This window comes from Salmo salar, chromosome 15 (assembly GCF_965601325.2).
Source record: "Salmo salar chromosome 15, fSalSal1, whole genome shotgun sequence".
NCBI classification, from domain to species: domain Eukaryota; kingdom Metazoa; phylum Chordata; class Actinopteri; order Salmoniformes; family Salmonidae; genus Salmo; species Salmo salar.
This window is the reverse complement of record NC_138305.1, coordinates 56,551,789-56,695,967: the sequence shown is the minus strand read 5'-3', so window position 1 is coordinate 56,695,967 and position 144,179 is coordinate 56,551,789. Positions and strand designations below refer to the sequence as shown.

Below are 144,179 nucleotides of genomic sequence, written 5' to 3'. Positions count from 1 at the left end.
CTTTTTGTTTTGTTCTTGCATGCAGTAGGGGTGCAGACATCAATTAAGCAAAGTGCTGTTGAGGTGTGAATGATACTGTATGTTTTTCATCGCTGTCCATTGTGAATGAAGTCAGCATAGATCATTTTTCTGGTTTTGTTTATCATTATTTTGGGGGGGATTTGTTTATCATCATTTTCTTTTGGCCTAATCAGATATTCAAATTAGCACAATGATTATCTAAACATTTTATAGAATTTCTGAAACAGTTTTTAAATATATGAATCAAAATATAATATGTCAGACTCATTGTCAGTCGCAGGTGTGTTTTTTGGTTTGTTGTTTTTTTTTACCTAAATCTACACTTCCACGATGTAAAGCATGATCCGTATTTTATTTCTTACAACCTAGTCAGCAGCACTTCTTAGTTTTTCCCATGTAAAGGACTATAGCCTACAGCCGTCCTTCGTAAATACGTCACAGACTCCTACCTCTATCATCTTTACCTGCAGCTGAGTTTCTCGCCGGGCGCGGTGGCATGTGCCTGTAATCCAAGTCACTGGGAGGCTGAGGTTGGTGGATCAAGTGAGCTGAGGAGCTCTGGGCTGCAGCACGCTACGTCGAACGGGTGTCCACGCTAAGTTCAGTATCGATATGGTGATCCTGGGGGAGCCCGGGACCACCAGGTTGTCTAAGGAGGGGTGCACCGGCCCAGGTCGGAAACGAAGCAGGTCAAATCCCCCGTGCTGTCCGGTAGTGGGATAATACCTGTGAGTAGATGCTGCAGTGCAGCCTTGGCAAGACATCGTGACCTAACCTTTTCATTTTTTAAAAACATACTTTTATCTGCTTCACGAATTGCCACTTCGAAATCTTTGTCAGACCATGAAAAGTCGACAATTATTTGCAGCTTTCCAAAAACAATTACCGTTATACCTTCTGATATTCGAGAATTATACTGACTACTACTGACGAAATGTGTGAATACCGGTAACATAATGCAGCACGGACCGTTGAGGGAGTAGTAAGTGCTAGCGCGATGCTTAGCATGAAACTGAGGCCAGCTCTCCCATCACCATCGACAGTTCACGTAGGTTCATTTACCTGTGTGAAATGAGCCACAATAATGATTAGTCAAATCGGTGGAATTTGAGATTCACCTTCAAATTAAAAGTCCCTCATTGAAGGTGATGCAAACGAATACAAAAAGTGGAATCATGTCATATGTTTGTACTAGATTAAGTTATACAAGGTTGGAATGTTGTTACATAATTTAAAATACAATTATTAATATATTTGACAAAAAACTGAAAACAATTGAAATCACACAGTTGATATTTTAGACTGCATAATTGCATTGGGCATACTTGTATGCACTGTACAGCCTTGCCTTAACTATTTTTTATTTGACCTTTATTTAACTAGGCAGGTCAGTTAAGAAAAAATTCTTGTTTTCAGTGACAGCCTATGAACAGTGGGTGGGCTTTATTCAGGGGTAGAGTGACAGATTTTTTACTTTGTTAGCTCAGGGATTTGATCTTGCAACCATTCAGTTACTAGTCCAACAGTCTAACCACTAGGCTACCTGCCACCATGCTACGGAAGGTGCAGCCATGAAATGGAGTATCAGTATACTCAGTGACCCCCACAGAACACCATTTTCAATGGTTTACAGAAATATTAGTGTCTCCGCTCTTATTGCAGGACTTTGACTGTGGGAAATCACCTGACTATTCAGCCTATTGTGCGTATCGGAAATCCATATTGCACTCAGCCTTACCTATGGATTGTGCACCGATGAAATGGGGTATCAGCCTACTCAGTGACACCCATTTGGACCATTTTCCTGTCCTGCTAAGCATTGAAAATGTACCGAGAACTTTTTGGTGTCAGGGAAAACGTATGGAGTAAAAAGTACATTATTTTCTTTAGGAATGTAGTGAAGTAAAAGTAAAAGTTGTAAAAAATACAAATAGTAAATAAAGTACAGATACCCCCCAAAACAAATTCATTAGTACTTTAAAGTATTTTATTTAAGTACTTTACACCACTGCCCATTGTTTCACAACAGTTCAGTGAGCTATGTACTAGCCTTGATCTATTTGCACCATCTAGTGCTAAGAGTTTATAGTTAGTTTGTAGTGATTTTGCCTTAACAACCTTTTACTGCAGTGAGCTAAATCAGGGTCACACAAAGTGTTTCTTGGTAGTCCTAAACACATCTACTTTGAAACCAAAGTATACACCACACACACATGGTTATGGGCTTAAAAAAAAGAAGGCACATGTACCATGTCAGATATAGAGTTGAAATGTATTCAATTAAGAGTTTGCATCCCAATATTACATGTTATATACATCACAGAATATTGAAATATGACTCAACCGTTTGAAATAGAAACACCAGTTTTTCTGCAGTCTTTTTTAAATTCTGTTTATTAATTACAAAATATGACAAATAATAACAATATTCCACCCATGACTGCATCATTTGACAGCAGAAAAGGCTACTATGGTCATATTCATTTGATTGGTTAACCAGACATGGTATTCCTTCCTTCCTCTAATTCTGTGTACATTTTACTGTTCTTTAAGTAGTGTACAGGACAGAAATAAGTCAAGTGACATAGTCTACATGTCAACAGAACATTTCAGTGAGTGGAATCAAGTCTCTTGTCTCTCCAGGGACTTGGACGGCATTCAGAGACGCTGCTGCCACATCATTGGCACTTCCTACAACTTGTGCTCCTGCACGATCACACAAGTGCTCTGCACAAATGTCTAACACGTACACAGCAACAGTATGCTCTCACGAGTTCAAGGCAACAAGCCGCACTACCAGACACCAAAGATCATTCTTGGCAAGAGCTCTCAAACTAGGCCTATTACATTCTCCATCACTAAAGGCATTTGATATGCTTATCTATTGATTTGGTGTTTTGCCTATTTGTTGTGTAAATCTTTTGATGATACACCTTTGATGATATATTTAGGCAGATTATATATTTTTACCTGTTTTTGCATGACATCACATTTCATCTGTGTTTCTGCATATGTACCAATATCTTCAAATTAACCTAAACCTATCAAGGGCCCAACTGGACATCCAATGACAATGTATGCACTAGCTTATAGAAGCAGCACATTTAACTGTGTTTGTAGCTAAAATGGGGATAGATGAATATAGAAAGAAGAAGAAGAAATAGGTATGTCTATGACTGCAACTAGTCCTTTTCTCTGTGGTTGTCCAACCTGTTTGGGATAGGGGGCAGTATTTTCACGGCCGGATAAAAAACGTACCCGATTTAATCTGGTTACTACTCCTGCTCAGAAACTAGAATATGCATATAATTAGTAGATTTGGATAGAAAACACTCTAAAGTTTCTAAAACTGTTTGAATGGTGTCTGTGAGTATAACAGAACTCATATGGCAGACCAAAACCTGAGAAGATTCCATACAGGAAGTGTCCTGTCTGACAATTTGTTGTCCTTCTGTAGCATCTCTATCGAAAATACAGCATCTGTGCTGTAACGTGACATTTTCTAAGGCTTCCATTGGCTCTCAGAAGGCGCCAGAAAGTGGAATGGGGTGTCTGCAGTCTCTGGGCGAAGAACAGCGGGAGAATTTGTGAGTGGTCAGGCAGGGAACAGTGACACTGGAGATGCGCATCCACGAGACTACTCCATTTTTTTCTTTCAGCCTTTGAATGAATACAACGTCGCCCGGTTGGAATATTATCGCTATTTTATGAGAAAAATAGCATAAAAATTGATTTTGAACAGCGTTTGACATGCTTCTAAGTACGGTAATGGAATATTTGGAGAAAAAAATTCGCGAAATGCGCTCGCGCGTCACCCTTCGGATAGTGACCTGAACGCACGAACAAAACGGAGCTATTTGAATATAACTATGGATTATTTGGAACCAAAACAACATTTGTTGTTGAAGTAGAAGTCCTGGGAGTGCATTCTGACAAAGAACAGCAAAGGTAATCCAATTTTTCTAATAGTAATTCTGAGTTTAGTGAGCACTTGGTGGGTGTCAAATTAGCTAGCCTGTGACGGCCGAGCTATCTACTCAGAATATTTCAAAATGTGCTTTCGCCGAAAAGCTATTTTAAAATCGGACATAGCGATTGCATAAAGGAGTTCTGTATCTATAATTCTTAAAATAATTATTATGTATTTTGTGAACGTTTATCATGAGGAATTTAGTCAATTCACCGGTAGTTTTTGATGGGTTTGCTAGTTCTGAACATCACATGCTAATGTAAAAAGCTGGTTTTTGATATAAATATGAACTTGATTGAACAAAACATGCATGTATTGTATAACATAATGTCCCAGGAGTGTCATCTGATGAAGATCATCAAAGGTTCGTGCTGCATTTAGCTGTGGTTTGGGTTTATGTGACATATATGCTTGCTTGGAAAATGGCTGTGTGATTATTTGTGTCTATGTACTCTCCTAACATCATCTAACGTTTTGCTTTCGCTGTAAAGCCTTTATGAAATCGGACAATGTGGTTAGATTAACAAGAGTCTTATCTTTAAAATGGTGTAAAATAGTTGATTGTTTGAGAAAATTGAATTGTGGTATTTTAGTTGGTTTTGTATTTCGCGCCGTGCGATGCCATTGGCTGTTGGCTAGGGGTTCCGCAGGCGGAACGGCATTCCGCTAGCGGAACGTCTGTCCTTAACAGGTTGAGAAAACTTAAATTTTCCTGAGGTTGAGCAGAGAGAGCGAGAGAAAGCGGTCATGGTCATGGGTTGTCTTTTCATTTTACCACAGCAACAGCATATGAACTATTCCATCTTTACGGTCTGCTGTAGAATGAATGGTCTGACATGTCTGATGTGTATGTTGTTGTTTTGTTCTCTGTATAGAAGAAGATGGCTCTGGTATTGAGCTTTAGGTCCTGGAGAAATGACCCCTTGTTCCTCTCTAATTTTCCCTGTGCTGGACCAAGACGTTGAATTGTCTGTAGCTTTACTGTTTGAGTAAGAGAGGATTATAAATGTTTTACAATGTTTTTAATAGTGCCTAGGGCACTGGAAGATGTATTGATTCATGAGTATTCTCATCTTTTAGCAGAATCTTTTAACATCTTTTTATACATCTTTTTGTTTTGTTCTTGCATGCAGTAGGGGTGCAGACATCAATTAAGCAAAGTGCTGTTGAGGTGTGAATGATACTGTATGTTTTTCATCGCTGTCCATTGTGAATGAAGTCAGCATAGATCATTTTTCTGGTTTTGTTTATCATTATTTTGGGGGGGATTTGTTTATCATCATTTTCTTTTGGCCTAATCAGATATTCAAATTAGCACAATGATTATCTAAACATTTTATAGAATTTCTGAAACAGTTTTTAAATATATGAATCAAAATATAATATGTCAGACTCATTGTCAGTCGCAGGTGTGTTTTTTGGTTTGTTGTTTTTTTTACCTAAATCTACACTTCCACGATGTAAAGCATGATCCGTATTTTATTTCTTACAACCTAGTCAGCAGCACTTCTTAGTTTTTCCCATGTAAAGGACTATAGCCTACAGCCGTCCTTCGTAAATACGTCACAGACTCCTATCTCTATCATCTTTACCTGCAGCTGAGTTTCTCGCCGGGCGCGGTGGCATGTGCCTGTAATCCAAGTCACTGGGAGGCTGAGGTTGGTGGATCAAGTGAGCTGAGGAGCTCTGGGCTGCAGCACGCTACGTCGAACGGGTGTCCACGCTAAGTTCAGTATCGATATGGTGATCCTGGGGGAGCCCGGGACCACCAGGTTGTCTAAGGAGGGGTGCACCGGCCCAGGTCGGAAACGAAGCAGGTCAAATCCCCCGTCCTGTTCGGTAGTGGGATAATACCTGTGAGTAGATGCTGCAGTGCAGCCTTGGCAAGACATCGTGACCTAACCTTTTCATTTTTTAAAAACATACTTTTATCTGCTTCACGAATTGCCACTTCGAAATGTTTGTCAGACCATGAAAAGTCGACAATTATTTGCAGCTTTCCAAAAACAATTACCGTTATACCTTCTGATATTCGAGAATTATACTGACTACTACTGACGAAATGTGTGAATACCGGTAACATAATGCAGCACGGACCGTTGAGGGAGTAGTAAGTGCTAGCGCGATGCTTAGCATGAAACTGAGGCCAGCTCTCCCATCACCATCGACAGTTCACGTAGGTTCATTTACCTGTGTGAAATGAGCCACAATAATGATTAGTCAAATCGGTGGAATTTGAGATTCACCTTCAAATTAAAAGTCCCTCATTGAATGTGATGCAAACGAATACAAAAAGTGGAATCATGTCATATGTTTGTACTAGATTAAGTTATACAAGGTTGGAATGTTGTTACATAATTTAAAATACAATTATTAATATATTTGACAAAAAACTGAAAACAATTGAAATCACACAGTTGATATTTTAGACTGCATAATTGCATTGGGCATACTTGTATGCACTGTACAGCCTTGCCTTAACTATTTTTTATTTGACCTTTATTTAACTAGGCAGGTCAGTTAAGAAAAAATTCTTGTTTTCAGTGACAGCCTATGAACAGTGGGTGGGCTTTATTCAGGGGTAGAGTGACAGATTTTTTACTTTGTTAGCTCAGGGATTTGATCTTGCAACCATTCAGTTACTAGTCCAACAGTCTAACCACTAGGCTACCTGCCACCATGCTACGGAAGGTGCAGCCATGAAATGGAGTATCAGTATACTCAGTGACCCCCACAGAACACCATTTTCAATGGTTTACAGAAATATTAGTGTCTCCGCTCTTATTGCAGGACTTTGACTGTGGGAAATCACCTGACTATTCAGCCTATTGTGCGTATCGGAAATCCATATTGCACTCAGCCTTACCTATGGATTGTGCACCGATGAAATGGGGTATCAGCCTACTCAGTGACACCCATTTGGACCATTTTCCTGTCCTGCTAAGCATTGAAAATGTACCGAGAACTTTTTGGTGTCAGGGAAAACGTATGGAGTAAAAAGTACATTATTTTCTTTAGGAATGTAGTGAAGTAAAAGTAAAAGTTGTAAAAAATACAAATAGTAAATAAAGTACAGATACCCCCCAAAACAAATTCATTAGTACTTTAAAGTATTTTATTTAAGTACTTTACACCACTGCCCATTATTTCACAACAGTTCATTGAGCTATGTACTAGCCTTGATCTACTTGCACCATCTAGTGCTAAGAGTTTATAGTTAGTTTGTAGTGATTTTGCCTTAACAACCTTTTACTGCAGTGAGCTAAATCAGGGTCACACAAAGTGTTTCTTGGTAGTCCTAAACACATCTACTTTGAAACCAAAGTATACACCACACACACATGGTTATGGGCTTAAAAAAAAGAAGGCACATGTACCATGTCAGATATAGAGTTGAAATGTATTCAATTAAGAGTTTGCATCCCAATATTACATGTTATATACATCACAGAATATTGAAATATGACTCAACCGTTTGAAATAGAAACACCAGTTTTTCTGCAGTCTTTTTTAAATTCTGTTTATTAATTACAAAATATGACAAATAATAACAATATTCCACCCATGACTGCATCATTTGACAGCAGAAAAGGCTACTATGGTCATATTCATTTGATTGGTTAACCAGACATGGTATTCCTTCCTTCCTCTAATTCTGTGTACATTTTACTGTTCTTTAAGTAGTGTACAGGACAGAAATAAGTCAAGTGACATAGTCTACATGTCAACAGAACATTTCAGTGAGTGGAATCAAGTCTCTTGTCTCTCCAGGGACTTGGACGGCATTCAGAGACGCTGCTGCCACATCATTGGCACTTCCTACAACTTGTGCTCCTGCACGATCACACAAGTGCTCTGCACAAATGTCTAACACGTACACAGCAACAGTATGCTCTCACGAGTTCAAGGCAACAAGCCGCACTACCAGACACCAAACATCATTCTTGGCAAGAGCTCTCAAACTAGGCCAATTACATTCTCCATCACTAAAGGCATTTGATAAAGGCAGATTATATATTTTTACCTGTTTTTGCATGACATCACATTTCATCTGTGTTTCTGCATATGTACCAATATCTTCAAATATCACCTAAACCTATCAAGGGCCCAACTGGACATCCAATGACAGTGTATGCACTAGCTTATAGAAAAAGCACATTTAACTGTGTTTGTAGCTAAAATGGGGATAGATGATTATAGAAAGAAGAAGAAGAAATAGGTATGTCTATGACTGCAACTAGTCCTTTTCTCTGTGGTTGTCCAACCTGTTTGGGATAGGGGGCAGTATTTTCACGGCCGGATAAAAAACGTACCCGATTTAATCTAGTTACTACTCCTGCTCAGAAACTAGAATATGCATATAATTAGTAGATTTGGATAGAAAACACTCTAAAGTTTCTAAAACTGTTTGAATGGTGTCTGTGAGTATAACAGAACTCATATGGCAGACCAAAACCTGAGAAGATTCCATACAGGAAGTGTTCTGTCTGACAATTTGTTGTCCTTCTGTAGCATCTCTATCGAAAATACAGCATCTGTGCTGTAACGTGACATTTTCTAAGGCTTCCATTGGCTCTCAGAAGGCGCCAGAAAGTGGAATGGGGTGTCTGCAGTCTCTGGGCGAAGAACAGCGGGAGAATTTGTGAGTGGTCAGGCAGGGAACAGTGACACTGGAGATGCGCATCCACGAGACTACTCCATTTTTTTCTTTCAGCCTTTCAATGAATACAACGTCGCCCGGTTGGAATATTATCGCTATTTTACGAGAAAAATAGCATAAAAATTGATTTTGAACAGCGTTTGACATGCTTCTAAGTACGGTAATGGAATATTTGGAGAAAAAAATTCACGAAATGCGCTCGCGCGTCACCCTTCGGATAGTGACCTGAACGCACGAACAAAACGGAGCTATTTGAATATAACTATGGATTATTTGGAACCAAAACAACATTTGTTGTTGAAGTAGAAGTCCTGGGAGTGCATTCTGACAAAGAACAGCAAAGGTAATCCAATTTTTCTAATAGTAATTCTGAGTTTAGTGAGCACTTGGTGGGTGTCAAATTAGCTAGCCTGTGACGGCCGAGCTATCTACTCAGAATATTTCAAAATGTGCTTTCGCCGAAAAGCTATTTTAAAATCGGACATAGCGATTGCATAAAGGAGTTCTGTATCTATAATTCTTAAAATAATTATTATGTATTTTGTGAACGTTTATCATGAGGAATTTAGTCAATTCACCGGTAGTTTTCGATGGGTTTGCTAGTTCTGAACATCACATGCTAATGTAAAAGCTGGTTTTTGATATAAATATGAACTTGATTGAACAAAACATGCATGTATTGTATAACATAATGTCCTAGGAGTGTCATCTGATGAAGATCATCAAAGGTTCGTGCTGCATTTAGCTGTGGTTTGGGTTTATGTGACATATATGCTTGCTTGGAAAATGGCTGTGTGATTATTTGTGTCTATGTACTCTCCTAACATCATCTAACGTTTTGCTTTCGCTGTAAAGCCTTTTTGAAATCGGACAATGTGGTTAGATTAACAAGAGTCTTATCTTTAAAATGGTGTAAAATAGTTGATTGTTTGAGAAAATTGAATTGTGGTATTTTAGTTGGTTTTGTATTTCGCGCCGTGCGATGCCATTGGCTGTTGGCTAGGGGTTCCGCAGGCGGAACGGCATTCCGCTAGCGGAACGTCTGTCCTTAACAGGTTGAGAAAACTTAAATTTTCCTGAGGTTGAGCAGAGAGAGCGAGAGAAAGCGGTCATGGTCATGGGTTGTCTTTTCATTTTACCACAGCAACAGCATATGAACTATTCCATCTTTACGGTCTGCTGTAGAATGAATGGTCTGACATGTCTGATGTGTATGTTGTTGTTTTGTTCTCTGTATAGAAGAAGATGGCTCTGGTATTGAGCTTTAGGTCCTGGAGAAATGACCCCTTGTTCCTCTCTAATTTTCCCTGTGCTGGACCAAGACGTTGAATTGTCTGTAGCTTTACTGTTTGAGTAAGAGAGGATTATAAATGTTTTACAATGTTTTAAAATGTTTTTAATAGTGCCTAGGGCACTGGAAGATGTATTGATTCATGAGTATTCTCATCTTTTAGCAGAATCTTTTAACATCTTTTTATACACCTTTTTGTTTTGTTCTTGCATGCAGTAGGGGTGCAGACATCAATTAAGCAAAGTGCTGTTGAGGTGTGAATGATACTGTATGTTTTTCATCGCTGTCAATTGTGAATGAAGTCAGCATAGATCATTTTTCTGGTTTTGTTTATCATTATTTTGGGGGGGATTTGTTTATCATCATTTTCTTTTGGCCTAATCAGATATTCAAATTAGCACAATGATTATCTAAACATTTTATAGAATTTCTGAAACAGTTTTTAAATATATGAATCAAAATATAATATGTCAGACTCATTGTCAGTCGCAGGTGTGTTTTTTGGTTTGTTGTTTTTTTTTACCTAAATCTACACTTCCACGATGTAAAGCATGATCCGTATTTTATTTCTTACAACCTAGTCAGCAGCACTTCTTAGTTTTTCCCATGTAAAGGACTATAGCCTACAGCCGTCCTTCGTAAATACGTCACAGACTCCTACCTCTATCATCTTTACCTGCAGCTGAGTTTCTCGCCGGGCGCGGTGGCATGTGCCTGTAATCCAAGTCACTGGGAGGCTGAGGTTGGTGGATCAAGTGAGCTGAGGAGCTCTGGGTTGCAGCACGCTACGTCGAACGGGTGTCCACGCTAAGTTCAGTACCGATATGGTGATCCTGGGGGAGCCCGGGACCACCAGGTTGTCTAAGGAGGGGTGCACCGGCCCAGGTCGGAAACGAAGCAGGTCAAATCCCCTGTGCTGTCCAGTAGTGGGATAATACCTGTGAGTAGATGCTGCAGTGCAGCCTTGGCAAGACATCGTGACCTAACCTTTTAATTTTTTAAAAACATACTTTTATCTGCTTCACGAATTGCCACTTCGAAATGTTTGTCAGACCATGAAAAGTCGACAATTATTTGCAGCTTTCCAATATTCGAGAATTATACTGACTACTACTGACGAAATGTGTGAATACCGGTAACATAATGCAGCACGGACCGTTGAGGGAGTAGTAAGTGCTAGCGCGATGCTTAGCATGAAACTGAGGCCAGCTCTCCCATCACCATCGACAGTTCACATAGGTTCATTTACCTGTGTGAAATGAGCCACAATAATGATTAGTCAAATCGGTGGAATTTGAGATTCACCTTCAATTTAAAAGTCCCTCATTGAAGGTGATGCAAACGAATACAAAAAGTGGAATCATGTCATATGTTTGTACTAGATTAAGTTATACAAGGTTGGAATGTTGTTACGTAATTTAAAATACAATTATTAATATATTTGACAAAAAACAGAAAACAATTGAAATCACACAGTGGATATTTTAGACTGCATAATTACATTGGGCATACTTGTATGGACTGTACAGCCTTGCCTTAACTATTTTTTATTTGACCTTTATTTAACTAGGCAGGTCAGTTAAGAAAAAATTCTTGTTTTCAGTGACAGCCTATGAACAGTGGGTGGGCTTTATTCAGGGGTAGGGTGACAGATTTTTTACTTTGTCAGCTCAGGGATTTGATCTTGCAACCATTCAGTTACTAGTCCAACAGTCTAACCACTAGGCTACCTGCCACCGTGCTATGGAAGGTGCAGCCATGAAATGGAGTATCAGTATACTCAGTGACCCCCACAGAACACCATTTGCAATGGTTTACAGAAATATGAGTGTCTCCGCTCTTATTGCAGGACTTTGACTGTGGGAAATCACCTGACTATTCAGCCTATTGTGCGTATCGGAAATCCATATTGCACTCAGCCTTACCTATGGATTGTGCACCGATGAAATGGGGTATCAGCCTACTCAGTGACACCCATTTGGACCATTTTCCTGTCCTGCTAAGCATTGAAAATGTACCGAGAACTTTTTGGTGTCAGGGAAAACGTATGGAGTAAAAAGTAGATTATTTTCTTTAGGAATGTAGTGAAGTAAAAGTAAAAGTTGTAAAAAATACAAATAGTAAATAAAGTACAGATACCCCCCAAAACAAATTCATTAGTACTTTAAAGTATTTTATTTAAGTACTTTACACCACTGCCCATTATTTCACAACAGTTCAGTGAGCTATGTACTAGCCTTGATCTATTTGCACCATCTAGTGCTAAGAGTTTATAGTTAGTTTGTAGTGATTTTGCCTTAACAACCTTTTACTGCAGTGAGCTAAATCAGGGTCACACAAAGTGTTTCTTGGTAGTCCTAAACACATCTACTTTGAAACCAAAGTATACACCACACACACATGGTTATGGGCTTAAAAAAAGAAGGCACATGTACCATGTCAGATATAGAGTTGAAATGTATTCAATTAAGAGTTTGCATCCCAATATTACATGTTATATACATCACAGAATATTGAAATATGACTCAACCGTTTGAAATAGAAACACCAGTTTTTCTGCAGTCTTTTTAAATTCTGTTTATTAATTACAAAATATGACAAATAATAACAATATTCCACCCATGACTGCATCATTTGACAGCAGAAAAGGCTACTATGGTCATATTCATTTGATTGGTTAACCAGACATGGTATTCCTTCCTTCCTCTAATTCTGTGTACATTTTACTGTTCTTTAAGTAGTGTACAGGACAGAAATAAGTCAAGTGACATAGTCTACATGTCAACAGAACATTTCAGTGAGTGGAATCAAGTCTCTTGTCTCTCCAGGGACTTGGACGGCATTCAGAGACGCTGCTGCCACATCATTGGCACTTCCTACAACTTGTGCTCCTGCACGATCACACAAGTGCTCTGCACAAATGTCTAACACGTACACAGCAACAGTATGCTCTCACGAGTTCAAGGCAACAAGCCGCACTACCAGACACCAAAGATCATTCTTGGCAAGAGCTCTCAAACTAGGCCTATTACATTCTCCATCACTAAAGGCATTTGATATGCTTATCTATTGATTTGGTGTTTTGCCTATTTGTTGTGTAAATCTTTTGATGATACACCTTTGATGATATATTTAGGCAGATTATATATTTTTACCTGTTTTTGCATGACATCACATTTCATCTGTGTTTCTGCATATGTACCAATATCTTCAAATTAACCTAAACCTATCAAGGGCCCAACTGGACATCCAATGACAGTGTATGCACTAGCTTATAGAAGCAGCACATTTAACTGTGTTTGTAGCTAAAATGGGGATAGATGAATATAGAAAGAAGAAGAAGAAATAGGTATGTCTATGACTGCAACTAGTCCTTTTCTCTGTGGTTGTCCAACCTGTTTGGGATAGGGGGCAGTATTTTCACGGCCGGATAAAAAACGTACCCGATTTAATCTAGTTACTACTCCTGCTCAGAAACTAGAATATGCATATAATTAGTAGATTTGGATAGAAAACACTCTAAAGTTTCTAAAACTGTTTGAATGGTGTCTGTGAGTATAACAGAACTCATATGGCAGACCAAAACCTGAGAAGATTCCATACAGGAAGTGTCCTGTCTGACAATTTGTTGTCCTTCTGTAGCATCTCTATCGAAAATACAGCATCTGTGCTGTAACGTGACATTTTCTAAGGCTTCCATTGGCTCTCAGAAGGCGCCAGAAAGTGGAATGGGGTGTCTGCAGTCTGTGGGCGAAGAACAGCGGGAGAATTTGTGAGTGGTCAGGCAGGGAACAGTGACACTGGAGATGCGCATCCACGAGACTACTCCATTTTTTTCTTTCAGCCTTTGAATGAATACAACGTCGCCCGGTTGGAATATTATCGCTATTTTACGAGAAAAATAGCATAAAAATTGATTTTGAACAGCGTTTGACATGCTTCTAAGTACGGTAATGGAATATTTGGAGAAAAAAATTCACGAAATGCGCTCGCGCGTCACCCTTCGGATAGTGACCTGAACGCACGAACAAAACGGAGCTATTTGAATATAACTATGGATTATTTGGAACCAAAACAACATTTGTTGTTGAAGTAGAAGTCCTGGGAGTGCATTCTGACAAAGAACAGCAAAGGTAATCCAATTTTTCTAATAGTAATTCTGAGTTTAGTGAGCACTTGGTGGGTGTCAAATTAGCTAGCCTGTGACGGCCGAGCTATCTACTCAGAATATTTCAAAATGTGCTTTCGCCGAAAAGCTATTTTAAAATCGGACATAGCGATTGCATAAAGGAGTTCTGTATCTATAATTCTTAAAATAATTATTATGTATTTTGTGAACGTTTATCATGAGGAATTTAGTCAATTCACCGGTAGTTTTCGATGGGTTTGCTAGTTCTGAACATCACATGCTAATGTAAAAAGCTGGTTTTTGATATAAATATGAACTTGATTGAACAAAACATGCATGTATTGTATAACATAATGTCCTAGGAGTGTCATCTGATGAAGATCATCAAAGGTTAGTGCTGCATTTAGCTGTGGTTTGGGTTTATGTGACATATATGCTTGCTTGGAAAATGGCTGTGTGATTATTTGTGTCTATGTACTCTCCTAACATCATCTAACGTTTTGCTTTCGCTGTAAAGCCTTTTTGAAATCGGACAATGTGGTTAGATTAACAAGAGTCTTATCTTTAAAATGGTGTAAAATAGTTGATTGTTTGAGAAAATTGAATTGTGGTATTTTAGTTGGTTTTGTATTTCGCGCCGTGCGATGCCATTGGCTGTTGGCTAGGGGTTCCGCAGGCGGAACGGCATTCCGCTAGCGGAACGTCTGTCCTTAACAGGTTGAGAAAACTTCAATTTTCCTGAGGTTGAGCAGAGAGAGCGAGAGAAAGCGGTCATGGTCATGGGTTGTCTTTTCATTTTACCACAGCAACAGCATATGAACTATTCCATCTTTACGGTCTGCTGTAGAATGAATGGTCTGACATGTCTGATGTGTATGTTGTTGTTTTGTTCTCTGTATAGAAGAAGATGGCTCTGGTATTGAGCTTTAGGTCCTGGAGAAATGACCCCTTGTTCCTCTCTAATTTTCCCTGTGCTGGACCAAGACGTTGAATTGTCTGTAGCTTTACTGTTTGAGTAAGAGAGGATTATAAATGTTTTACAATGTTTTAAAATGTTTTTAATAGTGCCTAGGGCACTGGAAGATGTATTGATTCATGAGTATTCTCATCTTTTAGCAGAATCTTTTAACATCTTTTTATACACCTTTTTGTTTTGTTCTTGCATGCAGTAGGGGTGCAGACATCAATTAAGCAAAGTGCTGTTGAGGTGTGAATGATACTGTATGTTTTTCATCGCTGTCCATTGTGAATGAAGTCAGCATAGATCATTTTTCTGGTTTTGTTTATCATTATTTTGGGGGGGATTTGTTTATCATCATTTTCTTTTGGCCTAATCAGATATTCAAATTAGCACAATGATTATCTAAACATTTTATAGAATTTCTGAAACAGTTTTTAAATATATGAATCAAAATATAATATGTCAGACTCATTGTCAGTCGCAGGTGTGTTTTTTGGTTTGTTGTTTTTTTTTACCTAAATCTACACTTCCACGATGTAAAGCATGATCCGTATTTTATTTCTTACAACCTAGTCAGCAGCACTTCTTAGTTTTTCCCATGTAAAGGACTATAGCCTACAGCCGTCCTTCGTAAATACGTCACAGACTCCTACCTCTATCATCTTTACCTGCAGCTGAGTTTCTCGCCGGGCGCGGTGGCATGTGCCTGTAATCCAAGTCACTGGGAGGCTGAGGTTGGTGGATCAAGTGAGCTGAGGAGCTCTGGGTTGCAGCACGCTACGTCGAACGGGTGTCCACGCTAAGTTCAGTACCGATATGGTGATCCTGGGGGAGCCCGGGACCACCAGGTTGTCTAAGGAGGGGTGCACCGGCCCAGGTCGGAAACGAAGCAGGTCAAATCCCCTGTGCTGTCCAGTAGTGGGATAATACCTGTGAGTAGATGCTGCAGTGCAGCCTTGGCAAGACATCGTGACCTAACCTTTTAATTTTTTAAAAACATACTTTTATCTGCTTCACGAATTGCCACTTCGAAATGTTTGTCAGACCATGAAAAGTCGACAATTATTTGCAGCTTTCCAATATTCGAGAATTATACTGACTACTACTGACGAAATGTGTGAATACCGGTAACATAATGCAGCACGGACCGTTGAGGGAGTAGTAAGTGCTAGCGCGATGCTTAGCATGAAACTGAGGCCAGCTCTCCCATCACCATCGACAGTTCACATAGGTTCATTTACCTGTGTGAAATGAGCCACAATAATGATTAGTCAAATCGGTGGAATTTGAGATTCACCTTCAATTTAAAAGTCCCTCATTGAAGGTGATGCAAACGAATACAAAAAGTGGAATCATGTCATATGTTTGTACTAGATTAAGTTATACAAGGTTGGAATGTTGTTACGTAATTTAAAATACAATTATTAATATATTTGACAAAAAACAGAAAACAATTGAAATCACACAGTGGATATTTTAGACTGCATAATTGCATTGGGCATACTTGTATGGACTGTACAGCCTTGCCTTAACTATTTTTTATTTGACCTTTATTTAACTAGGCAGGTCAGTTAAGAAAAAATTCTTGTTTTCAGTGACAGCCTATGAACAGTGGGTGGGCTTTATTCAGGGGTAGGGTGACAGATTTTTTACTTTGTCAGCTCAGGGATTTGATCTTGCAACCATTCAGTTACTAGTCCAACAGTCTAACCACTAGGCTACCTGCCACCGTGCTATGGAAGGTGCAGCCATGAAATGGAGTATCAGTATACTCAGTGACCCCCACAGAACACCATTTGCAATGGTTTACAGAAATATGAGTGTCTCCGCTCTTATTGCAGGACTTTGACTGTGGGAAATCACCTGACTATTCAGCCTATTGTGCGTATCGGAAATCCATATTGCACTCAGCCTTACCTATGGATTGTGCACCGATGAAATGGGGTATCAGCCTACTCAGTGACACCCATTTGGACCATTTTCCTGTCCTGCTAAGCATTGAAAATGTACCGAGAACTTTTTGGTGTCAGGGAAAACGTATGGAGTAAAAAGTAGATTATTTTCTTTAGGAATGTAGTGAAGTAAAAGTAAAAGTTGTAAAAAATACAAATAGTAAATAAAGTACAGATACCCCCCAAAACAAATTCATTAGTACTTTAAAGTATTTTATTTAAGTACTTTACACCACTGCCCATTATTTCACAACAGTTCAGTGAGCTATGTACTAGCCTTGATCTATTTGCACCATCTAGTGCTAAGAGTTTATAGTTAGTTTGTAGTGATTTTGCCTTAACAACCTTTTACTGCAGTGAGCTAAATCAGGGTCACACAAAGTGTTTCTTGGTAGTCCTAAACACATCTACTTTGAAACCAAAGTATACACCACACACACATGGTTATGGGCTTAAAAAAAGAAGGCACATGTACCATGTCAGATATAGAGTTGAAATGTATTCAATTAAGAGTTTGCATCCCAATATTACATGTTATATACATCACAGAATATTGAAATATGACTCAACCGTTTGAAATAGAAACACCAGTTTTTCTGCAGTCTTTTTAAATTCTGTTTATTAATTACAAAATATGACAAATAATAACAATATTCCACCCATGACTGCATCATTTGACAGCAGAAAAGGCTACTATGGTCATATTCATTTGATTGGTTAACCAGACATGGTATTCCTTCCTTCCTCTAATTCTGTGTACATTTTACTGTTCTTTAAGTAGTGTACAGGACAGAAATAAGTCAAGTGACATAGTCTACATGTCAACAGAACATTTCAGTGAGTGGAATCAAGTCTCTTGTCTCTCCAGGGACTTGGACGGCATTCAGAGACGCTGCTGCCACATCATTGGCACTTCCTACAACTTGTGCTCCTGCACGATCACACAAGTGCTCTGCACAAATGTCTAACACGTACACAGCAACAGTATGCTCTCACGAGTTCAAGGCAACAAGCCGCACTACCAGACACCAAAGATCATTCTTGGCAAGAGCTCTCAAACTAGGCCTATTACATTCTCCATCACTAAAGGCATTTGATATGCTTATCTATTGATTTGGTGTTTTGCCTATTTGTTGTGTAAATCTTTTGATGATACACCTTTGATGATATATTTAGGCAGATTATATATTTTTACCTGTTTTTGCATGACATCACATTTCATCTGTGTTTCTGCATATGTACCAATATCTTCAAATTAACCTAAACCTATCAAGGGCCCAACTGGACATCCAATGACAGTGTATGCACTAGCTTATAGAAGCAGCACATTTAACTGTGTTTGTAGCTAAAATGGGGATAGATGAATATAGAAAGAAGAAGAAGAAATAGGTATGTCTATGACTGCAACTAGTCCTTTTCTCTGTGGTTGTCCAACCTGTTTGGGATAGGGGGCAGTATTTTCACGGCCGGATAAAAAACGTACCCGATTTAATCTAGTTACTACTCCTGCTCAGAAACTAGAATATGCATATAATTAGTAGATTTGGATAGAAAACACTCTAAAGTTTCTAAAACTGTTTGAATGGTGTCTGTGAGTATAACAGAACTCATATGGCAGACCAAAACCTGAGAAGATTCCATACAGGAAGTGTCCTGTCTGACAATTTGTTGTCCTTCTGTAGCATCTCTATCGAAAATACAGCATCTGTGCTGTAACGTGACATTTTCTAAGGCTTCCATTGGCTCTCAGAAGGCGCCAGAAAGTGGAATGGGGTGTCTGCAGTCTGTGGGCGAAGAACAGCGGGAGAATTTGTGAGTGGTCAGGCAGGGAACAGTGACACTGGAGATGCGCATCCACGAGACTACTCCATTTTTTTCTTTCAGCCTTTGAATGAATACAACGTCGCCCGGTTGGAATATTATCGCTATTTTACGAGAAAAATAGCATAAAAATTGATTTTGAACAGCGTTTGACATGCTTCTAAGTACGGTAATGGAATATTTGGAGAAAAAAATTCACGAAATGCGCTCGCGCGTCACCCTTCGGATAGTGACCTGAACGCACGAACAAAACGGAGCTATTTGAATATAACTATGGATTATTTGGAACCAAAACAACATTTGTTGTTGAAGTAGAAGTCCTGGGAGTGCATTCTGACAAAGAACAGCAAAGGTAATCCAATTTTTCTAATAGTAATTCTGAGTTTAGTGAGCACTTGGTGGGTGTCAAATTAGCTAGCCTGTGACGGCCGAGCTATCTACTCAGAATATTTCAAAATGTGCTTTCGCCGAAAAGCTATTTTAAAATCGGACATAGCGATTGCATAAAGGAGTTCTGTATCTATAATTCTTAAAATAATTATTATGTATTTTGTGAACGTTTATCATGAGGAATTTAGTCAATTCACCGGTAGTTTTCGATGGGTTTGCTAGTTCTGAACATCACATGCTAATGTAAAAGCTGGTTTTTGATATAAATATGAACTTGATTGAACAAAACATGCATGTATTGTATAACATAATGTCCTAGGAGTGTCATCTGATGAAGATCATCAAAGGTTAGTGCTGCATTTAGCTGTGGTTTGGGTTTATGTGACATATATGCTTGCTTGGAAAATGGCTGTGTGATTATTTGTGTCTATGTACTCTCCTAACATCATCTAACGTTTTGCTTTCGCTGTAAAGCCTTTTTGAAATCGGACAATGTGGTTAGATTAACAAGAGTCTTATCTTTAAAATGGTGTAAAATAGTTGATTGTTTGAGAAAATTGAATTGTGGTATTTTAGTTGGTTTTGTATTTCGCGCCGTGCGATGCCATTGGCTGTTGGCTAGGGGTTCCGCAGGCGGAACGGCATTCCGCTAGCGGAACGTCTGTCCTTAACAGGTTGAGAAAACTTCAATTTTCCTGAGGTTGAGCAGAGAGAGCGAGAGAAAGCGGTCATGGTCATGGGTTGTCTTTTCATTTTACCACAGCAACAGCATATGAACTATTCCATCTTTACGGTCTGCTGTAGAATGAATGGTCTGACATGTCTGATGTGTATGTTGTTGTTTTGTTCTCTGTATAGAAGAAGATGGCTCTGGTATTGAGCTTTAGGTCCTGGAGAAATGACCCCTTGTTCCTCTCTAATTTTCCCTGTGCTGGACCAAGACGTTGAATTGTCTGTAGCTTTACTGTTTGAGTAAGAGAGGATTATAAATGTTTTACAATGTTTTAAAATGTTTTTAATAGTGCCTAGGGCACTGGAAGATGTATTGATTCATGAGTATTCTCATCTTTTAGCAGAATCTTTTAACATCTTTTTATACACCTTTTTGTTTTGTTCTTGCATGCAGTAGGGGTGCAGACATCAATTAAGCAAAGTGCTGTTGAGGTGTGAATGATACTGTATGTTTTTCATCGCTGTCCATTGTGAATGAAGTCAGCATAGATCATTTTTCTGGTTTTGTTTATCATTATTTTGGGGGGATTTGTTTATCATCATTTTCTTTTGGCCTAATCAGATATTCAAATTAGCACAATGATTATCTAAACATTTTATAGAATTTCTGAAACAGTTTTTAAATATATGAATCAAAATATAATATGTCAGACTCATTGTCAGTCGCAGGTGTGTTTTTTGGTTTGTTGTTTTTTTTACCTAAATCTACACTTCCACGATGTAAAGCATGATCCGTATTTTATTTCTTACAACCTAGTCAGCAGCACTTCTTAGTTTTTCCCATGTAAAGGACTATAGCCTGCAGCCGTCCTTCGTAAATACGTCACAGACTCCTACCTCTATCATCTTTACCTGCAGCTGAGTTTCTCGCTGGGCGCGGTGGCATGTGCCTGTAATCCAAGTCACTGGGAGGCTGAGGTTGGTGGATCAAGTGAGCTGAGGAGCTCTGGGCTGCTGCACGCTACGTTGAACGGGTGTCCACGCTAAGTTCAGTATCGTTATGGTGATCCTGGGGGAGCCCGGGACCACCAGGTTGTCTAAGGAGGGGTGCATCGGCCCAGGTCGGAAACGAAGCAGGTCAAATCCCCCGTGCTGTCCAGTAGTGGGATAATACCTGTGAGTAGATGCTGCAGTGCAGCCTTGGCAAGACATCGTGACCTAACCTTTTCATTTTTTTAAAACATACTTTTATCTGCTTCACGAATTGCCACTTCGAAATGTTTGTCAGACCATGAAAAGTCGACAATTATTTGCAGCTTTCCAATATTCGAGAATTATACTGACTACTACTGACGAAATGTGTGAATACCGGTAACATAATGCAGCACGGACCGTTGAGGGAGTAGTAAGTGCTAGCGCGATGCTTAGCATGAAACTGAGGCCAGCTCTCCCATCACCATCGACAGTTCACATAGGTTCATTTATCTGTGTGAAATGAGCCACAATAATGATTAGTCAAATCGGTGAAATTTGAGATTCACCTTCAAATTAAAAGTCCCTCATTGAAGGTGATGCAAACGAATACAAAAAGTGGAATCATGTCATATGTTTGTACTAGATTAAGTTATACAAGGTTGGAATGTTGTTACATAATTTAAAATACAATTATTAATATATTTGACAAAAAACAGAAAACAATTGAAATCACACAGTGGATATTTTAGACTGCATAATTGCATTGGGCATACTTGTATGCACTGTACAGCCTTGCCTTAACTATTTTTTATTTGACCTTTATTTAACTAGGCAGGTCAGTTAAGAAAAAAATCTTGTTTTCAGTGACAGCCTATGAACAGTGGTGGGCTTTATTCAGGGGTAGAGTGACAGATTTTTTACTTTGTCAGCTCAGGGATTTGATCTTGCAACCATTCAGTTACTAGTCCAACAGTCTAACCACTAGGCTACCTGCCACCGTGCTATGGAAGGTGCAGCCATGAAATGGAGTATCAGTATACTCAGTGACCCCCACAGAACACCATTTTCAATGGTTTACAGAAATATTAGTGTCTCCGCTCTTATTGCAGGACTTTGACTGTGGGAAATCACCTGACTATTCAGCCTATTGTGCGTATCGGAAATCCATATTTCACTCAGCCTTACCTATGGATTGTGCACCGATGAAATGGGGTATCAGCCTACTCAGTGACACCCATTTGGACCATTTTCCTGTCCTGCTAAGCATTGAAAATGTACCGAGAACTTTTTGGTGTCAGGGAAAACTTATGGAGTAAAAAGTACATTATTTTCTTTAGGAATGTAGTGAAGTAAAAGTAAAAGTTGTAAAAAATACAAATAGTAAATAAAGTACAGATACCCCCCAAAACAAATTCATTAGTACTTTAAAGTATTTTATTTAAGTACTTTACACCACTGCCCATTATTTCACAACAGTTCAGTGAGCTATGTACTAGCCTTGATCTATTTGCACCATCTAGTGCTAAGAGTTTATAGTTAGTTTGTAGTGATTTTGCCTTAACAACCTTTTACTGCGGTGAGCTAAATCAGGGTCACACAAAGTGTTTCTTGGTAGTCCTAAACACATCTACTTTGAAACCAAAGTATACACCACACACACATGGTTATGGGCTTAAAAAAAAGAAGGCACATGTACCATGTCAGATATAGAGTTGAAATGTATTCAATTAAGAGTTTGCATCCCAATATTACATGTTATATACATCACAGAATATTGAAATATGACTCAACCGTTTGAAATAGAAACACCAGTTTTTCTGCAGTCTTTTTTAAATTCTGTTTATTAATTACAAAATATGACAAATAATAACAATATTCCACCCATGACTGCATCATTTGACAGCAGAAAAGGCTACTATGGTCATATTCATTTGATTGGTTAACCAGACATGGTATTCCTTCCTTCCTCTAATTCTGTGTACATTTTACTGTTCTTTAAGTAGTGTACAGGACAGAAATAAGTCAAGTGACATAGTCTACATGTCAACAGAACATATCAGTGAGTGGAATCAAGTCTCTTGTCTCTCCAGGGACTTGGACGGCATTCAGAGACGCTGCTGCCACATCATTGGCACTTCCTACAACTTGTGCTCCTGCACGATCACACAAGTGCTCTGCACAAATGTCTAACACGTACACAGCAACAGTATGCTCTCACGAGTTCAAGGCATCAAGCCGCACTACCAGACACCAAACATCATTCTTGGCAAGAGCTCTCAAACTAGGCCAATTACATTCTCCATCACTAAAGGCATTTGATATGCTTATCTATTGATTTGGTGTTTTGCCTATTTCTTATGTACAACGTTTGATGATACACCTTTGATGATATATTTAGGCAGATTATATATTTGTACCTGTTTTTGCATGACATCACATTTCATGTGTGTTTCTGCATATGTACCAATATCTTCAAATATCACCTAAACCTATCAAGGGCCCAACTGGACATCCAATGACAGTGTATGCACTAGCTTATAGAAGCAGCATATTTAACTGTGTTTGTAGCTAAAATGGGGATAGATGATTATAAAAAGAAGAAGAAGAAATAGGTATGTCTATGACTGCAACTAGTCCTTTTCTCTGTGGTTGTCCTTATGATGAGAAAACTTCAATTTTCCTGAGGTTGAGCAGAGAGAGCGAGAGAAAGCGGTCATGGTCATGGGTTGTCTTTTCATTTTACCACAGCAACAGCATATGAACTATTCCATCTTTACGGTCTGCTGTAGAATGAATGGTCTGACATGTCTGATGTGTATGTTGTTGTTTTGTTCTCTGTATAGAAGAAGATGGCTCTGGTATTGAGCTTTAGGTCCTGGAGAAATGACCCCTTGTTCCTCTCTAATTTTCCCTGTGCTGGACCAAGACGTTGAATTGTCTGTAGCTTTACTGTTTGAGTAAGAGAGGATTATAAATGTTTTACAATGTTTTAAAATGTTTTTAATAGTGCCTAGGGCACTGGAAGATGTATTGATTCATGAGTATTCTCATCTTTTAGCAGAATCTTTTAACATCTTTTTATACACCTTTTTGTTTTGTTCTTGCATGCAGTAGGGGTGCAGACATCAATTAAGCAAAGTGCTGTTGAGGTGTGAATGATACTGTATGTTTTTCATCGCTGTCCATTGTGAATGAAGTCAGCATAGATCATTTTTCTGGTTTTGTTTATCATTATTTTGGGGGGATTTGTTTATCATCATTTTCTTTTGGCCTAATCAGATATTCAAATTAGCACAATGATTATCTAAACATTTTATAGAATTTCTGAAACAGTTTTTAAATATATGAATCAAAATATAATATGTCAGACTCATTGTCAGTCGCAGCTGTGTTTTTTGGTTTGTTGTTTTTTTTACCTAAATCTACACTTCCACGATGTAAAGCATGATCCGTATTTTATTTCTTACAACCTAGTCAGCAGCACTTCTTAGTTTTTCCCATGTAAAGGACTATAGCCTACAGCCGTCCTTCGTAAATACGTCACAGACTCCTACCTCTATCATCTTTACCTGCAGCTGAGTTTCTCGCCGGGCGCGGTGGCATGTTCCTGTAATCCAAGTCACTGGGAGGCTGAGGTTGGTGGATCAAGTGAGCTGAGGAGCTCTGGGCTGCAGCACGCTACGTCGAACGGGTGTCCACGCTAAGTTCAGTACCGATATGGTGATCCTGGGGGAGCCCGGGACCACCAGGTTGTCTAAGGAGGGGTGCACCGGCCCAGGTCGGAAACGAAGCAGGTCAAATCCCCCGTGCTGTCCAGTAGTGGGATAATACCTGTGAGTAGATGCTGCAGTGCAGCCTTGGCAAGACATCGTGACCTAACCTTTTCATTTTGTAAAAACGTACTTTTATCTGCTTCACGAATTGCCACTTCGAAATGTTTGTCAGACCATGAAAAGTCGACAATTATTTGCAGCTTTCCAATATTCGAGAATTATACTGACTACTACTGACGAAATGTGTGAATACCGGTAACATAATGCAGCACGGACCGTTGAGGGAGTAGTAAGTGCTAGCGCGATGCTTAGCATGAAACTGAGGCCAGCTCTCCCATCACCATCGACAGTTCACATAGGTTCATTTACCTGTGTGAAATGAGCCACAATAATGATTAGTCAAATCGGTGGAATTTGAGATTCACCTTCAAATTAAAAGTCCCTCATTGAAGGTGATGCAAACGAATACAAAAAGTGGAATCATGTCATATGTTTGTACTAGATTAAGTTATACAAGGTTGGAATGTTGTTACATAATTTAAAATACAATTATTAATATATTTGACAAAAAACAGAAAACAATTGAAATCACACTGTGGATATTTTAGACTGCATAATTGCATTGGGCATACTTGTATGCACTGTACAGCCTTGCCTTAACTATTTTTAATTTGACCTTTATTTAACTAGGCAGGTCAGTTAAGAAAAAATTATTGTTTTCAGTGACAGCCTATGAACAGTGGGTGGGCTTTATTCAGGGGTAGAGTGACAGATTTTTTACTTTGTCAGCTCAGGGATTTGATCTTGCAACCATTCAGTTACTAGTCCAACAGTCTAACCACTAGGCTACCTGCCACCGTGCTATGGAAGGTGCAGCCATGAAATGGAGTATCAGTATACTCAGTGACCCCCACAGAACACCATTTTCAATGGTTTACAGAAATATTAGTGTCTCCGCTCTTATTTCAGGACTTTGACTGTGGGAAATCACCTGACTATTCAGCCTATTGTGCGTATCGGAAATCCATATTGCACTCAGCCTTACCTATGGATTGTGAACCGATGAAATGGGGTATCAGCCTACTCAGTGACACCCATTTGGACCATTTTCCTGTCCTGCTAAGCATTGAAAATGTACCGAGAACTTTTTGGTGTCAGGGAAAACGTATGGAGTAAAAAGTAGATTATTTTCTTTAGGAATGTAGTGAATTAAAAGTAAAAGTTGTAAAAAATACAAATAGTAAATAAAGTACAGATACCCCCCAAAACAAATTCATTAGTACTTTAAAGTATTTTATTTAAGTACTTTACACCACTGCCCATTATTTCACAACAGTTCAGTGAGCTATGTACTAGCCTTGATCTATTTGCACCATCTAGTGCTAAGAGTTTATAGTTAGTTTGTAGTGATTTTGCCTTAACAACCTTTTACTGCAGTGAGCTAAATCAGGGTCACACAAAGTGTTTCTTGGTAGTCCTAAACACATCTACTTTGAAACCAAAGTATACACCACACACACATGGTTATGGGCTTAAAAAAAAGAAGGCACATGTACCATGTCAGATATAGAGTTGAAAATAATGTAGTGTTAAAGCCTTCACATATTTGATTCATAGCTTTGTATTCATCTGGAACTTCCCTGAGGATGCCAATAGCATTCATCTAGACAAAGCTACTCCCATCCTGGTCAAAACTCCTCCTGTGCCTACTTTAGCCTCCTATAACTGGCCTCTGATGACTAATTCGAACTGGTTGGACCTATAACCCCAGGGCGCAAGTTCCTAACCACCCTTTGTGGTAATTTCTGTCGTATGCATCCTTTGCTGGTACTAGCCCACCCTTCAGTTATAGGTGCTGTGAGGTTAAGAATTTTCTATTAATCTTTCAAACCTAATTCAGTCAAATTAACGATTACTTTCAGCCATTAAAATCATCTAAGTTCTCGGTGACATTCTTGTATCTATAACACTGGTACTCATCAGGAGTTAAGGTGAACCGAGGTGGGTTGGCTAAGCACTTCTATCTGGCCAACCCCAATTCCTGTACAGTAGTCTGCTTTCCCAGGAAATTGTTTAATGTTTACCTTAAATTCTACATCTTGATTTTCTTTAATGCCTTATTCTGTATGTCACTCATCAGTGTATTATATAGTTTATCTTTTCATTTTTATAAATGACAACGGTGTCGTATGATTGGTGTCTTATGATTAGTACCGGAAGGTGGTGGATCTGAATGTATCAGAAAGATTAGACTATGATGCAGCTCAGAGCCTCTACTCTTACCAAAAACCGCCAACCCTCTCCTGTCCTTAGTCAATCTGCTAGGTACCACCCCATACTCACACCTCTAGGAGCACACACAGTGATGAACGGTCGGGATAGGGAATCTTCGTTAAGGAGGTAGCCCCCGGACCCTGTTGGTACTCAGTTCTTCTCCTAACTCTGTGTGTGATCAGCAGTGCTCATATGTGTACATACCTTCTTGCAGTGGATAACGTGGACCCAAGTGACTCTCTCAGCTTCTCTAATGGCAAAGGCAGTGGTTTAACAGAACCTGGTATGGGCCTTCCCAACGGGGCTGCTTCCAGTCTTTTCTCCTCAGGGACTGGATCCACACCCAGTCTCCTGGTTGTACTGAGTGAATCACCTTCTCCTGTAATTCACCTGTTGGACAAAAAATCTTGGACATACGGGTTTGGTTAACAAACAGTCTTTTCATGTGCTCTAGTATTTCTTCAACTTCTATGTCTACCTGTTCTGGTATCTCTAACTCTGGCATTCTATAGGCTCTACCTGATTAGCTAAAATGTCATCCATCATTTAAAGAGATGGCTCCTAGTAAACCAACTCTAGGGATCATATCTTGACTTAATATTTTAGCTACCATAATCATGTCCACCAAGTAAGTTGGGAACGCTTCTACCCATTTGCTATACTTATCTATTATTGTTAAACACCCCTTCTTCCCCTCAATTTGGAATAGTTCACTAAGTCCATTTCCAAATGTTGGAATGGATATTCTACAAAAAATGTTTTTGTTTAAGTAATATCCTAACCTGTTCTATCGCCTGCTCTACCATACTCCCCCTATTTATACATGGCTCAAGCCATGTATCAATATTGCTGCATATCTAAACAAATTATCCTTATGTCAGCCCTTCTCTTGTAGGATTGCCCCCTTTCATTTTCCACATGTCCAATTCTCCCTGGGGCATTCATCCTTAGCTACCCTGTAACAATTCTCTGTCAAGTGTCTTATTTAAGATTTATCTGTGCTGCTTTGTATGGTTTTAAATGCCTATGTGCTTGTCTGTGTAAATAGTCATATCTCTTCTTAGCGAATTTACCAAACATAAACTTAAAATCAAAACTAAAATACATGCCAAATGGAGCCGATAGTCTCTCCATGAATTAATATCATAACTAAGCGAACCAAACTAAATTATCTTCCTATCTTCTATTCTTATTATGTATTTTCTGTCTGTCCCAGTATTATTTCTGTCCTCACCTGTGTCATGACGTTGGCCTCTTTTGGTACAGGGAGGACAGTTGACCCCCTCCCTTTTGCACCACCACCCAACCTACCTTCCCCCCAATCCACCCTGTGTGTAAAGGGTTGTAAAAACTCTAAAATTCCAGGAGAGTCTCTGGCCACATGGCCCATAGAGAGACACAGGAAATTCTTCCAACTCATAGAATTGGAGAGCCAAGCGACATTTTGTGTTCTGGAGAAGGTATGGAAGATTGGTGAAGAATCCAGCTACGAACTGATCCGCTTGGTACAATTTTGTGATACTCAGAAGAGACAATATAGCCATATTACCATAAAACTGTTTATATAATAGCATCAGCTTGAGACTCGCATCATAATGGGTGTATAGAATGTATTAATAAGGATAAAGCTTTTATAATACAGTGAGATGCTATTGTACTGATGTTAATGTGATAGAATTGTATTTCTGTAACCAAGTCTAGCTCAGTCATAGGCACGCCCCCAGGGACCCATACAGGACCAGGCGTCATTTGACAAGCCTGTTCAAGGGTCACTATAAAACCCTCCCTGATTTACATTTCTTTAGACCAGGCCTACACTCCGTGGCCTATAGGTTTTACCATCCAATTCCTCTACTGAAAGTGAACCATACCACGTGGTTAACTTTTAGACTATTGATACCGACAGAATAAGAACAAGTCTTTGATATTAATTATTAGTCTGCAGCTAAGTAAATTATATCATTGAACGCGAAGACCAACGAAACAACCATTCGATGACGACATTAATGAATGTCGCTTTGAAAGATCCATTCTAACCGAGAGAGAGACTCTCCATCAGAACTACTCTCCAACAAGAATCAGAACGACACACTGAGCGTAAATATATATTGATTGCAATTGTTCCCGAATGAGTGAGCCTTCAATTGTCAATTGTTAATATTAATGAACTCTGTGTGCCACAGCTGACCTTTTATGATCCATTGTTCAACAGGCCGACCTGCCTGTTTAGCCCACAAGGGCACATTCCTCTACCAATCCTTTGTGACGATAATTACTGTTTGTATGTTTTCTGTTAATTACTTAGTGTAGTAAATAAATGATTTTAAGACAATTGATGTATGGATGATTTTAGTAAAGACTGGGTTCGTGCAGATACAACAATTTACGACGTTTGGAATGAGACTGGACTCGAGGTAAAATACACCATTTAAACCAGAAGATAATCGGCCTATACTATAATAGGATATAATATTATAGTACAGGAAAGTTATATTAGGAAAATTATAGCTTTGTAATCTGAATATTCTCCTTGGTGCCCCGATCTCCTAGTTAATTACAATTAAATGATTAATCAGTTTAATCGCGTGATAATAATTACAGGGAGCTAATTGATAAACATATCTTCAGTTTAATGGTACCCCCAAAGACACGACATATGTTTATAATTTAACTATGCTGGTCTCCACTCACTAACTGTTATCTAATTCTTCTGTGTCCCTTTTATCTTCTCTTCCTTGCTTATGCTCTCCTCCTGCTACTTCCAACCCATCAAGGTCTCAGAAGTGCAGGGGAGTACTAAATGTCTCACTATCTTATTCCATAGCTACTTAAATTTATCTCGATACCCTCAATGATCCTGGATCACCTACAGATGTCATATATTCCTGTCCCGTTGGCTTAGAATATATCCTGATACTTGACATAAGTCTACCATTATTAAACTTATTAAACAACAAAATATAATAATACTATTATATTAATTCCACAGCCTTGTTGTGTTAAATCGCTTCCACTGAATACAACCACAGCTGACTACCTAGGGGAAAATAAACTTGGCTAGATAATGTACAAGAATACTACTACTTGTCAAAAGATATTCAAATAACATAATCAGATCAAAAATGACTAATCTGAACTACTCCACAAAGGAAAATTAATGTACCCTTATTGTTCTAGGAAAATAGACTTAAGGAAGCCTACCCTTAGTCTAAGGCTTTGCCCTTTTAGTCTTCTCATTGGTTCAAATGATCAATTGTGTCTAAGAACTTTAACTCCATCATAATTATCAGTTATACGAATTCCCTTAAAGTCAGTATCACAAATGACCTTAAATTCACTATCCAAATGGCTTTTCAATGTGGCTGATCAGACCACACAGGGAAGCCACTAGAGGGGTCAAAAGTCATACCACCCTTTCAAAAATGTGTTTCTTACTTTATTAGACAAATGAAAGCTAAGGACTTTATCTACATTTTGTATCCCAGGTTCCCAGAACATTCCCTATCAAAATGAATTTCACGTGTTTAATTAAAACTCAGAAAACAAAACTTCCAAAATGCCATGTGTGTATACCCCATTAAGATATCCTGTCCCTAGGAATTTTTCCCAAAGAGAGCTAAGCGCTCCTTTTTCTGGCTGTGGGCGCCTGACCTTCTTCTCGCTGTATTTGTCTCAACCCCCTCTCTGGCCTCTCTTGCCTCTGTTACTTCCCTCAAATCTGCTAGCCCCCACCCTACGAGGTTCTGTTTGATGGCACAACTTATCTCGGGACGCATTCCACTGAGGAAAGCAATTTTTATTGCTGATAACACGGGGCATCAAATCCATCCACTACCGGGGGTTCTATTAACCCACTATTTGCGTTGAACACGTCCTTTAATCTCTCTAGGTATTGGCTTATAGTCTCACTGTCTGCTTGTTTACACTCGTGGACCTTAGAGAAATCTGCATGTCGGTGATAGTGGTCCCTCAGATTATTACACAACTGTGTGATTTTCTCGACACACATCTTTCCATCTGTCGCCCAGGGCACTACTATCAAATCACCATGTCCTGGTACCCAATTTATTTGTTTAACCATTGATTCCAATCTTTCAACATTTAAAAAGCAAATGAAAAAGGTATTTCAAATAACCAAATACAACCTAGCTAATTTCCAAAGCATATGAAATTGTTTTATTACAGAGGTACCAAAACTATACTTCAAGGGCTCAGAGCGAGTGACCTCACCGATTGAAACGCTATTAGCGCGCACCACCGCGGTTACACTCACCCCCCTTACAAATAGCACGTCCTCGAGTTAGCTTGCGCTTTAAAGTTGCCTTTACGCGCTTCCCCCTCCTGCTTCCACTCGGAACAGGTTTTGTCTGTTTTTTGTTTTAGCGTTTCCAATATTCTACCGGGCTCCCCATCGACTGGGAGTCCGTTGGGTGCCTACTTTTATCCATTCCCTATATAATTTTTCCCCCTTCTCTTCCATTCCTTACCGTCTATCCCCCCCATTTATCTCGAGGGTGGATTTCAATGCTTTTAACACCCTCTCCCCATCAGTTTTCGTAGCCATTTCTGTTTTCTTATACTACTCCAACCCTCTTATGGCTCTATTAACACACTCTATATAAGTTTAATATTCCCACGTTGTTTTGTTATACACTTTCAATTTCTATATTTGCCAATTTTGTACACTCACATTCACTGGGATCATTCACACTCTCATACATACAACCACCTATACTTTAAAGTGCTCCTCCGCTCTGGGGTGTACCCCCAAGTACACCTCTCTGTCGGAGCGCAACACTATCGTGTACTTTATAGTGCACCTGCGATCCTAGCCGTACTAGTTACGGACCTTGTCGTCAGCGCTACACTTTCTATAATTTAGGTGTTCCTATGATCGTGGCCGCCAATAGCGCAACACCATCTAATCAATTATTTCCCTATACCCTCAGTTCCCACCCTGTGGTCCTAGCCTGAGGATTTCAACATGGCCATGTCTGAATTAACCTCTTGACGGTCGCCTAGGATAGGGGGCGCCACAGCGCATTTTGAAAAAAATGTGTGCCCATTTTAAACGGCCTACTACTCAAACTCAGAAGCTAGGATATGCATATAATTAATACTTGTGGATAGAAAACACCCTAAAGTTTCCAAAACTGTTTGAATGGTGTCTGTGAGTATAACAGAACTCATATGGCAGTCAAAACCCCGAGACAGATCGAAACAGGAAGTGGAATTCTGAATTGTGGACTCAACTTCATCACGTTGCCTATTAATCACACCGTGAGCTATGGTTCATTGAGCACTTCCTATTGCTTCCACTAGATGTCCCCAGTCTTTACAAAGTGATTTGAGTCTTCTACTGTGAAAACTGACAGAATGACACGCTGTGGAACATGGTCACACGGAGAGGGCCATCACCATTATGACGCCGGCGCCCCTACCTACCCTCCCCTTTCGAAACATTTTGAAACACAATGCAATCGCCCCCCTCGAATCTTATTGGAGCTCTGGTTGAAAAAGGCCCTAAAGATTTATGTTATACAACGTTTGACATGTTTGAACGAACCTAAATAAGAAAAAAATGCATTTTGTTGAAAGAGTAGCCCCGCGCACGTCGGAACTTTTGGTGCAGCCTTCAGAACGCGCTAACAACAACAAGCTAATGGAACATAAAGGATGAACTTTTTCGAACGAAAATACATTTGTTGTGGACCTGGGATTCCTGGAAGTGCCTAAGCATGAAGATAATCAAAGGTAAGGGATTATTGACAATAGTATACAAGACTAGATTTGATATGCGATTGTTCCAAGATAGCGCTGACCTGTATTGCTAGCCTATTGTTCTGAGTATCGCATCCCCTTTTATCGCAAAGTGTGATTACCCAGTAAAGTTATTTTTAAATCTGGCATTACAGGTGCTTTCAAGAGATATTCATCTATAAATCTTAGAATGACAATATTACATTTTAAAAATGTTTTCGAATAGTAATTTAGTAAATTGTAGCGCTGTTTCATTGGATGCATTTGAGGGAAAATAGTTAGTCAACGTTACGCACCGATGTAAAATGCTGTTTTTATATATAAATATGAACTTTATCGAACAAAAGAATGCATGTATTGTGTAACATGATGTCCTAGGTGTGTCATCTGATGAAGATTGTCAAAGGTTAGTGCTGCATTTAGCTGTTTTTTTGTTATTTGTGATGCATGTGGTTGGTCGGAAAATGGCTATGTGGCTACTTTTACGATATACTCCTCTAACATAATCTAATGTTTTGCTTTTGCTGTAAAGCCTTTTTGAAATCGGACAACGTGGTTCGATTCAGGAGAGGTGTATCTATAAAACAATATAATTTGAAAAAATAAAATAAAAAATAAAAATTATTACATTTTGTTATGCTAATAGCGATAGGATTTTGCGCTGGATGTCCGTCCGAGGCCGCACAGGGGTTAACCCTCACATTTACCACACTTAGGTTTGCTCAAATCAATATTCATTACGATTACAATAATTCGTAATTTAGTTTACTTACATCGAACAGGTGCTTCAAAAAAATTATTTGGATATAGCCAATATGCAGACCTTCAGTTATTATAACAATAGGCGTCTGCTTACCTGTTTTTAGTTGTCTGGACTCTTTGTGAAACACACCGTCCCACGACAGCGATGTCCAATCGGCTGATCAATACTCAGCGAAGTTCCAGTACCAGATCACGTCGGGGTCACCAATTGTTGGGTCTGCGTCAATTCGAATCTGGTATCAGAACAAAATAGTCAGCACAGAGTAACTTCCGATTTCTTTGTACTTTAAATAATGCAAACACTTGAATGGTAAATATGATGTTCGTATATACGGGCTCACTGAAACACCACGCAGGGCAGACAGAGAACTGGAATGACTTCACAAGTTTTTCTTTAAATACTTCTTGACAGACTTAGTTCCCTCTCCCTGAGGGCCTGTCATAGTAGAGGCTTGGGTGTGGTTTAGACTTACTCCAGCCTATCGTTGGCATGCAGGCTGGTCCCAGCCTCTAGACGCATCTTTGTTGCCAAGCATAGTTGTCTTCTAGCTTATCTTCGTGTGTGTACCCGAGAGTCAGACACCCAAGGACAGTGCCTGTTCTTATTATGCCACAGCCATTCTCCCCTCTATCAGTTCCTCACATACACCTGTCCTTGAGCGGCCCCACAACCAGGCATTGTGTGTCATGAGTCTACTCAGCCTACACTACTAGCCAGCAACCCTCCAGTTAGTCATGTCTATTATATGTTGCTCAATCTATGTTAATACAATATAAACCTCTTATGTTTAGCATTAGTATTCATAAGTTATGCACCACAACTAGTTTAAGAAAATATAACCCAACAGAATGAATCAGTGACAGTGGCTAACTGCTAGCATTGCAACGCAATCACTAGCCTGCTATTCAGTGGAGTGGCTGTGTGGCCCCAAATCTGCGATTAAGAGTCTCTTTTACAAGTTCAAAATTGTAAGCGTTCACCATTGGTCATGCTGTCAATGAAGCATGATTTGTGCCGCGCTCAAAACAACTGTTAACTCGTTTTGAATGGTCATCCAACTCGGAATTGTAAATCCGACCTCTTTCTAGTGCTACGACCTAAAGGTCAATGACGTCATCATGATTCAACCTTGTTTTTTTTCCAGAGTTCTCAGTTGTTTTTAAAGCACCATAAATCCAGAGAATGCCAGACTTTGATGACAAAATTTGTTCCTGTTCAAGTGAGCACAGCACAACAAGGTGAGTCCAAAAATGTACTGTATGCTGCTGCATAAATGATGTAATATGCCAGGGAGATATGTATACTGTAGCTAAGAAAGTAATATGAAGTGTATTTTGTGTAGTAAGACGTTAATAGCCCATGGGCCTCACCCTAATAATTTGGTCTATTTACCCCTCTTAATTTCGCCTACTGTTCTGACTTGGTGGTGCACATGTCGCCTATAACCTGTTTTAGAGAAATGTAATTATCGAATATCGTAAGAGCTTTCATTGTCTGCTTATATGCCCGCTTTATTTATCCTATGGTCCTGGCTTGGTGTATAGGGAGAACACTTTAAGAACAGCCCTTGTTCTGAATTCTGTTGCTGTACATTTCAATAGTGCTAAACAAATAGTTATACTGACTACGTCCGTCCTAGGTCGCTCATTAATGTCTTCATCGAAATTACGGATTGCCTCTTATCCGCTTGTTGTCCCCTTATGCCATAGTTTGTACCTCTCAATTGTCATTAGAAACCACATTTGTTTAAGCAAGTCAGTGTAACAGTATAGCTTACGTCCCTCTCCTCGCCCCAACCTGGGCTCGAACCAGGGACCCTCTGCGCACATCAACAACTGACACCCCACGAAGCATCGTTACCCATCGCGCCACAAAAGCCGCGGCCCTTGCAGCGCAAGGGGAACAACTACTACTTAAGGTCGCAGAGCGAGTGACGTCACCGATTGAACCGCTATTAGCGCGCACCACCGCTAACTAACTAGCCATTTCACATCGGTTACATCAGCCATATCAGCTGTTTTTTTTAAAGGCAGTAAATAAGGCAGTAAATGAGGCTGAATAAACTGTTTCGCTGCCAAACAAGGCTCTGCTGATAGCCAGGTGTAGCAATGGTAAGCTGTTTGGACTGCAGTTGGGACAGCTTTATGTAGGCCATAACAGTTTGTGGGTACCGTTTGTCACTGTTATAGTGAAATTAATGTATTATTTAGTGTTGTGTAGTGGCTTTTCTGGCATGCATCCCACTTTTTTTTTTGCCTCACCAAGATTTACATGCTAAAATTACCACTGGGCTTAAAATGATTTTGCAGGAGATTCATATTATTAGTTCAGAGCAAGACGACCCGCCTCGCCTCTCACGGCAAATTCAAAACCAAGGCGGCAGCACTGAAGATGAGAGATTCGTTTTTACATGGCTAGCAGCTAGCAAGCCGTATTTTGTTATTTAAAAAGTTCCGGGTGCAAAATATCATCAGCAAAGAAAAATCGAATAGTATCATCTGAACAATTTAACATGTGGCATAAAATAAGGGCATGATAGCATCAATACTGAGGGAGTTGCTGCATCTCAACATTTGCTGGTGCTGTAGCGACACCCACTGGACATTAAATAAATTACCATAAGGGGAGAAGACATGCCTCTTTCTGCTCCTTTTCTGATAGTATAATAACCAGCAAACATGGGAAAAAAAAGGTACTTGAAAAGAAATTGCTTGTTACAGGCTGTCATCTCGGTAATGTCTTTAGATTATATTTCACAGCCCAAAGCCCAAGTATGTTCAGCACACTTCAATTACAGTGCCTTCAGAAAGTATCCACACCCCTTGACTTTTTCCAAATTTTGTTGGGTTACAAAGTGGAATTAAAATGAATTACATTTTTTGGTCAACGATCTACACAAAATAACGTCAAAGTCAAAGTGGAAGAAAAGGTCTAACATTTGTAAAACATTTATGAAAAAAGTATGAATAGGTTAATTTTTTTTAAATACATTTGCAAAGAAAACTAAAATCCTGTTTTTGCTCTGTCATTATGGGGTATTATGTGTACATTGAGGAGGGGGAAAAAAACAAAAAAACAACGGACTCCCTGAGCCAAACTCATTGAAGCTAAAGAAGGCAGGAGGCGCTTCACAGACTCATCTGCAAACAGCTGAACCAGCTCGTAAACTATGGGCATCCCCGCCTTCTTGTCCTTCCTCTTCATCTCAGTAAGGACTGTATCGGATGCACCCTTTCCAGCCGCCACTGTCAAAACCAGAGGGGTCAAGTTGCTGTCAGAAATGACACGGTTGACTTGGTGAGTAAGATCACGGGAGAGAGCACCAATCCTCCCCTGAGATATGAGCTCCTACAGTTTAGCTATCCCAGCTGTGAGATCACGGTGAGATGTAACCTGCCCTTCTTCCTCTGGATATACCTCCTTCATGATGGTATCTGCTATAGCAGACATGGATTTCCTGGCACCACACACCAATGTTCTGCCTTAGTCGATTCACTCACGTCGATGACTGAACATCTCACAATGGGCGGAGTAGTCCTCTCGGGTAATTCAGAAAGGATGGGAGTGCAAGGAAGTGCATATTCCCACTCTGACTTCCGTGATTTGGCTGATGACGTTGATTTGGCTGAGGAAAATGGCCGCTATGGCTCTTCCAAGTCCAAAAAACTGGCAGTGAAAGCAAAGATACGAGTAGGGTAGCCAAAAGGTGGTACATGCAGGCAAGAGCGTAGGCAAAATGTATTCAATAGGATTGGTTGCTGGGAAAGTTTAACCGAAAACGATTTTCGCATTCGTTTTCAAATATTTTTTTAAATCATTTGTCATAGAGTTTTGCTCTCGCTTTAAAAGTATTTGCTTAGACGTTTTTGAGTATTGCTTTTGATTGTTTGGTTTTTGATTTCAACATCCATTATTTCACCCGTCCTCGAAAATATGTTTACATTCTCAACTTTATTTTTCATGTTCACGATGTATTTTATTTTGAATTCAATACATATGGCGTGACATTGACCCCATACTGAACGTCAGATCGTGGGGATTGCTATCACAGCTGTCGATGGTACTGAATCCCCGATTTCCAAGCGATTGTTTGTTTAGGTTACTGTCTGCTACCATTCTTCACATCGCATAGACACAGCAACACACTCACGATGATAAAATAGTTATTCAGTCTTTATGAGGATGGATAGTGAGGTTTTGTGGTTCATATTTTAATCTAGATGACTATTTCTGAAATCCAATACTTTATATATGGATGGGATATAAACTTTTTTTTTACTTTTACATTTATAATCACATAACTGGTTTTTTTTCTTCTAAAAATGTCTATTCAACAATCATTTGTCAACAAACGTTGAGTTTCATGTCTTGCATTTTTCTTGTCTTCTGCTTTTTTCTTGTAAAATACAGGATCATCAGAAAATTGGAAAAGGGACATTTGCAGATGTTGTAAAGACCAAATGTCTAATGGATGGAAAGTAGGACTACTATGCCTATAAGTCAATAACGCAGCCTTTAGAAAGGTAATTCAGCTCACAGACCAGCAGAGATGTGCACCTTGTAATACAGATATGTATACACACTCTCTCACACACAACATTATTTGACATTGTGATTAAAAGTTAAAAGTGATTAAAAGCTGTTCGTCAAACATCTAATTCCAAAATCATGGGCATTAATATGGACTTGGTCCCCCCTTTGCTGCTATAACAGCCTCCACTCTTCTGGGAAGGCTTTCTACTAGATGTTGGAAATATTGCTGCGGGGACTTGCTTACATTCAGCCACAAGAGCATTAGTGAGGTCGGGCACTGATGTTGGGCGATTAGGCCTGGCTCGCAGTCGTTGTTCCAATTCATCCCAAAGGTGTTCGATAGGGTTGAGGTCAGAGCTCTCTGCAGGCCAGTCATGTTCTTCCACACAGATCTCAACAAACCATTTCGGTATGGACCTCGCTTTGTGCACGGGGACATTGTCATGCTGAAACAGGAAAGGGCCTTCCCCAAAGTTTTGCCACAAAGTTGGAAGCGCAGAATTGTCTAGAAGTCATTGTATGCTATAGTGTTAAGATTTCTCTTCATTGGAACTAAGGGCCTAGCCCAAACCTTGAAAAACAGCCCCAGACTATTATTCCTCCTCCACCAAACTTTACAGTTGGCACTATGCATTGGGGCAGGTAGAGTTCTCCTGGAATCCGCCAAACCCAGATTCATCCATCGGACTGCCAGATGGTGAAGCGTGATTCATCACTCCAGAGAACGCGTTTCCACTGCTCTAGAGTCCAATGGCGGGGAGCTTTACACCACTCCAGCCGACGCTTGGCATTGCGCATGGTGATCTTAGGCTTGTGTGCGGCTGCTCAGCCATGGAAACAGTTATTGTGCTGACGTTGCTTTCAGAGGCAGTTTGTAACTTGATAGTGAGTGTTGCAACCGAGGACAGACAATTTTTAAACGATACACGCTTCAGCACTTGGCCGTCCCGTTCTGTGAGACCTTCCACTTCGCGGCTGAGCCGTTGTTGCTCCTATACATTTCCACTTCACAATAACAGCACTTACAGTTGAACGGGGCAGCTCTAGCAGGGCAAAAATGTGACGAATGGACTTGTTGGAAAGGTGGCATCCTATGACGGTGCCACGTTGAAAGTCACTGAGGTCTTCAGTAAGGCAATTGTACTGCCAAATTTTGTATATGGAGATTGCATGGCTGTGTGTTCAATTTTATTCACCTGTCAGCAACAGGTGTGGCTGAAATAGCCGAATACACTAATTTGAAGGGGTGTCCACATACTTTTGTAATATATATTGTATGTAGATGTTTGTTAGTGACTGTGTTGTGGTTAAGCTCAGGGCATGTCTGTAACCTGAGGGAGGTCCAGGCTAACAGGAGACTGAGTTCTCATCCCAACATCCTACAGCTACATCAGATCATCTTGTGAGTAACACTGAATGTGTCTGTCCATTCCATAGGCCATCAGAGGGGACACGACTCAGTCTCAGGTGTTGGGAATTGTTACTAATGTTTTATTTTTGGATAGAGGTTTAGTTACATTAATTCTACATGGTTGTCTCGGCTCCTATTTTGAATGCAAGTCACTTCAAATAAGCATCTGTTAACTGACTAGTTATGTTCGGTTCTTAACCAGAATCACTCTTCTGTACTACTTACCAAGAATTCCTTTCTGAAGTCATCACACTGAGGATAAACATTTAATATCAAGGCACACATGCTAGTTTCTTTCCCATTGCCACACTCTTCTTCTTCTGTCTGATGTGTCCTGTCAGTGATGAGAACAGTGGTGCCATAGAGATACAGTTGAAGTCGGAAGTTTACATACACCTTAGCCAAATACATTTAAACTCAGTTTTTCACAATTCCTGACATTTAATCCTAGTAAAAATTAGCTGTTTTAGGTAAGTTAGGATGATCACTTAATTTTAAGAATGTGAAATGTCAGAATAATAGTAGAGAGAATGATTTATTTCAGCTTTTATTTCTTTCATCACATTCCCAGTGGGTCAGAAGTTTACATACACTCAATTAGTATTTGGTAGCATTGCCTTTAAATTGCTTAACTTGGGTCAAACATTTCAGGTAGCCTTCCAAAAGCTTCCCACAATAAGTTGGCTGAATTTTGGCCCATTCCTCCTGACAGAGCTGCTGTAACTGAGTCAGGTTTGTAGGCCTCCTTGTTCGCACACGCTTTTTCAGTTCTGCCCACAGACTTTCTATAGGATTGAGGTCAGGGCTTTGTGATGGCCACTCCAATACCTTGCCTTTGTTGTCCTTAAGCCATTTGACACAATTTTGGAAGTATGCTTGGGGTCATTGTCCATTTGGAAGACCCATTTGCGACCAAGCTTTAACTCCCTGACTGATGTCTTGAGATGTTGCTTCAATATATCCACATAATTTTCCTTGCTCATGATGCCATCTATTTTGTGAAGTGCACCAGTCCCTCCTGCAGCAAAGCACCCCCACAACATGATGCTGCCACCCCCGTGCTTCACAGTTGGGATGGTGTTCTTCGGCTTGCAAGCCTCCCCCTCTTTCCTCCAAACATAACGATGGTCATTATGACCAAACAGTTCTATTTTTGTTTCATCAGACCAGAGGACATTTCTCCAAAAAGAACTGGGTGGCTTTTTTATGGCGGTTTTGGAGCAGTGGCTTCTTCCTTGCTGAGCGGCCTTTCAGGTTACGTCGATATAGGACTCGTTTTACTGTGGATATAGATACTTTTGTACCTGTTTCCTCCAGCATCTTCACAAGGTCCTTTGCTGTTGTTCTGGGATTGATTTGCACTTTTCGCACCAAAGTACATTCATCTCTAGGAGACAGAACGCGTCTCCTTCCTGAGCGGTATGACAGCTGCGTGGTCCCATGGTGTTTATACTTGTGTACTATTGTTTGTACAGATGAATGTGGTACATTCAGGCGTTTGGAAATTGCTCCCAAGGATGAACCAGACTTGTGGAGGTCTACAATTTTTCTTCTGAGGTCTTGGCTGATTTCTTTTGATTTTACCATGATGTCAAGCAAAGAGGCACCGAGTTTGAAGGTAGACCTTGAAATACATCCACAGGTACACCCCCATTTCACTCAAATGATGTCAATTAGCCTATCAGAAGCTTCTAAAGCCACAACATAATTTTTTGAAATGTTCCAAGCTGTTTAAAGGCACAGTCAACTTAGTGTATGTAAACTTCTGACCCACTGGAATTGTGATAGAATGAATTATAAGTGAAATAATCTGTCTGTAAACAATTGTTGGAAAAATTACTTGTCATGCACAAAGTAGATGTCCTAACCGACTTGCCAAAACTATAGTCTGTTCACAAGAAATGTGTGGAGTGGTTGAAAAACGAGTTTTAATGACTCCAACCTAAGTGTATGTAAATTTCCGACTTCAACTGTATGTGAGCTGATGGAGATGAACGTCTATGAGCTGATTAAAGGTCAGTGAAGGTTTATGTAGTCTTAGTCTACACTTAGTATATGGCTGCATTTCATTTCAAAACATTGTTCCCTTCCTTCTTCCCTCATTCATTCCTCTTCATAGTTCTCAGACTGGTGGCCGTAACCAGTTTTTCCCATCTAGTTTCCCGCCATATTTCTTCCACATATCCAACCCCATCAGAGCGAAAGAGGGCAAAAGGGAAGGAACATTCACAACTGTCAGGAATGAAACACAGTCTTTGCCTTTTTGGAATTTAAAATGCTGTCCGCAGTAAACTAGTAATTTTTATCAGGGGTGAGGTGTAAAAACGGTGCTTAATTTCTACCATAACCCCTGACCTCTGAGTTAGCCCGACAGTACTCCATGCCAGAGAGCAGGCTCCACAACTACATGTACCAGCTCTGCAAGTCTCTGGACCACATGTACAGGTAAACTCAGATGAGCATAGGAGAGCAGGCTCACTTCTGATACTGCATCAAGGGCAATTTCAGTTGATTTCTGTGACGTGTAGATTCTCCTCACAGTCGTGGGCTCTTCCACCGGGATGTGAAACCAGAGAACATTCTGATCAAGGTGAGACAGACTCCCTCAGACATAGATCTATTGAGTTTAGCAGAGAACTCCATTGCATCCACCATGGTGGCACTAAGAATGCCATGACAAACACAGTACATTTCCATCTCTGTACGGACAAGTTATATTCTACCCTACTCCGATAAAGATGATTATAGGCTCTGTCTACTTGTCCCTCTAGCCCAGAGAGGAGTCCCATCGCCCCCCTGGGCTGCACCTGTGGAGGGGTCCACAAAGACCCAAAACACATAGCTTCACTACTCCTAGGCCCATAATGTTTAGGGTGGGGTAGGTGGAGACACAATGCGGTGGTTTAATCTATGTTCCAAAAAACCATTTCCGCTCTTTTAGTCATAACGCTATTGAACAGTTGGTCAAACAAAACATTATGTTTAGTGATTTGAGACAGTCTGTTCAAATTAAATTGAAGTGTCATTTGTCCACTCAATACTACCAAAACAGAGTGTTACAGCTACAATCATAATTGTTTAATTCAAGTGTGAATAAAACAGAATTGAGAGGAAACTCTTGACTGACTGTCCATTCATACTCATTCAGCCCATAGGCCTACTAGTAAAGACTGGAGGTCGGAGACAACGAGGTCTGTCAAAGTTGTTTAATAGGTGTCACATGAAGGAAAAAAAATACTCCCACTGTTAGACCTTGGAGAATCCTCACACTGCCTACCTGGGTGCTTCACAAAACTCCCTCATCTCCTGGGGTGGGTTGAGGGAGGTGAAACACTCGGGTGCGAGTTTCCCAGATGCTTCACAGCGCTAAAATAATCGTTATAGAAGTCCATTGTAGGCAATGGTTGTAAGATGATCTCAGTGCTATGAAGCTTTCGGAAAACGCTCAGCTGAAATGGGCACCTAGAAATGTCATGAATAGAGCTAACTCTAGTCCCCATCTACACGACAGATATTCCCATATCTTTTCTAGACAATACATTTCTATGTGAACGTTTCATAATGTTGCACCCCCGTAAACAAGGCCCAGCACTCATACCGCCATCAAGTAGTGACGTTTATCAACAGTGTCAGTTGACTAGAAATGTGGTTGACACACAGTCCCATTGTCATTACTCATGTAGCGGCCATAGTCCACACACACACCTATAACATCGGTTTAGTCATATTTGTATACTAGGTAGGTAGGTGAATTCACAGATGTTTTATGTACTGGGGCCTAATAATGGGTAAGAGAATTACGTTAGCGTTAGTCTTCCGTGGTTTACCTGAGCTCTGAGTGATGGCTGAATTAGACGGCTCCTACCTTAGCCTACGGCCCAGTCCCAAAACAACCACTAGCACCTAAGCCCTGTGACACTTGTGGAGATCTAAGAAGATTGGATAGGTATATAAGCAATATGGTAAAGATTATATCTAGTCTTTCAATTTCCCCATTGCGTATACCTATATAATCCTCTCAGCATAGCACAGAGAAAAATATTACTCAGAACCTCGTCGACAGCACCCCCAACCCAAAACATCTTCCTGCAGCCAGGCTCTCAGGACTTCACAAGTGCATAGGGTGCAGGAGTGAGTTTGGGACTGGGAAAACCTTTCTACATAGAGGAGTCTGCAGCGACAGGCAAGCTTTCAGCACTACCTACTCGATAGAGGATTCCACAGAGACATCTCCTATAACAAACATTTCATTATGAAAAATACACCTGAATTCTCTTTATGTACAACAGAAAGGAAAAAACATGAACCTGCATATTCAAGATTCATTTTTAATATTATTATGTATATTTTTCTGAATTAGAAATATCACTATTTTCTGAAATGAAGAACTTCAAACTAGTGTAACAATGATAATTTCACCAAATCATTGAAGTACAATATTTACATATAATACAGAGCCCATTTTTTAAATCTGAAACAATATTAAAATAAATGTTCAATAGATAAAGGTTTTTAATTCTATTTATATTTTTAACAACCTTGTCGGGGGAGTCCTTGCACACTCCAAAATTGTAAAGCCATTCTCTGCTAACAAACTATTAAGTGCAAACAATTATTTATTTTTTTTCTTCTTAAAAAAAAAAAAAAAAAAAAAATATGATTGCAGCGTCCAGACAGATTACTCGCCACAACCCAAGTGCATCCAAAGGCTGTCTTCAACCATCTTGTTTTTGTCCGATCATAATTATGAATAAAAATTAACATAAACAATAAAATCAGTGCAACGTACTCAAGCTGTGATATTCTGATTTAAATTCAAAAATATTTTTTTAAATTGTAGTTATAGGAAGCAAACTGCTCCAGTCTCCCTTTGCTATGAACATGTGATCCAACTCCACCAGGGTTAGTCATGGATGAGGAACTAGCTAAAAGAGATAGCACCTGTCCCAAGACAACACCTAGCCCCTAAAACCTAGGCTAGATCTGAGAGGACTGAATAGTGGAGAAATGTGCCTACTACCATATTGATTAAACCTATCCAAGGTCTTTCAGATCTACATGAAGTGCCTAGGGGGTAGTAGTGGGCTAGGGGTGGTTTCTGGAGGAGGCCAAGCTATTAGAGACAAGCCCAGTCTGAAAACAAGCTAGCTTTTACCGGGGGTTGTTTTTGGACCGGGAAAGAGAATGTTGAGAGAGGAAGGGAGGTGAAAACAAAGTCAACACATCGCAGCCAGCCTCCCTCTCTGAACAACACTTTAAATCCTCCTGGACGATTTCAAGCATTCTGCACCTTTCACATGATCCTTTACACTCTTTTCAGACTGTGGCCCAACCCATCTACCCTCAATGGCCCACGTTAGCTATCCATCTTTCTATCTAAAGATTAACAGAACAAAAAGAGCTTCAGTAGTGGTGATGAAGGTGTGTGTGAGAGAGAGAGAGAGAGAGAGAGCGAGAACAGCGCTGCAGGGCTGTGGCGAGGTGTGGCCAGGTCATCCTGTCCCGTCGTGTCTGTCTGTCTGTCTGTGGTCTGGTGGAGCTTGGTTTAGTTTAGCAGCACTAGCACCAAGGCTATACAACAGTCCCACTAGGAGAGTTGGCCGGGTTCTGAGATGATAGTAAGCCCTGTGGAGGAAGAGAGCAGAGGGGAATGAGTTAGAGGAGAAGAGATGGTGTTTTGGACACTCAGAACGGTAAAACAATTTGAATTCAAACTTAGGTAATTGAGGGAAAATGGTACGTTTTCATCATCATAAAGAAAATCAAATTAAGATCCTGGATTGATAATCACCCTTGTAAGTGAATCACAGTGGGCAAAAGAGGATGCTGTGTCGCAAACCCCAACTCACTCAATCATTTTCAGAGACTTATGAGAAGTGTCTAGTCTAGGTGTTAGATGTCAAACTGAAGTGTCTGGGGTTGAAAGTGGCTTGGGGTTAAGACACCACTTTCCAAGGCCTGGCCCATATGTCTAGGGGTTAGGGTTTGGGGTTGTAACGGACTCACCACTTTACCGGGCCTGGCCCATGTGCAAATGAAGCCCTCCTGGCAGGCTGTGACCAGACAGTCCTCCAGGAAGATTAACACAGTGAGTCTTTCGTGAGCAATCTTCTTACACACCAGCGGCTCCAGCAGAGGAACCTCCTCCATGCGCGGGCACAGCAGCGTGCCCAGAGTCTTAGCGGCGTCCGCCTTGGCCGTCCGCGCCGCAGAGCTCAGTTGGTTGAGCTTGTCGCTGCTCTTGCTGCTGATGTGGCCCATGCTGTGGTTGCGTTTGTGGTCCTTCTCGTGGCGCTCCTTGCGTGTGTCATGCAGCGACAGTGTAGCGAACTTGCTGACGCCCGTGGCGATGAAGGTGCTGTCGATGATGCTGCTTCCTTTGCTGCTGCTCGTGTGGCAGTTAGGCGTGGTGCTGCCCCCTGCGGGGCCGGAGGAGTGTGGCAGGCTGTTGGAGCGCGGCAGGGGTGCGGGGAGTGAGTTAGCGGGGGCGCCACTGTTACCACTACTACTGCTCACTGTGTTGTTGCCATTGGTACCGGGTGGGTTAGTAGTAGTAGTAGTAGTAGTAGTAGTAGTAGGAGGAGTAGTAGGAGTAGTAGCAGTATTAGCAGCAGTAGTAGTATTAGTAGTGGCTGCCCCAGGAACCGGGGGGCTGGTGGCACTCATGACGTTAGTGTGAGTTCTGGTACGTGACAGGGGCAGGTGGGGAAACAGGATGTCCTCAGTCAGGTCCCACAGACACAGCTGGGTGTCCTGGCCCACCGAGCCGAAGCGATAGGTCACGCTGACTGGCCTGCCATCTGTGGAGTTCCTCTTGGAGAGATGTGATTGGGAGCTATTGGCTCGGTCCCGCCCCCCTCCAAAGTGTATCTGCTCGTGGAACTCCTCGTCGCTCCCGCTGAACTCGGCGGGTGGGTCGCTGTCCTCCACGCTGGTCGTACAGTGATCAAACGCCACCACGCTCACCCACGACTTGTGGCCGTGGCCCCTGGCGATCACCCTGCAGTCTGAGAAGGACCAGACGGTCACTAGGTCATCCTCCCCCCCGGCCACTATGTATCGTCCGTCCGGGCTCCAGCACACGCACAACAACCCGCCGAAGTAGCTCTTCATTGTGCCATGCAGCTCGGCTGCGTCGAAGCCAAACACGCGCAGGAAGCCGTCCTGGCTGGCGCACGCAAGGAACTTCCCATCGGGGGAGAAGGCAAACTCGTTCAGCGCCCCCTCGCCTACTGTCCAGCGCAGTAGGGGGTTGCGGGCCGACTTGCTCTTGCAGGTGTGCACGGCGTAGCCATCGCCCTGTTTGAGGAGCTGGTAGTGGGGTGGCGTGGTGCCACAGGTGTGCTCTACGTTGTACAGGTACAGGCTGCCGCTGGAGTGGGCCACTAGGAAGAGGCTCTCTGAACCAGGAACCCACCGTACACATGTCACACGAGACTTGTCTATCAGTCTCTGAGGGAGAGAGGGGGAGACAGTGGCTTGTCAGCGAGAGACAAATAACTCAAGTGTCAGACATGCATTCAAACAAGATAAACACAAGCGTTAAACTTAAATGCATGCCTAATACATTGGATATTGGAACAGAACCTTTACTCTCATTTTGTATTAGAAAACAGTTTCCTCCCAGTAGGCAGTCAACCACAGGACACCCATCTTAGCCAGCTTGGCTAAAGTAAACTGTTAAACCTACCTCCTCATTGAAGAGCTTGCTGGTCTCCTTCTTGATTGGGTCAATGAGCTGCACCTGGCCGGCCGAGAAACCCACGAGCAGGGAGACGCTCTCCGCTGTGGCTGTGAGGGGGTTGAAGTCATGACACGTGGGCTGCGTTCCTTTGTATATCCTCTTGTCTATGGGCTTGCTCAGGTCAGCCGCCTAGAAACGTGGAAACACAGGACACAAAGTCTGACTCACAGGTACAGCAATTATCTTGAACATACACCCCAGTTATTTTACAAAGCCATTCTTCCTGTCTATATAACACTTGCAGATAATCATTGACCTAATGAGAAATGGTATCATTTCCATGTAAAAGGACCCATGATCACCAACATGTGAAGTTCATAGGAGAATGTCAAATTGGGTGTCAAATGAAAGCAATGAGCCTATAATGTTGAGGAATTAAGAGACATAAATTGTTCAACCATTTTCCAACCTAAAAACTTGGAATAATCAAAGGCTTTGATTTCTGGTCAAACAGACGGAAAACGGGTCTTAGAAAACATTTACCAGAAAAGTCTTAAAAAAGGTATTAGAAATTCTTTTTTTTCTCTAGCATTTAAGATGCATTGCTTTGTGCCTCAATTCCGTTACCAAAAACCCACATATCTTTAAGACATTTTCAAATCGCTCTCCCTCATGAGGGAGAATAATGAAAGTTCACAGAAGTAACAAGGTAGACCTTTCAATTAGGTAAGTGTTTTTACTGATCGCAAATGTGTTTATTAATTGTTAAGCGATTAAAAGTAAATTCCGTTACAAGATCAGTAATGTAATTCTCTAAACAAAAATCGGTAACAGAATTTATGCAATTGAATTGGCTACAGTGGTAAATCATAGTAGTCACAAACCACAGTAGAGATCACAAGTTTGGACAGTACAGCACAGTAAAAGTAGAGTACAGCTCACTAAAGTACACAGCGCACACTAAAGTTGAGTATACTATAATGTACTGTACTCTACTTTGATGTCCAAACTTGTGAAACAGACATCTATGATTGGTGAAGATTTGATGCAGTCCGGACAAAACAAATTTGGTCTCGTTTGGGGGCAGAGCTCATTAAAATAGTGTAGACTAATACCCAAAACATGCAAAGGAGGAAATTGCATATTTATACCTTTGTGTACCTATTTAGGATACATCACCATGAAGTGACATTCATATCCATAATTATGCATTTCTGTGTAGTACAGATCAGGGACCTATAATGAAATTCCATTAGTGGTTGTAAATCCACTTCACTTACACCCCATTCTTTCTGCAGACATTGAATCTTCATTCAGAGCAGAGATTTAACAGAGTTTGTGGAAAGTACCATGAATAGAATAGGCCTATGGTTATTGGTTTGTGCGAGACACATAAAAGAGAGATTTGACCAAAATTATGTTACCAAACTTAGCATCTGCACAGTTCTTCCAGTAAATGTTTGTGTAAAATGTGTTGTGTAAATTGTTAAAAGCATTCCTTGTGCATAGTTGTATGGTTTGTTAAACTTTGAAATCAACATTTTATTAAGTCAAAAATCTGAATCTCAGCACAATTCCCATATCGTGGAATTGCCCTATAGCAACAATATTAGTAGAGATGCAACGATTCACCACCAATAAGCAACGTCCCCAGTTCAAATGTTTAAGATGCGTCGGCCTGCGACCGCTCTTTCAGTGTCGAGCTAAGTATATCATTATGTTGACAGTCATTGATCTACAAGTCATTTTTCATGTTGAACAACCCCAGGCAGTATCAGTAGCCTAGTCAAAATGCGCTGCGTCGAGAGCTGACCAATGAGGAGGTAGGCCTATTCCTGATCTGGCACATCTGCGCGTCACCTTCAGAATTAAAATGTTTGTAAAATGGCTTGGGGAACATTAGGCTTTATTAGTCGAATGACAACCCAATGTCATTGGATAGTTTATTTTTATCAAATGTGTGTTAAATTGTGTTTTACCGGAATAAAAATAGCCTAAGCTACCAGCGGTGACAACTCATCTGACTATGTAGGCTACATGCTGATCAGGGCTTACATTAGATTTTATTTGATTGCTCAAATTTTCCATCACCAATAGGTTTGGTAGTTTTGCTTGAAACAATCAGTATATATGCTGGCGCGAATCCCGAGAGGGCAAACGGGGGCTTAGCCCCCTCAGTGAAGTTTTATATGCCAAAATAAAAAAAAAAGCTAAAAAGTTCTAATGATTGAGTGACAAGTTGGCGCAGAATCTGTATCTCCGCTGCGTCAGCACAATGGACAGAGCGCGCCACGGTGTGTATAGGGGGACTATGGAAAGCCACTGGGGTGGGTTAGGTATGACTCCTTTGAGTTTCCATAAAAAGCAGGGGGGGGGGAGAAACACTTCTCATCTGTGGTAGGCTAAGTGAATAACATGACACGCCTCCACCTGTAATATTTGATTTAGATTTATAAGGGCGGGGGTCAAGTTCACCATTGAAGCTGCTTCTCTCAACTCTTCCTCATGCCCCACCACTACAGAGTTAAGCTAGCTTCTTAGCTAGCTGTAAAAAGTGTTAGTGTTAGCCTTAGCCTATTTAGCTAGCTCGAACCAGCTAATTTGCCACGATGGATATCAGAAATTGGCTTCGCTAAAGTACTCAAACAAAGAAAAAGGAGAAGGGGACACATGGCAACTGTGTCAGTGGTTGTTAAAAGTTGACAGCATTGTGAAGTTCCTCTCTGACATCGAATGTCCATGTTTGTACAACACAGGAAGTAAGCCTCGAGGCTACAAGGCTGCTGAAGGCAGTGACGGACCCTGGCTTTAAATTTACAGCCACCATGGCCACAGAATCAGTCTAATCGATCCTTCAAACAAATTACTCCATGCAAAAGCAACAGATCTTTACACTGGAGCCAAAGTGCGTTGAAGTGTGTTGAAGCTGAGGTGTGACAGCGAGTTTGAAACCATTTGGGCACAGTTCCATGCCAGTTGCACTGAATCACCACCAGCTCCAAGCAAACGACAACGTTATGTAAGTACAAATCTCCAGCAATACATGGTGGACAGTACAGTAGGCCACGAGGACAGAGAAAAGATTGAGTGTAAAAAGACTGTTCTTGGACGCGTTCATTGGTGAAATGTCAGAATGATTCAGCAAACGCAACAGCCAACTGGTGGAGGCCCTGTGTGCCCTTGACCTAGAGAGCCATGACTTTCCAGATGTGAAAAAGGTGAAACCACTGCTGGATCTAAGCAAAACAGATTTGGTGGAAGCTGAGTTTAGTGTCACTTGCCAGTTTTTGCGCCAATGACGACAAATGGACCCACTTGATATCCTGCAAACGAATCTCGGGGCCTCTCTCCGCTATGCCGATCGTGCTTACTGCACATGGATTGACTTTTGGGGCATCCACAGCTTCATGCGAGAACTCCTTTTCCACTTTGACAAATGTGTTCAGTGAGCACAGAAGAAGCATGCTACACCCAAGGAAAACTAACCCAACTGGCATTTGAGGGGGATCTTACAAGAAGATTGAGAATGGAATGATTGATTATTCAGGACGTTCCACAGAGGATCTTTTGAAAAGGTAATAAACAATCTAGCTGTTTGATTTTTCAAAAAATCTTTGTGGTATAGCCAGTGGTGTCATTTCAGCAAAAACCTAGGGTATGGAATGATAAAATTACTTCCTTAGCCAGCCTAAGTTTTCAACGGCCTTGCTTTAGTGCGTAGGGTGCTGTACATGCTGCTGACAGAGCGCCAACCTATCACTTCTTGGTCAAAAGCAATCAATGGTCTCAGCATTTGAACTTATGTTTATTGTGGTATAGCGTGATAAGCTGCATTTTTTGAAGTATTCCAATTTGTCAAATGTTTCATTTCTTAGCACTTTATCACATATCGTTATAGACGGTATTTTTACAATACATACTGGTATGTGGATGCATAGTCAGATCCACCATCCCTCACACACACACACACACACACACGCACACGCACACGCACACGCACACGCACACAGTTAAAAAAAATCATAACCTAGCAAGTAGCAACATTGTCAAAGTTTCCCAAGGACAATCATATGAAGGGCATTAGAGGTGTCGCATGTCTGTAAATTCATTATTAGGCTATCTCCAGAGGCACAAGACGCTGGCCCTACCACCTTCCTGATGCCCGAACAATCATTAGCCCAGAGAGAGAGAGGCAAAAACAGAGACAGAAAGAGCTGCAGTGCCAATGTCTACCAACAGGTGGCTAGGGCAGAGATGCACCTCTGGGGTGACAACTTGACTCTAAATCAGAGAGATGCTGCCGTATAAACACTATAAGAGGGGTCATTTGTAATGTCGGTAATTTAACAGCGGTTGTCAAATTCATGGATGTAAAACATCTAAGAGTAAGGGTTTGTGGACAGCTGGTCGGTACTAGGCAGTGAGTGGTACAGTAGGTCACTGCAGCAGGATTTGAGGCCCCCGAAAGTATAGGCTAGGTTATCACTTGTAAGATAAGTAGCTATATTGGTGACGATTAGGGCCAAGAGTTTTTCCTGTCCATGTGAACTGACCAGGAAAAACACCTGGCCATAGTTTTACCTAAAGCTTTTCTGAGGAAATTCAGAAAAACTCCTGGCCCAAGGGATGATACTGTAGGAGTCAGTCTGAGACCCTGGTGATGCAACTGAGTGGAGGATCATCGAGGCAGCGAGGGAGATTATATGGCTGTCATAAGACTGCTGACAGATCTGTCAGAGCACGGCCAGCACACTTTGATATGCCAAGAATCCATCCTGCTCCAAAGCCCTCGACAAACCAATGACCATAGGCCTATTCTAACCATGGCACTTTAAACTTTAACTCATGTCATGTGAAACTCATTCAAAACACACAAAAGACAAGCAATTGATTAGGCCAAGCCTATGTCTGAGAGGAATATTCAGAGTTCCACTCAGGATCAGATCTTGCTGATCTGTGTACCCTCAGATGAAAGACACTATGACAAATTCAATCACACACACACCAAGAGCCACAACAGGGAGCACATAAATGCTCTGTCAGACCTGCTAACTCCGAGCTCTGGCATGAGTGATGACAGTGAGTGATTGAAAATGAATGTCAATAACCAGGTTTCTATTAGGGGTGTGAACATTTTAAAGTTAAAAACTTTGAAACAAAATTGTGATCTTTAACATGAAAGAAAAATGTAAATAGTGCAGTTATCACAAAACATGATTTTCCGTATTATAGCCTAACTAGACGATAGGCTATAAGGCCCGGGGAAAATTGTGTCATTTAAATATAACTTTAGGCCACTTTGGTACATTTGCAAGGCATGCTAGACAGATTATCAAGACATATTCACATCACAGCTTTTTCTGCCTGCCCCTTCCAAGCACCGGCTCGCCTGGGGCGTATTCATTATGCCGATTCTGTTGCAAACCGTTTCTTAAACGGAAGCAAACAAGGAGCAACCTACCAGCATTTATCCAATAGAAATTCTCCTTTTAGTTGCAAAATGTTTTGAACCGAGATCACTTTTCAAAATGGAGGCCGAGATCTACCGCTCAATATGTAACTTTTTGGGTGATCCAACCAAATTCACATAGAAATGTGAGCTATAGATCTGTCACTCATTAATAGCAAGTTTAAGAAGCGGTAAATATGTTCTATGTGCAATTTCTATGCTTCAGGTTCTTAACCTGTTGGGTCTAGGGGGCAGCATTTGCACGTCTGGATAAAAAAAATGTACCCGATTTAATCTGGTTACTAATCCTACCCAGTAACTAGAATATGCATATACTTATTATATATGGATAGAAAACACTCTAAAGTTTCTAAAACTGTTTGAATGGTGTCTGTGAGTATAACAGAACTCATTTGGCAGGCAAAACCCTGAGACATTTTCTGACAGGAAGTGGATACCTGATGTGTTGTATTGACTTTAAACCTATCCCATTGAAAAACACAGGGGTTTAGGAATATTTTGGCACTTCCTATTGCTTCCACTAGATGTCACCAGCCTTTACAAAGTGTTTTGAGTCTTCTGGAGGGAGATCTGACCGAACAAGAGCCATGGAACGATGATGTCCCATTAGACACCTGGCGCGCGAGTTCATGTTGGGTACCCTCGTTCCAATACGTTATAAAAGAGTATGCATTCGTCCACCTTGAATATTATTCATGTTCTGGTTAAAAAAGGCCCTAATGATTTATGCTATACAACATTTGACATGTTTGAACGAACGGAAATATATTTTTTCCCCTCGTTCATGACGAGAAGTCCGGCTGGCTTACATCATGTGCTAACGAGACGGAGATTTTTGGACATAAATGATGAGCTTTTTTGAACAAAACTACATTCGTTATGGACCTGTGATACCTGGAAGTGACATCTGATGAAGAGAATCAAAGGTAATGGATTATTTACATAGTATTTTCGATTTTAGATCTCCCCAACATGACGTCTAGTCTGTATCGCAACGCGTATTTTTCTGGGCGCAGTGCTCAGATTATTGCAAAGTGTGATTTCCCAGTAAGGTTATTTTTAAATCTGGCAAGTTGATTGCGTTCAAGAGATGTAAATCTATAATTCTTTAAATGACAATATAATATTTTACCAATGTTTTCTAATTTTAATTATTTAATTTGTTACGCTGACTTGACTGCCGGTTATTGGAGGGAAACGATTTCCTCAACATCAATGCCATAGTAAAACGCTGTTTTTGGATATAAATATGAACTTGATAGAACTAAAAATGCATGCATTGTCTAACATAATGTCCTAGGAGTGTCATCTGATGGAGATTGTAAAAGGTTAGTGCATCATTTTAGCTGGTTTTATGGTTTTGGTGACCCTGTCTTTGACTTGACAAAACATTACACACAACTCTTGTAAATGTACTGTCCTAACATACTCTAAATTTATGCTTTCGCCGTAAAACCTTTTTGAAATCGTAAAACGTGGTTAGATTAAGGAGATGTTTATCTTTCAAATGGTGTAAAATAGTTGTATTTTTGAAAAATTTGAATTTTGACATTTATTTGGATTCAAATTTGCCGCTCTTGAAATGCACCTGCTGTTGATGGAGTGCACCACGGGTGGCACGCTAGCGTCCCACCTAGCCCCAAGAGGTTAAGTTTGGTTTTTGCGTATTTTACTTTCGGTTTTGTGTACCAGCTTCAAAAAGCTGATTATTGAAAATAATATTTCACAGGGGTTTAGATGGTACAATGATTCTCTACACACTGCTTGTTTTGTTACAAACCGAAATTGGGTAAACTATTACAATTTTAGCAACCAGGAAATGGCGGAGCAAGTTCTGTATATTGCACCTTTAATAACCTATTAAAAACCGTTCTGTAGCAATGAGGTTTGTGCAGGCTATAGGCCCAATACATTATCACTGCATTTTGGCTATGCTTGAATTGCCCCGCCAGTGTTGTTCTTCTCAGACCATTTAAAAATTACATTTCAAAACTTGAGGTATATGAATACACTGGTAATATATAATTTGTTGTATTACTTGTGAGGCACAGCTGAGTGAGCAAAAACTGAAATAATTCCTTTTAATTTTACTGGACTGATTGTGCCTGCATCTGATGGTCTGCCTCTCACCGTTCCTCAGCTCTCGTTTCCTCCGCTGAGACTGACCAAAAAGGGGCCACCGTCTTGCACCACATTTCATTATTTCTGCCTCATGCATGAATTCATGTTCTTACTCCTATCACCAGAGAACATGAAATATTCCTCAATATTAAAAAGGACAAGCCGCTAATAACATAAGCCAATCGAAGTGGAAGCTGCAGACATGGTGATCTGATTAGCCAGCAGTAGGCCTATAGGGGCACTTGATTTTCTCTCCCGGCCTTCCAGGTAGGAGGAGTTTCTACAGTCAGACAGATTAAATAGCTAAAAATGGGAACACTTACTACCCAGCATGCAGGGCAGCTGAATCCAGTACACCTACCGCAAAACTAATAATACTTAATCCGTTTTTAATATTTTTTTTTATAGAAATGTTTGGCGATCGACTGATTGGTGACCACTGGTTTGGACTAATAATTATACCCCTGCTCTTTCTCTTCGCTAATGATACGAGTGTGTGTTCAGTCTTCGGTCTGTTGCGTGTAGAATATCCTAGCCTATTCATTGATAGGCCCTGCTTTACTGAAATTGCAAGCAAAGAAATTGTGAGATACAGCTTCGATTGCTGATAGATAGGCCTAGTGCGCGGTTCTGTCTGCCTGCCTGGTGGCCGACCTGCCTATGCTGTGCCCCTCCCCTTACTCTCACACCATGCCCAAACGCGTCCGCCATTGGGAGCAAATTGATTTTGTCGCCCCCCCCCCACACCAAATGTGATCACAACACGCAGATTGAAATATCAAAACAAACTCTGAACCAATTATCTTAATTTGGGGACAGGTCGAAAGCATTAAACATTTATGGCAATTTAGCTAGCTAGCTTGCTGTTGCTAGCTAATTTGTCCTGGGATATAAATGTTGAGTTATTTTACCTGAAAATGCACAAGGTCCTCTACTCCGACAATTAATCCACAAATAAAACAGTCAACCGATTTGTTTCTAGTCATCTCTCCTCCTTCCAGGCTTTTTCCTTCTTTGGACTTCACATGGCGATTGGCATTTAACTTTCATAATAGGTGTATTACCACAACCGACCGACCGACCTCAGTTCATTTTTCAATCACCCACGTGGGTATAACTAATGAGGAGATGGCACGTGGGTATATACTTCTATGAACCAATGAGGAGATGGGAGATGCAGGTCTTGCACCATGTTCAGTGTCACAAATAGAACTGACTTCTATTTTAGCGTTTGGCAATGCAGACGCTTGTTGGCGTGCGCGAGCAGTGTGGGTGCAATGATTGAATAATATGTGTACATTTAATTTTGCGAAGCGAGCGGTGTGGTCAGAATGTCAGTCCCTCATTGCTCGCTATGAAAGTTGTGTTTGTGTTCTCGTAAGTACAGCAACTAATCAGTCTCCTCCTTTCTAAAAATACTTAAGAGTCGATTTGTAGCGGAATCGAATCCTGACACTCAGAAATGGGAGTAGACGTGCAATGATTGGAGGAATAAATTATTTTGGAGTCGACTTTCTACCACTACGTCACCGTCGTTAACAGTTGGACAAATGGCAGAGAAAGGCAAGCGACAGCAGCGAATTCCTGTATGGCTTTCAGAAGTTAAATGAGAAGGGAATGCTAACTTTGCGAGATGGAACTGAGGTACAGTGATGGTAGTACAGTTGCATTTGAAAGAGATGCACCGTGAGACCCAACCCGTTGCTGGCAGCAGTGCAGCTGCATTGTGAATTAGTGTGAATTTAGAAAAATGTTGTTATTGTTTTAATGAAGAAGAAAAAAATTGCCGCTTAAACGTTAAGAAAAAAAATATTTGTCACATACCTAGTTTCCATCCAACCTGTTTATGCAAGTAAAGTAAAAGTACATGTTGGATGAAAAAAAGTAGTCACGACAGGCCTGACGGAAACTGAAAATCTGTCAGTAAACTTTTCAAACGTCGACAAAACAAAAAACACACTAGACAAGGTGGGATCTTTGTAAAATGAATAATGTGAGAAATGGTGGTACAAATGCCTTTATGGGCAAATATTGATATAATAACCATCATATCGAAGTAAACTTGGAGTCACACAATGTGTTGTGTGGTCCTCCCACTACAACTTGGGAATTGATGCAGTTAATTACGCTACAGCTGAAATAAGTTATGAACTTCACAGGGTGGTAAAAATGCACGGTGATGAGCTTCATGCTCCTTTCCAATAAATATCAAGGGTCTTATTCTGGTGACATGATCATCAATGCTTGGCTGGCGTTTGAGAAATAAAAATAATCTCGCTCTTTTGTCCATAATAATCTTACATCGGCTATACCGCACTGTCTGCGAGTGGTTGGCTAGAGCGCACATGCCAAGACCAGAGTGGGAACATTATATATATATATATATATACTGCTCAAAAAAATAAAGGGAACACTTAAACAACACATCCTAGATCTGAATGAAAGAAATAATCTTATTAAATACTTTTTTCTTTACATAGTTGAATGTGCTGACAACAAAATCACAAAAATAATCAATGGAAATCCAATTTATCAACCCATGGAGGTCTGTATTTGGAGTCAATCTCAAAATTAAAGTGGAAAACCACACTACAGGCTGATCCAACTTTGATGTAATGTCCTTAAAACAAGTCAAAATGAGGCTCAGTAGTGTGTGTGGCCTCCACGTGCCTGTATGACCTCCCTACAACGCCTGGGCATGCTCCTGATGAGGTGGCGGATGGTCTCCTGAGGGATCTCCTCCCAGATCTGGACTAAAGCATCCGCCAACTCCTGGTGCAACGTGGCGTTGGTGGATGGAGCGAGACATGATTTCCCAGATGTGCTCAATTGGATTCAGGTCTGGGGAACGGGCGGGCCAGTCCATAGCATCAATGCCTTCCTCTTGCAGGAACTGCTGACACACTCCAGCCACATGAGGTCTAGCATTGTCTTGCATTAGGAGGAACCCAGGGCCAACCGCACCAGCATATGGTCTCACAAGGGGTCTGAGGATCTCATCTCGGTACCTAATGGCAGTCAGGCTACCTCTGGCAAGCACATGGAGGGCTGTGCGGCCCCCCAAAGAAATGCCACCCCACACCATGACTGACCCACCGCTAAACCGGTCATGCTGGTGGATGTTGCAGGCAGCAGAACGTTCTCCATGGCGTCTCCAGACTCTGTCACGTGCTCAGTGTGAACCTGCTTTCATCTGTGAAGAGCACAGGGCGCCAGTGGCGAATTTGCCAATCTTGGTGTTCTCTGGCAAATGCCAAACGTCCTGCACGGTGTTGGGCTGTAAGCACAACCCCCACCTGTGGACGTCGGGCCCTCATACCACCCTCATGGAGTCTGTTTCTGACCGTTTGAGCAGACACATGCACATTTGTGGCCTGCTGGAGGTCATTTTGCAGGGCTCTGGCAGTGCCTCTCCTGCTCGTCCTTGCACAAAGGCGGACGTAGCGGTCCTGCTGCTGGGTTGTTGCCCTCCTACGGCCTCCTCCACGTCTCCTGATGTACTGGTCTGTCTCCTGGTAGCGCCTCCATGCTCTGGACACTACGCTGACAGACACAGCAAACCTTTTTGCCACAGCTCGCATTGATGTGCCATCCTGGATGAGCTGCACTACCTGAGCCACTTGTGTGGGTTGTAGACTCCGTCTCATGCTACCACTAGAGTGAAAGCACCGCCAGCATTCAAAAGTGACCAAAACATCAGCCAGGAAGCATAGGAACTGAGAAGTGGTCTGTGGTCCCCACCGGCAGAACCACTCCTTTATTGGGGGTGTCTTGCTAATTGCCTATAATTTCCACCTGTTGTCTATTCCATTTGCACAACAGCATGTGAAATGTATTGTCAGTCAGTGTTGCTTCCTAAGTGGACAGTTTGATTTCACAGAAGTGTGATTGACTTGGAGTTACATTGTGTTGTTTAAGTGTTCCCTTTATTTTTTTGAGCAGTGTATATAAAAAACACACAATTTGTGATAAATGTTTTTTCAACTCTACTGATGGTTTGTACATAGGAATTTAACCGTGGAAGTAATTTTATATACACTATGTAATCATGCATTTTATCCACAACAAGTCAATTGCATGGAAACATCTCTGGTGGGAAAATGCAGATATTGTTTTTAGGATTTTAGAATATTCACATGTAAATCTGTCTCCAAATGGAAGGAAAACTATCTAGTGACAACAAAAATCAGTTTAGCCAATTAGACTGGAGGGTGCTTAGCCTTCTGCCTCGTCTTTAACTGAGAAATGTCCACACAGACACTGCTAAAATATAATCCAAAACCACTATTAAACTCATTTCGAGAATAACACAGACTATGTCCTAACTCTCTGGTAATGAGCGAGCGACTGTAGACCTACTCCCTGCTATAAGATGACTTATCACAGGGAAACAGAAATGTATCTCCTGCTTTAAACCAATCCAATGAAACCAAACAGCACCCTCAAATCCAACCAACAGGCGGTAGCTCTGCAGCCCTATACCTAGGGGTATTCTACAAAACAAGATCAATGAGTGAGCCACCTAACTCTAATAAGACTGCAGAAATAACTAATGATTTTCTTGTTAATTAAAAAAAAGCTAAACTTAGATGTGTTATAGTGTGTTTAATCAATTAGACCACATACATTTCAAGCTTCTCTCTCAAAAATTTAAAGTTATATCAGAAGATTTAGGCAAGTTAGCTGGCTTGTGGTATAGCCTTCTGGTATGCTTCACTGACTACAGGAAGGACTACATAGAGACCTGCTGAGTCCAGTCCTGGGGAGGGCAGGTTTGCCAATCTTACCAACCTGGGCTAAAGAGAGCACTGTTTACAGGAAATGACAAGGTGACAGGAGTGAACCCAGTGAAGAAGTAGGTCTTTATGATGCATTAAACCAGTCTGTCCCTTAAATTATTTTCCAGACAGGGCACAGAGGCCTCCAAAGCAACATCCAGGCCCTCTGGCACAAAACCTTTTGTATAAATTGTGTCAAGGTCAGTAGACCATTTATTAGTCGGAACACTTGCAAAACTTGGTGACAAGTGTTAAAATATCTTACAATCTCCCACACAGATCTACTCCATCCAAGAAGTTAAATGGGCAGTGCAGTCAAAAACATTATTTTCCTGTGTTTTACAGTGCCTTTGAAAACTATTCAGACCCCCTGACTTTTCCACATTTTGTTATGTTACAGCCGTATTCTAAAATTGATGAGTTTTCCCACCCTCCAAATTTACACACACACACACACACACACACACACACACAATACCCCATAATGACAAAGCAAAAACAGGCAATTTCTTTCTGCTAATTTATATTTAAAAAAAAACTGATATCACATTTACATAAGTATTCAGACACTTTACTCTGTACTTTGTTGAAGCACCTTTGGCAGTGACTACAGCCTTGATTATTGTTGATATGAAGCTACATGCTTGGAACACGTTTGGGGAGTATCTCCCATTCTTCTCTGCAGATTCACTCAAGCTCTGTCAGGTTGAATAGGGAGCGTTGCTACACTGCTATTTTCAGCTCTCTCCAGAGATGTTCGGTCGGGTTCAAGTCCGGTCTCTGGCTGGGCCACTCAAGGACATTGAGACTTGTCCCGAAGCCACTCCTGTGTTGTATTGGTTGTGTGGGACGTTGTCCTGTTGGAAGGTGAACCTTCGCCCCAGTCTGATGTCCTGAGTGCTCTGGAGCAGGTTTTCATCAAGGATCTATCTGTACTTGGAGTCCCCTGGAATCCATTTCAGTTAACAGGTGTGCCTTGTTAAAAGTGAATTTGTGGAATTTCTCTCTTTCTTAACCTGTTAGGGCTAGGGGGCAGTATTGACACGGCTGGATAAAAAACGTACCCGATTTAATCTGGTTACTACTCCTGCCCAGAAACTAGAATATGCATATAATTATTAGCTTTGGATAGAAAACACTCCAAAGTTTCTAAAACTGTTTGAATGGTGTCTGTGGGTATAACAGAACTCATATGGCAGGCCAAAACCTGAGAAGATTCCATGCAGGAAGTGGCCTGTCTGACAATTTCTTGCCCTTCTTGATTATCTCTATCCATTACAGAGGATCTCTGCTGTTACGTGACACTTCCTACGGCTCCCATGGGCTCTCAGAAGGCGGCAAAAAGCTGAATCGTGGCTTTGCAGGCTCTGGTTGAAAAAAAGTAGCGCGTTTGGGTAGTGGCTGGTTACAGTACTGTGAGACTCAGGCGCGTGCCCGCGTCGACCTCATGCTTTGTTTTCTTTCTCTGTTTACCTAAACGCAGATTCCCGGTCGGAATATCATCGCTTTTTTACGAGAAAAATGGCATAAAAATAGATTTTAAACAGCGGTTGACATGCTTCGAAGTACGGTAATGGAATATTTAGAATTTTTTTGTCACGAATTGCGCCATGCTCGTGAACCTTATTTACACTTCGGATAGTGTCTTGAACGCACGAACAAAACGCCGCTATTTGGATATAACGATGGATTATTTTGGACCAAACCAACATTTGTTATTGAAGTAGCAGTCCTGGGAGTGCATTCTGACGAAGAACATCAAAGGTAATCAAACTTTTGTAATAGTAAATCGGAGTTTGGTCAGGGCTAAACTTGGTGGGTGTCTAAATAGCTAGCCGTGATGGCTGGGCTATGTACTCAGAATATTGCAAAATGTGCTTTCACCGAAAAGCTATTTTAAAATCGGACACCTCGATTGCACAAAGGAGTTCTGTATCTATAATTCTTTAAATAATTATGTTTTTTGTGAACGTTTATCGTGACTAATTTAGTAAATTCACCGGAGGTATGCTAGTTCTGAACGTCACATGCTAATGTAAAAAGCTGGTTTTTGATATAAATATGAACTTGATTGAACAAAACATGCATGTATTGTATAACAATGTCCTAGGTGTGTCATCTGATGAAGATCATCAAAGGTTAGTGCTGCATTTAGCTGTCTTCTGGGTTGTGACATTATATGCTAGCTTGAAAAATGGGTGTCTGATTATTTCTGGCTGGGTACTCTGCTGACATAATCTAATGTTTTGCTTTCGTTGTAAAGCCTTTTTGAAATTGGACAGTGTGGTTAGATTAACGAGAGTCTTGTCTTTAAAATGGTGTAAAATAGTCATATGTTTGAGAAATTGAAGTAATAGCATTTCTAAGGTATTTGAAAATCGCGCCACGGGATTACACTGGCTGTTGCGTAGGTGGGACGATTTTGTCCCGCCTAGCCCAGAGAGGTTAATGAATTTGAGCCAATAATTTGTGCTGTGACATGGTAGGTGTGGTATACCGAAGATTGCCCTATTTGGTATAACACCAAGTCCATATTATTGCAAGAACAGCTCAAATAAGCAAAGAGAAATGACAGTCCATCATTACTTTAAGACGTCAAGGTCAGTCAATGCGGAAAATTTCAACAACTTTGAAAGTTTCTTCAAATGCATTCGCAAAAGCCTATACTCTTCTGTAAACTAGTCATCTCTGTATACCCGTCGCAAGACCCACTCAGGGCTCTATGGTGCTATCATTTTGGTCACATCTGCTCCTAAATATTTTGCTGTGCAACCTGACATTTTTATTTGGGAGCACCAGTGCCCCTACAGTACTTGGATAACATTTAGTGCAACAAAAATAAATGAAAAGGGATAGCCTCTTCAGGAGATTTTCTCATGTGCTCCTACATTTTTCAACTCCTCGTAAAAAATCTCAGCGTAGAGCCCTGCCACTGGTTGTTGCTTATTTATGAAACCCTCTTAGGCCTCACTCCCCCCTATCTGAGATATCTACTGCAGCCCTCATCCTCCACTTACAACACCCGTTCTGCCAGTCACAGGAGACTGCGTGAAATCAGGCCTTCATGGTCCAATTGGTACAAAGAAACCACTACTAAAAAGGACACCAATAAGAAGAAGAGACTTGCTTGGGCCAAGAAACACGAGCGATGGACATTAGACCGATGGAAACCTGTCCTTTGGTCTGATGAGTCCAAATGTGAGATTTTTGGTTCCAATCGCAGTGTCTTTGTGAGACGCAGAGTAGGTGAATGGATGATCTCAGCATGTGTGGTTCCCACCGTGAAGAATGGCGGAGGTGTGATGGTGCTTTGCTGGTGACATTGTCTGCGATTTATTTAGAATTCAAGGCACACTTAACCAGCATGGCTACCATAGCATTCTGCAGCGATATGCCATCTGGTTTGCGCTTAGTGGGACTATAATTTGTTATTCAACAGGACAATGAGGAGTGGCAGGTAGCCTAGTGGTTAGAGTTGACAGATCAAATCCCTGAGTTGACGAGGTAAAAATCTGTCGTTCTGCCCCTGAACAAGGCAGTTAAACCCACTGTTCCTAGGCCGTCATTGTAAATAAGAAATTGTTAACGGACTTGCGTAGTTGATTTTCAAAAAAATGACCCAACACACCTCCTTGACCAAGGAGGAGAGTGATGTAGTGCTGTATCAGATGACCTGGCCTCCACAATCACCTGACCTCAACCTAATTGAGAGGGTTTGGGATGAGTTGGACTGCAGAGTGAAGAAAAAGCAGCAAGCGCTCAACATATGTGGGAAGTTCCAGGTGAAGTTGGTTGAGAGAATGGCAAGAGTGTGCAAAGCTGTCAAAGGCAAAGGGTGGCTACTTTGAATAATCTAAAATAACATATTTTGATTTGTTTAACAGCTTTTTGGTTACTACATGATTCCATGTGTTATTTCATTGTTTTTCAAATTTAGAAAAATTAATTAGGCCCTTATCTATGGATTTCGCATGACTGGGAATACAGATATGCATTTGTTGGTCACAGATACCTTTAAAAAAATGTTTAAAAAAAGTAGAGGCATGGATCAGAAAACCAGTCAGTATCTGGTGTGACCACCTTTTGCCTCATGCCGCATGAAACATCTCCTTTGCATCGAGTTGGTCAGGCTATTGATTGTGGCCTATAGAATGTTGTCCCACTCATCTTCAATGGCTGTGCGAACTTGCTGGATATTGGCGGGAACTGGAACACTGTCGTACACGTTGATCCAGAGCATACCAAACATGGTCAGTGGGTGACATGTTTGCGTATGCAGGCAATGGAAGAACTGGGACATTTTCAGGTTTCAGGAATTGTGTAGAAATCCTTGCGATATGGGGATTAAACATGAGGTAATGGCGGTGGAATGGCACGACAATGGGCCTCAGGATCTCTTTGTGAGGCAATTGTGTTCGTTTTCCGTAGATTCTGCCTGCCCATACAATAATCCCACTGCCACCATGAGGCACTCTGATCACAATGTTGACATCAGCAAACCACTTTCCCACACGAAGCCATACACGGTCTGCGATGGTAAGGCCGGTTGGACGTACTGCCAAATTCTCTAAAACGACATTGGAGGCGGCTTATGGTAGTGAAATGAACATTCAATCATCTGGCAACAGCTCTGGTGGACATTCCTGCAGTCAGCATGTAATTTTCACACTCCCTCAAAACTTGAGACATCTGTGGCGTTGTGTGACAAAACAGCACATTTTAGAGTGGTCTTTATTGTCCCCAGCATAAGGTACACCTGTGTAATGATCATGCCGTTTAATCAGCTCCTTCATGGAGCGGCAGGTAGCCTAGTGGTTAGAGCGTTGGGCCAGTAAATGAAAGGTTGCTAGATCGAATACCTGAGCTGACAAGGTAAAAATATGTCGTTCTGCCCCTGAACAAGGCAGTTAACCCACTGTTCCTAGGCTGTCATTGGAAATTAGAATTTGTTCTTAAGTGACTTGCCTAGTTAAATAAAGGTAATTAAATTAAATCATATTCCTCAGGTGGGAGGATTATCATGGCAAAGGAGAAATGCTTACTAGCAGGAATGTAAACAAATTTGAGCAGAAAAATAAGCTTTTTCTGCATATGGAACATTTCTGTTATCTTTTATTTCATCTCATGAAACCAACACTTTACATGTTGCATTTATATTTTTGTTCAGTGTATATTTGCACACTAGGAGGTTGGAAACCTAAACCCCACAGAAGAGGTTAGCTAGGACAATGGTAGACAGTGTCCTTCGCCCCCACCTGTCAGGCACTGCTTTCCTACAGTTCTGTTAACGACGGCAAGGGGCAGGTGTTCAACAGGCTGGAGCGAAGGACAGACACTTTGCTAGCTAGGAAGACTGGTACACAGCAGACACTGTTATTTTCCTTTTAAGCCACATTTTAGTAGCAAGGACAATCAGGGAAAATACAGAATACCATTAGTGTCACACAAGCATGAAGATGCCGTGCTTGAAAGGGGGGCGTTCATGCAGGAACCAATGGGAAGCTTGAGGGAGGGGGAATTTATTATTGTTTTGGTCTGCCTGGCAACATCACCAGGCAGTTGAAGTTAATAGACCAATAACAAAGAGTTCCCAATAACAGCTCATTTTCTAGTTACATATCCCTCCCATTAAGCTCCTCCAATTAGGTCCCTCACTGAAGACTACTCATGCAAATTTCTTGCGTGAGAAAATGCTTTTTTCAAAAAGCTACTTGTTTCTTTTTGACAATTTTAATTTAAAACAATCACAGTAAGATACTTAAATTGTTAGCCAGAAATGATTTGATATTGTGATAAAAAAAACAGCTGCATTGGACCTTTAAAACCAACTAGCCCAACACAGTTAAGTCCTGGAAGTGGTAAAACATCTTCCTCATCATAACAATAGAAAGCCTCTAGGAGCTAATGGATTATTTACTGGTGTCTGATAATGGTATAACTTTAACTTGTTTTATGTTTTGAACAAGTTTAGAAATGTGTGGATCAGACATATGATCATCATCGTCACTAGATACCGAAAACAAGCATACAGGTCGATGCAGTGACATCCCCAAATGTTGCATCACCACCACTGTCAGAACCAGACAGATCACTTGCATGACATCATCATCCCGAATCAACAAACACAGCTTACTTCCAACCTAACACACATCCACGATACTGTACAACGCTGGCTTTGGGGCCTTGAAGTACCAGCAGCATAGCCCACATAACTAGCTTGCTATACAATGGTCAACTATTCTATGATTGCAAAGAACCTGTGCAGAATCAATTAAACAAGAGCACTAAAAACACAACTAGTTAATTATCACTAACGTCAAAATACACTATGTCAACGAGGAAACGTGTCTTATTTAACATACTCTGAAACTGCAGATGTCAATCAACATGTCAGAACTGAAGACGGGCACGAGCCTTTGCCCACACTCCAAGGTTAAATCGTACATATTCATATAGAGCAAATAGGTATCACACAAGAGTAATCTCATGCCTATGGGTAAACAGTCCACCATAACGGAAGGAGGGCCCTTCACTTGAATTGAACTGGTTAACTGGCCAGCTAGATAGCTAAGTAGGTGGGTGGGTGACATGTAAACCAGCATATCTCCACAAGGTGCGGGCAAAACAAACTGTGGCGATGCTAGCTAGCTAGCCACCATAGCTAAGTGGCCTAGTCTGGCTATCTGCGCACGTCAGTGAAAATACCATACCGGACAGAAAATTGCTATGCGTTTGAACACACACATTCACTTCTTGATAATACAGGCATTGTCACCTGAGTGCTGTGTACCTTTCTTACGCCTTTGTAGATATAAAAATACAGTTCCCGGCCCACATTGAAACAGATTCTGTCGCCGTTGCCGGACTGGTCGTTGACGTTCACGAAGGAGACTTTCACCGGATTCGAGCCCTGTGAATTGAAAGGCACCCTGTTAGGGCGGCTATATTCGGAGTGAGTGAGGAGTTTATAGACACCTTCCCGAGTGGTGAATTGAGTTTTAATTTCGTTCATCTCCTTCCCTCCTCCCTCCGCCGCCATCTTGGAAATTGGCGTTCATCCTGTCCAAAACCCGGATCTTACCCACAGAGCATGCGCTCGGCAGTTGATTCTAGAACCCATGCGCTAAAAGCGTCAATGAAGTGAGAAGTGACGCTCCAGTTTAGCGAAAGTAGTGAGGTATTCACTTCTAAACCCTCAACAAAATAAATGTCAGAGTTTAATCTAGTTTAAACGCTCTTGTGGAATTGCATGGATGTGTAATTTCTTCTTGTGGAGAATGCGGTCTCTGTGGGTCCTTGAATCATGGTGGACCTTTGGAATATAATATCATCCTGAACGCGCTCGAGAATGTCGTAAAGAAAAAAAGGGATCTTTCAATTTGAATACAATCCCTTTACATGGCATTTATATTAATGTTGTGAATATGAATATATGATGGATATTTGATTGGATTAATTGCATAAATGAATGACATTGAAATTGCATACTGCAGTCATCCAGTCCAATCATCAGAGTTGCAAGCAATTCAATGTATTCCTTCTTGTTAATCATTTGTTCTGTCCTAACGTTCTCTGTAGTATGACCATAGTCAAAATGTAATTATTCTGTCTCCTCTCGATGTTTACATCCACTAGGGGAGATACAGTAACTTCTCGAAACAACTAGATATGTTTTAATAACTCGTCTGTTGCTAATAGTGCCATCCTCTGGTCAGTCTGCGGTCAAGCACTGTGCAGTACACCCATGCCTGAGAATTCTGGTATTTTCTATGATTTGACATTAAAGATTTTCTCATTTCTTGTTTATGATCAAGATGTGTATTGTAGATGTGTTAGCCTACTCATGTTAAACTCCTCACATAAAATCAACATATTGTTAATATCATCATTATAACTAAATGAGCAGTAGTGTCACCATTAGGACACAAAACATGCCCTCTTGTTGGGATAAAACCAGTGTATTTCTATAGGCCTACATGTGTATTATGGGTTGGCGGGATTAAAGAATGTAGAAGTAAACTCTTGATCCAATTTGTCAACACAGTTTCTGTGGCTAGAACTGAACCATTACTTTAACACATCTATTTCCCAATCGCACAGGCCCCCAAAAAATACTTGTGGCCGGCCTGTTATCTTTTCAGAGGCCTTCTGTCCTGCGTCTGTCTGTCCGGATGGTTCAATGAGAGCAGGTGGTTGGAAAGGCTGCGCACAGCTGTGACATTGCTGACAGGTGTGGCCAAGTGGGCCAGGCCTGACACACTATCAGGACGCCTCGGGCCCCCGAATGGCAGGCACCCCTTATGACTGTGCTGCCCTATAAGGACACATGTGGTTTATGGCGCGGACCCCTCACAGCTTTCACTATCACCCCCACCCTACTGGTTATTTCTCTCTTACCCTGTACTGTAGTAGGACTGGGCATTCCTTCTGGAAGCTTCTGAATGGGGGCTTCGAGAAAGCTGCCCCTTGTATAAAAAGAATGGAGTAGGCCCAGTGGTCCTCAGATACAGAAAGTGAGAAGACATTCACCTGAAGCCATAGAGGATTAGGAGCAGTGAAATACAGAGATTTAAAGACTACATTAATCTGCAGAGGAACAGAAGAGACGCTCAGAGATTCAATCTACAGCGATCAGCAAACGAGAAGTGAAGCACTGGAGCTCATTCTTATCTATTCAAGGTAAGAGAGAGAGGGTATCAGGGAGAAAGGTAAACCAAATATGTAGCTACTTGCAATTCAGGGGCACAAGGAAGATCAATAGCCAATATTCTGGAAATACATTATGCATTGATATTATAAAGGTGAAGCACCAGCAGGAAGTAAGCAGCCTACAGTATGTTGGTACTCTAAATTGAATAATGTATCATGGGGATGAATTGCACTGTATTAATCTGAAATGGCATTAAATCAGTGAGGAGACTTTAAAGACAGTTACCCTGGATCTGGTAAAATCCTTTGCGAGTGCATGGCAAGAGAGGAGCACATGGCATGGAATATGACCCTGGTTAGAAGGAGTGAGGGACATGGCAGTTGAAGAGAAGGAAGAGAAGAGAGTCCTGGCAGCCAGCACAAATAATTATTACCATCAAGTTATCTATACCAAGTTAGTAAATTATGCAATTATCAGACCTGAAAGTGTCTCAGACCAGAAATCTACTGGTTCATGTAGTCAATTTGAGGCCAAGGACAAGGATGGATTCCTTTATTCATTCATTGAACTGGAAAAATGTGCTTTATGATCAAGCCTTTGATGTTTTTTATTGATAAGCAGCTGCTTTAGGAAAAAGTATCTTTCATGGGGAAGAGTGTTAACATCATTTGATGAATACTTCTCAGTATATGAGTGCTTTTAAACAATCATAACTTTAAAGAGCAACTCTAATATTTTAGCTGAAAGTGAATAACATAAAACCCTGTACTTGAGAGAAAAATGCAATGCTGAAGACACTCTATGGGTGGATTTACATTAGTAAAATATGTCTAGTGAGATCTATCTCTCTTCAACACCAGATTTGCAACTGTTCTGTTTACACTAGCCTTGGATGTGGTGTGGCAAAATCCACATTCTTGCTTAAAGTGTGACTGCAGCTATTAATTAACATACCGTATAAACCATAGTATATAGACAAACAAAATAAGGGTAGCAATTCAAACTATACAGGAGCTTCTCATCTAAACCATATTTCACAGTGTACATATTGCACACTTTATTAATGCAATGATTCACAAATGTGCAGATATTTTAAAAGCCTTTCATTTTCAATTTGGCTAACAGAGCAAATATGCTCTCTGCTGGTATTAAGGTCATTCTTGCAGGGATATGTGGTGTGAGAGAGCCATTGTCTTTACAGTGTACAAGTCCGAGGAGGATATGTTGTGTAGATGTCTTGCACACTACCTGCAGAGGTAGTGTGGGCGAAATCTCTTAAAAAGAGAGATTTGAATATAGATCCGTCTCTTTACACTAGACAAGTGTGTCTCCTGGACCCAGTTTGTGTCATTTAAGTAGTGTAGTGTGAAGAAGCTCTATTAATACAACTCTACATTACTCTATTCAAGCCAAAAGTCTTGCTTCATCTTAATCCTCCATTTCAAAGAAAGGGTATCACATGGCATGACTGCAGCTGTTGGCAAGAGGGTGTGAAAAGGTCTGGAAACTCCGACACGTTTTCAAATGGCAGAGGCCTTGATTGACAGATGTGGCCTGTGCAATAGGAGCCTCTGACGGAGGCCTGTAACAGGTGCCTCTATTCCTCAAAACTTCAATCCCTTATTGCCTCATTGTCATGTGGTCTGACTAGACTAGAGGCTGTCTACAAAAAAGCAGGTGTTTCTGGCTTTAAAAGCTGTAAAATATAAAAGTCCACATTTCAGACAATGACCATTTGCAAGCTACTATAAGTTGTATTATTTTTTATTTAGCTGAAGCAAGTTTATTGCAAAATGCAGAAAAAAGCCTTATGTGCTTTTCAAAAACATGTCTTCTGAATTAATACAATATTCATCCATTTTTAGGATAATAGAAGAACAATTAAAATCTAAGTGTTGAGGCATCAAAGTCTCCATCAGTACAAACTTTGCTATTTTGTTTCTCCTTCCAGATGCCAGAGAAAGCCGGCCACACCATGGAGGAGGAAGTGGAGACCTTTGCCTTCCAGGCTGAGATCGCCCAGCTGATGTCTCTGATCATCAACACTTTCTACTCAAACAAAGAGATTTTCCTTAGGGAGCTCATCTCCAACTCTTCAGATGTGAGTAGATTAATCATAATGCTGAATTGACCCTTGTAACATTTTACCTTAAATAAGCAACCACTTATACACTGCTCTCTGAGCCAGTATAGTAAAACAAGCTATATCCCAGAGTTAGCCTGCTAACCACTTTGTTAAATTCGCTCAAGGTATCAACCATGACACTTTTCTTTTGCCCTTGTGACCTCTTTTTGCCATGATCTGACAGGCTTTGGACAAGATCAGATACGAGAGCTTGACAGACCCCACCAAATTGGATTCCTGCAAGGAGCTGAAGATCGAGATCACCCCTGACCTGCGCACTCGTACCCTGACCCTGGTTGACACCGGCATCGGCATGACCAAGGCCGACCTGATCAACAACCTGGGAACCATTGCAAAGTCTGGCACCAAGGCCTTCATGGAGGCCCTGCAGGCTGGAGCTGACATCTCCATGATCGGGCAGTTCGGTGTGGGTTTCTACTCTGCATACCTGGTGGCTGAGAGGGTGACTGTCATCACCAAGCACAATGATGATGAGCAGTACATCTGGGAGTCTGCAGCTGGTGGCTCATTCACTGTCAAAGTTGACACTGGTAAGCCTCTTCAACAGTATTGATTAATATGCTGCTTCAATTACTTTTCTCCAATACAACACCATCAACCTACATCCTGGATCAGTTGAATCTTCTTTTCAACAATGTCATTCAAAAGGAAGTAAGCTTAGATCCAATGACTAAGTCTGATTTTTCTGATCCGAAGGCGAGTCCATTGGTCGTGGCACCAGAGTGATCCTGCACATGAAGGAGGACCAGTTTGAATACTGTGAGGAGAAGCGCGTCAAGGAGGTTGTGAAGAAGCACTCCCAGTTCATTGGCTATCCCATCACACTCTTTGTAAGTTCAAATAGAACTTTATATTTCTTTGGTTGTAACAATGTAACAGCATAATGGGGAGATTGACTGAAATCTGCTGTATAAACTAGGAAAGTAACCTGTTAATAAACGTGGATCCAAACATTGCTCCCCATACTGGACAAATCCTACAACTTTTTAATAACAAACATTTTCGTCCAGGTGGAGAAGTCTAGAGAGAAGGAGGTGGACCTTGAGGAGGGAGAAAAGGATGAGGAGGCTGATAAAGATTCTGCAGCTGAGGACCAAGACAAGCCCAAGATCGAAGATGTCGGTTCTGATGAGGATGAAGACACCAAGGATTCCAAGAACAAGAGGAAGAAGAAGGTCAAGGAGAAGTACATTGACGCAGAGGAGCTGAACAAGACCAAGCCTATCTGGACCCGTAACCCTGATGACATCACCAATGAGGAGTACGGAGAGTTCTACAAGAGTCTGACCAACGACTGGGAGGACCACCTGGCTATCAAGGTGAGTCTCTATGATGGCAAACTGAAAATCAAAACTCAAGCATTATGGGTTTGTCTTGATCCAACCTATGAATTAATATATTAGTATGACTGTATGAGTCAACATTTATCTCATTATTCCCACAGCACTTCTCAGTGGAGGGCCAGCTGGAGTTCCGCGCTCTGCTTTTTGTGCCCAGGAGGGCTTCCTTCGACCTCTTCGAGAACAAGAAGAAGAAGAACAACATCAAGCTGTATGTGCGCAGGGTGTTCATCATGGACAACTGTGACGAGCTGATGCCAGAGTATCTCAGTGAGTACTGTACCTTGAACCTTTAGCCTTTCATGGATACCTCCTCAGCACCTCACTCAAGCATGACATTGAGTAAAGATGTAAGTAAGATGTCTGACCAGTTGCCATTGTCTTATCTCCAGACTTCATCAAGGGTGTGGTGGACTCTGAGGATCTCCCCCTGAACATCTCCAGAGAGATGCTGCAGCAGAGCAAGATCCTCAAGGTAATCCGCAAGAACCTGGTCAAAAAGTGTATGGATCTTTTCATCGAGCTCTCAGAAGACAAGGACAACTACAAGAAGTTCTATGAGCAGTTCTCCAAGAACATCAAGGTAAGGTCTTCCTCCCTTTGAAATGGATTTTCCAAGTTCCTGCAACTCTTCCACCAAAACTTCTCCTTCTCTTTTTGAGGGACCTTTAGCTTGAACATTTTCCATCTTTCCATTAGCTGGGAATCCATGAAGACGCTCAGAACCGCAAGAAGCTGTCAGACATGCTGCGCTACTACACCTCCAACTCCGCTGACGAAATGGTCTCCCTGAAGGAGTATGTTTCTCGCATGAAGGACACCCAGAAACACATGTACTACATAACTGGTGAGCTGCTATCCATTTTCACTCTCCATTATCCTTCCTTTGTCAAATCCATGTGACATAAAAAGACATCATAAAACCAGGGAAATCTCTGTTAATAACTGTGTATCCTCTTCTAGGTGAGACCAAGGAACAGGTCGCCAACTCTTCCTTTGTGGAGCGCATCCGCAAGGCCGGCTTGGAAGTGATCTACATGATTGAGCCCATTGATGAGTACTGTGTCCAGCAGCTGAAGGAGTATGATGGCAAGAACCTGGTCTCCGTGACCAAGGAGGGTCTGGAGCTGCCTGAGGATGAGGATGAGAAGAAGAAGCAAGAGGAGCTGAACACTAAATTTGAGAACCTCTGCAAGACAATGAAGGACATCCTGGACAAGAAGATTGAGAAGGTAGAAGCACAACTTACCTGAACCCAATCCCTCTGCAATGTGTTTACGCCTTTTAATAACATACCACTTCATACACAACTGTCAATGTCTACTAATCACAGGTTTCAGTTTCCAACCGCCTGGTCTCCTCCCCCTGCTGCATCGTCACCAGTACATACGGCTGGACGGCCAACATGGAGAGAATCATGAAATCTCAAGCTCTCAGAGACAACTCCACCATGGGCTACATGACAGCCAAGAAGCACCTGGAGATCAACCCAACCCACCCTATTGTCGAGACTTTGAGAGAGAAAGCTGAGGCTGACAAGAACGACAAAGCTGTAAAGGACTTGGTCATCTTGCTGTTCGAGACTGCTCTATTGTCTTCTGGGTTCACGCTGGACGACCCTCAGACCCATGCAAACCGCATTTACAGGATGATTAAGCTTGGCCTGGGTGAGTTGCTTTTCCTTAATGCATTATTTGCCCTCAACTTTTATCTTGGTTGATGGGGTTTAAAGGCTCCTCCTAGAGCAATTTACAGTACAGGTCTGCAAACACCAAGTAACTTACAGAACTATCATGGTAGTACAATGGTTAGGAATATGGCTTTTGTTTTTCCCATACTTTGGCTGTCTGAATAGCAGATTGTACACCATGTGAATATGTTTTTCTAATGTGGGCTATTTCTTCCCCTCTACAGGCATCGATGGTGATGACTCAGCAGTGGAGGAAATCCTCCAGCCCAGTGAGGATGACATGCCTGTCTTGGAGGGAGATGATGACACATCAAGAATGGAGGAAGTTGACTAAAGATATATCAGAAGAACATCATTTTTAACATTTTTAACATTTAATTTTTTAAGTTACTTCGTTGTGTCCCAAATAGACTTTACATTTTACATGACTGTCGAGTCATGGGGAAAGTATTGTAATTAATTTATCATAATTAATGAATACCATAATCATATAGTATATCTGCTGCTTTCAACCCTATTCAACTGTAAAAGTCAACAGGGATGTCTTTTTCTATTTATTTTCTATGAAAAACGACAAGGTTTATAATAAAAAAATATTTTGAAACATATTTCACGTTTTCTCTTTATCAAATAGTCTGGATTATTGTGATGGCATGTTTATAATTCAATACTTGACTATCTATTTTGCATCTTCATTCATACTTTTGCAATCACCCTACCCCCATAAGAGCTCCCTATATTTCAGATCTTTTTAGAGTAGACTTTTAGGTGAAAAGTTTATCTTAATCATGAAATCTTGTGAAGGTCATGAATGATGATGAATATCCCAGGTACACTATGTACCCACTGTACGAATTTGATATCGCCACGCCCATAGACCCGCCTTCACCATAGAGGTAAATGTAGGAGGGGCGTGGACAGAGAAACTGTAGGGTTTGATTGATATTCCATCGCTCCTCTCAGTGTACACGCTCATCCTACACAGTAGAATCGTTAGGAAGATTCCAGACTGTTCTGGAAGCTGATTTCTCGAACACTCTCAGCGTCTATAAAACCTAGCCAGTTATCCCCTCTCCATCTTCTCCGATAGCTGGCTAGGTTTCGTTTCTTTGGCGACCAACTTCTGAAGAATTCAGGGATATTTCCACAACAAGGTAAGACATGAAAGAACATTTATGTTCCAACACGATGATGCGAGTGTCATTATCCAATTAATATAGTCAATGGAAGTTTAAAATATCAATATAATTTAATAAAATAACATTTTAACTATCAGAATATTCCACTCAAAAGTATTTTACATTTTGTTTCCTAATTTGTAGATCTAACGACGTTATTTCAGAATAGGCTACCACATTCTCTATTAAAGTTGACCTGTAAAACCTATGCCAATACATCCACATTTGGGTCTTGACTGCCACACATGGTTTGATAATCCTTTTCAGATAATTATTTTCATTCACGTCACTTCACTGTCGACATGACAACTATCCATCACATTTTGGCTAATATTTATTCAAATAGGAAATTCATAAAGATTCACATTAAAACTCGTTATGGTACCCGGTCTCGAGATTGAGAAAGGATGGAAACGTATGATCGATCGTTCTGGTAGTTTCTAGAATCATGTTATTTGCCGCGCGAACCGGCAGGGGGAGTATGTTTGGCCGTTGCGCTTGGTCAGTTTACACTGAGACATGGCATAATGAATGAAAGCCAATGAAATATATCCGTCCCTCTAAAAACTGTGCATCATCATTATGGTTGGTACTTACATAGTCTACCAGCAATGTGGAATGTATAATATTTGATTACATTTTCTTATATTCTAGTGTGCCTGTCCAGAGTACAAAATGATCAATTTATGATGTGCCTATCAATTTCCTTACAAGGAATTTATTTCAGTTTATTGGAGAAAATGTTCCTAAAAAATAGAAGCAGTAAGCTCACCACATGGCAAGGACCTATGGCTTCTCTGCTGTTGGTTTGCACTGGGTGGATTACAGTAATTAAGTAAATTCAGCAGTGATAATGAGGACAGTCTGTTACACCACCTGTTTGTCATAGTTTTAAGACTGAAACTCACTGTCCGAATGGCAGTTCCGGCATTGTCCAATGATTTTGAGAAAACTATTATTGTGCCGGTGACATCTCTACTACACTCTTAGAAAAAAAGGTGCTATCTACAACCTGAAAGGGTTTTTCCACTGTCCCTATAGGAGAGCCCTTTGAAGAACCCTTTTTGGTTCCAGGTAGAACCCTTTTGGGTTCTAAGTAGAACCCTCTGTGGAAAGGGTTCTACATGGAACCAAAAAGGTTCCACCTGGAACCAACAAGGGTTCTCTTATGGGGACAGCAGAAGTACCCTTTCGGAACCATTTTTTCTAAGAGCGTAGTGAGTCTCACTGATTCCCGTTGACCTGAAGTAGGCTTGTGGACGGACTATCATAACCATACTGTGACTAACATGCTGATAAATAGTCGTTTATTTGGGGATGGAATTTTTGATGGTTGCAAGGGGCTGTTTGCTTTAAGTCAGATAGCACAGCCAAAGGAGTGATGCAAGCTGTCAGAAAACAATGCAGTGCCAGGGCGTTGTGTAGTGTTGTGCCTCCTTCTTAGTATGTGCTTACGCTTAACCCTTATTCATGACTCCAGTTCCATTGTATTACATTGACCTATTGGACGCCCCCTTTACAGTGCCTCTTTAAACTGAAGACGAGGTGGGCGATAAAACTACGGAAAGCCATTCATTTCCAATGGAAGAGAAGCAAAGTGGGTGGAGGACCTTTGGGGCGATGCGAGCATGGGCGATTAACGTGAACTGAGCAGCACCAAGATACTCTCCAAGTTGGGGAGAGCTGAACATTATGCAAATACTCCACGAATTTCCGGCACGCTCGTTTCTAAACCCAGAGGCGTAACATCGCAAGACTTCCAGGAACGCTTGCGAAACAGACCAAACAGACTAGGCCGAGGTTTGGGAAATCAATGAGAAAAGCATAAAATTCTTCCTCGGTTGTTAATTACCTCGAAATCAAAAGGCCCAACGTAGATTCGAACCAATGTCTTAAGTAGTTGAACATGTTTTTACTCCAAGCAATCTGTGAATGTGACAAACTGACACGTTTCATTTTCGTCGAAAACAACTTTATATTGAAGGAGTACCTTTGATTCGAAGACCCGATTACATATTTTGCGCATGAGCTTTGCGAGCCGACGTCACCATGACAATGCCTACAAGGATGATCGGGGATTTTGATTGGAGAAGCAGTTTTTGCCTATATTCATGCTGTACTGTCTTAGTTGAGTGTGGCGAGGCGAAATATAAGTGCTAGTTAAAACGATCTGTCAGCCTTGTGAGAGAAATGCTCCGACGCTGCTCCAATGCCTTCCACTCGATACATTTGGAACTTAGCTTTCATTAAGCAAGAAATCATTTTTAAAATACAAAAGATACACTTACTGTACGCAGTTTAGGAAAGTTGCACCTGGCTGTATTTTCAAGAACACTGCCTCCAACCGAGATTACACTTCCTCCCCTCCAATTTTTGCTTCAAACTTCTCCTATGGAGTGTATCTGGGGAGGAAGTTTCGTATCTCGGCTTGGGGCTGTTTTAAACAATTATGCAGGGTGCAACCAGGATGCAACTTTGCTGAACTGCTTACAGTAAGTGCATCTTTTGTTTTTGAAATATTATTTATTGCTGTTATGAAAGTTAAGTTCCAAATGGTTCCAAAACTGTACCACAAGCAATGATTATTAGTTTCTAAATGTTAAAACAGAGCTTTGGGATTGTAGTTCACATGGAACCAGCTGTTCTCTATACCATCAGCTGAGAACCTAAGACGGGGACCGGCTGTAAGCCACCTTGGGCCCCCTTGTCTCCACAGTGTGTTTACAGTATATTCATTCAGCGTGTGTTTGTGTGTGTGTTGTGTCTCCACAGATGCCGGAAGCCCATGACACCCCGATGGAGGAAGAGGCAGAGACCTTTGCCTTCCAGGCTGAGATCGCCCAGCTGATGTCCCTGATCATCAACACTTTCTACTCAAACAAAGAGATTTTCCTTAGGGAGCTCATCTCCAACTCTTCAGATGTGAGTACTTCAGGCACCACAGGCGTTTGTTTAGACTACTTGGTAGTTTAGTATTATTTGATGATTTACAAAATACACACAGGCATATTACTTTAATTACTTGTTTATTACACCACTATTCATATTTTATTACATATCTATAGATAGTTTATTAGGAGCTATTCATATTTTATTACATAAAATATTGACTTAGCCTGCAGAATACATTTACATACAATTAAGAGTTTTGTTAATCTATTGATGTCAAAAGACAGATTTATTTAGACCTATGTATTTTCATTCAACTAGGCTCTAGACAAAATCCGCTATGAGAGCCTCACAGACCCATCCAAGATGGACTCTGGCAAGGACCTGAAGATCGAGGTCATTCCCAACAAGGAGGAGCGCACCCTGACCCTGGTTGACACCGGCATCGGCATGACCAAGGCCGACCTAATCAACAACCTGGGAACCATTGCAAAGTCTGGCACCAAGGCCTTCATGGAGGCCCTGCAGGCTGGAGCAGACATCTCCATGATCGGACAGTTCGGTGTGGGTTTCTACTCTGCCTACCTGGTGGCTGAGAGGGTGACTGTCATCACCAAGCACAATGATGATGAGCAGTACATCTGGGAATCATCCGCTGGCGGATCCTTCACCGTCAAAGTCGACACGTCAGGTAAGGACAGATTATAGTTGTACACGTAACTTAACCAGAGCTTACATGTTATATAAATTGTGTGAACTGAAGAGGAATGTAGGCCTACAGTTACAGACTGTTGTTCCCCTGTTGTGGTCTGTTCTAAACACTGACTATACTCCCATGTCACTCTACTATAGCTGAGTCTATTGGTCGTGGGACCAAGGTGATTCTGTACCTGAAGGAAGACCAGACAGAATACTGTGAGGAGAAACGGGTCAAAGAGATCGTGAAGAAGCACTCCCAGTTCATCGGATATCCCATCACACTCTTTGTAAGAGCTAGCAGGCATGAGATAGTGGAAACTCCAAATTGTTGTACTCCATCTGAAACTTTCTTTCAGGTTTGCATAAAAGAGGTGTCAAGGGAGGGGTTAGGAGTTGATTTCAGATTGGACAAGTAAATGACTGGATGATAAATTGATGCTGATATTTCACTTTTAGCATTTTTATATTGAATGAAAAACAGGCACAGTGACTGAAATATTTCAGACAACTACCCACCTAAAGTCAGCTACATTACATCAACACAATGAATGTGTCCCCTAACATTCTCATGATCCTCTCTGTTCAGGTGGAGAAGGAGCGTGACAAGGAAGTGAGTGACGATGAGGCAGAGGAGGAAGAGGAGAAGGAGAAGGATGGGGAAGAAGGAGAGAAGAGAGAGGTTGACAAACCCGAGATCGAGGACGTAGGCTCAGACGAGGAGGATGACCATGACCATGACAGCGCATGCGGTGACAAGAAGAAGAAGAAGAAGAAGATCAAGGAGAAATACATTGACCAGGAGGAGCTGAACAAGACCAAACCCCTGTGGACCCGTAACCCTGATGACATCACCAACGAGGAGTATGGAGAGTTCTACAAGAGTCTGACCAACGACTGGGAAGAACACCTGGCTGTCAAGGTGAGGATATTCTATTCATATTGGCCAACAGAATAAGTTCCCACACTGTTTATTTACTAAGTTTCCCTCGATGATCTGTGAAGTCATAGATAGTACCAGTATTAGTCTGTTGATAATGGGTGAGGTCATTTCATAATGACAAATATACATGTACATTAAGGTTTCAGCAGTTGGCCTTCTGTTTGTTTACTTACACAGCACTTCTCAGTGGAGGGCCAGCTGGAGTTCCGTGCCCTGCTCTTTGTGCCTCGCCGTGCACCCTTTGACCTCTTTGAAAACAAGAAGAAGAAGAACAATATCAAGCTGTATGTCAGGAGGGTCTTCATCATGGACAACTGTGATGATCTTATCCCTGAGTACCTCAGTGAGTCAGACAGAACTGAAGTAGATGCTCACATAGATCTGGGAAGGAGCTATAATCTAATTGAGAAGATGTCTGACCAATTGTCTCTGTCGTTCTCTCCAGACTTCATCAAGGGTGTGGTGGACTCTGAGGATCTCCCCCTGAACATCTCCAGAGAGATGCTGCAGCAGAGCAAGATCCTCAAGGTGATCCGCAAGAACCTGGTCAAGAAGTGTATAGAGCTCTTCACTGAGCTCTCAGAGGACAAAGAAAACTACAAGAAGTACTACGAGCAGTTCTCCAAGAACATCAAGGTCAGTTTCATACTCTCAGTTTCATACTTTAGTATAGAACATAGTAATAATGGATTGCATTATTTATAGAGATTCTCACCAGTTCTTTCTTACAATTGATGTTGCAGCAGCACCCACCACATGGGTGATACAGGGCAGCCATTTTGTGCTAGCAGGCTCACCACACTTCAGCTTTCATCATTACGTAACATTGCCTTAAAGGTCAACCTAAACTGAATTTAGGATGCATTGTATTTAGTGGTAGACATGATCTAGGTGGACACTATGATGACCCTTATCATCACCTATTCTTTTAAGAATCTTTGGGGAACATTCTGAATGGTGTAGTTGTTGAATGTTCCACTAACCTTTAACTGGTCACCACCCGACTGATCCCCTCGCCATCTTGTCTCCTCTAAACCTGATATAAGCGGCTTAGGGCCCAGTCCTTTACAGAGTTCCTTACCATCATCTTCTGGCTTTCTGGAGTGTGTTTAAATGACTAGACAGACTATGGCATATCGTTACAGTTATTGCATATGTCTTAAGGTAAACCTTGGATTCCATGTAGAAACAATCTGCAGGGGGTGCACCTTTCTCATGTCTGCTGAAATTACGTGAAATCTGTCTGGTTTTAATCTTAAAGGGCACGTTTACCCCTTTATATATTTTTTGCATAAGTACACTAATTACAGTCAGAAAAACCTTACTGACAAGTCAGCAACACGCCCCTTGTTGGTATCATATTTACAAAACTTGGGTTACTTCCTGGAAAATGTCAAATTCTTGTAACACAAAGATATTTTTGGGAAGAGTTATTTAACCTTTTACTGCAGTGGGATAAATCAGGATCATACAGATTGATTATTGGTAGTCTTAAACAAATCTACTTTGAAACAAGAGTATAAACATCACACACATGGTTATGGGCTTAAAAAAAGATTTAGAGTTGAAATGTATTCAATTTTGAGTTTGCATCTGTAACGTGTACGCTGGGATTCGGGAAGCAAGTATAGAGAGTGTATTTAATTAATAAATGAACATAGAACAAAACAAGAAACACAAGTAGCGTACAGATTTGGAACACATCAGTCAGTAACGCCTAGGGAAAGAACCAAAGGGTGTGACATGTATAGGGAAGGTAATCAGGAAGGTGATGGAGTCCAGGTGATGGAGTCAGCCGATGTCACAAAGTGCTATACAGAAACCCAGCCTAAAACCCCAAACAGCAAGCAATGCAGATGTAGAGAAGCACAGTGGCTAGGAAAAACTGCCTAGAAAGGCAGGAACCTAGGAAGAAACCTAGAGAGGAACCAGGCTCTGAGGGGTGGCCAGTCATCTTCTGGCTGTGCTGGATGGAGATTATAACAGTACATGGCCAAGATGTTCAAACGTTCATAGATGACCAGCAGGTTCAAATAATAATAATCACAATTGTAGGGGGTGCAACATGAGTAAATGTCAGTTGGCTTTTCATAGCCAAGCATTCAGAGTTAGAGACAGCAGGTGCAGTAGTGAGAGAGAGAGAGCACGTCCGGTGAACAGGTCAGGGTTCCATAGATGCAGGCCAGTTGAAACTGGAGCAGCAGCACGACCTGGTGTCTGGGGACAGCAAGGAGTCATCAGGCCAGATAGTCCTGAGGCATGGTCCCAGGGCTCAGGTACTCCGGGAGGGAGAGGGAGAATTAGAGGGAGCATACTTAAATTCACACAGGAAAAATACTTCCGATATAAAACACAAACTATTGCAGCATAAATACTGGAGGCTGAGACAGGAGGGGTCGGGAGACACTGTGGCCCCTCCCGACAATATCCCGGACAGGGCCAACCAGGCAGGATAACCTTCACCCACTTTGCCAAAGCACAGTCCCCACACCACTAGAGGGATATCTTCAAACCACCAACTTATTACCCTGAGACAAGGCTGAGTATAGCCCACGAAGATCTCCCCCACGGCACAAAACCGAGGGGGGCGCCAACCCAGACAGGAAGATCACATCAGTGACTCAACTCACTCAAGTGATGCACCCCTCCCAGGGACAGCATGGAAGAGCGCCAGTGACTCAGCCCCGTAATAGCGTTGGAGGCAGAGAATCCCAGTGGAGAGAGGGAACCGGCCAGGCAGAGACAGCAAGGGTGGTTCGTCGCTCCAGTGTCTTTCCGTTCACCTTCACACCCCTGGGCCAGACTACACTCAATCATAGGACCTACTGAAGAGATGAGTCTTCAATAAAGACTTAAAGGTTGAGACCGAGTCTGCGTCTCTCACATGGATAGGCAGACCATTCCATAAAAATGAAGCTCTATAGGAGAAAGCCCTGCCTCCAGCTGTTTGCTTAGAAATTCTAGGAACAATAAGGAGGCCTACGTCTTGTGACTGTAGCGTACGTGTAGGTATGTACGGCAGGACCAAATCGGAGAGATAGGTAGGAGCAAGCCCATGTAATGCTTTGTATGTTAGCAGTAAAACCTTGAAAATCAGCCTTAGCCTTAACAGGAAGCCAGTGTAGAGAGGCTAGCACTGGCGTAATATGATCAAATGTTTTGGTTCTAGTCAAGATTCTAGCAGCCGTGTTTAGCACTAACTGAAGTTTATTCAGTGCTTTACCCAGGTTGCCGGAAAGTAGTCTAATCTGAGTCTGAGATGCTGGTGCGCGTAATGATGTGACAGGTGTGCGTAATAATAAGCAGACTGGCGACCTCGAGCGTTGGAGAGATAGTATACGTGAGAGTACCCCCTCCCTGACACGCGGCCCAAGCCACATGACACCGACCAGAGGGACGGTCCCGGGACCAGGAGCGAGCCGATCGCTTCTGCAGAGGCGCGGGAACCTGTTGAGCCGGCTGAGGCGTGGGAGCCTGACGAGCTAGCTGAGGCATCCTCGGCAGACTCGGCTACTGTCGCTTAACGGGCCAACCGAGTCTTGTAAACCTGACGAGCCCGCTGAGGCACGGAAGCCTGACAAGCCAGCTGTGGCATCCTGGTTGCTCCAGTAGCGGCACCTGGTCCCGGCGTCACCTACAAAAACACTCCCTGATGCGCCCCTTTGGTGAGGTGATATTCTATAACGTGTACGCTGGGAAGCAAGTACAGGGAGTGTATTTTATAAATAAATGAACATAGAACAGCCGGCTTGTCGGGCTCCCACGCCTCAGCTGGTTCTACAGGTTCCCGCGCCTCAGCAGAGGCGACCGGCCCGCTCCTGGTCCCCGGGACCGTCTCTCTGGTCAACGTCCTGTGGATGGAGCCACTTGTCAGGGAGGGGGGGGGGGGGGTACTGTCACATCTACTCCCACTCCCCCTCTCTGGCGCTCGATGTCGCCAGTTTATTCATTACCACGCACACCTGCCACCATCATTACATGCACCTGCGCTTCATGAGACTCACCTGGACTCCATCAACTTCCTGATTACCTTCCCTTTCTGTCACTCCCTTTGGTTCTTTCCCCAGGCGTTATTGACTGTGTTCCATGTCTGTACGCTACTTGTATTGTGCCATGTTTGTTTATATATGAAATATTCACTCCCTGTACTTGCTTCTCGACTCCTAGCGTACACGTTACATCGTCCCAATATTACACTTTATATACATCACATTAGACTGAAATAACAAAACTGTTTGACATAGAAACACTAGATTTTCATAGTTTTATCATCTTTATTAATTATGAAAAATATTAATACAATTCCACCCATGAGGCCAAAGAGGGCGGTTTTTGTCATTGACTGCAGGAAAGGGCTACATAACCTCTCCTGTGTTTTCTCTCTCACAGCTGGGGATCCATGAGGACTCTCAGAACCGTAAGAGGCTGTCAGACATGCTGCGCTACTACACCTCAGCCTCAGGGGACGAGATGGTCTCCCTCAAAGACTACGTCACACGCATGAAGGAAACCCAGAAACATATCTACTACATCACTGGTGAGGAAACACACTCCTCTCTGTACAGTCCAGTTCATAGGTTGTCACATGATAAGAACCTGGTTTCTCAAGTTGCTATAACTACTGCATGTTTCAGGCGAGACCAGAGACCAGGTGGCTAACTCTGCATTCGTGGAACGCCTTCGAAAGGCCGGCCTGGAAGTAATCTACATGATTGAGCCCATTGATGAGTACTGTGTCCAGCAGCTGAAGGAGTATGACGGCAAGACCCTTGTCTCTGTGACCAAGGAGGGTCTGGAGCTGCCTGAGGACGAGGACATGAAGAAGAGGCATGAAGAGCAGAAATCTCAGTTTGAGAACCTCTGCAAGATCATGAAGGACATCTTGGAGAAGAAAGTGGAGAAGGTAAGAACGCTTAATCACATTGCTTACATATATCATGTTGCTGAAGGGGTCCTTTATGTTAAGACAAATGTCAGGAGGCTTGACATTACCTTAAAAATGCCACCAATATTTGCCACTGTATTTACATGCTCACTGCCAGTACAACAATTGCCTGATTCAATGTTCTGATCATCTCCCTAATAACCAACCTCTCCTATCTTCTCCCCCCCTTTATAGGTGACAGTGTCCAACCGCCTGGTCTCCTCTCCCTGCTGCATCGTGACCAGCACCTATGGCTGGACGGCCAACATGGAGAGGATAATGAAGGCCCAGGCCCTGAGGGACAATTCCACCATGGGCTACATGGCTGCCAAGAAGCACCTGGAGATCAACCCAGACCACCCCATCGTGGAGACCCTGAGGCAGAAGGCAGAGGCTGATAAGAATGATAAGTCAGTGAAGGACCTGGTCCTTCTGCTGTTTGAAACGGCTCTGTTGTCCTCTGGGTTCACCTTGGATGACCCTCAGACACACTCCAACCGCATCTACAGAATGATCAAGCTAGGACTGGGTGAGTTAGTTTGCTCAAACAAGGACCATGTTTGCTGTCAATATGATCAATGCTAGCCCCTTGTCTGTACTCCTTTTGTGTTTGCTGATCTGAAGGACCCATGTTGGTGTAATCAATATGGTCATGGCTCCATCTAGCCCTCCTTCATTTTCTCAGCATTAAGTGGTCTAGATATGAGAGAACATTGTTTAAGGTTCAGTAACTGACAGACTCTATTCCCTCCCTTCCCCTGTCCAGGTATTGACGAGGATGACCTGACCCCCGAGGAGCCAACCTTAGCCCCTGTGGAGGACATGCCTCCCCTGGAGGGAGACGAGGACACATCCAGGATGGAGGAGGTTGACTAGACCAACTGACTCAGCTGCAGTGTTACTGTAACTACACCAGTTTGCTTTTACACTGGAAGTGTTGTAAATTAAGACAGGATGACTTTGATGTTTGTTCATGAACCTGGAATTTCCCCCCTTCTCGATCCAAAAATCCCTTGACCCGCATTGGTCACATACAGTTTAGATTCATTCCCATAAGTGTTTACCTTTTTCTTTTGAAGGAAAACAAGAGCCTGTTTTTGTATCTTGAGTTGTATCAATGATTTTTTTTATTGACATTCCAACTTTCTTTTGTGTGTTGACTTGACTGTAAATATTTTCTGAAATTGATACTGTAACTTGAAATGGTGGGACCCCAAAATAAAGTTGACCATGTTAACCAATTCCATTGCTTCATTTTCGCTATTTATGTTGTTGAATGAAATTAGCTCTTAGAGGTTTAGTTAGATACTGTACAAATACTCAAGTTTGAGGTGATGAGATACAGCTTATTTGGTCACTTTGCATTACAATAATTTAGTCTAGAACAATTGCACAGTACATAATTAGTTGCATATCCTGTGCATGCACACCACGAATGGAAGAACTCCATAATCTGAATAAATATGCACAGCAGTCAGCGAAACCTACAGTCTTGCATCAGAGAGCTTGGCCACCAGATGGCATCTGCGTCCATGACTACCCCACACAGTGACTGAAAGAAGTCGGCATATTGAACATGATGTATAAGGCACTAACTACAGTAGCTACTAGTAATAGCTACATACACATTTGCTCATGTGCATCGTTATTTCTTTGAAATTGATGTGTCGTAGTCAGACACAAATACAAATAATAATGTATAGATAACTGACAATTCTAAAAGGTCTCCAGCAGATTCATTAAAAAAAAGTTAGCCCCACACATTAAAAGAAAAACTGCTACCTGCCACGTTGGAGAGGGAACAAGACCCACCCAATGACTGTATACTTTACTTATGCTGTAATTTGTCTCGCTGGCAGGGTGCTTCCATCACGAAGGTATAAAGAACTCCCTCCGATGCACTCACTTTCAGAGCACGTTGAGTCACCTGACAGATATCAGCCTATCATATCCGAGAGGATAGGCGAACGGCTGGTACGGTGGAGAGTTGTCAGGATTTAGCTTCAGTGTGTCAAAACGTGAACGACGGCGGTTATTTTTGTGCAATGCCGAATAAAGCGAAAAAAGAGAAGGTGAGTTAGGAGTTTGCTTGCAGAACAGTTGATACTAGTGCAGTGTACTAACAAAACTAGCTAGTTTTTTTAATGTTTTAAAACTACGAACAGACACCCATCGACGCGATATTTGTAATGTCCCATCAATGCATCATCAGCTAGCTAACTAGGCTTGCTAGCTAACGTTACCTGAGTGTTATAGTGAAGCTAGCTATAGTTTAACGAGTAACGTTAATACCTAACGTTACCGTATGTACGTTTTGTGGTACATAAACGCTAGCTAATGTTTTCTACTAAGTTCACTTTTTAAAGTGACAACTTGTTTAATTAACCACAACTGTCAGAAACAGTTTAGTTAGCGGAAAAGTTAACGAAGTGGTAGCTAATTTAACGTTAGTCAAAACTTGCCTCTGTCCCTTCACATGAGTTGACTAGTGAATAATGCATCTAACATTTTTTTTACAGGAGTCTCCTAAATATGGAAAAGTTGGTAAAACTGGAGGACAAGAGAACTCGGACATTGAGGTAACGTTATAACACCGCTTGCGTGTGCGCAACGCTCGCATGTTGATTTTGTCCACCAGCAACAGACTCGATTTAAAAATAAAACGTTCAATTTAACATTTATTTAACTAGGCAAGTCATGTAAGAACAAATGTATTATTTACAATGGCTTACACCGGCCAAACCCAAACGACGCTTGGCCAATTGTGCGCTGCCCTGTGGGACTCCCAATCACAGCTGGATCTGTGATACAAACTGAACCAACTATATTAATTTGGGGACAGGTCAAAAAGCATTAACAATTTATGGAAATGTAGCTAGCGAGCTTGCTAATGCTAGCAAATTTGTCCTTGGATATAAACATTGGTTGTTAATTTACCTGAAATGCACAAGGTCCCCTACTCAGACAATTAATCCACGGGTAAAGAGCTCGTTTTTAGTAATCTCTCTTCCTTCAGGCTTCTTCTGACTTTATATGGCGGTTGGCAAACAACTTTAAGCTGCATTACCACCACCAACTGTAGTGTGGACCTCAGTTCCTCTTTCAATCACCCATGTGGGTGTATCCTCTCAAAAACCAATGAGGAAATGGGAGAGGTGGGACTTGCAGCGCATCATATGTCACAAATAGAACCAAGTTATGTTTTAGCGCCTGGCTATGCAGACGCTCGTTGACATACGCAATGATTGAATAACATGTATGTGTACATTTTATTTACAGCGCACGCGGCATGTGCTATAACGTTAGCATGTTAGCTAACGTTATATCACCAACTAAATATGAATGAACTTTGGTTTTGAATGCAAGCATTTCAATTTGGATGCCATTTGGTCTATCCAAGTAGCTGTTTTCAACCTGAATCACATGGAGACGACACTAGCTGTAAGTGTTTAAGTCAGTTTCAAAAACATGGTAGCCACTACAATACTTTCCTGTGGATATTTTGCCTCGTATGCATGTCCAATCAAAAATGCATCTATTTTGTCCAATAGGTAAAATAATGTTTATTGTGTAGATACTCCCCTAAGAAAACCAATGATCCAAACTTCGTCTAACAATTTGTTCAAAAGTTATGCGCGTGTTTACTCTTGTAGGATGGACATTATTAGGGTGACTAATGGAGGCCAGAGAAAAAAGTGGTACAAAATCAGGGAAATTGCTTCCTGTCAGCTAGGCTGGGTTCTGTGCAAGAATTAAAGATGGATTTATGCAGAAATTTCTTTGCCATTTCGTGGTTGCAAAAATTCTAATAGTTTGCCTAATTTCAGTTTGACAAAACAAGCAAGTGTAGGGAATCAATGTACCTTCTGAAATATATTTTCCATAACCAAAGATATTGTTTTCAGCTGTTTGAAGCTGGTGTACGAAAACAAAAATTGAAGACGCAATAACTAAACTTTTTTTATTTTATAAAAAACATGTTTTTTTTTTCACCCCAATTTCGTGGTATCCAATTGATAGTTAGTCTTGTCACATCGCTGCAACTCCCGTACGGACTCAGGAGAGGCGACGGTCGAGAGCCGTGCATCCTCCGAAACACAACCCAACCACAGGAGTCGCTAGTGCGCGATGGGACAAGGACACCCCTGCCGGTCAAACCCTCCCCTAACCCGGACGACGCTGGGCCAATCGTGCGCCGCCCCATGGGTCTCCAGGTCGCGGCCGGCTGCGCCAGAGCCTGGACTCGATCCCAGAATCTCTAGTGGCACAGCTAGCACTGCGACGCTGTGCCTTAGACCACTGCGCCACTCGGGAGGCCCTGCAAAAACTAAACTTAAGAACGGGAAGCATATAAATAGCGCACATATAACATATCTATTGCTTTTTAGACTTGCTTTCAATGGGTGACAGATCTATAACATGCACTTCTATGTGAATTTAGTCAGGTTTCCCCAAAAGTTATATATTTCAGCTTTAAGGCTACTGTCTACCTGACAGGCTCACTTTCCCATTGAATTCGTCATATCATATCTGCAGGACATAAAACAATAGAGGTTAGATGGAAATTGAGAGATGACATGTAGTGTTTGTTTTATGGACTGGTTGGCTGACAACACAAATGATGTGCGCATCGATGTGGCTGGAAGGCATGCGTTATGATTCTAAATGGTCAGATCACTAGCAACAATGACAAGAAGCTGCCATGTGGGGAATCGTAGGTGGCTCGTGTCTTATGGATACCATGTCTTGTTTTGAGGTGTTGACTGATGTCATGTCTATGCTAATATGGCAATTATTTGTTAACTTCTCTAGGGCCAGTGGGACGATTTCGTCCCACCTACGTAACAGCCAGTGGAATCCCGTGGCGCGTTATTCAAATACCTTAGAAATCAATTTCAATTTCTCAAACATATGACTATTTTACACCATTTTAAAGACAAGACTCTCGTTAATCTAACCACACTGTCCGATTTAAAAAAGGCTTTACAACGAAAGCAAAACATTAGATTATGTCAGCAGAGTACCCAGCCAGAAATAATCAGACACCCATGTTTCAAGCTAGCATATAATGTCACATAAACCCAAACCACAGCTAAATGCAGCACTAACCTTTGATCTTCATCAGATGACAATCTTAGGACATTATGTTATACAATACATGCATGTTTTGTTCAATCAAGTTCATATTTATATCAAAAACCATCTTTTTACATTAGCATGTGACGTTCAGAACTAGCATACCCCCCGCAAACGTCCGGTGAATTTACTAAATTACTCACGATAAACGTTCACAAAAAACATAATTATTTTAAGAATTATAGATACAGAACTCCTCTATGCACTCGATATGTCCGATTTTAAAATAGCTTTTCGGTGAAAGCACATTTTGCAATATTCTAAGTAGATAGCCCGGCATCACAGGGCTAGCTATTTAGACACCCACCAAGTTTAGCCCTCACCAAAGTCAGATTTACTATAAGAAAAATGTTATTACCTTTGCTGTTCTTCGTCAGAATGCACTCCCAGGACTTCTACTTCAATAACAAATGTTGGTTTGGTTCAAAATAATCCATAGTTATATCCAAATACCGGCGTTTTGTTTGTGCGTTCAAGACACTATCCGAAAGGGTAAAGAAGGGTGACGCGCCCGATGCGTTTCGTGACAAAAAAATTCTAAATATTCCATTACCGTACTTTGAAGCATGTCAACTGCTGTTTAAAATCAATTTTTATGCCATTTTTCTCGTAAAAAAGCGATAATATTCTGACCGGAAAATCGTGTTTTACTACAAAGAGAGAGAAAATAAAAACATGGTGTTGCCCCGTGCACGCGCCTCAGTCTGATGGTCCTCTGATAGACCACTTACCAAAGGCGCTAATGTTTTTCAGCCAGGGGCTGGAATTACATCATTCAGCTTTTTCCCGGGTTCTGAGAGCCTATGGGAGCCGTAGGAAGTGTCACGTTACAGCAAAGATCCTACGTTTTCAATAAACAGAGCCAAGAAGCCCAAGGAATGGTCAGAGAGGGCACTTCCTGTACAGAATCTTCTCAGGTTTTTGCCTGCCATATGAGTTCTGTTATACTCACAGACACCATTCAAACAGTTTTTTATAAACCTTAGGGTGTTTTCTATCCAAAGCCAATAATTATATGCATATTCTAGTTTCTGGGCAGTAGTAATAACCAGATTAAATCGGGTACGTTTTTTTATCCGGCCGTGTAAATACTGCCCCCTAGCCCTAACAGGTTAACTAGCCAACAACTGTATTTGAGACAAGTGCTCATTGTGCAAATGTATTTGTTTTCAATAAATATTTGGAAACTAAATATTGTTTGCATGTTGTCAACAGTCTAAGCTAACTGTCTGTTTTGTCCCCTAGTTGCGAACGTGTCGGTTTCTGTTAAACAACCAACCAGTCTGTTTTTAGTATTCACTTTTCATATTAATTTGAAATTCCCCCCCCAAAGATGGATGATTTCTCACAAAAACAAGCGTATCTCTGTGAAATGTTTTTTGATATAATGTTATGTTAAAGACCCCACTGAATGATTCAGAACATGAATAATCATATTTGTCTTGGTAAAATGTATTTTCTAACAGAAGGAAGTGAAATTTTATCACCAAAGCTTGTTTTCACAGTTGAAAGACAAACCGCACAGACAACCGGTAGAGTAGGTTTAAATGTAATTTTATATAACATTCTGGCTTGTAATGAACATTTACATGATTTTGCAGGCAGTTTCAGACTATTACATTGATTAAATCAGGCTGTAATACACAGACTAGGTAGCCACTATCCCTTCACTTGGTCAGAATGGATGGTAAAAGTAATGTTTGCGAAACATTAGCTACTATCATTGTGCTCTGAGACCACTTGTGATGGTTAGCTATGTCAGTTCAAATCAGAAAATATACTGAAGACCAAAACGAAGATGTGGCCTTGAACCCACAGAAACACACACACACCAATCGGTAATGAAAAAAGCTCATAGAATGGAAGATGTCCCTTGTTAACACCCAGTAATGCATTTCTTTATTCTGTGTTGTCTGCCCCTCTCTGGGGCTATAATCCGGGGTTATCTATCTACTGTGTGTCATCAGCCATGAGGCAGATCTGCTAATGCGCCAACCTTGTGTCAAATTGAAATCGATGGACAACAAGCTGTTGCTGTATTACTCCCCCACCCCTTCCCTGCGTACAGCCAGGCTCCACTCTCTTCTCGGATGCTTCTGGGCACTAGGGCTCTAAGCTTTCGACGTCAATGGGACAACGACAAAAACATGGGAGTCATATTAAGACAGGCTGGTTCAGGCTTGGTAATTTCCTTTGTTTAAGCGCTAATGGTCTGTGAGCTGGCATGATCTTCTCATTGTTTGAGCAAGGTTAAAAAGGGCACTAAATGTAAGCAGTCTGTTAATATGTAGTCTGCTTTTTTCTGAACAGACATTTCTGCCTCTCTGGTTGATATAGCTAAACCTATTTTCTATCCATCTCGTGTGTTTTGGATGTATGAACCACACCTCGATCTCTAACCCAAGGGCCTAACGAGCCGCAGTATGAAGCGAATAGTATATGAAGCTATGAAGCCCACACATTTATGAAGCTAAAGCTGTTATATGAAGCTAATAAGAAGCTGGCACAGTAAGAAGCTGGCACACATTGGGTAAATGAATCAGCGGGAGAAAAGACCTTCGGTTGGGTCACATGCGTCAGTAATCCAGGCCCATCACGGGGTCCAGCAGCTTTAGTCTTCCAGACAGACAGTCAGCCAGCCGGCGGCTCACTAAGAAGGCCTAAAACCCTAAACCCCTGTCTTGTGGTGTGAAGGGCAAAATTAGTTGAGTTTTTAAGTTCATTTGACAAATCCCACCCCCCTTGTGTATGTTTGTGGGGATGAATGGATCCCAGCAGGCAGATTGGACAAGACAGGAGAAACTGCCCACATTCACCAGATTACATATCCAACCTAGGGGAGATTAGGGACAACACTGGGTTGTGCTAAAACCTTTTGAAATGAATAGTCCCTCTCTTTGTCATTTAAAAAAAAAAAATTGTTTGGTGTCTCATGAACAAACCCAGGTGCATGCTCTGTTCCACCCCTCTACTCTTTCCCTCCCTTCATACAGCAGGGCTCCAACAGAAAAGGCAGTAACAGTGTCCCTCCTACCACTCAGCTGCTGAAGGGCAAGCAGCTGGGTTCCCAGATGCCTGTCAAGAAGGACAAGAGGCAGAGCTCGTCCCGCTTCAGCCTCAGCAACAACAGAGAGCTGCAAAAGCTGCCTGCCTTCAAAGGTATGACTGGACCTAATCTAGTCTATTCCTTGCCTTGCCGTAATGCAGCCCATTTTTTTGCCTTCAAAAGTATGACTGCATAGTACGCCACTACTAGCTTAGGCTAGTTGGGGCTGGGGGATATATCGAGTTAAATAAATAATGAGTTTTTGATGATATTTCAAATGCTTGTATTGCAAGAATCAAGTTTTTACATTTTTTTTATGAGCCGCTTGTTCACATGTTTTTGGTCTCGCCTCCTTCGTTCCTTCTGTGGTGTGCACATTCCCATTTACGCCAGAGATCTGTATATAATGACGAGATGCTCATGTCTCCGCCCTAACAATGGACGTTGTTGTCCCAAAGGCGGGAAGGGTGGCGGCAAGCTTAGGTCCAAAATAAGCCCATAGAAATGCATTGGGCTTATTTTGTGCAGATTTTGGTGAGATAGAAACCTCTCGCTTCGCCTCTTCCTCTTTGTTTACACACACACACCAAGCCTCTAACCTGCCACTCACAGCAACAAAGATGGGAGATCACTTCTTCCTCTGACAAGCGGTTTCAACTCGCTATTTGCATTTGAGGTTTAGTCCAACATAATTGGTCATATAGACACCGAAACAAATGGAGACAATATTTTACTGTAATAGAGGAGAAGTGAACCTCTCTAACGAGACCCTTTTATTTTTCAACTACTGAAATTGCGCTCAGCAGAAACTACTTAAACGGGAGCATCAATGAACATTGCTTCTGGAAAATGAATGCGCGGTTTGTTGCGTGCAGTGTTGTGGTACCACTAGCTGCATTTTAGCCAATGCCTGTTATACTAGCTGTCTATTCTGTTTAATAAATGTGCAATAAACATAAAACACTATTTTTAATAAGGAATTGGCAACTCGTTCTTAGAAATAAACTAGGCCCCTTCATTTCAACATCTGAACAAAGTGGACAGGCTAATATGCTGTTTAAACAGTTGGGGAGACACACAGAAGTGTATTCATAACAATTCAACTGCTCTGCCTTGTTAGCTAGCAAATAGATCCAAATTATTGTCTAAACTTGACATATTCAGATTAGCTGGCTACTCACTAGCACATGACCTTTAGATTGTTTGAGACCTGTGTTAGTTTTCTAAAACACCTGCAACAAGAAGTTAGTCATTATTAGTGAATGTGCATTATGCATAGTTTTGGTTAAATTTGTAACAAAAAGGGCATTTTCATAGACTGACTTGAAAGCCAGATCAGTGACTATTGCAAAAAAGACAGGTTAAACTATTTTGCTAAAATTATTGCAAGGGAGTATGGTTGTGGAAGGCTTATATTTAGCTTGGGTATCATTTCACAGGCCCTGAATAAATTTAGATTATTGCTGACTGTTTGAAATGCAGTGTATTTGACATTTTAATTGTACAGCAAAGCTTATTTAGAGAACATTAAAGTCGAGATTTTGTGAATCGTCTGAAAGTTTAAAAAAAATTAAAAAATATCTAGATTATTTTTAGGCTGTATCGCCTAGCTCTAAACAGTTTATTCAAAGACCTATTTTCTGTCACTCTGTTCACTCTATAGGTAGAAGCAGATTATCTGCACTGAACAAAAATATAAACGCTAAGTGTTGGTCCCATGTTTTATGAGCTGAAATACAAGATTGCTGAAATGTTACAGACGCACATAAGCTTATTTCTCAAGTTTTGTGTGCTAATTTGTTGATGTCCCTGTTAGTGAGCATTTCTCCTTTGCCAAGGTAATCCATCCACCTGACAGTTGTGGCATAGCTGATTAAAACAGAATGATCATTACACAGGTGCACCTTGTGATGGGGACAATAAAAGGCTATTCTAAAATGTGCTGTTTTGTCACAACACAATGTCACAGATATCTCAAGTTTTGAGCGAGCATGCAATTGATATGCTGACTGCAGGAATGTCCACCAGAGCTGTTGCCAGAGAATGGTATGTTCATTCCTCACCCATATGCCGCCTCCAACGTCATTTTAGAGAATTTGGCAGTACGTCCAACCGGCCTCAACCGCAGACCACTTGTATGGTGTTGTGTGGGAGAGCGGTTTGCTATTGTGAACAGAGTGCCCCATGGTGGGTTTATGGGCAGGCATAAGCTACGAACAACGAACACAATTGCATTTTATCGATGGCAGTTTGAATGCTCAGAGATACTGTGATGAGATCCTGAGGGCCCATTCAACCACCGGCATTGCATGTTTCAGCATAATAATGTACAGCCCCAAGTCACAAGGATCTGTACACAATTCCTGTAAGCTGAAAATGTCCCTGTTCTTCCATGGCCTGCACACTCACCAGACATTTCACACATTGAGCATGTTTGGGATGCTCTGGATTGATGTGTACGACAGTGTGTTCCAGTTCCTGCCAATATCCAGCAACTTCGCACAACCTTTTTGAAGAGGAGTGTGACAACATCCCACAGGCCACAATCAACAGCTTGATCAACTCTGAAGGAGATGTTTCACGCTGCATGAGGCAAATGGTGGACACACCAGATACTGACTGGTTTCTGATCCACGCACCAGCATGCATAAAAACCGAAGTCATATTCATATCAAATGGAGAGAAAATACCAAATTAGGCTCTTTGGCTATATGACCCAGATCTTCCAACATGGAGGGGGGGGGGGGGGGGGGGGGGATTATGACAGGACATTTTGCACTGCTTTGGTGTAAATCTTACATCTGTCTACATTGTTCTCTTGCATTCTGTAAATTGTTTAACATCTTAAAATAATAGGTTATGCAGGCTATAGCAAAGGAATAGGCCACTTGGCATGGCCATGCTGTGCGGTTCCCGGTCAGCTCCTTACTGCGTGGTGTTGGTCAAGTTGAAGTGGGCTGTACATCGTCTGTCACATCACGATGTCGTCACCATCTTCAATATCCGATACTATCATAAGATTGCCCAACCCTTTTGAACCACTTTTGATTGACTCTCGTCTCTCAGGACAGAACCATGTATAGGCTTGGTAAGGTTTGGTTTCCCAGCCCACCCTACTGATTGATGCATGTCCCCTGGCCTTGGCTTAGCCTTTAAGTTCAGCCTTGGTAAGCCTTAGCATAGCTGCCTGCCATCTCCAAAAGTCTGCTTGCATTCTTATCTGACGTAAATCACACTGTCTCTTTCTGTGTGTGTGTGTCTGAACATCCACACTGCCCTGCTATAAAACGCAACGCCATGGTGTTGCGCAAGCCATGGTAACATTGAATGTAAGTGACTGACTGCTTGATTTAACCCAAGTGTCTATATTTAGGGAATAATCCAGAGATAAGGCTTTAATGCTGCGGGGCCTTGTGTTTCAGGATGCTGCCAGTGCCTAGATAAGCGGGTGGCTGGCAGGGAGCTACAGTGTACAACTGCAACCCACCTCTCATCCCCTGCTTCTCTCATGGAAAATATCAGCACTGGCAGATGCATATCCAATGCTATCATGTTACTACTTTGAGTGACTGGCATGAAGTTGGCTCTCCATGGCCAAACTTTTAAAGATGTGGAAAGTGCACAGTGTGCAAATCCAGTGGCTTTTACAGGAGAGATGATGCAGTCTTGCAGAGTCCATAATAATGTTAGTGTTTAGGAGCTTCTAGAGTTTTAATGTAGCTGTGTTTGGACCACTGTGTGGTTCCTCTCCATGCTAATCTACCATGACCTGAACCACCAAACCTCTCTAGGGCAAAGTGGAGAGCCGCTGGCTTCAACTCAGTCTAGACTGGAGCTTTGCCGACAATCCAGACGAACACACACACACACACACACACACACACACACACACACACACACACACACACACACACACACACACACACACACACCACAGTTGCCTTGTTACAGTTACCAACCAAGCCAGCTACCTCAGCAGTGATATGGTGTCATGACCTGTATTCACCTCTCATTCTTTTCTATGTCTTCTGTCAGACCGCAGTGCTTCCCCCTGGGATTCTTTTCGGCAGCGGTGGCAATGGTATGGGGGGTGCATGGCTGCTAGGGTTAGTGAATTGCTGCTAGTGTTAGTGCATTGACATGCTAGCTGTTCTTATAGACTTCAAGTCATTTGAGCTAACGACTATCCATTTTAAAGCCTGTCTTGTTAGAGCCACTGCTGCTAAATTTTAATACAGGGGAAACACTGGACAGCCTACATTGTCAGACACAAAGGACTGTTCTCTGATCATGTGAGACCTTTTATCTTGGTTTTACTATGTCTTTACAACACATTCCATAAGCTTTGATTCGTGATAACAGCTGGGCATGTCCAGCAACGAGGGTTTCTCCAAGTATTGTCCCATGGGCCATGGATGTTATCAGTGGTCCTGTCCTGACAGGCAGTCAGGCAAGGCTGGTTTTCAGAGCTTTACCAAAGTGTTCACTCTGGAGACTTGGGCTACATGAAGTAGTAGAGTGCTGCTTTTGGAAAGTTTGTTATTTTAGTAAGTGCCTCTTTTGGACAGCAGTCTATAGGCAGGAAAAGATGCCTGATACCACCTCACATTATTGCTGAGTGGAAGATGCGGTATGTTCCGTGTTCATGTGGTGATTAATGCCTGAAAAGAGCTGTGCCACGGTCGCAGGATAATTGATAAGCATGACAAACATGTTATTTTTGGGAGACAGCAACACCACACCGTTTCAGACGGGTGCCTTTTTTATTTTTATTTTTTCACCTCAACTCTCCAGCTGCAAGTGTTTGCCAAAAGGTAGTGAACGAACAAACAGCTGGTGATGGTGTGAAAAGAGGAACTGTCCTGGGAGGGATACAGTTTCTCACGCTCTGTCTCCCTCTGTTGGGGGGAATGGGAACTGTGGTCTCATAGTGGATAAAGTTCACTCTGTGACTTGGCTGGATGATAAATCGCTTCAAGTTCAGTAATCGAGGTCAATAGAACCTCAGGGTCAGCAGTCTGTCTTCAATTCCTGTCGTTGACTCCTCTTTGAAATCACTACAAAACAGACTTTGTTAACGTTAATAGCCAGAGTCAGTCACAAGATCAACCCCGTCGTTCTGCACAGATGTAGAGGCTAGCGTGAGTTTAAATAACTGGAGCACGGTTGCGTGTGCCAAAGTAGAGTTTAGAGGATAACCGCAGACCGATGGAGAGTGTGTGTTCGTGTGTCCGTTCACGCAGGCGTGCGCTTATTTGGTCTGTATCAGAAGAACAACAGCTCTTCAGACAGGAGAATGCCCCATGACTAGGCAGTGGGATGATGGTGAGTGGACTGGTTTGGAGGATTTCTAATTGAGTCAAATCTGTTCACAGCATGCGAGTGTTACATCTGCTTTACGTTTGGTGAGACTGGGCAGAACAGATGGAGCTCCAAATGTAGTTAATGAAGGACAAGGCTGCAAGTCTCTATCAATAACTTTATAGAAATGAGTCAATAGCAACATCAATGCTTCCTCACACCTTCCTGTAGCCACCCAGCCCAGGACCTACAAAGTTCAGACTGAAAACACTCAGCAGCTAACCTGACTGGTCAATTTCCGTTTTACCTGCTACAAACAAAGCCAAGGAGTCCCGCTTAGAGTTGGTGTTTTCTGTTCACTGGATGCACTATGACTAACTTTACCTAAGGATTTGGGTCATCAACCACAGTAGGAGGGATACATTGACCCGTCTATTTTATTTTCTCTATGCACACTCACTCCATACGCGCACACTCACTCGCACATAGTCACACTAACACTCCCAACACGCACACTTAATTTGCTCATACATACATGCATGCATGCATGCATGCATACATGCATGCATACATGCATACATACATACATACATACATACATACATACATACATACATACATACATACATACATACATACATACATACATACATACATACATACATACATACATACATACCTTATCAACCTCTATCATTCCAGTATCCCTGCACATTGTAAATATGGTATTGGAACTGAACCTGTATATACTGTAGCTTACTTTCTCGAGCTCTTATTTCTATTTCTCATGTGCTTTTGTTTTACTTTTTGGGGGGGGATTTTTTTATAGTACTACAGATATTGATTACTGCATTGTTGGGAGAGCACGAGCAAGAAAGACAATTCGCTGTAATTGTGCATGTGACATTGAAAACGTGAAACTTGGCTCTTACAATGAACGTGGTTAGTCAGTCTACACGTGTCAGTCTTATAAAGCAGAAAAGTCTGACACACACACACACGACTAAGAACAATAGACGGATGTGAGCCATTGCTGTGTGTGCACTATGTGGTGCAGATGGGGACATTGCATTGGTGTTAAGCACTGTAACTGCTCACTCTGGGAGAGCAGCTGAGGCAGAGCACACTCGCTCACTGGCTTCCTGTTTTTTGTATAATCTTGGCTTCCTGTTTCTCACACCTGGGCCATCTGTCCACACACACACATCAGCAGTGAATTCTGTGTTTATAACAGCCTTTTACTGAATGATAATCAATGCTTCCCTTCAAGTGTTATTTTTCACATCTGTAATTGTTCACTGTGTCATTGTGTTATGTTGTTTGAGGGGAATTCCAGGTGTTGTGGCTCCAGAAAGGACAGCTAAAGATATAGCCTAAAAATGTCAGTGTGTGTGTGTATAGAACTGACCTACTTTCTGTGATGCATCAATGGACTCTCTGTGCTTTTCCTGGAGTGAAGATAAGGGAGGTGATATGTATTAGGATAAGCCAAAAACTCTGCTTGTTGGGAATGTAATTTATTGTAGGGTAGACTTGTGTGTGAGCCTGAGAGGGAAATAAAAAATAAATGAGGGGAAAGGTTAGCTGTGCCTCAGTTAGCCAGACCTCCTACCTCTGCTCCAATCGCAGCAAAGGCCCTGCCCCAGCCCACCAGCCAATCCCCTGCTTCAGCCCACTAGCCAATCCCCTGCCTCGTGGTTATGCATTCTGACAGCTTTCCCTGTGTGACCCAGGTTGGCCAATCAGACTCCTTCCTAGAGGGATGACATCACTATCTAGCCTGTTCCCTCCAGCAGCAGGGCAGAGCTTTATTTTCTGCTCTGAGTGTTTGATGCAAAATGGAGGCTGGCTCCTCGACTTAGCCTGGGCTATCGCTATCCCCTCTTCTACCCCAGCCCCTAGATGTTGACATGTACTAGAGCTGCCAGTGCGATGGTTCTGGAGGGACCAAACTCAAATGGGCCTTTCCAGCCCGTGGCCCTCATGCATTTTAGAGGTGAGCAACGCTAGCTGGCTGGCTTTTTGTTTGTGTGTGTGTGGGGGAGGTGGACAAGAATGTTGCGATTTACCATCTGTAGCTTTTTTAAGTGTGCTTTGGAGATAAACACTTTTGAGTGTAATGCCTGCTTTAGGAGGAAGGGTGTCTTTTTTTATCGTTATCTGCGTAACTGGGGTGTATTTGGAGCAGGAAAAGGTTGTGTGTGTTTGTCCTATGAAAACTAGGATCGCTTAGTGAGAGACAGCGATGGGAGGGGGGCTAGTTTTACTGCCTTCTGCCTCTCCCATCCCCCATCAAGACTGCTGACGTCAAAGGAAGTGAGGTCACAGCCGTTTGCGTGTGTTTGGTGTTACCCTAAAGCGGCAGGGCCCTTTGGCTATGTTCTGTCTTGCAGTCCTCCCCTCGCAGTGGAAATTTTTCATACATCCCCTCAGTGTTACACCATAGCTTTGAAGGGGAAAATGAGTACAACAGTAGCAGACGCAGACTATCGTGTGCATGACTTTTGAGATGAATTAATTGATGTTATTTTGCTGCTGGGTTGAATGTATCAGAACAGCGTAGATATCAACATAAATTGTCCCCTGTTAAATGTAGGCTACACATAAACAAAGATGAACACTTCAAGTCAGTGTGTATCTACTGTCATTGTCTCCTGTAATAATCATGTTTGGTTTACTGTTTTGAAGAAACGGTTTCCTCGTTGCAATATGAGTAAATGTTTATAGAAACCATACTATGTGCTGATGGGGACACTACACTAATCTCGTTTTATTATGCACATACAGTACCAGTCAAAAGTGTGGACACCTACTCATTCAAGGATATTTCTTTACTTTTACTGTTTTCTACATTGTAGAATAATAGCAAAGACCATCAAAACTATGACGTAAAACATTTGGAATCATGTAGTAACCAAAAAAGTGTTAAAACAAAAATAGCCACCCTTTGCCTTGATAACAGCTTTGCACACTTGACATTCTCTCATCCAGCTTCATGAGGTAGTCTCCTGGAATGCATTTCAATTAACAGGTGTGCCTTGCATAAAGGGAATTTGTGGAGTTTCTTTCAAGGGTGGAATACAGAAGATATCCCTATTTGGTAAAAGACAAGTCCATATTATGTCAAGAACAGCTCAAATAAGCAAGGAGAAATGACAGTCCATTACTTTAAGACATGGTCAGGCAATCTGGAAAATTTCAGACTTTAAAATGTTCTTAAAGTGCGTTTGCAAAAACGATCAAGTGCTATGATGAAACTGGTCTCATGAAAACCGCCACATGAAAGGAAAACCCAGAGTTACCTCTGCTGCAGAGGATAAGGTCATTTAGATTTGCCAGCCTGAGGAATTGCAGCCCAAATAAATGCTTCTGAGTTCAAGTAAGACACATCTCAACATCAACTGTTCAGAGGAGATTGCATGAATCAGGCCTTCGTGGTCGAATTGCTGCAAAGAAACCACTACTAAAGGACACCAATAAGAGACTTGCTTGGGCCAAGAAACAAGAGCAATGGACATTAGGATGGTGGAAATCTGTCCTTTGGTCTGATGAGTGCAAATTTGTGATTTTTTTTTATTTATTTTTGGTTCCAACCGCTGTGTCTTTGAGACGCAGAGTAGGTGAACGGATGTTCTTGACATGTGTGGTTACAACGATGCAGCATGGAGGTGTGAGGGTGCTTTGCTGGTGGTACTGTCTGTGATTTATTTAGAATTCAAGTTACACTTAACCACCATGGCTACCACAGCATTCTGCAGCGGTACGCCATGCCATCTGGTTTGCGCTTAGTGGGACTATCATTTGTTTTTCAACAGGACAATGACCCAACACACCTCCAGGCTGTGTAAGGCCTATTTGACCAAGAAGGAGAGTGATGGAGTGCTGCATCAGATGACCTGACGTCACAATCACGTGACCTCAACCTAATTGAGATGGTTTCGGAGTTCGACCGCAAAGTGAAGAAAAAGCGGCCAACAAGTGCTCAACATATGTGGGAGCTCCTTCAAGACTGTTGGAAAAGCATTCCAGGTGAAGCAGCTTGAGAGAATGCCAAGAGTGCAAACTGTTATCAAGGCAACAGGTGGCTACTTCGAAGAATCTAAAATTGAGAATTATTTTGATTAGTTTAACCTGTTTTTGGTTGCTACATAATTCCATGTTATTTCATAGTTTTGATGTCTTCGCTATTATTCTACAATGTAGAATATATTAAAAATAAAAACCCTTGAATGAGTAGGTGTGCCCAGATTTGACTAGTACTGTAGATTATGCTAAGACACCTGTGACCTGCTGCCTCATGATATTTGGGGGGGGGTTAATGCATTAAGCATCAGCACTCGTTCAAATATCCATAGAAGCTAATGGCCACTGGCACTGTTGCGAATAGTTTAGTGAGACACTGCAGCACTGACACTGCCATTTTGGCTTCGAGGTGGGGACTTGTTACTATACCTAGTCATGAGAAATGCATGTATGCCGTATTTGGCATCTAAATGGTGCGAAAATTCAAAGCAGTTTGTTTAGGGAGAGCACTCCACACTTTCAGCTTGGCCTAAAGTATTGAGAGCAGGCACCTCTAGCCACACTACGGGGCTGTTGCAGAGACCCAGTTTAAGCTTGCTACTGGAGTTAAAAGCGTTTTCAACAGACTTTCCACCGCAAGTGCCTTGACTGGATCTGTGCAACAACCACCCTTCAGATGTGCTTGTGTTCACTGGGAGTTCTGATGAAGTGGGTCCTAGATCTCTTGCCTTTTACACCTGTCAAATGTTCAGATGCGTTCTCTTAAACTGTAATTGCCTGTGGGGGCATAAAGGTGATGTGCCCGTGCATGCACGCTGTGTCTGTCAGCTGTGTGTGACGCACGCCACAGCGCGTCCCTTAATGTTTTAGGCGTGTTGAGAAACCCTAGTGCTGTTGTAAGGGAAGCAGGGGTACGGTAGGCATGGAGGATCATGGGAGATGCGTGTTAAAGCAACAACACATGCCTCAACACACCTGACACTGGCATGTACCATAGCAGGAGCAGTGTTGGGAAACAGGATATCGACACGGACATGTTAGAACAGGGCTGTCAGGTAGTGTATTTTTACTTTGTGAAAAACATAGGTTTAGGCCTAGTTATGTTATGGAATTTTCCAGTTTGGCCAATCACTAGGGTTGGTGCACTACTCGTATTTCATATGCAAATTATTACATTTTGAGTGAAATGCTCGAGATTTGCTATGCTCGAGATTTGCTGTGCTCTATGATCAACAGCCCCCGTCCCAGTTTGTGCAACATTTTCTTCAGGATTTTTTATAGGGTTGCGTCAGGTAAATGGGCTCTAGTAAAAAGTATCCCGTTCCATAGGGAAAAGGGTACCATTTCGGACACAGCCTCTTGGTCATGCTGTGGGAACTGGGAAAATCTGAGATTGCCAGGCAGTTTTTTTTTTTCTTTTTTTTTTTCTCTGTGATAAGGTGTGACATTATTGTTGGATGTTCAGTCTCCCTCCTAAGTATCTCTCATTTGTTTTAGTGTTAGGGCTTAGCCTATATCCAGCATATCTGGATACACTCCCCTACATATGTGTTTGGACAGTGATGCTATTCTCTATTCCAGCATTTAGGAATTGACATAAAATGTTTCATGAGGTGATGGTACAGATCAAATCAAAATATATTTGAGAATTCAAAGTAGCCATTCTCTCAACCAGCTTCACCTCGAATGATTTTTCCAAAACTTTTGACTGGTACTGTACATGTTATTCAATCATTGCACCCACACTGCTCGCGTGCGTCTGCGTAGCCAGACACTAAAATATAACTTGGTTCTATTTCTGACCCTTGATGCGCTGCAAGTCCCACCTCTCCCATCTCCTCATTGGTTTTTAGGAGCATATACCCAAGTGGGTGATTGAAAGATGAACTGAGGTCCACACTCCAGTACAGTTGGTAGTGGTAATGCACCTTAAAGTTGGTTGCCAACCACCATATAAAGTCCAAAGAAGAAGCCTGAAGGAGGAGAGATTACTAAAAACTAACTGTTTACCCTTTTAACTGTGGATTGTCGGAGTAGAGGACCTTGTGCATTTCAGGTAAAATAACAAGCCAATGTTTATATCCCAGGACAAATTAGCTAGCTAAATTGCCATGAATGTTTAATGTGTTTCGACCTGTCCCCAAATTAATATAGTTGGTTCAGAGTTTGTTTTGATATTTCAAGCTGTGTGTCCTGATCGCGTCTGTTGGGCATGGACAAAATCAACATGTGCGCAACGGCACACGGTCTGGTCAGCATGTTAGTGTACCATATTCCTAGCACGCAATGACTACATCAAGTTTGTGACTCCACAAACTCGTTGGATACATTCGCAGTTTGTTTTAATTCTGTTTTGGGGCATGTTTTGCGCAATAAGTACTGACCTTTAGGTTACTGGCCCAATGCTCTTAACCGCTAGGCTACCTGCCACCAGGGTCCCTCTGTAACTTTCTCACTCATCACCATTCACGATTGTCATTGTTATCTGTATTCATGGTAGGAACCACATTCATGCTTACATACTATAAAAATGACACCATTTATCATTCACTTCCTATTGGACAAAACATAATCTGAAACGCAACCAAAACAAGCTTTAAATGCACCAAACAAGTTTGTAGAGTCACAAGCTTGATGGTCATTGTGTGCAAGGAATATGAGACCAAATACTACACTTTTGACTTCTTTAATAAATACTTATGACATCTTCAAATGGGGGACTAGATGTATAAAGTGCTTTTGTTTCTAAACAGTAAAGCACTGATGTATGAAAAATTCTGGAGTTTAGAGCCATATTTAAATATTAGTGTCACTGTCCAAATGCATAGGTAGGGTAGTGTAGATGCGTTGATATCCATTAACCTCTATGGGCAAGGCGGGACGAATTCGTCCCACCTACGTAACAGCCACCTGAATTCAGTGGCGCGATTTTTGAATCGTTTGAAATACTATTACTTCAATTTCTCAAACATATGACTACTTTACAGCTATTTAAAGACAATACTCTCCTTAATCTAACCACACTGTCCGATTTCAAAAAGGCTTTACAACGAAAGCAAAACATTAGATTATGTCAGGAGAGTGCCCAGCCAGAAATAATCAGACACCCATTTTTCAAGCTAGCATATAATGTCACAAAAACCCAAACCACAGCTAAATGCAGCACTAACCTTTTATGATCTTCATCAGATGACACACCTAGGACATTATGTTATACAATACATGCATGTCTGTTCAATCAAGTTCATATTTATATCAAAAAACAGCTTTTTACATTAGCATGTGACGTTCAGAAAAAGCATACCCCCCGCAAACTTCCGGGGAATTTACTAACAGTTTGCTAAATTACTCACGATAAACGTTCACAAAAAGCATAACAATTATTTTAAGAATTATAGATACATTACTCCTCTATGCACTCGATATGTCCGATTTTAAAATAGCTTTTCGGATGAAGCACATTTTGCAATATTCTAAGTACATAGCCCAGCCATCACGGCTAGCTATTTAGACACCGGCAAGATTAGCCTTCACCAAAATCCTATTTCCTATAAGAAAAATGTTCTTACCTTTCCTGTTCTTCGTCAGAATGCACTCCCAGGACTTCTACTTCAATAACAAATGTAGGTTTGGTCCCAAATAATCCATCGTTATATCCAAATATCCTCTGTTTTGTTCGTGCGTTCTAGACACAATGGTAAATAACGGTTGTGCGCATGGCGTGACAAAAAATGTCTAAATATTCCATTACCGTACTTCGAAGCATGTCAACCGCTGTTTAAAACCAATTTTTATGCCATTTATCTCGTAGAAAAGCTATAATATTCCGACCGGGAATCTGCAATAAGCTAAACAGCCGAATGAAGTTTCTCCACGGGGGCGAATCGTGCACGCGCCTCATTCAATGGTCCTCTGATCGGCCACTTGGATAAGGCGATAATCTGTTTCAGCCAGAGGCTGCCTCGTCATCGTTCAGGTTTTTCCCGGGTTCTGAGAGCCTATTGGAGCCCTGGGAATTGTCACGTTACAGCTAAGATCCTTACTCTTCAATAAACAGATGCAAGACGCACGACTCCTTGTCAGACAGGCCACTTCCTGCATGAAACCTTGTCAGGTTTTTGCCTGCCATAGGAGTTCTGTTATACTCACAGACACCATTCAAACAGTTTTAGAAACTTTAGGGTGTTTTCTATTCAAACCTGAACAATAATATGCATATTCTAGCTTCTGAGTTGGTGTAGGAGGCAGTTAAAAATGGGCACATATTTTTTCCAAAATTCTCAATACTGCCCCTTAGCCCAAACAGGTTGTGTGTGTGTGTGTGTGTGTGTGTGTGTGTGTGTGTGTGTGTGTGTGTGTGTGTGTGTGAAGCCTAATGAACAGAACATGGTTCCATCTTGGATAACTGTCATGGCACCGTATCGAACTCAAGACCGCATTACTATGAGCTAAAGCCAAGGCGTTTTAGTTCTGGGAACTTAAATGCATCTTCAAGTCTAAACTAGCCAGGCATGGTTAAGCTACCCATCATGCGAGTGTAGATTGGCCAAAAACAACAACTTCCCTGGTTATTGCTATCTGTGGGATTAGAATTGTCATCTGCGGCCGTATGTATCAAGTGCTGATCTATCATCGGGTCCCACTGTCCATACAATTGTGATCTAAAAGGCACAACTGATCCTAGAGAAGCACTCCTGGTCTCTTGCCGGTCTCAGTGGTGATGGTGATGCACAGATAGAAGTAGTCACATACAGGTGGGTCAGTAAAGCACTAACCTACGCTGACAAGTTGAAGAAAAAAAAAATGAACGGCAGACATTTCATAAAGGAAAAACTTTTGTGTACTTGAACAGGTTAATAGCAACATTCTGATTGGTTTACCAGAATGCACTGTCTGAGGCCACAGGAGACCCATGTCAGACTGCATCTGTGTCCTCTGCAGATTGGAATGGCTGTGTAGTGTATGAGGCTGCTTTGTTCTAAAACCTTGAGTTCTGTCCGGCTGTTTTTGTGATCGGTCATCACATGCACAGTGCACAGAAGGCTGCTGCTCGGCAATGATGAGTGTGCAATAGCTAGCCATCTACATGAGGTGAGCGTTCATCCAGAAAAAGGAGACTGATAACGAGTGGCTATTTGTGAGTTAATGGTTCTGTGGTGGCTGTCACGCTCTGTTCTCCTGGAGCATGATTGAAAGCGTTTTTACATTTTGTATTCGTTCGGCAAGCACTGTTGTCAGGAGTGCCTCAGGGTCTGAGACTGCCTACTATTAGAGTATCAATCATTTGCTCATTCCCGTTCTGTGCATGTTATTTTACACTTTTTTTTTTTAGGAAGCTGCTGCCCACCCTCCCCCTCCACATGTCTTATGTATCTGCTGCTCAACCTCCCCCTTCACGTTTCTCTTTTACTCACCGTCTTCTGAACCTTCAACCAATTTGATCGACATGATGATGTAGCCTATGTTTCTGCCTCATATTTCTGAACAGCAGAAATAAAAACCCAGCGGCTATTTGAATTGACCTTCCAAAAATAAATACGTTTTGTAGGGGGATTTAGGCTACAACCTTCTCTGTAACTAAGGATATTGCAGTAGCACAAGAAAGGTGAAGTCTACATATTGCATTGTGGCAGAACAATCTGTGTTTTAAGCACGCGTGTTGTACTTTAGGGCTGGGAAATGCCAGGGACCTCATGGTACGATATTATCATGATACTTGGGTGTGATATGTTGCGATGGTGTTTTATTTGATTAGCACAGCAAATAACACCACAGAGCTAGTGTGACGGCCACAATGTTTACATCAAAAGTTAGTGGGGTATTTACTGCTGCTCGCTATCAACACCTCGTTAATCTGTCACTCAGCTCTTCGTCTGCTTCCTCCAAAATGCAACTATTTTGCCCAGGTGTATTTCCCACTTAGTTTCTATTAACACTAGAAAAGTCTGGTGTCTTTGTACCCCCTCTTGAGGCCAATGAGGAGTCATTTTTACTCAACATTCTAATAGTAATAAATACATTTCATGTATGCTACGGGGAGAATACTATTTTGCTTGTGTTTATGAAGGTCTTGGGTAACATAAGAAAAAATAAATCTAAACTACCATTTTCATTAGTTTGTTACTGTGCGCTGTTTGTTGCTGTGTGCTCACTTGTGGAGCGCATGGAACATTGAGTTATTTGGCAATGGTAAGTGTTTTGGAAATCTCAGAATATGCCCTTTCTGATACATTTATATATAGTAACTGTTTTACCTGCATGTGATGTTTCGATTGACATGTCCTCTTAACTGCTTATAACAAATTCTGTTTGTGATATCGAAATTCTAACATACGTGTGTTAAATAGACTTCGGGAAAAGTCAAGGATGGTGGGGACATAACATTTTTAAATGTTAAATTAATATTGGGTCAAAATGAGCCCTTTGGCCTTCATGGTGTTAAAAAAACATACTGTAGTTTTAATGAACCGCTAGCTTGCTCTAGTCATGTATTATCGACCACCTTACGAGATCTAGCCAGTCTTTTGTTTACAGTAAAGCTAGACTATACAGATGCTAGCACTGACACCTTGTGGTGATCATTTTGAACTGCACACAAGAATGGTACATAATATTAACTTTATTTCAAGCAGCATTTGGCGGTTTTTGTATTTTGCAATTAAATCAAATTAACCTTCAAATATTCCTTTCTACACACCCTCATGATTGTGGTATTTGCTAATGATGTCTCTCCTGTGCGTGTCATCCTTAAGGCCTACTTTCATTACGAGGGTAAGGCTAGCTGCACACCAAATGTGATTTAACCAAAACAGGATTCTCAATGTCAGTGTCCAGTTGCAGGGGGTCCGTTTTAATTTAGAAAATGCCCCCATTATTAAATTTGTTTTTGCTCCATGAAGTAATCCAACAATGTATACGCCGCAATCTTGTTCCTTTCAAATTCTCTCTCATTGATTGAGACTGGTGGGTCCACCCTAAAGTGCCGCATTTCATGACACTTACTCGTCTCGTACAATGAGAGAATATTTGAAATAGACAAGATGGTGGCGTACACATTGTTTGATTACTTCATGGTGCAGATATGTATTTATTTTAGTAACAGAGCATTTTCTAAGTTAAAATGGGCCCACTGCCGGACATGGACATTGAGACTCCTGTTTCCGTGAATTGAGAACAAAGATAATATCGCCAATACCAGTTTAGTTGAATAATCTGATGTTTTGTGTAGGCAAACCTGTAACTCCCAGTATAATGGATACCAACATTTTGGGGTTCAATCACATTATCTGGTGTTACAATCTGTAGCTAGGGTAGGGCTTGTACTAATACATTTCATGACTGCATGTACAGTAGCTGGCGAAGTCAAATCTGTTATGGAAATCTTAGCACCTATCCAAATAGAAGATATCCATTTGTTAAACTATCCTTTAGTGAAAGGAGAATGTCCAAGTATTATGGTTGCTGTTCACAAGGTCTGCAAACCAAACCTGTCCGTGAGGTGTTGTCACAGAAGTTGTGTGTGTCCAAACTTTTGACAGGTATTGTATGTGTATATATAGCCTGTGATTGCAAAGTTAGCCTCATCTAATGAAAAATGAAAAACCCACACACTCATCTTTCCAGTATCAGCCTTTTTCTTCTTTTAATGAAGTTATCATCAAATGATTCCCACACACAAGTTACCTCAGATGTGAGTGCTTTTACTATGTCTAATATCATTTTAAATGGAGAAAACTGTTTACATTTAGTTGAGAAATGTGAGAATTTATTAATCCTGTTTCAGTATAGAAATGACAAGCCACATGCATTGCACATGCCCACAAGGCCAATACTAATCCCATCATATGTCTGCATTGGGCATGAATAATCTCTCATTCACTGTAAGCAATGGAACCAAAAGGGTAAAGCATGGATAGTAGTGCCAAGAGAGAAATACCCTGGAGAGTGACCACAGTGAAGGGTCACTTTTTCACCAGCTCGCCTCTGCTACAGTCAAACCTTTCACCACCACCTAAGCCACTAACAGTGTAACTCAGTCACCGACTGTGATCGGAGTCAATGTAGCAGAATTAAATACCCGTAAAATTATGTTGGTGCTAGATTAACTAAGTTCAGTCTGCTTTGCTGAGGTTGAGGAGGAATTCAGTGAGCTAGTTGACAGGTGAGTGCTTGGCTCTTTCTCAATTCGTCCTTCCTCGATTCCTTGCCGCCGCCTCAAACCCCATTGGAGAAGGTCAGTTGTGATCCAATACAGGTGAGATGTGAGGAATCAAGGAAAGACAGTGAGACAAAGCCCTAGTAGCCATCGTGTGGAGATATCACCTGCCTTGAGACCTAAAGTACTGTTATCCTAGCCCAACCAAGATCATGGTTTTGGTAGGATAATGGATGCTGCTTTGTGGGTATAAAGTGCTGTTGTGGACAGGGGTTGCATCCCAGATCAGCCATACAGGGATTGTTACACCCACACAAATGATCAAGGACATCAGCTGCAAATCTGTGCAATATCATTAGACAAAATGAGTGACAACCAAATGAAACTGACAAACAGGGAATGTTAAATGACCATAAAATTCACTATACTTAAGTCAAAGAATCAACACTTTCATATCATGCAAAGAACACCTACAGTGTTTGGACCCCTTGAATATTTCCACATTTTGTTACATTAGTCTTATTCTTCTAAAGTTAATTAAATAAAGCAATTTCCTCATCAATCTACACGCATTACCCCATAATAACAAAGCGAAAACAGGTTTTTATAATGTTTAGCAAATGTATTACAAATAATAAAAAACACCTTCATTACGTAAATATTCAGACTCTAGAAATTGAGCTCAGGTGCACCCTGTTTCCATTGATCATCCTTGATGTTTCTACAACTTCAAGTCCACCTGTGGTCAATTTATTGGACATAATTTGGAAATGTACACACCTGTCTACATAAGGTCCCACAGTGGATGTCAGAGCAAAAGCCAAGCCATGATGCCGAAGGAAGTGTCCGTAGAGTGCCGAGACAGGATTGTGTCGAGACAGATCTGGGGAAGGGTACCAGGACATTTCTGCAGCATTGAAGGTCCCCAAGAACACAGTGGGAATGTTTTTCAGCAGCAGGGACTGGGAGACTAGTCAGGATCAAGGGAAAGATGAACGGAGCAAGTACAGAGAGATCCTTGATAAACCTGCTCCAGAGCACTCAGGACCTCGGACTGGGGCGAAGGTTCACCTTCCAACCTGATAACGACCCTAAGCACCCATCCAAGACCACACAGGAGTGACTTCGGGACAAGTCTCTGAATGTTCTTCAGTGGCCCAGCCAGAGCCCGGACTTGAACCCGATCAAACATCCCTGGAGAGACATGGAAAAAGCTGTGCCGCAACGCTCCCTATATAACCTGAGGATCTGCAGAGAAGAATGGGAGGAAGTCCCCAATTACAGGTGTGCCAAGCTTGTAGCATCATACCCAAGAAGACTCAAGACTGTAATCGCTGCCAAAGTGCTGAGTAAAGGGTCTGAATACTTATGCAAATGTGATATTTCAGTTTTTATTTAATTTGCTAAAATTTCTAAACCTTTTTTTGCTTTGTCATTGTGGGGTATTGTGTTTAGATTGATGGGAAAATGTATTTATTTGTATTTATTTACAAGAAAAAGGGGCCAGCTCTTGAACTGTGGGGGGGGGGGGGGGTCTTGGCCTGGTGTGGGGGATCTGGGCCTGGCGAGGGCTGGTGTGGGAGTGCTGGTGGCCTGGCGGTTGGGAGCTTTGGCCGGTGGCTGATGGTTCGGGTCCTCGCTTTTGACCTTGTGGGAGATCTGTCGGCGTGCCCTTGAGCAGGGTGTTGACCCTGGTTGCTTCTGTGTTTCGCTGTGGATGTGAGTCTGTTAGATGACTAATGTGATGTAGTTGTTGAGCGGCTTCACTGCAAGTATGTTTTAAATATTCAATAATAATAAAAAAAAACATTTAGAAACTTACCGTGTGCTACACGTCATCCTTGCGCCGCCACCTCCTGCTGCTAACGTTACTATCCATGCAGGCACTGCATCCCGCTGCCATTCTTCTTTGGGAAATCTTAACTTTTTAATTTTGAAAAATGGATTCCTTCCCGGTCGTAAGGACGATCCCACCCGTGAATAATATGGTCAAATGCACATTTTGACCTTGAAAACAACGAGACTACGTTAGCTAGCTGGTTACGGCTGTGATGGAACAGCTGTTTACACACCGGAAGTTCTTTGGGTTCCAGGAATCACTTCTGCTGCTCCTCAAATCAGTTAAAAGGTGTACAAGTTATGCTGCCATATCGTAGCCTTAGTTGCTGAAAAATAACACTTACTTTGACTGCTTGTCTGCCCCCCTGCTTTCCCATGTTTGCAATGAAAAAATAACATTGCTACTTAGACTACCTGTCTGTCTTGCTTGTGTTTTGATATGCTGCTTTTAGCTTGCCTAAATAGCTGCATGTACTCCCTCCTGAAAAAACATCACTATATCGGGAAGAAGGGTCCAGGAAAAGTTGGATCCCCAGCCTCTCTATTTCATTATTTTGCCTACAGCCTGTGCTGCAAATTTGTTTGTTCTGCGTATTTTGTAAAGCAGTGAAAAATTATTTCCCTCGTGAGGCGACAACGTATGAATCTCTCTCTCTCTCTCTCTCTCTCTCTCTCTCTTTTTCTCTTTCTCTTTCTCTCTCTCCTAGATGTCCCTGCGGCGGAGCAGGAGAAGCTGTTTGTCCAGAAGCTGCGTCAGTGCTGTGTCCTTTTTGACTTTTTGTCGGATCCTCTGAGCGACCTGAAATGGAAGGAGGTGAAGCGGGCTGCGCTCAGCGAGATGGTGGAGTACATCACCCACAACAGGAACGTCATCACAGAGCCCATCTACCCAGAGGTGGTGCACGTGGTCAGTAGACACAGTGGACAAGGCCTTGCCTCATGCACTTACAAATGCCTATCATGCTGTTTCCCTTCCATGCTGATTTGTGTGGTGAACATAGGACTAGTCACAACGACATTGATTCTGTCCTCATAAACTTGCTATTAATGGTCACCAGAGACAACCGTGTTTCCCCTAGAGGTCTTGTCCTGGGTCGGGTGTAGGTAGACCTATAAACCCCTCATACAAACAAATATTTTGTGCATGGTTCTGTCTATCTGGCTTTTATTGACGTCATAACCCTGCCATCCTCAAACAATCACAAAAGCTAGAAACCATTTCAATCAATTCAACTGTCAAAATCTTTCAAATCCCACAAAGTTTCCAAGTTATTTAAAAATTGAGGTTGCCTGTGGCAGGTTATTTCAGTTCTAGTTAGATATTGTATTTTGGTTCCTGAGGCGTAGGGAATGTGACGTGCCTATCAGATGAACTATGTGAACCCAGGGTATGACAAAATACAATTGCTTTAAGGCATCTGCATGCTTCCCAGCCCAAACAGTTCAGAAGAGTGTGTTCATATATTATGGTGACGTTTTGGACTTCGGTGAGGGTTTTTTCAGGCCGTTCGGGCACGCAAGCTGAAGTTGGGTGCCGACATCTACGCCCTTTCGTCGGTGATTGGTCAACAGTAGGGATTCTTCAGTCTTTGTTGTCATTCAACGAGAGACGACCTCGTTCTCATGCACATTTTTTCATTGAGAAATACTGCACCATGTAACATATTCGTCAGGTGTAAAATTGCGCGATTTAAGATCTACTTGGCAAAAACAACAAAATGAATGACAGATTTTTGAGTCGTCATAGATTAATAATTACTATTTTAAGGAAGTGTATACTGGCTACGGTGTCTCAGAATGGACAAACAGTACTTGCTGCTTTTTTTTCTAGTTTCTCAAGCCAAGGTCTTTTAAGGGAGTATGTGAGCACACTCGTTCGGTTTGCCTAGTCGACTTCGGCAAGCCGCCAGCTGAATTGAAGCATACTGATGCCTTTACACTCACTGGACTTAAATCTTATCGGTTAGCAGTAGGCCTCTTATCTACCAGTATTAACTTGCTAGCTGTTATCAGCCAAGGGCTACCACTGTGGGCTCAATCTGTTTCAGTCCACATAGTTGACAAAAAATCGAATTGGTGTTCATCATCATGGGTTTACCTACCTCTAACAGATATAGCCTCCTCGTCCCTTCAGTTCAGCCCTGGTTAGCAGGCCAGGCCACCTACTAGCTGTAGCTGAGTGAATGAAATACTGGGTCTGTGTGGTAGTCTAAATGTAAATTAGTCCAGTGTGGACATGGCTGCAGATGTTAAGTGCTGCCTGCGTGCCTGTCAGCCAGCCAGGTCTGAATTAAAGCCTTTGATGTTTATCAAAGCAGGCCTCAATGCTACGCAGGAAACCGAGGATGATCGAGGTGCAAATTTCCCCCTATTCTCCTGATCCTGCCTCTATTTGATCAGTGCAGCAGAAAATGCAAGGCTGCTGTCAAATCGGCATAACAATGTTCTTGGTTTACTTTAGTTCTCCCCTTCTTGCCCCTTCACTTTGAAGTGTTCACTGCTTTAAACATCAAAGTATGGAGAGAGATGGACGAAGCGCACTGTAAAAGGTGTGTTCTTTATGGTTATAATAGGCCACGACGGACGGCTCTTTGATAAGTGGGCTATTGTTACAGACGTATCAGCTTCAGATTGGTAAAGCGCTCCCTGTTCATGTGACTTGGTGGTCCATTAGACTGACAGTGACACACTCGGGGGGGGAAAATAAAAGGGGTTCTCAGAACGTAAACATTGACAAGTGAGTGCACGCTAACCTCAGGCCTGCAAGGGGTGTGGCGGGATGTAGTGTTCTCTGAGAGGTGAGAAAAGGCTGTGAGATAAAGAGAAGCCTGCGTCTACTCTGACAGACGGAGTGATGAGAGATGTCTGCTGCTTATTCGTTGTGGGAGATGGAGAGACGGTGGCTTTCTTTTCACCAATCTAGGCTACTTGTTTTTTTTTACCGAGCTGGAGAGAGAGGCCAGGTAAATGTCATCTTGACGGTCGTGTCATTCCTTCCTGCGCTCTCTAGTCTGCAGCAGTAGTGGTTTGTGCTTCATCTTTTGGCTGCTTTGACAGAAAATGTTTTGAAATCTAAAAATGAGCACATAAATGAACAGGAAGAAACAGGCTGATGGGTGAAGAGGTCCGATGAAAGTCAGTACCGTTATCTTCTATTTAGTTTGACACAAATTAATCAAAATGTCCATTTTCACATCGGTGTGAAAGTGCCAGAGTTGGTTTTAAAGCTAATCTTTGACCCCTGTCGTGATTAGTTCTGATGGTGTTAATGTGTAGCGTTTTGTGTAGTGACTTGTCTGTCTGTGTCTCTGTCCTTCAGTTTGCAGTGAACATGTTCAGGACGTTGCCTCCATCGTCCAACCCCACAGGGGCGGAGTTTGACCCGGAGGAGGATGAGCCCACGCTAGAGGCAGCGTGGCCGCACCTACAGGTACACACACGCGCACGCACGTGAATGAATGAACACACACTGTTTCATACCACTGATGTGTACACCTCTGCTCCTCTTTCTCCAGCTCGTCTACGAGTTCTTCCTCCGGTTTCTAGAGTCTCCAGACTTTCAACCAAATGTAGCCAAGAAGTATATTGACCAAAAATTTGTAATGCAGGTAAGCACTGGTCCTTTCTCACTGGAAGTAAAGCAACATGGGATGTGGGACTGGCTGTGTCTCTGTGTGTGTTGTAAACAGGTGTTGTAAGGTCACTGTGTTGTCTCCACAGCTATTGGACTTGTTTGACAGTGAAGACCCCAGGGAAAGGGACTTTCTAAAGACCACTCTGCATCGTATCTACGGCAAGTTCCTGGGCCTGAGAGCATACATCAGGAAACAGATAAATAACATATTTTATAGGTGAGTAAATGGCCCTAATACAGCACTGTGAGATTGTAGTTATGTGTTGAGTCGCGTCATTATCGGAGACACTTGACATGACGAGTGGCAATGTTTTTTAAATGACCATTAATTTCACTGGTCTGTTTTGCTTGGGTCTTTTGTCATTTTAATTGATAGAACTGTCATTTCATTGCAGCTTCATTTATGAAACGGAACATCATAACGGAATAGCAGAGTTATTGGAAATATTAGGAAGGTATGTCAAATTGTAATTATTTCAAATAGTTTTTGTGCCTATGTTGTTTTGCCGATCTCCTCCGTATTAGATTTTGCTGATCACAACCCTTTTGTCTTTCTGTTTGCAGCATAATCAATGGGTTTGCATTACCGTTGAAAGAGGAGCACAAGATATTCCTGTTGAAAGTGTTGCTGCCGTTACACAAAGTCAAGTCCCTTAGTGTCTATCACCCGCAGGTATCGCATCTAGACCCATTACTGTTAAAGAAGCTACTAGACCTACTTTAGAACAAAACCTTTTGATAGAGGCCTACAGTGTTATAGGTTGGAATACACGTTCATTCCAGTTGTAGTCAGTGTTGTTAACATGATAGTTGTAGTTAATGTGCTCTTTTGTGTCTGTCTCTTTCTAGCTGGCGTACTGCGTGGTGCAGTTTCTAGAGAAGGACAGCACCCTCACAGAACCGGTAAGACATCTTCCAGTTCGCTGGGCAAAAATCACCAGTCCCCAGTACACTGTGAGATTAGTACATTGCTCCAAAGCTGGTTCAGTGTTTATGTGCAAATCGTCTCCATAGGCAGTGATGGCTCTGTTAAAGTACTGGTCAAAGACCAACAGCTATGCGTGTGACTAGTTAGTGCAGTGTTAAAGTATGGCTCTACTCTTCTCTCCTACAGACAGTGATGGCTCTGTTGAAGTACTGGCCAAAGACCCACAGTCCAAAAGAGGTGATGTTCCTCAACGAGCTGGAGGAGATTTTGGACGTCATCGAACCCTCTGAGTTTGTCAAGGTCATGGAGCCCCTCTTCAGACAGCTGGCCAAGTGTGTGTCCAGCCCACACTTCCAGGTGTGTTATGTTGTTTGCTCAGGTGTTATGTGTTGCGTGCTTGTGTGTGTTAGTGGTTATGTGTGCTAAGATGTTACCTGACCAAGCGTTCCTTGTGTGTCAGGTGGCAGAGAGAGCGCTGTACTACTGGAACAACGAGTACATCATGAGTCTGATCAGTGACAATGCCGCCAGAATCCTCCCTATCATGTTCCCCTCGCTCTACCGCAACTCCAAGACCCACTGGAACAAGTGAGTCGCTCTGCTAACAACTAACTACCACTATGGAGCTGTCTCTCTTTCTGCCTATCGGTTTTCCGCCCTATTATAAGGAAGTTAACAACCGTATGTTTTATTGTTATGCATTCCTGGGTTCATATGAATTTGTGTGTGCGTGTCTCTCTGCATGTCTGTGTGTACAGGACGATCCACGGTCTGATCTACAACGCCCTGAAGCTCTTCATGGAGATGAACCAGAAGCTATTCGACGACTGCACTCAGCAGTTCCGAGCAGAGAAGAACAAGTAAGAAGCCTTAAACTTACAACGTCCACCCACATGTTGCCCATGACTCTGAAATGACTGTTCCCCTGTCGTCGTGTGTACGCAGAGAGAAGGCCAAGTGGAAAGAGCGAGAAGAAGCGTGGGTGAAGATCGAGACTCTGGCCAAGTCCAACCCTCAGGTGAGCACGCATCGTCACTATTCGTCTCTGTGCGGGCATGTTACTCCAGCCCCGGTGTCTCTTCCCCTCTCAACCCAGTAGTACGGCACCTAGTCCCCCATCTCAGGACAGAACAGCCCAGGCAGCAACAGATAAATGGATGTACGCAATGGCTGTACTCTGTGTATTGCTCAGAGCCCAACAAGCACCTAGCAGAACTGGACACAGCCATCATATATTTTGACCAAATGATCTGAAAAGGTATATTTATTATCTTTGGTTCTGGGAGTCCTTCACTTCTTTCTCTTGCTGGGTTTACTTCCTGGTGTCTCATTATAATCCTCCCCCCTTTCTCTCTCCTTGTTTAGTTCCTGGTGTACGTGGACCCGTCAGGCCTGGGTAGTCCCATGGAGACAGACGGACCAATGATAGAGGACTTCAACATGCTGAAGAAGACTATAGAGGAAGAGGCCACACAGGTACTGTGGGTGTGGGACTGTGTGTGTTCCTTTCCGCTGACCACCTCCATGCTGTCGTGTGTTCACGTGAATGTCCAGAGCAGTGTCTTCCTCACTGTGTGAAATGTAGCACCAGTGTGACATTAGTAGAACTAATCTTGTGGGTCCTCTCACACCTTGTTGCAGTTTTTAAATAGGTGGAGAGACAGACTTGTGTATGAACAGGAGCAGGGTAGCATGGGCCCTTGTCAAAAGTAGTTCACTACGTGGGGAATCGTGTGCAATTTGGGACGAAGTCTAGGTTGTAGGTGAAGAACCGGTTCAGGGAGAGGGCTGTGAGTGCTGCACTTATTGACAGGATCAGATATAGGCAGGCTCACATTTCAAAGGCAGCGAAGAGCTGACATTAATTAATTAAACACCGTACTGTAGTGTACACCCTACAGCAGTTGTTTTCAACCTGTGGTCCGCAGGGGTACTGCAAGTGGTATACAAATTATTATATAAAAAAATAATAATAATAAAGGTTTTTCTTCCAAAAAATGTTTGGAGTATTAATAGTATTATAAGCAATTTTACATAACTTATCACAATGCACATTGTTTATTATTATAATAATAATAATATGGGATCGATTTGACAACATCCGGTGAAATGGCAGAGCGCCAAATTCAAATTAAATTACTATAAATATTAGACCTTCATGAAATCACACATGCAATACACCAAATTCAAGCTACACTTGTTGTTAATCCAGCCAACGTGTCAGATTTCAAAAAGGCTTTACGGCAAAAGCAAACCATGCGATTATCTGAGGACAGCACCCCATCAAACATACACATGAAAATCATAATTCAACCCGCCAGGCACGACACAAAACTCAGAAATAAAGATATAATTCATGCCTTACCTTTGACGAGCTTCTTCTGTTGGCACTCCAATATGTCCCATAAACATCACAAATAGTCCTTTTGTTCGATTAATTCCGTCGTTATATATCCAAAATGTCAATTTATTTGGCGCGTTTGATCCAGAAAAACACCGGTTCCAACTCGCGCAACATGACTACAAAATATCTCATAAGTTACCTGTAATCTTTGTCCAAACATTTCAAACAACTTTAGGTATTATTTTACATAAATAATTGATACAATTTAAGATGGGATAAACTGTGTTCAATACCGGAGGAAAACAAAGTGGAGCGTGCTTTCAGGTCACGCGCCTCAACCACAACAGTACACTTCACTCGACCCTCGTTCTGAACAGGCCTACTTCTTCATTACGCAAAGGAAAAACATCAACCAATTTCTAAAGACTGTTGACATCCAGTGGAAGCAATAGGAACTGCAAGCAACTGCCTTAGAATTCTAGATTCCCATTGAAAAGAGTGACCTCAAAAAAGAAAATTCTCCTGGATGGTTTGTCCTCAGGGTTTTGCCTGCCATATAAGTTCTGTTATACTCACAGACATCATTTTAGTTTTAGAAACTTCAGAGTGTTTTCTATCCAAATCTAATAATATGCATATCCTAGCTTCTGAGTAGCAGGCAGTTTACTTTGGACACGCTTTTCATCCGGATGTGAAAATACCGCCCCCTAGCCTAGAGAAGTTAAGGACTAGAGAACGTTTGTTTTGAGGGGGTGAACTCACTCTCTGTGTAGCCGTTCCCTTGTCTCTTGGTGCAGAGGAACCAGTATGGGTGTGTGACCAGTCCAATGCTTTGATTACACCAGGCACCGTCTCTAACGATAAACTGCTGGAGATCATTTGTTTTCAATGGGGGCAGGAGACACAACGATACATTCAGTAACTTAACGGTCAGCGACTGAGTCCCATGTTTATGCAAATTAGCAGCAACCAATAACCAATCGGGGTAGGGTCTCGTTAGCTAGCTTCAGCACTGTGCTTGATAGGCCAACAGCCAACGTGAAGTTGTGCATGCTATTTGGAAAATACACCCAAAAATGGGAGCGCTTGGCAATTTCTTACTATTTTGTAGCTTTTGGTATGACTGGACTATGCTTAACTGTTCTCTCTCTGTTCCTGCCTGTCCCTGATAGCTCCAGAGGAACGAGCGTAAGGAGCGTCCGCTGGTCAGGAGGAAGTCTGAGCTGCCTCAAGACATTTCCACCGTCAATGCCCTGGAGACACACCGGAGGGCTGAGAACATGGTCACACCACACGACGGCCACTAGAAACCACACACAGTACAGTCCGATTCACACTGACAGTCCGATACGGATGGAAGGACACGACGGACGGACCAGCGCAGAAGAGAACAGAATGACCTGGCTGAAAAAATCTGGAGCTCAAACCAAATCAGCACAACTCTACTTAGCCCAGTCCAACTATGACAATTGATCCCCAGCCCAGTCCACTCCAGCCCTGCGCAACAGATGTCAATGGCACAGGACGTTATGGCATGACCAAACATGACATTGTTTCCCTCACCCCACCTCCCTATCCCTCTGTCCTGCTCTCGCTGTCTTGTGAAAGTGGTGCCCCCTTTTGGTAATTTCTCTCAGGTTTTCTTTTCTTGTTTTTATTTGTTGGTTTGTTTCTGTTCTTTTTCTCTTATTAATGATGACATGTGCTTTGGCAATTGGACTGGCGAACAGACATGTATTATAGGCACAATCTGTACGTAATGGGCGGAGGAAGAAGCAGCTTGGTTGAGGACCACTTTATTTTCTTCCCATCTCTCTCTACTTGAGCATAGAAAGGAAAACTCTGTACTTCTTCCTCAGAGCCCCATTACAGCTGCTTTTGCCATGAGCTTTACCCTTCTCTCTCTCTGTGCATTTTTCTTTGTTCTGCTATGATTTGATAGGAGGGGAAGCAAGGGGGACAGTCGGCGGACTGTCTGTTGGTCAACAGACGTTGTTCTAATGAAGTTGTGGGGATTTAAATGTGCTGGCCTGAGGAAGGTTGAGGCTGAGGGACAGGAAGAGGGGCTCTTCTGTCCTCCACTGGACATCTGCTGGTCTGTACAAACATAGTTTGGTGCCAACTTCACTTTCTTTTTTTATCTGAATGATATTGTAGGCAATACATTGACCCAGGTTGCAGTGTGTTTGGGTTGTTCACACAATGGGCAATGGTTTTCTGGATCCATTGGAGTTTACTGTCCATGTAAAAACAAAAGACACAGACTCTGTCTGTGCACTTCACAATCCCCACCAGTCTTTTATTCTTCATTAATATTGATCAATGATATCCAACTTCTGTCATGTTATTGATGTGAAAACTCCAAGGTCTAATTTTGTAGTTCAGTGTTTACAGACTCCCATTTTGAGTTTGTGTGTGAGTGGGACAAGAGGAACTGAACTGGGCTACACACAGAGGAATACTCATTGCTGGTTTTTCTACTTTTCATAACCAAAACCCCTTCCTTTCTGATGTTGCTGTTATGTGTTAGCAAGTAGTAGGCTAGTTCAGTCATATAAAGACCATTCTTTCTGGAGAAACCGAGTCGAATTTGAACACAAGCCTTTCTTTTCATAGTGCCTTTATTGTACATGGGGGACATCGGCTAAACTGAGAAAGAAGAGTAACGTTGAATTCATCATTAGCTTCCCAACAGACCAGAGAGACGCGTCGAAACACACACTGCCCCAGAGTATTCCGTGTTTATTTACATCTGTGTCGAGTGCAAAACGCATATGAGCTGTTTAGCTTCAGTTGCATGCCTTGTTAAATCTACAAAGCAGATGATGGTGGTCAAGCTAGAGAGGAGTGGAGTAGCCCCAACGACTTAACATGGAAGGACTTCCTGATTTTTAGAACTTGAATAATAAAAATATCCAAAATGAGTCAGTCATGCTGTGTGGTCTGGTCGGTTCTGTCAGTCCCTCTGTGTGCCTGATATATAACGTGTATAGAAGGATGCTTCCCAATTAACCTCTTATTCCCCGTTCCATTTAGGATCTGTCCCAAATGGATACTTGTTCCCCTAGAGCCCAATAGACCTTGATCAAAAGTACTGCACTATATAGGAAGTAGTGTGCCATTTGAGACGCTATCAAGAGTATTGATGTGTCTGTTGCAGTACCATTGTTTGCTCCCCCAGACAGACAAGGACTCTGGCTGTATCCCTTTAGAGATGCTCACCATCCAGGTGGTGCTGCTGTGTATGTGTGTGTGAGACACTGCTTCAGGATGCTTGCAAGGTCTATTCCTTTGCCTGCAAAAACTCTGATGTTCAAATTGAATGTGCAAATTGTAAATATACTACAATTACTACCATGATCACGTTTTGCGGTTTCTTTTTCGTTTCTTTTTTTTAAGGAATAACATTCACCAATTTATGCCATCCCCTTCCACTCCCAACAATTTTGCTGTACAATTACTAGAAGGAAGTCTAGAGTGCTTTACAGATGGCACAAACAACTGGATGGCTGCAGGGTTGTGGTCAATTCACTTACAATTTCATACATTTAAGGAAGTAAACTTAAATTCCAATTCATTGCTTCTCAAAGAGGAGAATTGGCTCTTCAGTTGACTTCCTGAATTGACAAAGTAGAATGGATCCCAACCCTGTCTGTTCCAATGTCCTGAGAACAGAGGACTTCACTTTGGTGACTGTTGTTCTTCATCAAATGGCTTTAATATTATAGTTTCTTTGGAGCCCTCTTTATTTTACATAAGCACATTTTTTTTCTATTTCAAAATAATAATATTGCAAGTGTCCTTTTAGTAGACATCCTGTACTAAATGGCTTAATCTACTATTGTACATATAATGTACTTTTATTTGATGTTCTGTGTATTATTAAATGGTAGATGCTCCTGTGTACATACAGGAAACAAAGGCTATTAGCTATTGCAGACAGTTGGGATGTGGCACATACTACAATACGTGACTATTTTGCATTTAGAGCAGTTAAGAATTTGAATTATAATATTTTTTTATCGATTTGTAATTAAACATTTCGTTTGTTACAGCATTTAAAAAATATAAGAGATCCTACATTAGCATTTTGTGAGCGCTTTTATTAAAAAAAAACAGCTGTGTACATCAACATATGGTCAATAAAGAATGTTTTTTTTTAAATATATTTTCATCCAAGAACAGCCATTAAGTGCTTTCATGATTTGCCTCATTCCTCCTTGACTAGCCTTGGAAGCCCACGAGACGAGATCAGAAAGGATGGCCACGGGAGACGACTCTTTGACGGATTGCGTCTCCTATCCCTCTTATTTAGTTCTATATCTGGACACAGATCACTTATCAAGGTTTCAGTCTCAAATCTCCATCACTCAGAATCTGGAGATTACCTTTTTAATACATCTCTATACCACAGCACATCAACCCTCAGAGAAAATGTACAAGTCAAACACCAGACCTGTTTTTATTGGCTCATGACAAGTGAGACAACACTACATAGACCTAAGATGACAACATAGAATGGCAGCAACAGTTATTAGTATTTGACACCCTTAGTTTAGTGTCTTATAATCAAATGCATGGGCGTGTATTCTATACTGGTACGAGGATATTGTAATGTAGGCAATTATTCTCACTTTTAAAAAACATATTTGTTACACCACCTACAATTTCCAGAAGCAAGCAAGCGTTTTCCTAGCTTTGAAACAGAGCCAGGATCAAGCTGCTAGACTAAAGATTCCTACTGTAACCCTCTGCTACCATCTTGTGGTTTAAAACAGTCACTTTAACACAGCTCCGGAAATCAAATACTTAAACTTTAGATTATAGTGAACTCACTGAACCAGGGACATTCTGAAGTGATTTGCTAGTCTGCCATTTGGTGTACTAGACAAGGGGCCAGTTGCATAAAACTGATTCAGTGGAGCAGACAGGGAGGGCCTTGTTATTGTTTTGACATACTAGACTAATTTCAGTTAGCCTGTTGCGTAATGGGATGACCTATTGACTGTTAGAGGGCTTAGTCAAAGTCTGGGGGCTACACAACTGAATCAGACCTGGGTACAACCAAATACTGTCGAGATTAGTCCAGATTAAAGAGTTCACTCACATTGGGTAAGAGGTCTCTGTTCACGAGATTATGTATGATGTGGTCAAACAGGCTGCCTTCCATTGTCCATAGCATACCACTTATTGTGTATTTGATATACAGTGAACAATGGACATTTGTCACCCAGCACAGGATTTGTACCGGCGACCTTTTGCCTACAGGTCTGCCTCCTTAGCATTTGGGCTAGTGTGGATATGTGACCAGAACTTCAGAACACCATTTCATAACCTTGAGACAAAACCTCTACCTCTTAGCTGTTATCGACCAATATAACCTCATAGATGAGGTAAGTGTACGCTATTTCTGTGCTGTGTTGTCCCTGTGCACTCTCAGTAGTGGTGCAGTGAGACAATTGGCTACACGGTGCCAGCTCCTGACTTAATTAGTTGTTCTAGGGTCATGCAGTTCCCCAGCCCTTTAGAGAAAAGACAGGGCTGACTGTCGTGTGGCGGACGCTACCCCTACGCACACTGTCTAGCACACCTGCTGAGCCCTGCTCTGCTCCCACACCATCCAACAGACCAACACACTCAGCCACTCGGGAATCATGTCTATAATTATTATGCTCACTCAAACCCATGATCATTATCAGGATGATAATAATAATTGTGATGGTTATGATTGACATACAGTCATTTTTGTTTTCTGGCCTCGGTATTGTGGAGGTGATGACTCGTGTGTGTGTGTGTGTGTGTGTGTGTGTGTAGAGCTGTCGTCTATAGACAGTGTGGATCACTCCCAGTAAGAACAACATTAGGCATAGGTGAACAAATCGTTTTAGGTTAGCAGGGAAAAAGGAATCGGTGGTCAACTTCTAAGAACTATTCATCTGTGTCATAATCATTCATTTACCTAAGTGAACAGTGTCCCCGTATTGACCCTTATTGGAGGTGTTTATTATGAACAAATAATTAGCTTAATCATCGACACATTGCTTCCCATTTATCCCAAAACATATGTTCTCTGAAGAATCTGAGATGTAGAAAATAAGTAAATAAACTGGTTGTCTAATGGTTCTCTCTCTCTCTCTCCCTCCCCCTGTGGTTACCCTCCCTCTTTCCTCCCTCGCTCTCTCTATCTTTCTTCATCTCTGTCTCTCAGACGAGGTCGTTTAAGACGCTGAATGTTTTTGCCGACAGCTGTAGCGTTTTGTTTAGGCTACCAGAGATTTCCAGAAAGGATCATGTACTAGTTATGTGCCTGTTCTCCTGTATACCTCCCTCTACCTCCAGTGTTAGATCTTACGGCTGCGGCGCTACCCCAGGTCTCTGTATACAAAGACATTTTGTCACGACGGGATGGTGTCGGCTCCTATTGCCATGGAAACATGGCTTGGAACTTTTAAGCGTCAACTCCATTGTGATTGCGTCCAATCATATTTTAGGAAGAGCATTCGACAGTGAGCATTACTTTCGTTGCAATTGCTCCGTGTGTGTGTGTGTGTGTGGTGTGTGTGTGTGTGTGTGTGTGTGTGGTGTGTGTCCTCCCCCGCATCTCCATGACTCAGCACCCCTCTCCAGCAGTCTGTGGATGAATGAGATAGAGAAGGGGGACGGAGGGGGCCAGCTACTGAGAATCAGGAAACTGACTCACACTGCCCTGTAGGTCTGGAACGGCAGTGATGTGACTCCCTCTTGTTTAATTCTCTGTCAGCAGCTGTGCTGCTTCTTAGAGAGGGATGTGTTTGTTTTCCCTTACTTCCTTTCTGTATGTTCCCTCAGTCATCATGGGACCATGCGATCCATTCACTAAGTCATCCACCACCAAAACAGCTCTCTCTGTGGTCAGCACACTGACTGGAGTGGTGTGGCATGGAGCAGGGAGGGTGAGAGATGGGCACACAGATGGAAGGAAAGGGGGAGGAAGAGAGGGATGGAAAAGGAAAGAATGAGGAGATAAAGTGAGGGAAAGAGGGATACCTAGTCAGTTGTACAACTGAATACATTCAACTGAAATGTGTCTTCCACATTTAACCCAACCCCTCTGAATCAGAGAGGTGTGATTAATCAACATGCACGTCTTCGAGAGGTGAACAGTTATGACACTGACGGGTGTGAATTGATCTACCCAGAGAGGAAGTGGGGGGGGGGGGGGGGAGTGGTAGAGCAATAGAAAGATATAAGGAGAGGGAGAGTGTAAATGAGTGGCTTAAGGGGGCCATATCTAGTTTAGGATTTGCTACCTGTGTTGCTCTCTTGCTTTAATAAAAATCATCCTTACTGGTGCAGGAACAAGGTCCTGTGTGTGTCTCAGCTGAGGGGTTATATATGTAGCCTCCACTTCATGAAACACTTTTAATTGACCCTGAAGAAAACAATGAAAAGAAAGAGGGAGCGAGGTGGAGTGAATGAGAGAGAGTGAGCGGCAGCATCGACTTAATATGAGCTTCAACAGAGTGGGTGGAGTCGAGCTAACATCCCTCTCTCACCCTGTCCGAGGCCACAACAGGATAGCAACCTCGAGACTGGCTTTTGGTCCAGTCTACATGTAGAAGCCTCTGAAGTCAGTCGCACCTTATCATAGCTTCAAAGTCTCCTTCTTTGTCTCCGTATTGAATAAAAGAGGCTGTAAAGTCGGAAATAGGCTTCAAAGGGTTATTCAGACTGAGACTTCAGTAGCCTATTTCAATGAACTACGCCTTTAACAAATACATGCATTTCCTGCTGAAACCCCCGGTATAGACCAACCTAAATTTCAAGCGGGTCTAGCTGGCCGACCAGCTGTTCAAGCTAGTGATGCTGGTGACTAGCTCATGCTGGTGATGCTGGTGATGCTTGGTATGCTAGACCATGCTGGTCCAGCATGGTCTAGCTGGTCAAGATGGTCTGGCAAAACCACACCCATAATATTTCCCAGCATGCTCTATTTGCTGTTTGATTTTTACAATTGTTTGTTTCAACGTCTGTTTTGTTTATTTTTGCATGTACATTGATTGATTCATTAATCTTATCATACACAAAGATAAATACCATGCATTTAAAAAATAAATACAATTATTTCACCTTTATTTAACCAGGTAGGTGAGTTGAGAACAAGTTCTCATTTACAACTGCGACCTGGCCAAGATAAAGCAAAGCAGTGTGACATAGACACAGAGTTACCCATGGAGTAAACAAACAAGCCAATAACCCAATAAACAAGTCAATGATACAGTAGAAAAAGAAAGTCTAAATCCTCTAAATCCTCATGCAAAAGGCATGAGGAGGTAGGCAATAAATAGGCCATAGGAGCAAATAATTACAATTTAGCAGATTAACACTGGAGTGATAAATGAGCATATGAAGATGTGCATGTGGAGATACTGGTGTGCAAAAAGAGCAGAAAAGTAAATAAAATAAAAACAGTAAGGGGATGAGGTAGGTAGGTAGGGTGGGCAATGTACAGACGGGCTATGTACAGCTGCAGTGATCCGTTAGCTGCTCAGATAGCTGATGTTTAAAGTTGGTGAGGGAAATAAAAGTCTCCAACTTCAGCGATTTTTGCAATTCGTTCCAGTCACTGGCAGCAGAGAACTGGAATGAAAGGCGGCCAAATGAGGTGTTGGCTTTGGGGATGATCAGTGAGATATACCTGCTGGAACGTGTGCTACGGGTGAGTGTTGTTATCGTGACCAGTGAACTGAGATAAGGTGGAACTTTACCAAGCATAGTCTTATAGATGACCTGGAGCCAGTGGGGCTGGCGACGAATATGTAGCAATTCAACTAATCCAATCTGTTAGTTGGACTTATTGTATCTGTTACTGAAATGGTTGTTCCAGTTTAGATGGTTTAGGAAGTCTAACCCTGGCAGTCATTCTGAATGCAGACTCTGGGTAAATAAAAGTTCCAGCTGTTAGACATCCCCACTCCGGCTGGATTCCTATAGGAATTAAATATCACTTTGCAAGCCAGTGGAAGGTACCCTAGCAGTTAGAGTGTTGGGCCAGTAACTGAAATCCCTGAGCCGACAAGGTGAAAAATGTGTTGATGTGCCCTTGAGCAAGGCACTTAACCCTAATTGCTCCTGGGTCCCAGTTGATAATGGCTGACCCTGGCCGTGACCTCACTCTCCGAGGGTGCCTCAGGGAGAGAAGGGATACGCAAAAAAACACATTTTCAATTCACACATGTGTATAATGCACCCTTGTACATAAAATAGGACAAATATAAGCACTCTAAATTATTTCTTATTATAATGTGACTTGCAGGCCAGATGTGGCCACTGTATTATGGAAAAACAAGGCCTTTAAAGTAAGGCTGTATGTAATGTATTGTCCTAAATAATTAAGCACTTCGATGCTGGTTTTGCTGGTGGCGAGCATATGTTTGTATGCTGGTGACCAGTGTCCAAAACATAGTGAAGGCTGGTCACCAGCAAAAACACAGCGAAGACACAGTGAAGGCTGGTCACTAGTGTCCAAAACAGAGAAAGCCTATGCTGGTCTATGGTGTTTTGTTCAGCAGGGTTAAACAGAAACAAACATTTCGGTGAGCTACAGTATCAATTCAGTATGTTAAAGTGGGTGTAGTTACTCCTGACAGGTTTTTACCAGGAACAGATATAGAGTTGGGGATGTTTTGTTCTGTCCTGAAGGGAGGGTTACATTGCTATTAACGCGCCGCGAATGAGGTCATTGTGAAGGCCACACAGAGAAAGGACAATAGATGGAAAGCAGAGAGTCCATGGGGTTGGGGTCCATGGGGTTGGGGTCTCTGAGAGGCCAGCACAGTTCATTGGTTTATAAACCTGCTGTTAAGTGTTACGATGGTGCTCTATGTACTTGGTTTGAACTCACTCAGAGTTCACTCTAGTCATAACAATATAAATCGGCTCGACAATGTTCTAGACTAGTTCTTGAAAATAATAGAAGGCATCTTTCCCTCCTCACAGTCTTGGAAGTGATTACTTGGAAATGTTTACTGATCAGAGCTGACTGGTTAATTCATGTCGTGGCATCTTGGCTATCTAATTGTGTTCTCTAACTATCCAAGAAAGGAAGGGAGAACCATGTCTATAATATTAGAACAGGCTCATTGTCTAAAACTACTCTGTAATACCCATTGGATGTTGACTTTGTACATTGTAATTACAAAGTAATAAGGCATACAACTTTGACAAAGTACAGTTATTAGAGACTTTGTTGTCTTTGTTTGGAAATCTCTTGTTTCTTAATAAGAGAAGATGTGACTTCCACGAACTCATGTCTTCTAGGAGCAGAGAGGTCTTCTGTGAATGGTGGATATTTTCTTGCTGAACTCTTGCCCAGGAACTGTCTTAAAGATTTGTTCCAAGAGCTGTATTTTGTGCTGGAGTGGAAGCCAGGAGGGTGGGGGGAGTATGTATAAAACTTGAGTTTGTCTGAGGTTAGGCGAGGTGAGAGGAGGGGAGATGCCGTGATCTGAGTTGAACTGATAAGGCGGGACAGGCAGTGCATTTTGTGTGTGTGTTTGTGAAGTGGATAAAGCTGTGTTGGTATCCTCAGCCGTAATCCAATCAACAGGGACGCTGGGACCACTGTCTGTCAGGATATGACAGAGTTACACCAGGACACTCTGCCGCTGTCACCCTCAGTAGCAGAACACACATGCACACACACACACAAAATGTTTACTTGAAAATGTTTACTGATCAGAGCTGACTGGGATAATGAGTGATGGGCATTCCAGGTATTTTTGGTGAGCCAGGTCTTTTGGCTCCGCTCACCAAAATGAGCCGTTAATTTGGCTCCTAAAAAAGCTCAATGGGGTTAAAACGGATGAAAAAACATGAAAAATAGCACATTTCTAATGTTAAGCATGAAAGGTTGCCTACCTTTATGTCAGATTGTGAAATGTGAGTTCCAATACATTTTACCTGCCAAAATTAGTTTGCTTGTGACAAGAAAAAAAGTTATTATTTTACACACTGCAACAAATTGATCATGGACCAGAATGAGACTCTCCTGTAGTGAGGAATTGCCATCTTCAGATAATGTTTTTATAACACACACCCACACCCAGGGACTATGCTATTGTCTACCAGAGTCAAATGGGAACAACAACAACACCCTCTCTGTGTGAGAGTCTGAGGGACAGGTAAGTGTGTGTCTTGCTGCCCCTGCTGCTGTACTGTATAAGGGCCAAAGATACATTCAGACCACACTGGAAAACCACAGGTAGCCAAAACCACACTCTGACTGTCAGGAACATGAGTGGGCAATCTTACTCTGCCAGTGTGTGTATCTGGGTCCAGGCTTTTGTTCCAGCCAAGCTGTAACACACCTGATTATATTACTCAAAGCCTTGATTAAAGACTATGATAAGTTGATTCGAAGAATCCGGTGTGTGTCTGCTTGGATCGAGCATTTGTACTTTTCAGTAAGAAGAATTACACGTAGACTGGTGAGTATTTGTAACAGCCAAGTGCAACATCTCTAAGGTGCATGACAAATACATGATATTTCCAGTATGATGATGAACTAATTATCAATTTGATACAATTACATTTTATTTCAGACACCAAAAGATCTGGCATTGGGGTGGAATGAGATTGAGAAGACAGCCCAGAACGGGGAGCGATGGAGAGGAGTTGATTGATTGCCTATGGTCCCTTTGAGCCTACGTATTAAGTAAGTAAGGCATTTTATCACCGTTTTTACCATCCAATTGATCAAGATGATCACACTATTGGTAGAATTTTCTAAACTCTCAGTTTCAACATAAAAAAAATCAAAAACACTTGTAACATACTGTAGATTAATAGAATTTTTAGTTAAATTTAAATTAAATTCTGCACTATAATGATGAATCAACAAATAAATGTTTTATGAAATACCATCAGAACATTGAAATTAACTGAAAAACCTGCTTCATTGTTAAGCTGTTTGAGCAGACAATGAACTTGACAGATCTTCCATAATGAATGTCTTTGATGTGTTAAATAAAGGGTAATGGATAAATAATGGATAAATTACCATTTTGCCAGGCTCACAGTGAAACTACTTTGAATCATTCATTGTTCTTAGAAGTACAGTATCAATGCAATTAATTTTGGTCTCCCCTCTGTCAGTTCATTTATCAATTTATTAAATGCAGATGAAATCCAAGATGCCTCAGACTTGCAATAATCTGTCAATCCCAGGGTGTTTCTTCCGTGTTGTACAGAACAGAACATATTCTCCGGATTAATATTGCAACAAGCCATCTCTCCATCTCTCTATTTCAATTTCTCCTTAGGGGATGCAGTCAAAAGATTGAGTGGCCACATGACATCAGGGGTGTAACCTCTGGCAACAGGTTCAGATGTTCAGCTGTGAGCCATGGTTACAGTTCCTTCAGAAAGTTTTCACACTCCTTGACTTGTTTTGTGTTGTTGTGTTACAGCCTGAATTTAAAATGGATTCAATTGAGATGTTGTATCACTGGGTTTAATGGCTGCGATAAGAGAAAACTGAGGATGGATGAACAACATTGTAGTTTCTCCACAATACTAACTAAATGACCGAATGAAAAGAAGAAAGCCTGTACAGAATACAAATATTCCAAAACATGCATCCTGTTTGCAATAAGGCACTAAAGTAGAACTGCAAAAAATATGGCAAAGAAATTAACTTTATGTCCTGAATACAAGAGTTATGTTTGGGGAAAATCCAACAACACATCACTGAGTAACACTCTTCATATTTTCAAGCATGGTGGTGGGTGCATCATGTTATGGGTATGTTATCGGTAAGGACTAGGGAGTTATTTTTTTTATAAAAAGAAACGGAATACAGATAAGCACAGGCGAAATCCGAGAGGAAAACCTGGTTCAGTCTGCTTTCCAACAGACGCTGGGAGATAAATTCACCTTTCAGCAGGACAATAACCTAAAACACAAGGCCAAATATACACTGGAGTTGCTTCAATGTTCCTGAGTGGCCTAGTTACAGTTTTGACTTATTGAATCGGCTTGAAAATCTATGGCAAGACCTGAAAATGGCTGTCTAGCAATGATCAATAACCAACTTGACTGGGCTTGGAGAAATTTTTAAAGAATAATGTACAAATATTGTACAATCCGGGTGTGCTAAATTCTTAGAGACTTACCCAGAAAGACTCACAGCTGTAGTCGCTGCCAAAGGTGATTCTAACATGTATTCACTCAGGGGTGTGAATACTTATGTATATGAGATATTTATTTATTTGATTTTCAATACATTTGCTAACATTTCTAAAAACATTTTGTCATTAAGTAGGTCATCATTGTAAATAAGAATTTGTTCTTAACTGACTTGCTTGGCTAAATAAAGGTTAAATAAAATAAATAAATAAAATAAAATGAAGGGGTGTGTAGATGGGTGAGAAAAAATATTGAATAAATGTTTAGTTCAGGCTGTATCACAACAAAATGTGGAATAAATCAAGGGGTATGTATACTTTTTGAAGGCACTGGATGTCATTAACACCAGACAGGAGAAGTTTAGGGTCCATGGCGGGCTATTGGAACAGAGACCGTAACTTTCAGATTGATTTTGTGATATCCACAGATTGATTCTGTTGTGACGCGTTATCACTTCCCTGTGGCTTAAACTCTAAAGAGAAAAGCCGACCAGAGACTCAGAGTTCCTGCATAATGTCTTGAAGACATGGATCCTATGCCTCCGTATTCCACTCACAATCCAACTTCTGACAACAACCTTCTTCAGATTCAGGTGGGATGGTACAGGCTGCATTAAGCTACGTAGAAGACTTCAGTCACTTTACTGAAAAAGTCAAACCGTTTGTGTGCTCCCCATTTCCCTCCAGAGTTTGGTTGATAACCAGGACCAGAGGAACTTTCTGTGTCTGACCCTGACCTTTGACCCATGACCCTAACCCTGAGGTCTTCTTAAACATGTGTGTGTGCGCTTTACATTTTCATTGTGTGTCCAATTTCCATTATGTGAAGACCAATTTTCAATTGTGACAAGTGAACAATAACATTATATTGAATTGTATTGTATTGTATTATATTGAATTGTATTGTATTGTACTGTATTGTATTGTATTGTAGACTCTGCCAACAGCTGTGGCTGTGATTTATATCTCCTAGTACAACATAGGGTTGGTCGTACGAGGCCAGAGGCTGTAACATTCATGTAACATGAGACTATCTCGAGGCCAGGCCCACGCATAGCACAAAGCAATGACAATCAAACTCTCTCAACCCCACCTCCCTCCTACACACTCTCTCTCTCTCACACACACACACACACACACACACACACACACACACACACACACACACACACACACACACACACACACACACACACACACACACACACACACACACACACACACACACACACACACACACACACACACACTCTTGTATAACTAGCCTTGTGGACACACATAATTCAGTCCCATTCAAAATCCTATTTACCCTAACCCCATAACCTAACCTAAACCCTAAACCTAACCCTAGCTCCTAACCCTAAAAGTAACCCTTGTTCCTAACCCTAATTCTAACCCTAAAATTAAATCTAACCTTGAGCATACCCCCCCTAGAAATAGCATTTGACCTTGTGGGGACTAACAAAATGTCCCCAGTTGGTCTCTCACACATGCACGCATACACACACACACACGCGCACACGCACGTGCATGCGCGCACGCACGCACGCACACACACAAAAATAGTTAAACACGTCCACAGACACACACAAGCTGATTGGTGGTATTACAGTTGAAGTCGGAAGTTTACATACACTTAGGTTGGAGTCATTAAAACTAGTTTTTCAACCACTCCACACATTTCTTGTTAACAAACTATAGTTTTGGCAAGTCGGTTAGGACATCTACTTTGTGCATGACACAAGTAATTTTTCCAACAATTGTTTACAGACAATTCTAATTCACTGTATCACAATTTCAGTGGGTCAGAAGTCAACATACACTAAGTTGACTGTGCCTTTAAACAGCTTAGAATATTCCAAAACATTATGTCATGGCTTTAGAAGCTTCTGATAGGCTAATTGACAACATTTGAGTCAATTGGAGGTGCACCTGTGGATGTTTATCAAGGCCTACCTTCAAACTCAGTGCCTCTTTGCTTGACATCAATTTAAATTCAAAACAAATCAGCCAAGACCTCAGAAAAAAAATTGTAGACCTCCACAAGTCTGGTTCATCCTTGGGAGCAATTTCCAAACGCCTGAAGGTACCACATTCATCTGTACAAACAATAGTACCCAAGTATAAACACCATGGGACCATACAGCCGTCATACCGCTCAGGAAGGAGACGTGTTCTGTCTCCTAGAGATGAATGTACTTTGGTGCGAAAAGTGCAAATCAATCCCAGAACAGCAGCAAAGGACCTTGTGAAGATGCTGGAGGAAACAGGTACAAAAGTATATTTATCCACAGTAAAACAAGTCCTATATCGTCATAACCTGAAAGGCCGCTCAGCAAGGAAGAAGCCACTGCTCCAAAACCGCCATAAAAAAGCCAGACTACGGTTTGCAACTGCACATGGGGACAAAGATCGTACTTTTTGGAGAAATGTCTTTTCGTCTGATGAAACAAAAATATAACTATTTGGCCATAATGACCATTGTTATGTTTGGAGGAAAAAGGGGGAGGCTTGCAAGCTCAAAGAACACCATCCCAACCGTGTAGCACAGGGGTGGCAGCATCATGTTGTGGGGGTGCTTTGCTGCAGGAGGGACTTGGTGCACTTCACAAAATGGATGGCATCATGAGGCGGGAAAATTATGTGGATATATTGAAGCAACATCTTAAGACATCAGTCAGGAAGTTAAAGCTTGGTCGCAAATGGGTCTTCCAAATGGACAATGACCCCAAGCATACTTCCAAAGTTGTGGCAAAATGGCTTCAGGACAATATATATATATATATATATATATATATATATGTACAATATATATATATATATATATATATATATATATATATATATATATATATATATATATATATATATATATATATATATATATATTGTACATGTAATAAGTGATATGATTCTGTTTCAGTGACAAGCCAGAGTGTAAAAGCTAGGAGGTAGAGTTTTAACTGATGTAACTGAGTCCGTTTTGAGTGGAGAGGAGAGGAGAGGAAAGGCATCCACAAGCCACTGTGTGATCTAAAGATGGATTGATCTCATAGCAACCGCGTCGCCATGGCAATCCGGGATACAGATTCCACGCTGAGGTGACCTGACGAGTGATTGGATGCTACATAACCCAAAAAACTGACGACATCGGCTCATCTTCTTTTCGCTTCCTTCTTTTCTTCTGTTCTCCATCTCTCCATCGCGACATTCATACCATCCCCTGACAGTTCTCTAATAGGTTATTATTAGATTACATCCGCTTTAGACTGTTGTGTAATTATAATGTGTGTAATTACCTAAACTTCAACTTGTGTCTTACATTAACTGTGTTAGACATATTCTTCGCACCATTCTATATTCACCAGATTGGTTAGAGAATAGATATCCACTTAAAGGTGCGTTACGGCTTTCATAACAGCATAAGCTCCTGTATCCAATCAGAGAACTGGTCCTGTGTTTTACAGACAGAGTCTGAGGGACTGGCTGGAACAACACTTATAGCCACCTCTCCTGTCCATGTGTCTTCCACCCAGGCTTTCATCTCTCTTTAAGTCACCCTGGAGGAGAGGAGTGTTTGATCAAATGAAATATTATCATAAAAGGTCAACAGATTATCGAGGGAAATGTCATCCCACCAGAAATCTGCTCCTTTCTTGCTCTCTCGCTCTCTCTCTCCTCCATAGTCTGTCTGCCATGTGTGTGTGTGTGTGTGTGTGTGTGTGTGTGTATGTACTGGTTCTGACTGATTAGTTTGAATGCCATATAGTACATACCTTTGTGCCACAAGCGGAGTGGATGAGCAACAAGTTCTGAACATGTCCTGTATACTCATGTTCGGTCCTGTTCTGTAACATGCACATACGTGTTACCATTTTGATACATAGCATGTATACAACCAGGTAGATACAAAGCCATATATTAAAGTAACTGACTAGTGAAATTCTCACTTTTAAAAGTTCATATCCTGTTAACTCATACGCAAATAATGTTGTTGACTCATCCTATACTGGTGTTTGCAGCCAAAGCATAAATTGGAGAACAAAAAAAAAACACTTAAAAAAACCCAACTCAAAATTGTATCTCAAACAGCGTTTCAAAAATGCTTGCTATTTTTTCAGAGAAGATTATGTCTTCCTCCTGGGGAGGATGAGCTGGTCAGTCAGCGGTCTACTCGCATTAATATTGTGAATGACCGGTATACTCACACATTGTAATTAAATATATTTCATTGAAATCTGGAAACACTGGACAGTTACTTACTTCTACAGCAGCCATATGTATTTATAGGAATACACTGAGTGTACAAAATATTAGGAACGTCTTTCTAATATTGAGTTCTACCCCTTTTGCCCTCAGAACATTCTCAATTTGTTGGGGCATGGTTTCTACAGGGATGCTGCCCATGTTGACTCCAATGCTTTCCACAGTAATGGTGGAGCTCCTTGTGCTGCCTAATGGTGGGGTGGCATGATGGTTTTGGTTTCTAATACTACTCTCTATGTGGTCAAACTAAACAATCAAGCAAAAGGGAAACAGGCAAGCTTACGTAAATTACAGTGCACTGAGTTTAGAAAACATTACGAACAGATGAAGCAGATATAAGCAACAATTAAAGCAGGAAGCACCAGTGACTCGGCCAATAAAAAAGTGGTCAGATGAAGCAGATGCTAAAAGACTGTCCAGTCTGTGCTAGCAAAACAGGACTGTTTTGCTAGCACAGACTGGAATATGTTCAGGGATTCTTCCCGAAGGCATTGAGGAGTACACTACATCAGTCACTGGCTTCATCAGTAAGTGCATCGATGATGTCATCTCCACAATGACTGTACGTACATACCAGAAGCCATGGATTACAGGCAACATCCGCACTGAGCTAAAGGGTAGAGCTGCCGCTTTCAAGGAGCGGGAATCTAACCAGGAAGCTTATAGGAAATCCCACTATCCTCCCTGAAAAACCATCAAACAGGCAAAGCATCAATACAGGACTAAGATCGTATTGTACTACACCGGCTTCGACGCTCGTCGGATGTGACAGGGCTTGCAAACTATTACAGACTTCAAAGGGAAGCACAGCCGTGAGCTGGCCAGTGACACGAGCCTACCAGACGAGCTAAACTACTTCTATGCTCGCTTAAAGGCAAATAACACTGAAACATGCTTGAGAGCATCAGCTGTTCTGGAAGACTGTGTGATCACGCTCTCCGCAGCCGATATGACTAAGACCTTTAAACAGGTCAACATTCACAAGGCCGCAGAGCCAGACGGACTACCAGGACGTTTACTCCGACCAACTGGCAAGTGTCTACACTGACATTTTTAACCTCTCCCTGTCTGAGTCTGTAATACCAACATGTTTCAAGCAGACCACCATAGTCCCTGTGCCCAAGAACACTAAGGTAAGCTGCCTAAATGACTACCGACCCGTAGCACTCATGTGTGTAGCCATGAAGTGCTTTGAAAGGCTGGTCACGGCTCACATCAACACCTTTATCCCAGAAACCCCAGACCCAGTTAGTTAGAGACACATTAGTGCCTTGGGACCCAAAAGCATAATCAGTGCTCTAACTCCCCCTTGCGCTGGTCTGGAGCAATGAAGCAGTGACACAGGGTAACGTACTAAACCATACATTACCTCTAAATCCTGCAGCAAAATCTCAAAACTTTTAGTTGAGCAACCACTGTACAGTACCAGTCAAGATTTTGGACACACCTACTCATTCCAGGGTTTTTCTTTATTTTTACTCTTTTCTACGTTGTAGAATAACAGTGACGACATCAACACTATGAAATAACATATATGGATCATGTAGTAACCAAAAAAAGTGTTAAACAAATCAAAATATATTTTATATTTGAGATTCTTCAAAGTAGCCACCCTTTGCCTTGATGACAGCTTTGCATACTCTTGGCATTCTCTCAACCAGCTTCATGAGGTTGTCACCTGGAATGCATTTCAGTTAACAGGTGTGTCTTATTAAAAGTTTATTTGTGGAATTTCTTTCCTTCTTAATGCATTTCACGCAATCAGTTGTGTTGTGACAAGGTAGGGATGGTATACGGAAGATACCCATATTTGGTAAAAGACCAAGTCCATATTAAGAACAGCTCAAATAAGCAAAGAGAAATGACAGTCCATCATTACTTTAAGACATGAAGGTCAGTCAATCCGGAAAATTTCAAGAACTTTAAAAGTTTCTTCAAGTGCAGTCGCAAAAACCATCATGAGGACCGCCACAGGAAAGGAAGACCCAGAGTTACCTCTGCTGCAGAGGATAAGTTCATTAGAGTTACCAGCCTCAGAAATTACAGCCCAAATAAATGCTTCACAGAGTTCAAGTAACAGACACATCTCAACATCAACTGTTCAGAGGAGACTGCGTGAATCAGGCCTTCATGGTCGAATTGCTGCAAAGAAACCACTATGAAAGGACACCAATAATAAGAAGAGACTTGCTTAGGCCAAGAAACATGAGCAATGGACATTAGACTGGTGGAAATACCTCCTTTGGTCTGATGAGTCCAAATTTGTGATTTTTGGTTCCAACCACCGTGTCTTTGTGAGACGCAGAGTAGGTGAATGGATGATCTCCACATGTGTGGTTCCCACCGAGAAGTATGGAGGAGGTGTGATGGTGTAGGGGTGCTTTGCTGGTGACACTGTCTGTGATTTATTTAGAATTCAAGGCACACTTAACCAGCATGGATACTACAGCATTCTGCAGCGAAACGCCATCCCATCTGGTTTGCGCTTAGTGGGACTATCATTTGTTTTTCAACAGGACAATGACCCAACACACCTCCAGGCTGTGTAAGGCCTATTTGACCAAGAAGGAGAGTGATATAGTGCTGCATCAGATGACCTGGCTTCCACAATCACCCGACTTCATCCCAATTGAGATGGTTTGGGATGAGTTGAACTGCAGAGCGAAGGAAAAGCAGCCAACAAGTGCTTACCATATGTAGGAACTCCTTCAAGACTGTTGGAAAATCATTACAAGTGAAGCTGGTTGAGACAATGCCAAGAGTGTGCAAAGCTGTCATCAAGGCAAAGGGTGGCTACTTTGAAGAATCTAAAATAGAAAATATATTTGTCACGGAATTCTAGGACCAGTGGAGATGCGGAATCAGGCGCAGGAGACAGAGGGCTGGAGCAACAGTGTTTTAATGCCACGGGAAAAAACACAATAGCCGAAAGGCACAGGGCGCTCAAGAAAGTCCGCCAGGGAAAACACATTCCCAAAATAAACACGAGAAAAAACCCACGGGGCGCAGCCCGGCAATAAATCTGACACAGGCCAGCGAAACAGGCCACACACACAACTGTCCTGAGTGGACAATAAACAATCCCGCACGAGAACCCAAACTGAAAATACAAACTAAATAACCCCCCACTAATGACAGACACGAAACAGGTGCGGGATAGACAGACAAAACCAAAAGACACAGAAACATAGATCGGTGGCAGCTAATAGGCCGGCGACGACGACCGCTGAGCGCCGCCCGACCGAGGAGGGGCGCCACCTTCGTTGGATACTGTGACAATATTTTGATTTGTTTAACACTTTTTTGGTTACTACATGATTCCATATGTGTTATTTCGTAGTTTTGATGTCTTCACTGTTATTCTGCAATGTAGAAACTAGTTAAAATAAAGAAAATCCCATGAATGAGTAGGTGTGTCCAAACTTTTCACTGGTACTGTATGTAATAAAATGATCCAAACAATTAGTTTGATAGAACTCAAAATGTATCTGCAACATTGAAGCTGATCAAATAATAAATAAATAGATATACAGTATGTAATCTTAAAAACGAGCTTAAGAATCACTAACTCTGAGTTACACAATTCAGCAAACCTCCACTGTGCGTCACTTAATTGTAGCATGTTCCATGTGAGGCCATTTCAAAAGATCCAATTTATGCCGGAAATGACAAGCAATGTACAGACCACTCACACAATGTCAGTGTAATTTCACAGTGGTCCGCATGGGGGCCGGAGAATTACACATTAAGCATGACACACACACACACACACACACACACACACACACACACACACACACACACACACACACACACACACACACACACACACACACACACACACACACACACACACACACACACACACACACACACACACAGATAAGACCGATGTTATGGCTTTCTGATTCCATCCTACTCTGGGACATATACTGCTGGTGTATAGGCTTTAGTTCTGTCCAATTTCTTGTTTGTCCATCCTCTTAAATAGGGACCGATCATTACATTGTAAAAATGTAAAAAATAAAATAAAAAAAATTGATTGTGTTGTAATATTTTTTTGGGGAAAAAGGGTTTAAATCAGTTGGTTTGTACTCAGTTGGTTTGTGCTCATTCCAGCACAGATGTCCCGTGCACACTGTCCCGTGCTCACTGCCTGGCGTGCCCTGAGATGCCCCAGATCTGTGACCAACACTCTCTTATGACTCCAGTCACCTGGTTCTGTTCTACCCACAGATGGTGACGCTGTCACTGCCTCTGATGGTTCAGGGTGTGGGGAACATTTTATATCCCCTGCTTCTCAAAATGACAAAGATTTGCATATACAGGTACAGAGCACAGGTTTCTGAAACTCAAATGTCTTTATGTGTAACAACCACCTGCGTGATGCACACTGCGCAGTGGCCCTTTTGCACCAGAATCCGCTCCACTGATTGGCTTAGTAAGCGGTTGGGGGGGGTTGGGAGAGATGAAGGGAGTTGATTTTAGTTCACCCTCTCAGCTAAGACCATGGGAATGTGGTTTTCTAGGAACTCAGAGACAGATATGTCAAAGGAGCCACTGTTCAGCAGGAGGAGCAGTGACGAAGGTTTTAAACACATTTTACGACGTCAACGATCTGATTTAGATGTTTTGATCTGAATTAATGTGTGTGTGTGCATGTGTGTGTGTGTGTGTGTGTGTGTGCGCACAGTATTTGTATGGTTCACGCCAGATTTTCAGTGCGCTCCACTAAAAAGGATTCTCTGGAAAACCCCGTAAACCAGTCACCTAAATGTAATGTTCATTAAGTGAGTTTATACGTTTACCATAACCAATGACCATAACTTTTGATGCTGTGTGAGGACACATATTATGGGGAAATCACGAGCTAAATGAAACAGCAACAAGGGTGCATCTAACTCATACCTAAATAGTTTGAAGGTCTCTGTCTGTTGGGTATAGTACAGCAGGCAGACATGTTCTCCATGGCACCAGAGAAAAAGAGTGAACCCAACATAGCCTGGAAATCTGCTCAGAGTTTATTAAAGGGATGCAGCCTACTGTGGTTCCTCATGTATTAACTGTCTTCCTTAGTCTCTGCTCTGTTATAGTACTCTGGTCCACGATGTAGAATCATTTTCTATCAAATGAATGATTTTTTATCAATAAAATGTTCCCCACTATCAATAGAATTTCATATAAATGTAATATTTGTTTAATATCAATACACCTAATCATAGCTTTTTTTGTTTGACATTATTCCTTGTTTTTTTAAGAACCTGCAAAAGCACTGCATGATTGATAAACTAATAAACAACCAAAGTACTGCTATTGTTTTTGTCACGACTTCGGCCGAAGTTGGTCCCTCTCCTTGTTCGGGCGACGTTCGGCGGATCGAAGTCACCGACCTTCTAGCCATCGCTGATCCACTTTTCATTTTCCATTGGTTTTGTCTTGTCTTCCATCACACCTTGTTCCAATCCCATCAATTACATGTTATGTATTTAACCCTCTGTTCCCCCTCATGTCCTTGTCGGTAATTGTTTCTTGTAGTGCTTTTGCACGGTATGCTGGTATTTACCGGGTTTTGTTTGACCCATTTATTGTATTGTTCTGTTGACGGTGGTTTATGTTTATTAAACGACACCGTTGTAAATCAGTTTTCGCTCTCCTGCGCCTGACTTCTTTGCACTACAGTTTTCATGTTTTGACTGTGTTTTAAACCAAGGGTTCCCAAACTTTTTATCGTCCCGTACCCCTTCAAACACTCAACCTCCAGCTGCGTACCCCCTCTAGCACCAGGATCAGCACACTCTCAAATGTTGTTATTTGGCATCATTGTATGCCTGCCACAAACACACTATACGATAGATTTATTAAACATAAGAATGAGTGTGAGTTTTTGTCACCATCCGGCTCGTGCGAAGTCACAAAGAGCTTTAATAGGACCAGGGCACAAATAATAATAATTAATAATATCAATAATTTTGCTCTTTATTTAGCCATCTTACATATAAAAGAAACGTATTTGTTCATCAAAAATTGTGAATAATTCACCACAGGTTAATAAGAAGGGTGTGCTTGAAAGGATGCACATAACTCTGCAATGTTCGGTTGTATTGGAGAGAGTGTCAGCCTTAAAGCATTTTCTGTGCCTGTATTTAATTTTCATGCTAGTGAGGGCTGAGAATCCACTCTCACATAGGTACGTGGTTGCAAAATGCAACAGTGTCTTAACGCGATTTGCCAAGGCAAGAAACTCTGAGCGCAGCCCTATTCAGAAATCTGGCAGTGGCTTCTGATTAAATTACATTTTCACAGAACCGCTTGTTGCAATTTCGATGAGGCTCTCTTGTTTAGATATCGGTAAGTGGACTGGAGGCAGGACATGAAAGGGATAACGAATCCAGTTGCTTGTGTCGTCCGTTTCGGGAATGTACTGTACCTGCTTTGCTATATCACATTTGACATTGTCCATAAGCTTGAGTTCATTTGCACACAAAAACATCATACGATGGAAAGACCTGTCGGTTGTCCTTGTTATTGCAGACTGAAAGGAGCTCCAACATCTTAATCATTGCCTCAATTTTGTCCCGCACTTTGAATATAGTTGCGCAGAGTCCCTGTAATCCTAGATTCAGATCGTTCAGGCAAAAAATAACATCACCCATCACCCAGATAGAAACTCGTTATCATGCAAGCGGTCAGACAAGTGAAAATGATGGACGGTAAGGAAAAGTTTAAGCTCGTCTCTATATGAAAAAAAATCTGTCAATACTTTGCCCCTTGATAACCAGCGCACTTCTGTATGTTCTAAAAGCTTCACATGGCCGCTACCCATATCATTGCATAATGCAGAAAATACATTAGAGTTGCTAGAACAAAGTTAACCATTTTCATTGTAGTGTCCAAAACATATTTCAAGCTATCAGGCATTCCCTTGGCAGCAAGAGCCTCTCGGTGGATGCTGCATTGTACCCAAGTGGTGTTGGGAGCTACTGCTTGCACACGCATTACCACTCCACTATGTCTCCCTGTCATGGCTTTTGCACCATTAGTATAGATACCAACACATCTTGACCACCAAAGTCCATTTGACGCTGCTCAAAGACTCATTGCGCTTCAGCAGGGCCGTTGGAGCGTAGCTGATTACGCCATTGACTTGGGCAGTTGGACATTCCTGCTTTCATAAACTCTGGGGCTATCGGCTGTTTTCTGGATCGCATATTAGCTTGCCAACAGGGGCTGCCTCTCACTAAGCTGGACATTCTATTGTTGGTCACTGCGCTGGATGGTCAACCCTTAGGGTCTGGGAAGGTGAAGCAACTCACCATGCCTATTCAGCTACGAGTTCTGGATTATCATGTGGAGTTTATCCAGTTACATTTGGTGGACTCTCCTGAGCTTCCCCTGGTTCTTGGACATCCGTGGCTTTCTATCCATAATCCTGAAATTGATTGGCCCTTGGGAAGAGTTCTCGGATGGAATCCTTCATGCCAGTCCACCTGCCAGCAACTCTCTCCACACCTTTCCGGCCCTGCTCATCTGGAGGCTTCCGATTCTCCTGTTCCCCTGGCTGGGGATGACAAGCCTGATCTTTCCTGCGTACCTCGGGATTACTGGGTTCTGGGTCATGTCTTCAGCAAATGAAGGGCCAGCGAACTGCCTCCTCACAGGTTCTACGATTGTGCCATCGACCTTCTGCCCAGCACCACTCCTCCGAGTGGAGGGCTGTATTCTCTCTCAGGTCCAGAGACTGCAGCCATGAACAGTTATATTATGGAGGCGCTGGCGGCAGGTTTTATTCGGCCGTCCACTTCACCTGCAGGAGCAGGTTTTTTCTTTGTTGGAAAGAGGGATGGTGGATTATGTCCCTGTATCGATTACCGGGGTTTAAATAACATTACCATCAAGAACCGCTATCCTCTTATGTCGTCAGCCTTTGAGAGACTCCAGGGAGCTACGGTTTTCTCAAAATTGGATTTACGGAACGTGTACAATCTGGTGCGCATCAGACCAGGAGATGAGTGGAAGACAGCATTCAACACCCCAAATAGATATTATGAGTACTGTGTCATGCCGTTTGGACTTACAAATGCTCCAGCCATTTTCCAGGCCCTGGTTAATGATGTGCTGCGTGACTTTCTTCACCAGTTCGTGTTGTGTACCTGGATGACATCCTCATCTTCTCCAGGTCCATGGTTGAACACATTCAATATGTTCGCCAGGTTCTTCAAAGACCTCTCTCACCACTTGTTCGTGAAGGCTGAAAAGTGTGAGTTTCTCATTCCTCAGATCTCTTTCCTGGGGTGTCTCAGGGCTGTGTACGGATGGACTCCCAAAAGGTAGAAGTAGTGGTCAACTGGTCGCGGCCCAGGACAGTCAAGCAAGTCCAGCGGTTTTTGGGGTTTTGCTCATTTCTACCGGAGATTTGTGAGAGAGCTTAGTTTGGTGGCTGCGCCATTGACAGCGCTCACCAAGGGCTCGGCTGGGC

General features: G+C 41.9%; 4 protein-coding genes across 9 annotated transcripts; 3 read left to right on the top strand and 1 right to left on the bottom strand.

The window, feature by feature from the left end:
• Positions 1–44,636: 44,636 nt before the first annotated feature.
• Positions 44,637–66,498, bottom strand: LOC106571592 (WD repeat-containing protein 20). 2 transcript variants are annotated; one of them, XM_045695861.2, is made up of 4 exons: positions 66,185–66,498; positions 47,047–47,229; positions 45,363–46,808; positions 44,637–44,981 (listed from the first exon to the last, which is right to left on the bottom strand). In XM_045695861.2, exons 1-4 carry the CDS (start codon positions 66,446–66,448, stop codon positions 44,928–44,930), a joined length of 1,947 nt encoding a protein of 648 aa, XP_045551817.1. In that variant the 5' UTR covers positions 66,449–66,498; the 3' UTR covers positions 44,637–44,927. The 2 variants fall into 2 exon arrangements, with proteins under 2 accessions (XP_045551817.1, XP_014000311.2); XM_014144836.3 differs by having other exon boundaries at positions 66,200–66,496.
• A 1,388-nt stretch (positions 66,499–67,886) lies between these two features.
• Positions 67,887–73,843, top strand: LOC106571588 (heat shock protein HSP 90-alpha 1). Its single transcript, XM_014144832.3, has 11 exons — positions 67,887–68,088; positions 70,011–70,160; positions 70,369–70,735; positions 70,902–71,035; positions 71,216–71,524; positions 71,650–71,815; positions 71,938–72,128; positions 72,245–72,392; positions 72,509–72,777; positions 72,879–73,212; positions 73,460–73,843. The coding sequence occupies exons 2-11, from the start codon at positions 70,011–70,013 to the stop codon at positions 73,567–73,569; spliced, it is 2,178 nt and encodes a 725-aa protein (XP_014000307.2). The 5' UTR covers positions 67,887–68,088; the 3' UTR covers positions 73,570–73,843.
• Positions 73,844–74,302: 459 nt separating this feature from the next.
• Positions 74,303–85,106, top strand: hs90a (Heat shock protein HSP 90-alpha). Its single transcript, NM_001173702.1, has 11 exons — positions 74,303–74,389; positions 77,186–77,335; positions 77,624–77,993; positions 78,155–78,288; positions 78,588–78,920; positions 79,119–79,284; positions 79,387–79,577; positions 83,331–83,478; positions 83,576–83,844; positions 84,061–84,394; positions 84,632–85,106. Exons 2-11 carry the CDS (start codon positions 77,186–77,188, stop codon positions 84,739–84,741), a joined length of 2,205 nt encoding a protein of 734 aa, NP_001167173.1. The 5' UTR covers positions 74,303–74,389; the 3' UTR covers positions 84,742–85,106.
• Positions 85,107–85,781: 675 nt separating this feature from the next.
• LOC106571593 (serine/threonine-protein phosphatase 2A 56 kDa regulatory subunit gamma isoform) lies at positions 85,782–122,435 on the top strand. Of its 5 annotated transcripts, none has more exons than XM_014144838.3 (16): positions 85,782–85,937; positions 86,385–86,444; positions 91,998–92,160; positions 112,073–112,272; positions 114,685–114,795; positions 114,881–114,973; positions 115,086–115,216; positions 115,395–115,454; positions 115,564–115,672; positions 115,849–115,902; positions 116,114–116,284; positions 116,388–116,515; positions 116,686–116,787; positions 116,873–116,945; positions 117,293–117,403; positions 119,444–122,435. In XM_014144838.3, the coding sequence occupies exons 1-16, from the start codon at positions 85,911–85,913 to the stop codon at positions 119,576–119,578; spliced, it is 1,728 nt and encodes a 575-aa protein (XP_014000313.1). In that variant the 5' UTR covers positions 85,782–85,910; the 3' UTR covers positions 119,579–122,435. The 5 variants fall into 5 exon arrangements, with proteins under 5 accessions (XP_014000313.1, XP_014000312.1, XP_082818034.1 ...); XM_014144837.3 differs by having other exon boundaries at positions 85,785–85,937; positions 91,995–92,160; XM_082961908.1 differs by lacking the exons at positions 85,782–85,937; positions 86,385–86,444 and adding an exon at positions 101,164–101,377 and having other exon boundaries at positions 92,016–92,160.
• The last annotated feature ends 21,744 nt before the right edge of the window (positions 122,436–144,179 follow it).

Coding starts and splice junctions, on each gene's coding strand:
- LOC106571592 (XM_045695861.2), bottom strand. CDS start 66,448: ATGGCGGCGGAGGGAGGAGGGAAGGAGATGAACGAAATTAAAACTCAA. Junction 46,809..47,046: donor GCAAGCTCTTCAATGAGGAG/GTAGGTTTAACA, acceptor TCTCTCCCTCAG/AGACTGATAGACAAGTCTCG. Junction 44,982..45,362: donor GGGCCAGGCCCGGTAAAGTG/GTGAGTCCGTTA, acceptor CTTCCTCCACAG/GGCTTACTATCATCTCAGAA.
- LOC106571593 (XM_014144837.3), top strand. CDS start 85,911: ATGCCGAATAAAGCGAAAAAAGAGAAG. Junction 85,938..86,384: donor ATAAAGCGAAAAAAGAGAAG/GTGAGTTAGGAG, acceptor TTTTTTTTACAG/GAGTCTCCTAAATATGGAAA. Junction 116,946..117,292: donor TGGCCAAGTCCAACCCTCAG/GTGAGCACGCAT, acceptor CTCCTTGTTTAG/TTCCTGGTGTACGTGGACCC.
- LOC106571588 (XM_014144832.3), top strand. CDS start 70,011: ATGCCAGAGAAAGCCGGCCACACCATGGAGGAGGAAGTGGAGACCTTT. Junction 71,036..71,215: donor GCTATCCCATCACACTCTTT/GTAAGTTCAAAT, acceptor ATTTTCGTCCAG/GTGGAGAAGTCTAGAGAGAA. Junction 71,816..71,937: donor GCTGATGCCAGAGTATCTCA/GTGAGTACTGTA, acceptor TCTTATCTCCAG/ACTTCATCAAGGGTGTGGTG.
- hs90a (NM_001173702.1), top strand. CDS start 77,186: ATGCCGGAAGCCCATGACACCCCGATGGAGGAAGAGGCAGAGACCTTT. Junction 77,994..78,154: donor CGTCAAAGTCGACACGTCAG/GTAAGGACAGAT, acceptor ACTCTACTATAG/CTGAGTCTATTGGTCGTGGG. Junction 83,479..83,575: donor ACATATCTACTACATCACTG/GTGAGGAAACAC, acceptor TGCATGTTTCAG/GCGAGACCAGAGACCAGGTG.